Source organism: Poecilia mexicana, unplaced genomic scaffold (assembly GCF_051168715.1).
Source record: "Poecilia mexicana isolate PSO_F unplaced genomic scaffold, ASM5116871v1 scaffold_1, whole genome shotgun sequence".
Taxonomy (NCBI): domain Eukaryota; kingdom Metazoa; phylum Chordata; class Actinopteri; order Cyprinodontiformes; family Poeciliidae; genus Poecilia; species Poecilia mexicana.
This window is the reverse complement of record NW_028263370.1, coordinates 10,892,366-11,036,544: the sequence shown is the minus strand read 5'-3', so window position 1 is coordinate 11,036,544 and position 144,179 is coordinate 10,892,366. Positions and strand designations below refer to the sequence as shown.

The window sequence follows — 144,179 nt, the reverse complement described above, 5'->3', positions numbered from 1 at the left end:
AATGGCAAGAAGTTAAAAATGACATCCACAAAATATTCTTGAAAGAATGAAGCAAAGTTAAAAGAAATAATGACATGAGGATTAAAAAAAGAATGAATGAAAGGAAACAAGAGAAGAAAATAAATGAAGAAAAACAGAAAAGTATACAATAAGTAGGAATGAATGGATGGACAGAAATATCAGGAATTGGAAATAAAAACAAAAGAAATGCAGCGAGGACATAAAGGCAGAAGAAGGGTGAAAGAACAGATGGTAGAAAGGAAGAGCCAAATAAAAATAAGGAAAAATGATTAAAAGAAGGAAGAAAAATAAGGCAAAAAAGGCATATCGACAAAGAAGGAAGATCTTAAAGACAAACAAAAAAGAAGTGCAGATGTAGTAAAACATGGTGGTCAATACAGCTTTTGATTAATGGCTGCCCTGCAGTCAGAAGCCTGTCGAGATCATTCCTCCTTCCTGCTAACATGACATGGGTCCCGCTGGAAAACTGAGATCTAAGGAAATGCTTTTATGTTGAGCAGCAAAATTTTTACAGATCACACGAACTCCTCACACAGATTTACACTGTTCAATTTACAGGTTTCTCTGTATGTGAAATTTTCTTGTGCATTTAGACTGTATTAAGAGTTTATTACAATTATATTTTAGGGCTACATCCTCTTCTCTAAGTACTCTCTAGTTGTGGACTTTCTTTGACCTCTTGCTAGCTAAGCTTGTCACCGGACTTTAATTGAGGAACAATTGGTGAAACCAGTTCTTCGATGTTTCCATTCATCTCTTGCTGTATAGCTGCAGAGGTTGAAGGCCTGCTAATGATCCTCTGCCCAACCATGGGCCTGTATTTGCATTGCTTTAGCTTAGCACATGGCTAATAGCAAGCCTAAAGGCACATCAGCCTCGCTAAGGATCGAACACCAATTTCCTCAGTGCCAAAGGCAAGCTTACCACATCATTAGGAGCACAAGAGAAAAGGTGCAAGCCACCCATTCTCTATATATCCCACTGCACTTCAGATTGCTGCACTGTAGAACTAAACTGCTGTTGCCTGGAGGTGCGCTGAGAGCTGCTATTTATTTGGTTGATGAGATTGAACCTGTTAGTGCAAGAGCGGTGAGGGAGAGATGCTAAAACCTCCAAAGAACTGGCTCTTTCCTCAACTCAAATCTCTTTTAAGGGGTCAGATGCAGTAAATTGCACGGACAGCACAACAGAAGGAACCAGATTATGAGTAAAACACCTTACAGACAGACACAGCTCTTCAATGTATTTTACAGCTTCCAGCCAGATGGATCTGTAAAATTATATTTGATGTAAATAGTTTTTCAGATCAAGAGAAAATCCACATTTCCAAAAACAAGCCTCCATGGGTTGGCAGTTATTTTTCCAAAGTGCCAGAAAAACTATTATGATGGGTTATTGGCTTTTTTTTTTTTGGCCATGACAATAAATTTAAACCATAAGTTACTTTGGCAATAGTAAATATTGCAGTAATGACAACTAAAATGTTATATTTCTAACATAAGCTCCTCACATTCTTCTCAACCTGTCACCGGAATATAAAAATGATTTGAAGGTTGACTAAAAATTATGGATGAGCATATAATATTTTTTCAAATATTTTAGGAAGTCCATTAATAATTTTCTTCCTCACCAACCCATGCATTTTTTAAAGTCTGGATGCAAGTTTTAGCTTTAGTCTTAAAAAATCACAAAGGTTTATTGCATCCAATTTCAGCCAAAACTATTGAACTATTTCAGAAAGACTCGAGTAGTAAAACCTTTCAGGGCATATTCTATTTTTAATATAATGTAATTTCTATGATGGATTTTTTTTTTTTTTTTTTTTTTTTTTTTTTTTTAGTTTTTTTGTGGTTCCACACTCCTTAGTTGGTGGCAGTAATGCCCCATTAAATTATTTGCCAGTTTCCAATAAAATAGTGGTAGAAGAAAAACTAATCTCAGTTTTTAGAAGACACCGTCACACCAAGCGTAACAACCACACAAAAATGAATGAACTCTAACACTTGCTCATGGTGGTAAACTGACAGAAGTGTTACAGTCAGCACCACCAGGCCCTCTGACCACCACCGGTAGGCAAGACTGGTGAAGTGTCTTAACCCCATCGACTAAGATGGACAGGGGTTCGAATCAGCAAACCGTCAATTCGTTTAGAGAACAAATCCCTACTCCCTGAGTCACCATCACCTTATTGTTGTGTTTCTGTTTTAGTTATGCAAGTAGGCTTTTGAAAGAAACTACTGAAATGTTCATGTTTTGAGTTTTCATTCACCCAGCCAATGCACAATCATTCCACATACATTCCTATTATCACTGCAAGGTACACACAGTACATTGCCATGTGATGCAATGTTGCAGCTCTAGCCCTGGCCTGCTGTCATTATGAGCTGTCTGTGCTTCACTCTCTTTATGGCACTTTTTATTGCAAAGTCAACAGGGATATAAGGGCAGAGAAGCACGGCCAGTGTTTTGGAGTGTCATTTGGCAGTTGTAGTGAGGAGGATATTGGACAAAATCACAAACTATATGGGAAATCATTCACTTGGACTGTCTCTAGCTACTCCAGATTTCGAATGGGCTCCGCTGATTTAATTGAAAAGGAAAAAGGGAGACGGAAAGAGAGAGAAAAGCTGTTACAAACAAGAACATGATTTATGAAATCCATCCCTCTATTCGTCCAAGCGAGCTCATTATGTATGCGCAATGGAGGGAGTGTGAGAAGACAGATGAGTCGTCCCCATGGCAGGGGAAGAGGAATGGCGCCACTAAACTCCGCCGGTAATCAACTGGTGAAATTAAACATCAAAAAAACAGGAATGATTGTGTGCGGCAAAGCGATTTGTCTGCAATTAGCGACCAGTCGCATAACTCACGCACAGGCACGCATAAACACGTTTATGTCTAATGGGACAAGACACGTCATAGGGTGTGCGCGTGCATGTGTTTGGTGTGTGTATGCAAAAATACAACATGGGATGACCATAAAAAGTGTTGGTTAATAAACCCAAGAGACATTAACAACATCAAGGGCAATTGGTGAACAGCCATTTCATTTGTCAGCAGGTGTTATTGAAAGCTTTCTGAAAGGCAGCATGTCGTATTTATGACCTTTTCACTGTCATTTGTTTACACTTATTTAGCTACACTGGAATTGGAAAACACCCGGGAGGAAAGAGTTTTTCACATGATCAAACATAATGAAGACATCTCACTATAAAAGCACACGTTTTGTCTAAACTTTGATCAATTTTGTCATGCACTAAGGACAAATGGTGCTTTTCACCTAAATTTGTTTGTGTCTCAGGCCTGTGTAGGAGGCGCTCTATTTAACGGCGTAGTCTGTTCTTCGTGTAACTATAATCACGTTTCATCTTGTGACAGTTGCCGTAACAAGGTCGGCGTCACCTTTTTTCAAATCGTTGTAAAGTTTTTGTGTCTTAATTATTCAAATCAGTTTTGACTGAACTCTGAGATGCAACAATCAAATATTTTGTAGTAAATTTCCAGCACTGTATTTGATTCTGATTCTTCTTTTAAAACTATAAATAACAGTAAAATACTACGTAAACACAGAAAAATAAACTGATCTACCCTATTTATATAACAATAAACAAAAGAAAGCAATGATTTCTTAAAAACCATCCAAAAATTACAATTTTGTCTCTCTATTCATTTATAGGAATGTGTCAATTGAAACTTCGTCAAAAGGAAAATCCTTCAGGTCAAATCTCAATTGAATGAAAATGATTATAAATCCAAATACACCAGACATGATTAACTGTGGGCTTAAGTTTATCTGTTAAACCCAACATAGAGCAGTTGGGTAAATCTTTTTTGGCAATGCCGGTAATGTGCACCATTTCTGATTTAATTCATCCCTTTTCTTTTGTAACAGGAGACTTAAGAAACCTCTCTGCTGTGATTGATGACTTAATTATATTGGAGCTCAGGTGACATCACTTTGTGTGCGGGGGAGACAAAGAAAGAGCAGTCAGTGTTACACAGCTCTGCAGTAAAATATTTAATTTTAAGCTTGCTGTCATCAGTTGACGCCTTCTCCCCAGCTGTGTATATACCGCTCTAACAGTAAATGTCACAGAGCGTAGTTTGACGATTTGTATGTCAAACTACAAACTGGAGGTACGGAGTACACCTGTTCATGATCAAGTTAAATGGAGATTTTAAACCTATGTCATTACAAAACTTTTTTTATAATCATGAATAATATAATCTTACATATACCCGATGGATACATTTGCACTTATTTGGGAGGGCAGACGCACACAGATACATCTTTTATTCAAAGGAAAAGGTTGTGGAAAAAAATAGTTTCCTTCAATATATTTATTAAAACATTTTTTTGAACTTTCATTTAATTATGCTTACCAATTGGTAATTTCTAGATAAATTTGATGGCGCAGCCTGAATTGAGAATTCTGATTTCTTCTGGGTAGACGTATAATCATGCATCATTTCCTTTTTTCCCCCCAATGTGACCTGTCTGAAAATGTAGCACTCAGAATGGTGGTTTGTTTTAATGCAGTGCCCACAAATATCTGATTGTTGTAACTCATTGAACTTATTTCCTCTCTTAAATACATACATGAAAATATGTGTAGAGTTGTCCATTGAACCCCCCACCCCTCAGGTCTCACCACATCAGTCTGTTTCCTAGTATCTGCCCCGTGTTGGTCAAAAACTGAAAAGTTGGTAGTTTAGCTTTTTTCAGTGCTTTGTCTCAAGGACAAAGCACTGAAGCTGAAGTTTGCCTCAGTGCTCGTGGAGAGCAGCCCAAGTTTCGCCGATAGCTGTATTTGAATAGCTGAATGAGAAGCGGCAATGTAAAGTCATTTCCAAACCTCTAATATGAATAGGTGCTCAACAAGCACGCAATCTATTTACCCTTTAATGAAGTCAGCTGCATGCATTTAAGTACTTGAAGAGTCTCTTCAGCATGTGCTTGCTTCTACATTATCCTCCTTGGCTTCTTTTCTTTTTACTTTGTCCTCTGTTAACAAGCAGAATGACTTTCTCTCTCAAGTTTGCTTTTCTCATTTTCAGTCACTAACTATGAACAATGAGACTCAGGATAGCCTTTACTATACAAACATTTCTTGATGAGTGTTAACTTGGCAATTACTGACATGGCTCTTTAATAAAAATATGTAAATTAAAAGCGTAATGCTAACATATTAGCCGGGTGGGTTCATCCCGGGTCTCCTCAGATTTTCTCTCTCATGACTCACCGGCACAGAGAGCTAAAGTAAAGCATAGCCTCTCAACCTAATATGACACAGAACAAGATTGTTTGTTGTTTTCCCCTCTTTTCTCAACAGAAAATTGCTTCAGCGTAACTCAGAGGTTGCTCCACCTGGGGGTGCTTCAGATGGTTTGTGTGAATTGCTCCCACATCCTATGTTGACCTCTCACCTCTCACCGTGAGGCAGGTGAAATGGAGTTGACCTAAAGCGTGCTTTCCCGTGGCATGCCACAGAAATCGAATCTGATAGGGTTCAACAGATCAGACAAACTTTGGGGCCCAAATATAACGTCCACATCTGCTGGAGTCTCTCTTTTTGGACAATATGCTTTCCTCTCAATCCCTCTTCGCTCCTGCTGTCTTCAATCTGTCTTCCTCTTTACATCTGACCTTTTCACTTCAGAGTTTCTTTATACCAATGTGGTCTCTCATCTTGTTGTCTGTTCCTTTTCTCTCCTGCCACACCACTGACCTTTTTATTTTCATTCTTCCTTTATTTCTCTTCCCCTCCTCTCCTTCTGGTCTGGGCTGTAATTCAGCTTGTTTCAGGGCCAGTTAGGCAGCCAGCGGAGTTAATCTGTCCTTTCAGGTCATAAATCACTGCTTGGCATCTCTCGTTCTTTCTTTATCTCTGTTTCTTCTCCCCTCTTCCTTCATTTCTCTGGCTTGCAGCATGGATGTGAAAGCATACTCTGAGGTGATTGTGACCGACATTCAGTGCTGGTGCCTCTAGATGCATGTCTGAGCACACCAGGTAGGGTTTTCTTTGCATGTGGCTCTTATTGCTTCAAAATCCAACAGATAGAAAAACTGCTTACTGTTAAAGTGTCACAGCCGATAAGATAATACTGCTGAAACGTCAAGACCAATCAGAAGACTCTCTCAGCAATGCACTTTGGTCTGTTTTTCGTGTCTGTCACTGTTCAAACAGCAATAGCACACATTGTTACTTTTAACCGATGAACTAGTAAAATATTTAAAGCATTTTGCCGGGTTTGTTAGATGTGATAATGCCCTGTAATTGACTGTAGAAGATGATAAACTATTTAATTGTACCATGTATCTCATATAATATCAGTGTAATTAATTAAAATATATTATCATTCCCAAAACTCAACCTGAAGGTAAAGGTTTTTATTAGGCTGCATAAAATGAATCATCAATACAGAATAGTAGCAGAATCGTTAAGCCCAATATAGTTCATTCCTTTGCCAGATTTAGATTTTAGTTTCATTAAACTCTGAAATCTGTTTCTGATGAGAATGAAACAGATGTCCCTCAGAAAATAGATTGATTTTAAATGAATACCATTTTTATTTACAATTAGGAATGTCGTATACAATATTCTTCATATTCTTAATCTGGAAAAACTGTACTTTTTTTCGCAAACAAACCGTTCTTATAATCGCTGACTATCTTTTTGCATCTTTCCATTTGATTTGAGGATTTATTTTGGTGATAAGCTTCAAATCTTTGAGCTTCAAAGCCTGCCTTGCTATCATCCTAATCTTAATTCCTCCACAGATTCTTTTTTTTGTTGGGGGGTCCTGCTGTCATTATGAACTGTCTGTTGTGCACTTAATTGTTTGTGTTTTCAGAATATTTAAATAGAAATATAAAATATTTGTTCAAATTATTAATAGAAACAATCGAATGTTGAAAACACTGCAATCACATGGAATAAAACATTCTAATCAGTTTGGACCAAAATGAACCTTTCTGGCCTAATGCTAAATGTTTAAAATGACGGAAATCTAATGGTGTACGCCTACCCAATCTACTGCGCTCCAACTATCTACGAAGAAGAATGTGGAATCTGATCGAGGAAAACTGGTTCCAATGCACTGCGATTGTGAGAAAATGAAAAAGGTTCAGGGGGGATGAATATATTTTGCAAGGAACTTTATCTACAACCAGTACATGAGAAACCACTGACCCTTGTAACAAACTAAACTACATTGGGAACAAGAGTGGTGGAGTAAATGTGAAGGAATGGCAAGGTGAGAGAGAAATCAGGTTAGCGTAGCAGGGGGGATGAGAGAAAAAGTATCGGGAGAACACTCTTGTAGAGGAAAGTTGAATAGGAGGGAGGCAGGGAGGGGCTTTGGGGTGGGTGGATGAATGAATGTGCTGTGGATCTATTGTGCCCAGCTCCTGAATGGAGTGTTAGGAAGCTAAGTAGTAACTGGTGATTTACAGCTCCAAGGCCATATCAGCTGTAGTGGGCAAACAATACCCTTTCACAGGCCACAAGAGGAGCCATTTAGGAGTGTGATCTGAAAGGGAAGTGGGGCGCCGTGTTTTGGAAATTGGCTGCTTGTTGCCAGAAAACACCTCAGCACCAGTCCGGAAAAGCAGGGTGAGAAAGCAACGAGGGAAGATTAAATGAGCACAGAAAGTATTATTCTGATTTTAGTTTTTCTGTGTGGTCACTTAACATGAGAACCTTGGGGGGGGGGAAGAGGTCATACTACCTTAATCATTTCATGTTTTTTTTTTTTGGTCAACTTCCTTCCTTTCCCAACTCTCAACTCCCTGCACTCAGGGAGATATCTTGAGACGGCAGTCATCACCAGTGAAAAGCTGGGGACCCTGAACCCAGACCTATCTGTGGCATTAGAACAACAAGCCCTGTGACGAATGGGAGAAAATAGAGGAGCAGCGATGTGTGTACATGTGTGTGGGTGTGCACTCCCGCATGCGAGTCCTCAGCTACACTTCTGCCATTCTGATTTGTCGAGAAAGATAGATTCAGTTGACCATCCTGTCTCCATTGTACTGCAGAATTGTGATAAGGAACCCCACACGCACACACCCAATCATTCACCCAATCAGCAACTTCATCCCACACTGCATTGCCCATTCTGCTCTGCATATAGATTGCACGGAGGATAATCTGCAAAGAGGACTCAGCGGAAATAACACGAGAAGGGAGAGCTTGCAAACACGCACTGAAGCACCTGCATGTACGACGGCAGCGGGAGCAACAGTTGGCTGTGGCTTTGCCTTCCCCAATCCCACGAGACCTCTATTTAGAGACCCCAGGGATTTCAGGCTGCATCGTAATTTCCATTCCCTTTCCAATTCACCCCCTCCTCTGTTCAGTCCCTCCTCATCCTCTGCCCACCACACTTGCTCCTCAGCTCTGACAGAACAGTTAATCATAGGCTCTGCAGGTCTCATCCTATGGATGCGCACGTGCCTGCATGCACTTTACTTTTAGCCAAAGAAAGAATATGTCTCTCTCGCTTCATTTGATTTTGGCATGTGTATCGTCTTACTCGGGTGCATTGTAAAATACAAATTAATACAGTATAGTTTCAAAAACAGTTTATATGTTCAAACTGCAGACAAGAATGAAAAGTGTGAACAAAGTTCCTGTGGAGTCTGGGGAAGCATTGAATGTAAAGGATTTGTTTTGGGGTTTTTTTGGTTTGGATAAGTATGGACATCAAAACAGAGCATTAAAAATACCAGGATTTCTGTTGTCTAAACCCATTCAGCTATCCACAATTACATGGAGCAATTGTGGCACAACTTAAAACCGGTAACAATAAAAGAGGTAATATGCAAGACACTCATGGTAACCCTAGAGGAGCTACAGAGAGCCACACCTCAGGTGAGAGAATCCATCAATGTGACAAGTACTGATTGTGCTTTTCACAAATATTGCCTTTAACCCTTGTGCGTGCAAGGACTGAGGCAAACGTGGAGGACTGTGGCAAATGATACAAGTTTTACGGGTGTGGGGTTGGTTGGACCCCATTTGTAAACACAAGGGTTAAGAAGCATAAGGAGATAGCCACCACTTAAATATTTTAAAATGGAGAGAAAGGGAGAGCTAACATGGCCAGAATGTCAAGACAAAGAAAACTCCTACATGCCCAGTAAATGGCCAAACCTTCCTAACTTAGAGCAACATCTTCTTAAATACTCCTGGAATATTGGCCGTCAGCTTTCATGAACTGTGCCCACCAGCAAAATGCAAGGCCACACCACACACACAATTTATAGATGGGGAGAACTCATAACAGCTGGCCGCTGCAGTTACTGTGCATCTAATTTCCAAATGACATACGTAACTATCAGTGACGTGCGGTGAGGTTCATTGCTGGTGAGGCACTGACTTATGACTTGGACACCATGCATGATAATTTATGTACGGAAATTTTGCGCAGACATACAACGCTGGAGGGCAAAAAGACTAACCTTTTACATGTCATCCATAGCCGCATTAACTCAGTGAAACTTAGAAATGTAGGCATTGATTTCGTGCTATGATCCACAGCAAAGTGATCTGTATTCGCCAAGCTACGCAGACTCGTTGCCATAGCAACTGACAACAATGCCACTTCATGTTTTAGGATTTAACACCAAAAAACATTCAAGAATTTTGCACACAGAACAGAACATTTAGTATGTTGTTGTAGTACGTTTTAGGCTTAATGTTTAATTAATAAATAATTGTTGTGGTAGATTAGCTACCGCTTCTACTTTACTGAATTATTTAGACATACAAACTGCTCACAAAACGCACATTTCATTAAAAAAAAAAAACATTTTATTGCTGTCTTACCTTTATCTATCAATGAAATCCATGCACCGCTAATTCTGCACAAAAATATCCGTTCATCCAAAGCGAAGTCTATCTTCGGCATGTCTTTTCTACTCCGTTTGCGAATCATCAAACGGTCTCGAAGCAAAACTTTCAGCTCTGGTGTTGGTCTTCCTTTAGTTATTATCTCCTGCTTCGATTGAAAATCCACTTTAGAAAACTGTTTAAGTGTAGAAATGTAGTCTTTCATGTTTACGTCTGAAGGGAGGAGAAAACAAATATATCGCTGTACTTTACTTATTTACTGTATGGCTGGCTCCATGGCTAGCTCACTGTGTCTTACTCTACAGTTGTGCAGTCACAATATCTGGGATCATGAGCGCCCCCTGCCATGAGGCAAGAGAACTGCCTGCCTCACCTAGAATCTGTTCTCTGCCGTTTCTGATCGCTCCTCCGCACACAAAACACGATACAAACACAGTTGGTGACAAAAAGACACTGTACATTATATACATAAGCGAAATTATGGAAAATCAGTCCATATATTAAATGAATTTTATCCATTTTATTGCTGGCGTACAGACAGGAGGAACATGCTCACATAGAATGGCAGACAGTGCAGTTAGTGAGAGGTTGCGCAATCCCAGCCTCACTGGCTTCGCTTCTGAGCATTTGAATGGGAAAATGCGAAAATCCAGCGATTTTGAAGACAAAAATAATCAGAATTGGTTAAGCTAAGTAAAAAATAGATACTTTATAGTACAAACCACAGGGTGAAATTAGCAATATAAATGGTTTTATTATTTTCTGCCTCACCTGCCTCCCCTGACCGCACGTCACTGGTAACTATATAGCAAAAAGCTCAAGAAACTTACAAGAGTTGAGTGAACAGAGGGAAATCAATGCAGCCGATGTTCCTAAACTAAAGGTAGGAAGTGGTACCTTACAAAAATCTGTACTTGCAACTAGTTGTTTTTATATACTGCTCCTACAACCAAATGCACAACAAAAAGTTTTACTTCACCCATACAGTCAAAAACTTGTATTTCTTAATATGTGCAGGGTCTAAAGCTTTGGGCTTCTGATCCAAACCATGTACTGTCACTTTGAGATGGTTGTAATTCTTCTTGATTTGGAACTTCCTGTCAGCAACATTGATGTAGGATTTTAATAGAGATAACTTTAAAAGTGGGTCTTAAAACACCTCTTTGAGGTTCCAAAGAATAGTCAGACAAAGCACTTCAAACTCCGAACATAAATCATGTTTCCCTGTATTCATATCCAGGACCCCGCTAAATCTGGAGACATTTAAAAGGTTGGGTGTGCGTTTGGTTTTGGTTTGTTGATAGTTTAAGACATTTGATGTGGAAGCTTCATCTTACCTTACTGACCTCATTCATCCATACAACTCGCAAAGACCTACCCTCCAGTTTGAGTATGAAATGTATTTTTTTTCCATGGCAGAAACCTTTTAAATGTAGGTTGAAGCCACTTAAAAGGTGTGCTCCATTTTATCAAATCTGGCTTTTAACACCGTTGAACTTCCAGCCATAAATGACTGAATCCAGGAGGCTGGTGTAACTATTGACACACTGCCTTAACCCACATTGATTCCAGCATCAAGAAGAGGAGGAGTTTCAGGAAGGAAACTCTGGGGTGTCATGTGGACCCTATAACCCAGGACTAAGGGGGTATTAACACCAGACACATTCGATCCACATTTGATTAAAACAGAACAGAGTTTGCTTACCCCGGACCTTTGGTGCAGGAGTGAATACACTCATGTAAAGTCTGGTGCAGACCAAACAACTGGACGGAGACCCACTTTTAGAGGTGGTCTCGATCCGCTTCCAAACAAATTCTGGTGAGAATACAGACGGGTCTTGATCTGAACCAGCTTCAGGAAATATGTCTTTTTGGACTTCATGAGCCACCGTTGCTGGGCCTTATGGTAAAAATGATTCCCTTAGTGTTGCTAATGCTACTAATTATTGTACCTGATCCTCTGTTTTCTGCTTTGCAGTGTTGCTGCCAGCATGTTGTGGGTCAGGGCAGACAGAGCATCTCGTCTCATTAACCTTGCAGCATGCGTTTGCTGACTGTGTTCCATAATTAGAAATACATTTTGAAACCTAAATTGAATAAGCTGCTCTTGACATTCAAAATTATATTCCAGTTGTAATGAAAAGCACAAACCTGCACAACAGAAATGCAGTACTTCAAAAGTTTGTTTTTCCGAGTCTGCTCCGACATTTCTGTCCAATGGGAGCGATGCTCATCACCCGTGTGGCTTTGTTTACAAATTTTAGACCACTTGCAAAAAAGCACTGCATAAGCAATAGGGATACAAGCAATAATTGACTTATTAATCGTCGTACTTTATAGAAAAGAAAGCTACGTGATGGAAACCAGGAATGATGACGTCACTGGGTATGGATTCTGTGGTAGAGGTAGATGACTGAACTTGCACCACCAAAATCAGCTGGGTAAAAGATGGGTGACAGTGGGAGTTAATGTTTCCACAATCCAGCAATAGATCATTAGCGCAACAGTCCAGGACATACATAAGGCAAGCAGGCGTGGCAAAGCAAACACGAACTCCAGGTACACGTAGAATAGTTCAAAATGAATCTCAAAATTCCTCACCACACAGGCAAACAGAGGGCAGAGTTTTGATGGTCAGGAGGCAGAAAAATAAGTCGGGTAAATGATCAGGAACAGAGACATGAAAGACATGAAATGCTAGACCAGAAACAACAGACAATTTCACACTGGGTGAGGAACAGCTGTTTAAATAGGCAGAGGCACAGGTGAAAGCAATTAGCTAATCAGTGGAAAAAAGGAGGGGCTGTGAGCAGGCTAGCATGAATCATGGCAGGAAACGGATATATAATGACACATAGCAACATAGTACATTCATCCATATCACAGATATTTACACAACATGAGACAAGGAAATATAAGCTAATCAAAGAATTGTTGCTTAATTTATTTTAGACTAAGTGGTGATTATTTCTTTACATGTTTACAACTGGTCAGTTGCATAGTAGCTCTCCTCCATTTAAATTTTATTTTAGTATTTTAAGCCCTACATACAATCTATGATCATTGCTGGGGACTGACTCAGTTGGCTCTTTGTGAATGTAAAACCATCAGCAGACGATGGCATTACATTTGTGACATATTCTCATCAGTCCATAAAATTCACAGTCCATCCCCAGACTTCAGTTTCTGATCCTTGTTTTTTTTTGTTTTTTTTTGCTGCAGAAGACTTAACTAATGCGTAAAACTTAACTGTTGCAGTAAGAAAACAAATCAGAAAAATTAGAGCAAGACGCAATAATTTGGTCATATCTGATCAGCTGTCATGTTTCGTGATTTTATCTGCTGTAGGGACATATGACCACATTTTATCTGAACTCTTTTTGAGTTTGAGGAACTATGGGAATCTTTTCCAATTTGAAAACAAACTACCCATAGCTCAGTCTTGAGTCTTGAGATGTTGAAAGCATGTGTCAAAATTGTGCTTACAGACTTGTCAAGTGTTTTTAACGAGGTCCAATCGGAGGAAGAAAAACTCCAAGTACAAACTTCCGCTCATGTTTTAACCTCTGCAGCTTTTCATCTGACAGGGAATTAACTGTGAGATGGATGTTTGTGAAGATCTTTTCACTAGAGTGCCTAATCTCTCCAATGTGCAACCCCACAAATAACCCACATCATACACTCAATTTGAACAATATTACCTGAACAAGTTTGTTCAGAGCTTGTAAACGTGCCTCAGTCTTGATGGGCAATCTTTTTATTTTTAAGACCTAAGACAATCTATTTCAACATCAGTTTAACAATCCTAAACTGGAATCATGGTGCAGGAAAAAAAAAAAACTCATTCTATGAATAAAAGGTGACTTTTTCTTTGAATATCTATAGAAATACCCTCAACTTTTAGTCCACATATAATTCCAATCACCTTTTTTCCACGAGTGTTTCATTGAATCAGTCATTACTGACAAAACACCAGCCCTGTAATGCACTCAAAGTAAATGCTGCTGCACTTGGTAAAGAACCATTAAAAATCATTTATAGCTAATGGAATAAAACCAAAGGACCACAATTAGTAGCTGAGTCTATATGCACACACATTACACAACCACTGATGTGCTACTTATCTTTAGGCTGTAGACATCAGCTCAGTGCCAAGCAACCTTAACGTTTGCTTTACACATAGCTCTAAGAGATGTGACTCATTCATGCCTGAGCTCCACATTGAATCCTTTCTGTGTTAGATGTCGTTAGTAGTCATAGAATGTGCTTGTTTTTTTGTTTTTTTTTGGCTTTTTGATTGGTTGCTTTTCCAGTTGTTGTGCCTTGGAATTTACAAATGGTATTTCATTAGGATTTTAGGTGACAGACCAACACAGTAGTGCAAGTTATGAAGCAGAGGGATATAATGCATCGCTTTGTGTCCAGCCTGATTGAGCAAAAAAATATTTGAAGAACCTTGGGTCACAAAGTCTTTCAGGGGATGTTTGTAGCGGTTTTGCACATTTAGAATGTGAAAGGTTTGCTCTTAAAAACAGCTTGAAGTCAGTCAAACTGGATGGAAACAATCTTAACTGTCAAGTGTTGCCATAGATTCTCCATTAGATTAAGCTCTGGACTTTGACTGTGCCATTTTAACACATAGATATGCTTTGATCCAGACCATTCCACTAAACCTCTGGCTAGGGCCATTACTTTCTCTCTCTCACTATAAACCTAAGAAAAATGCAGTAGAAAAGGTTTCAATGTATTCCAGCTGTACTCCCTGTAATGTCTTAAAACCAAATTGCCTGCTGCCAGCAGGCAAACAGGTTCCTATGAAGAGGGTTAAAAACAAATGGTTGTCAAACCTTTGACATTTAATTGTGTACAGAAAAAAAAAAAAAAAGAAAACCTAAAACTACTTTGGTCCATCACATGCAGTGCTCAGTCAAAACTTTTGTGGCTTTAATTGCACAAAAAACCTTAATGCGTGCTTGAGGATTCTTTGGATTTCATCTCGGTTATTGTTGTCGCCTTTTGAACCTTCTCATATGATGCGCCGCTTATTTACCCAAAGCTCAGCGTCCACCCACAGTGACCCCCGACCCCACGCCTCCCCGTTATCGTTACTGTTATCATGAAAAAAAAAGGGGCATCAACGAAGTAATTTCCTTGTTGTCAGTGTCACTCCGCATTGAGAGGAGCCAGTAGAAGTGACTATGGATGCCTCTTGGACGCCTCACTGGTGAGGAAGACCCAGGACATGCTGGAGGGGCTATGTTTGTTTCTTGGCTGTTCTGAGAATGACTTGAAATCCCCCCAGACGAACGAGGCTTGGCGTCTGAGAGGGAAGTTTGGGCCTTTCTGCTTAGACTGCTGCCCCCCGTGACTCAACCCTTGATGAGCGGAAGATAATGAATGGATAGATAGATGGATGAATGGAAACTTAACAACGACATACTGAGTTACTAAATATGCAATTGTTAAGTGGTGGGGAAAAAAAGCAGTAGAAGAGCAGGTTTAATAAACACAACAGAGGATATGTGCTTCCAAAATCCAAGCAGACTAAAATTCTGTAGTGGAATAATAATATATAACGCCTAAGATATTTGATAAAGCTTGATCATTTGGAACTTTATACATAAGAAGATTACTGTAATTATATTTTGCAGGTCGTCAGTGCTCTCACTGCAGATCACAGTGCTCTCACTGCAGCATTTTGAATCAGTTGGAGGCAGAAAGTAATTTGAACATCCTGATAACAGGTAATTGAAATAGTCTAGAAGCAGCAAATGCTGCATCACTTGGAGGTTGGATATCCCTCAGTTTTTCAGCACAGGTCTAAAAGGTGACATATATTTCTTTAATCTTTGGAACATAGCCCAATCTTTCACTCACCAGTATTTTTTACAGGTCTAATTGAGTAACTGCACAATTACTGAGTCGGTTTTGTAATAGGTGTTTATATACAGTGTACAACAAGACACGGTGTGTTTTCGAAGCGTGTAAAATTAATTCAGACCAAAGAATTACCACTTATTTCTATTTACCAAATGAAGGAATATTAAGGTAGGTTTGCCTGTATTATGTCAAATTTCAAAGTGTAAAGACAGAAAAATGATCATAAAATTACAAGAAAGTTTGCGCTAGAGGAAATAAAATCAACAAGGTCAAGGGATGGTGTGAGATTTCTGCGCTGCACTTCTTTTTTTTTTCTCTTTTTTTTTATGTGCAAGCTAACCCCTCCCTGTACTTATTCAAGTTGATATAATATCCTGCCGGACACACACATTCGACCCTCTCTCTCTCTCTCTCTCTCACACACACACACACACACACACACGGCATAGCCATCAAGTGTCCGTGCAAATGTAGGTGTGAGGAACTATTTCAAGTCAGCAGTTCTGAGGTGTGAAAATTGCTCCTGCTCCCCAGGATATTTTTAATTTCCTATTAAATATCATTACACTCACATGATTATGCACAGGCACGCACACACACACACGCACACACACTCTGGGTTGCTCTTTCCCTCTCTCTCTCTCTCTCTCTCTCTCTCTCTCTCTGTCAAAGACAAACTCACCAAGTTCACACTGCATGACTGACCAAGTGATTCTCATCCTTGTCCTCCCTTTCATTAGATAGGGAGCGATCTATTCTGGGGTAGAACGGTAATTCTTTGTGGTTTGCTCAGCTGAAGAAACGTCTCCAATAGCAACTGAGACCTATGGCCTCCACCTGCCCTCCACCCCCCATGGTGTCCAACTGTCTTTCTCCTGGATTCTTCTTATGTCTCTTTTTAGTGTACACCTGTTTTTTATTATTATTATTATTATTATTATTATTATTATTATTATTATTATTATTATTATTATTATTATTATCATTTATTTTTGGCGGTGTGTGTTTACATGTAAAACAGGATAGAATGTAGCGCTCACAGATCTGTAAGAGAGCAAGAGCAAGAGATGAGCACGTCAGTGTCAGATGTGGACTTGTGAGACCGAAGAGAGGAGTGATGCGACTGTTATTGATCCTGCCTGGTAATTACAGCACGATTTATTACAAGAGGAACAGAGGGGGTGGGGGGATGGAGACCGAATGTGGAGGTATCATATTTAGTTTGGGGTTGTAAGGCAGGTTTTAGGCGAGAGCGAACAAGGTCAGAGAGAGACAAAGATAGATCACTTTACCTCTCCCTCCCTTGAGTGTGATGTGATCCGATCCCTCCTGTGCTTTCTGACATCCTCTGTTTTTTCTCTCCCCCCACCCCCTGCACTTGTTCCTATTTTCTTTTTTATATATATTTATTTATTTAGATCCTCATGTGATAATATGGTGCCAACTGCGAAAACATGCGTTCCCTGCTGCATACATCCAGCTTCCGCGTGTCTTTTTTGGCTGTCAGAAGCATCACTTGTAATCAGTGCTAAAGATGAAATGTTGATGTGATATGAAACGAAGGTGCGTGCTGTCACTCCAGCAGCAACAACCCTGCCGGCGTTTGTGGCTTGTAAAAAGTGTGGGAGCACAGGGTTGTTTACAGAGACGTGTGGGCGTCAAACATGATCTTGTGGGTACGCGTAGTGTGCCTTTATGTGTGTTTCTGTTTGTGCAGAGGCAATATTGTTCCCGAATATGTCAAAAAACTCTGTTCTTATTGGCGAACCACATCCTGTCTTTCAATGAGTCACAAAGAAAAACACGCTAAAACCAAAACATACCAGGTCTACTCATGTACGCTTCATTGCACTGTAGTCGCATTATGCCTTCCTTCCTGTGACCATTCACTGTTTTGTAATTACTTTTTAGCTGTGACCTGCAAACACATTATTCCCGATTAAAGAAAGAAAGGCGAAAGTAGATTGTGGAGTTTGACTTTGAAAAAAAGTTATAAAAAGGTTTTAAGACTTCTGCACACACACACACACACACACACATAGCAAAGCAAAAATAGGACATAGAACCTCAATATTCTTGGAAAAACTACATATGGATACACGTCAAGTGCAGCTGATTCCAACACTGTGACTTCAAAAGCCTGATGAATTTAGTTTGGTATACTACTGACAGAGTGAGAGTGAACATCATGGTGAGATCAAATGAGCTTCCTGGGTCTGCCAGAAGGAAGATGGTAGCAACTTATGAGTCTGGTAGGGGATTCAAAGAGGTCTCAAAAAATTTGAAATCACTCTACTCCATGAAAAATAGTCAACAAGTGGAGGACACTCAGAGTAACTGCCAACATGCTCAGGTCTGGCTGTAAAGCAAATTTAACTCTTGAGAGCAGCCCACAAGATGTTGATAAAAGTCCACACAGGCCCTAAGATGTCATCACTGGTCCTAGTTGGCTCCTGTTACTTTTGACATGAAAGTGCAAACTTTTGATATGAAAGTGTAATTTTCCAGAATCAGAAAAAGACTGCAAAGGTTTAACTTCCAAGGGATGTGAATAAGGAGGAAACTAAGACTAAGGTTTGACATATAGAATGTAAAGAAAGACCAGGACTTATGAAGTAATACCGTCAGAAGCCCAGATCTTGATCTCGTTAAGATGTTGTGGGGTGACTTACAATGCATACAAGAAGCCTTTCAAACTTTTCACAGCTGAATGTGGAAAGTGGAACAAACTATCCGATTGGTGATACAGATTGGTAGATGATTACAAGAAGCTTCTCACTGAAGTTATTGTAGTTAAGGGAGTAAGATTAGCTTAATGAAAAGCATGCTTGACACCTGCTTAATGGTTATTTTTAAAATGTATCTCTAATTGAGCAAACAAGCCTCGTCAAAACACATTCTGACTTGTTGAGTTTGACTGTACATTTATCTTGTCATCATCCAAACAGGAAACTGTGGAAGGCAAAAAAAATTAAATAAATGGTGGATTATCTATGATAATATGGGTTGGTTTCTCTTCCATAGGCCATTGGAGCCTCGTTTGAGTACATGGAACCTCAACTTTTTTTCTTTTTTTCTTTTTTTTCTTTTTTAATATCAAGATCATTTTAATTTAAAAGTTGATTGACTCTACCAGTATCTGAGTATTGATCGTCATTGCATGTTTTAGCAGATCTGCGGTCCAAAATATATATCCAAACCAATACAGGGAAAACTCAGACACAAAATAAACCTTTCACAGCCACATCAGCCCTGAGACCTAAATCCAATAGACAGCCTGTGTGGTGATCTAAAGAGAGGAGAGTCTGCAAGCAATGTAGAGAGAGAAATGGCGAAAAGATACAAAAGATTCAGTGCTTTCCAAATTGCAAAAAGTGGTTGTCCTAATGGTTGACAACAGGGCCCACTAATACTCACAATTTCTCAAAATGTTATTTCTGAACATCGAGTTTCTCCATCTCCCAACTAAATGCACTCAACTTAAATACTCAATTTTTCTACGTTTATCAGTGTGAGATTATACTTTTTGCATATGACAGAGGTGCCAGCAGATTTTACCATGCCTATAAATAGATATAAAATTAAGTTCACATAAAGCTTATATTCATAATTATCTCATCAGGATAAACATGTAATGTGAAGGTATGGGAAAAAAAAAACATAACACATGTGATTTTATTTTTAAACAGAGCATAGTTTGCCTCTGTATGTTGCTATGGAAATCTTGCCACTGGCAGCAATCCAGTAATAGAAAGATCCTGGTTGGGTTTATCTATATGCCGGATCCAAAAATGGAGAACGGCATACTTTTCTCCTTTGTTTCTGCATGCGTGTGTGCTGCAGTGCATGTACGTTTCTACGGCTTATCAACATAAAGGTACAATAATGATTGGTCAAAAAATATCTCCCTATAATTTGCCGGGGGAGTGTGGAGTGAGAGGTGTGTGGTGATGGCTACTTACTCACTTAGCCTGTGAGTTCTGAGGAGAACATCTATCAACATTTTCAGACTCGGAAAGAGGTCAGGAGTCATGAGATTGGTTTATTTCTTTCTCTCTTATGGAAACAAACACACACAAACAAAAATATCCAGTACATTTAGCAGGCAAAACATCCAAGCTGCAGGCGCATGTTGACATAGAGTGAAATATAACTTTTCTATGGAAGCAGGCAGAGAGCTGATGCATCTCATTGAACAATTGCACTAGGGCAATTAGTGCGGACAGGCAAGTATGGGACTTAGCTTGTGCCAAAGGGAAAAATAAAACTGGATGTTGATAAAATCCATCCTTTTTTTTTTTTTTTTTTTTTTTAAGAAGTCATACCCACAAATCTGCAACACAGTTAAGCAAACTGCTTTGTGTAGCAGGTCTGTATTTTAAGCTGCATTTTCAGTGCAGCTTAAAATACAGACAGATCTAAATATATGCATCAGAAGTCCACACAACAACAACAACAACTATAAAGCAATGGTTATGAGTCTGCAAACTCTCAACTCGACTCAACTGGGGACTGCAGCTCCGAAGAGGAACTTTATGGATAGTCATCCTCCCCCCCGAATGGATTCCACTGGAGATTGTAGGGTTTCTCAAACATGCATAAAAGAATCAAAGTAACACTCCACGTACGTTCTTTTGACGAGGGAATAACATTAAAGCATGATATAAAGCTACACAGTAAAAAATGCTGGGTTATTTTCATAACCCAATTTCTGGGTTGAAGCTGTTGGGTCATAGGTTGGGTTAGTTTGACCAAATATTGGGTCAAAATTCATAACTCATGAGTTGGGTCAGAAATTTATCGGAAGTCTACATCTTGCACACTTCTGTTGGGCCAGGAGTTGGGTGGGTAGATTTACCCAAACGGTTGGGTTAAAGATGAAACTTGGAAGAAGCCACGCCCCTCTTCACAAGCCTCCATTTTCAACATGACTGTGAACATTGCATAACGGACTTCTCTACTTTGAATTAAGACATGGTAAGTAAAAAGAAGATAAAGTTTCAACGTTTATAGAATTTTATACATAAATTGAATTTATTTCAAACATGTTTGATATTTATTTTTATGGTTATTTAAAATGTTTATTACGGTAGGTTCCTCTGACAAAGAGCTTCGGTGTTGCTACAACACGGATGTTGGGGAAAAAATAGATGAAGGGGAAGGGCACAATTTGTCAAGTAAATTAAATTCAGTTTTTAATATAACCTCAATCATATTTGTTCGTAACTTAACATAGTCAAATTTTTAAAAATCGATTTAGTTTTAAAAGAAAAGGTAGTTGACGGTTTGTCCCCTGATTTTTGCAATATGCGCGCGCATCCTTAGCGGGCTGAGGCTACGTGTTCGAACACCAGCAGTAATGGCGGAGGAGAGCGAGCAGAGCTTTAATAATGTGGGTATATTATGCTTTTTGAAAATAAAATAACTTTTGCAAAGTTATTAGGCGATAAATTAGTTGTGTAAACCTGAATTATGCGCTCGGTTTATTAACATATAGCTTAATTACAAACATGCTCGGACGTGTTCGCACTTATCGCTCCCCTGCAACCGCCGGCTCGTCTCGCCCTCTGTCAGTTGACCGGGCGGAGCGGCTCGTTAAGCCGAAAGAGAACGACCGTCTCCCGGCACATTGCTTTCAAACTCCCGCTGGTTTTAGGCAACGAATTAAAAGCAAAACTAAGACAATATCTAATGTTAATGTTTGCTCATTTTATTATTATTGTTACTACGGTATTAATTACAAATACATTTATTTAAAGTTGGTGCTGAAAGTTATTCAGCACTAAGTTTGTGTTAAGTTTTACTTCTAAATTAAATTATATGTCATTTTATTTTATTAAGTGCTATATTTATTTTTAGGAACATAAAATTACTCTGAACATTTGAAATTGCTGGCTAATTACAAGTTATTTGCAGTTGAGACAGCTATAAGATTTAATTCAGTCATTAAAGTTTGATTTGTGATTTTGTCTTTTCTGATAGATTTTGTAATTTTACATCCAGGATCTTCAGGAGAATTAAGCGAAACCCAAACTCCTCGTTCTCAACGAAGACCTTCTGCATGACCAAGAACATGAGTCTGCTCCCTCAAGGTATTGAAGCTCAGAAGAAATGTTCTCTAAAATGTTGTCATGCTTTTTAGTTACTGTAACATTTTAACACTAACTTATGTTTGATACAGAAGATGATGTAGTCCTGCAGCTGCTGCCAGTACCCCTTCCTGCTCCACCTTACTAATTTGGGAGAAGTTTCAGATCCATCAACCTGGAAATTCAGATGTTTTCATTGATATCCAGCCTGTAAGTCAACCTTCATCTCTGAATAATGCTCAGATTGTTTAAGTGCATCACATTCAATAGTGAGGTTTTGTGTTAAACTAGAATCAGTCAGAAATTAGTTTTTGAGAATGTATCTCTTTACCTTTAAATTCACTAAAGGCCTGTTTTTGTGCTTCTCTCTCTTGTTCTCAACGAAGATCTTTTGTATGGCCAAGAAGAGAAAGGAGCGGCCGTCTTCTCAACAACATGAATTTTCTCCCTTAAGGTATTGAAGCTCAAGATATGTTTATAAACTGTTAACATTTAACATTTTAACACAAGCTTATGTTTGCCATGCAGACAAGATGATGTAGCCCTGCAGCTGCTGCCAGTGCTCCTCCCTACTTACACATTTGGGAGAAGAGTTTCAGATCCATCAACCTGGAAGTTCAGAGGGTTTCATTGATATCCAGCCTGTAAGTCAACATTCATCTCTGAATCATGCTCAAATTGTTTGCTGTTTATATAAGTTCATCACTAATGGCCTGTTTTTTCTGTCTTCTCTCTCCATCAGGTTGGGACAAACCTGGTGGTGCATCTACAAAATGTGACAACCTGTATGTCCTCATGCAGGGAGACAGGCAAAATGCTAAAGTGTCGTTAAAAATGCTCCTTGTTTAATGGCTGAAAGGTTTACTTGTAGTTTGCTTTAAAACAGACTTTTTTTCATTAAATGTTTTCTAATATGGAGTAACAGATACTTCTTGGAGTTGTAGCCAAATGAATTGAAGTGATTTAACTACTTATGTTTTGTAACTTTTGTAAATGAAATTGCTGGCTCTATATATGTATCATGTGGAAATAAAAGAAGCTTTAAATTCATATGTCTTTTAATCCTGTTTTTATATAGTGAAATTTAAAATAATTTTTTTTAACCCAACTATGGTGGTATAATAACCCTTGTGTTGGGTTATGAATTTCAACCCAATTTTGGGTCAGTTTAACCAATTTAAACAAGTCAATTTAACCCAATGTTTGGTTAGTTGCCATGACCCAATGTGCTGGGTCAAACCCTCAACCCAACCCAGTTGGGTTAAAACAACCCAGCGTTGGGTCGGTCCATATTTGACCCAGCGCTGGGTTACGTATTGGGTTATTTTTAACCCAGCAGTTTTTACTGTGTAAACTAAAACAATACAATAGTTAGTGTGGTAGCATTTGGTATCTGCCAGCTAAAAGAAACTGGAAGAGATGGACAGACAGCATGCCAATTATTTGTAGCAGTATGAGAATAATATTAAAAAAATCATTCTCTGGGATTTGAACCCATGACCTTATTGCTAAAAGGCAACAGTGCTACCAAGAGCACCACCATTTAACCATCCCCTGATCACTGATTCTTTAAATTATAATTTCAGCAACCGTATATCACCTCGTCTCACAAACTGCATCCATCATTACTAATATAGTTTCATTTTGATTAATTAGGGACAAATGAAATCATAATTGTATTATGATATTTATTGAACTTCTCATCACACAGTAAAAACTGCTGGGTTAAAAATAACCCAATACGTAACCCAGCGCTGGGTCAAATATGGACCGACCCAACGCTGGGTTGTTTTAACCCAACTGGGTTGGGTTGAGGGTTTGACCCAGCACATTGGGTCATGGCAACTAACCAAACGTTGGGTTAAATTGACTTGTTTAAATTGGTTAAATTGACCCAAAATTGGGTTGAAATTCATAACCCAACACAAGGGTTATTATACCACTATAGTTGGGTTAAAAAAAAAATTATTTTAAATTTCACTATATAAAAAAAGGATTAAAAGGCATATGAATTTAAAGCTTCTTTTATTTCCACATGATACATATATAGAGCCAGCAATTTCATTTACAAAAGTTACAAAACATAAGTAGTTAAATCACTTCAATTCATTTGGCTACAACTCCAGAAGTATCTGTTACTCCACATTAGAAAACATTTAATGAAAAAAAGTCTGTTTTAAAGCAAACTACAAGTAAACCTTTCAGCCATTAAACAAGGAGCATTTTTAACGACACTTTAGCATTTTGCCAGTCTCCCTGCATGAGGACATATGGGTTCCATGTTGTCACATTTTGTAGATGCACCACCAGGTTTGTCCCAACCTGATGGAGAGAGAAGACAGAAAATAACAGGCCATTAGTGATGAACTTATATAAACAGCAAACAATTTGAGCATAATTCAGAGATGAATGTTGACTTACAGGCTGGATATCAATGAAACCTTCTGAACTTCCAGGTTGATGGATCTGAAACTCTTCTCCCAAATGTGTAAGTAGGGAGGAGCACTGGCAGCAGCTGCAGGGCTACATCATCTTGTCTGCATGGCAAACATAAGCTTGTGTTAAAATGTTAAATGTTAACAGTTTATAAACATATCTTCAGCTTCAATACCTTAAGGGAGAAAATTCATGTTGTTGAGAAGACGGCCGCTCCTTTCTCTTCTTGGCCATACAAAAGATCTTCGTTGAGAACAAGAGAGAGAAGCACAAAAACAGGCCTTTAGTGAATTTAAAGGTAAAGGGATACATTCTCAAAAACTAATTTCTGACTGATTCTAGTTTAACACAAAACCTCACTATTGAATGTGATGCACTTATTTAAACGATCTGAGCATTATTCAGAGATGAAGGTTGACTTACAGGCTGGATATCAATGAAAACATCTGAATTTCCAGGTTGATGGATCTGAAACTTCTCCCAAATTAGTAAGGTGGAGCAGGAAGGGGTACTGGCAGCAGCTGCAGGACTACATCACCTTCTGTATCAAACATAAGTTAGTGTTAAAATGTTGCAGTAACTAGAAAGCATGAAAACATTTTAGAGAACATTTCTTCTGAGCTTCAATACCTTGAGGGAGCAGACTCATGTTCTTGGTCATGCAGAAGGTCTTCCTTGAGAACGAGGAGTTTGGGTTTCGCTTAATTCTCCTGAAGATCCTGGATGTAAAATTACAAAATCTATCAGAAAAGACAAAATCACAAATCAAACTTTAAGAATGACTGAAATCTTATAGCTGCAAATAACTTGTAATTAGCCAGCAATTTCAAATGTTCAGAGTAATTTTATGTTCCTAAAAATAAATATAGCACTTAATAAAATAAAATGACACATATAATTTAATTTAGAAGTAAAACTTAACACAAACTTAGTGCTGAATAACTTTCAGCACCAACTTTAAATAAATGTATTTGTAATTAATAGTAACAATAATAATAAAATGAGCAAACATTAACATTAGATATTGTATTAGTTTTGCTTTTAATTCGTTGCCGAAAACCAGCGGGAGTTTGAAAGCAATGTGCCGGGAGACGGTCGTTCTCTCTAAGCTTAACGAGCCGCTCCGCCCGGTCAACTGACGGAGCGGGCGAGACGAGCCGGCGGCTGGAGGGGAGCGATAAGTCCGAACACGTCCGAGCATGTTTGTAATTAAACTATATGTTAATAAACCGAGCGCATAATTCAGGTTTACACAACTAATTTATCGCCTAATAACTTTGCAAAAGTTATTTTATTTTCAACAAGCATAATATACCCACATTATTAAAGCTCTGCTCGCTCTCCTCCGCCATTACTGCTGGTGTTCGAACACGTAGCCTCAGCCCGCTGAGGATGCGCGCGCATATTGCAAAAATCAGGGGACAAACCGTCAACTACCTTTTCTTTTAAAACTAAATCGATTTTTAAAAATTTGACTATGTTAAGTTACGAACAAATATGATTGAGGTTATATTAAAAACTGAATTTAATTTACTTGACAAATTGTGCCCTTCCCCTTCATCTATTTTTCCCCAACATCCGTGTTGTAGCAACACCGAAGCTCTTTGTCAGAGCAACCTGCCATAATAAACATTTCAAATAACCATAAAAATAAATATCAAACATGTTTGAAATAAATTCAATTTATGTATAAAATTCTATTAACGTTGAAACTTTATCTTCTTTTTACTTACCATGTCTTATTTCAAAGTAGAGGAGAAGTCCGATATGCAACGTTCACAGTCATGTTGAAAATGGAGGCTTGTGAAGAGGGGCGTGGCTTCTTCCAAGTTTCATCTTTAACCCAACCGTTTGGGTAAATCTACCCACCCAACTCCTGGCCCAACAGAAGTGTGCACGATGTAGACTTCCGATAAATTTCTGACCCAACTCATGAGTTATGAATTTTGACCCAATATTTGGTCAAACTAACCCAACCTATGACCCAACAGCTTCAACCCAGAAATTGGGTTATGAAAATAACCCAGCATTTTTTACTGTGCATATTCTAATTATATTTCCATTGAGTGTGTTTCCTGTAAAGTATTATAAATCATGGGCCCTGATCAAACCATACCTTAAAATTACTGCTAGAATGTACATTTTTTTCAGCTCTCAAAATGGGTGTGACTTGATGCACACATGGGAGAAATGTCCTTTGTTCAGAAGGCAAAAAGTCAAGATCAACCAAAACCGGAAAAGTATGAAATTGGAAGTGTTAAAATATGAGCCATTTTTCACTAATCAGACAAATGGGTTGGTGCGAAATGTTGAACAGTTAAATTAATAATATGTATGTTTTTATCTTATTGGAGAATATTTATGCTGAGTTCTGAGCATGTAGCATATGCTGTATGTTCGTAAAAAGAAACAAAAATAAAAATAAAAAAAATATCTAATTTTGGCTAATCTTCGCACTCAGTTTCCTAAACCGAAGAAACAAAAAGCCAAACTGTGCACACACTTTGCTAAACTGAGGAATGAAACCTCCTTGATATCTCCTTTTAGTTTTTCTACTTGGCACTTCTGCTGCTCTGTAATCAAGTAAGTTAAAGTATCACAATCTCTGCCAAAAAGGCATTTAAGATCAACAATCTGCCCAGTTTTTTTTTTTTTTGTCTTGATTTTAATTAGGGTGCCTTGGGATGGACGCTAGCTGAATACCTGCCACCATGACTTCTGCCATCACATGATGCTAGGCGATGGTAATCTCTCCCAGTTTTTACACTCCAGATCCATCCAGTCTCTTTAGGCCTCACAGAGGGACCCGGCGCTCTACAGAGCCACCATTTAGCTCTCAGCGGGGCAAAGAGACGATCGGGGAATCAGTCGCGCCTCCTCTCTTATCTCTCACTTAACAAAAGCCTCTGATGAAGACAACAAGCGCTCTCCCTCACGCTCGCTCTCATTTATCTCCGTGCTCCTCTCTGTTTAGCAGTCAGAGAGCTAGTTGAACATGGCAGCTCTTGACACTTTCCACATAGCGCTTTGTTGTGTCTGTTCTCACATGCGTCTCTGTGAGTGACTGCATCCTCGTGTGCACCGTTGTGAGTAAGAGATGACACATGTGCTTTCATGCTTTCTCTGCTCTCTCAGCAGTTCTTGCCGCGCGGTCTGCGGCTGAGAAGGTCGCTGTAATTACGCAGAGCGTCAACACAAACATGCATGGGAATGTATAGCTTACACTGAACCCTGCGTGCTGATGTCTGGTAATTCATATCTGGCTTATTGTTTGCTGCAGCCAGGACCAATGCTGGAGTGGCTCTTCTCTTGTCATGCGGAAGAAATGGGTGAACAGCCTCTCTAATTACACTTCACCCACTGACACTAATTTACATACAAACACAATTGCGCTCCAATCCAAACCTTCATTATCTCTGGATTCCATTCTGTAGGGCATGATATTTTGGCTGTTATATTTCATTCAAGCTTTGTTTCGCAACACGGCTGCTTAGTCATTCCACTAAGTGCGAGACACAAATTGTAGCCTTCCAAGTGGTAGTACAATCTGAGAAAATGTGCAAATATCACAAACTAAGGAAAGGACAACTATAAAGGGATATGATGCCAAAAAAACAAAAAACAAAACCTCTTCAAGTTTTTGTTCTCATCATTTCTTATTCATCATATATGCAAACATTTTGACACCTGCTTCATTTGTTAACTAAGGCAACAAATTGATTTCCAAATTAGATGAATATTATTTTACTATTTTATGTATCTTATTTGCACAAAGTCATTCTCATGCTCCTTAAACTTGTTCCAGATAAACTTTGATGTGTTTTATTACTTTAACAAAGTATTTGCTACTTTTGCGTATCAACTACTTTGCTACATATGTACACAAAGTAGTGCATACGTAAATGAACACAAAAAATATATGTTGCTTTATTCTTTTTCCGTTTTTTTGTTTTAACAATGATCTTAAAAGTGGGGAATGAGTTGATATTCAGCTCTCCAGCAAAATTCGAGCACATTAGGAATAAAATGAGCTCTGAAAAAACTTCTAACCTCCATAATCAGAATCGGCTTTATTTGCAAGATTTGTTCACACAAACAAGAAATTTCACCCTACAGGTCCTGGAGAGAGGAAGGATCTTCCCTGATGATCCTTTCTGCAGACATAATTGTGTGTTGCAGAAGAATCTGTGCTCTTTTTGTGGATGATCTGCAGTTTGAGTTCTTTTATTTTGGAAGCGGCAGTTTGGCCATTTTGTTATCCAGACAGTGGACATTAAACCAGGTTGATTGAGGGCAAAGGTGAGTCCAGTTGCTGAAGTTTCACAAGCACGCCTGCCTGTTTACCTCATCGAACTCCTCTAAGTCCCACAGAAAGCTGCTGTGCTGCCAGCAGTAAATTTGATGAAAAATGGAGAAAAAATGCCTAGAGAGTACAGGCTGATGCTTAGGATTTGCTGTCTGTTTAAAGTGACCACAGAATGGTGGCAGAGAGCGTAATACCTTCTGCCTCAACGTGCCTTTAAAGGTTAATCAGCATAAAGTACCATGACTTACCAAACCTCTCGGCATCTCTTTCATTCTGAAAATTGTAATTGTTGTTGCACACGAAGCCGGAACAGACTAATCAAAAAGTGTTTCAAGGAAACAATTACCCCAGTTCACTGTATAAATGAAAAATACCTGCTTTGAGAATGACTATGAGCAAGTCCCTGCTTGTATTTGAATTGCAAGAGAATGTGACATCGTTGCAAACTCAGTCCCCTCTTTCTTCTTTTCAAAAGAACAAAAATCAATATCTGTCACTGTGTGGTATGTTTAGCCCAGACATTCCCTTAATATGGAGAGCTTTTTATTTATGCTTCAAATGAAACTGGTTACACACAATAAAGTCAATGTTTTTCTAAAAAAATAAAAAAATAAAAAATCTAAGATGCAATATTTTAAAAATTATTGGGTGATCACTGCAAGTTATTTTGCTTGCTGTATTAACCAAACATATTTGTAATTATGATTTTCCCTGTGAAGAAGCAGCATAACAAAATCTTCAAAGATTTGGTTTACTGAAGGGGATTGGTTCAAAGTTCTGTCATAAAGTCTTTATAAAAGTCATTAATTTTATCTTCAGTTTTGCAATCAAATTTTGTCATAAATCTTCAAACGGAGCACCTAATTTAAAACAACCCTGTGCATTGATGAACACTGTAACTTTTGCCTTTGATAAACACAGAGGTATTTGGAAGGGAAGAAAAGCTGCTGGATAAAATGATTGATGATGGTTTGGTCGTGTATAGCAGTCAATGGCACAACGTCTGTAAAAATCTGATGAAAAAGAGAATGGCTTCAGTAGCAAAATCCCTTCACTATAAAAGCAGCTCAAAACCACAATGGATCACCTGGGGACACACAAGCTGAGGGCTATCACAGCCTACCAACCAGAATGTAATGTATATATATAAAAAAAAACCTCTGGATAGATCTTAAAAAACAAGAGCATGCCTCACAGCGCAACAATCTCAAAGTAATTTGAAAGAAGAGAAGCCAGTCCCAGAAAGCACAGCTAGAGGACTCCTGTCTGGTCAGAAATTTTGTTCACAAACTATGATGTCTTATGCCTTTTGTAGATCAACTCTCAGGGTTCTTAAAACAGATCTCAAAAGTTTAGATTTTTTTTCCAGATTCAAATTTCAAGAGCTTTGAATTACTCTTACGTTGTTTTTAACATGTAAATACAAATTTCACCACAAATTGACCACATATACTTCAAGGTCAGGTGGACGGATGGAATTAAAAGATGCGGTGCACTTTTCCTAAATGTTAAGGGACTGTTTTCCAGGAGCACTCAAACACCATCTTTCCTCCTCATCATAATGGGTTAATTGTGTGTAAAATTTTGAGGAAAGAGATTATTTGAACTCAGTTCAAATAATCTCTTTTCAACAAAAGGTTGAAAAAGTGAAGCGCTGTTGGTACTTCTCAGTTTCCAGTTTACTGTAAATGTTACAGGAAATATTTTTCCTTGCTCTATTTTTCTTATTCATATTCATACCTGGAAAATATTTCTGTCAGATATACTTTTCAGCAAAATTTAGGATTCCAGATTCATCTTTTACCTCTCTTCACGGTGACAGAATTTGCTTGCTTTTGCATGGACCTCAATTACAAATCAGTCTGCCTCATTATTAGTGAGTACTTCAGTATATAAGACTACAATGGTGAGTCTCCCTTGGAGTCTATGCATTTTGTTTTTCACATACTGACTGGTGTTCACTCACTCACACACACACACACAAACACACACGCGCACACACACTAAATAAGCCCCATTGTAAAGCCATTATAATGTGAATGAGGGCTGCGCTAGCTCTACTGAGGTTTGTGTGAGTAAGAGTGTGTCAAAGCAAATGGGTTGGAGAGATTGATGAACTGGCAGGGAGTAAAAGGAGAACACCTAATCAAGTTAAAACACTGTGAGTGACAAGCAGTAGCTCCTTGATCGGCACTCAAAAGAAAGGCCTGATATGCCAAAAAAAACCAGAGACCATAAAAGGGAACATAGGAGAGTATTGAATGCTGGCCATTAAAATTGTTAAGCATGCAAGTTTGAAAATGTAACATGCAATAAGCCTTGTGGATGAATTTTATAGTGTGAATTACGTTTTTGGGAACATATCCAATCTTAACATTAAGATTAAAATTCAACAGAATATGATTGTTCAGTCAACCCCTATTGATGTAGGTTGCATTATGAACATGTACACCAGCTTAGTGAAGGATGAGGCATGTTACAAGGCGGGCTGTTTAAAAAGCTCCTGTGGCAGTGAAATAATTAAATTCCACTTTTAGTTAGTTTGTATGAGTTTTATTATCACTATTCATTTAGTAAAATGTATCATCTGTCATATAATAGTTTCTTCGTTGAAGTACGAAGTTAAGTTTGTTCCCAACTTTAGCCAATATAGCAGTAGTGCCAATGCTAACGTCATGTAGACTCCAGTACAGAACGTGAAAGATGAAATATTTATATTGGTTGTGATATCATTGACTTTAGTAACTTTGTAGAAATAAATGTTTAAGGCTCCATTAATGCAACAATTTAAGTTTGTATCCACTTTCATTTAGTTTAGGTGCAGTCCAAGTGCTAATGGGTCTTAACCCTGAGACAGTCATTGCTAATGACACAGCACACTTTAACCATGGCTGTCTGAAAAAAAAAGTTGGCTACTATTTTGAAATGTTTTATATGTTGATCACAAAGCCGTTTTTATTTTTATTTATTTATTGTTCTTTTTGCAATGGAGGACACATTAAATAATTCCATTTCAGAAATGGGAAAGATGCCTGTTGGCAGAGGTGTCTGCTGTCATGAAGGAAAATCCTTCAAATTTGTTCTGGCACACCGATGAATACATCCTTAAGACTGTATTTTTATTAATCAGGAGTTATTGCAAATGATTGATCTGCGCTTGTAGCTCTTTTAAAAACATACCGGAGAAAAATGCTGCCATCTCTGCTTTTTGTGTACTTTGACTGATTACATCACAAGAAGCACAAAAACCTAGTATTAATAAATTATTGAGGATAGTCAATTTTTGAAAGCTTTCAACATCAATCCTGAAGCATTTAAATTAAGTTTGAGCTGATAGGGGAACAAAATGGAACCATTTGTGAGGGGTTTATGGGTTATACAAAACATGTTCATTATATTTTTCTGTAAAATTTATTGTCAGATATCATTTTTGCTCAATTCTCTCTTTTGAGCTCCTTTCAGAATGAGCTGTTTTAAGACGTCTGTCAATGTAAATCCAAATAAGATACAGCTGGCCACACCACCCAACTCATTTTCTTACACTGCATGTATAAAATGCAGCCATTTTATACATGTAAAAATGTCTGCAAAAAGATGTACAGTTGTACAATTGTAGCTATATCTTTGACCCAGAGTCAGAAACGGAGGAAGCGGAGCCTCCTGCACAACCATCTAGGATGCAGCAGTGGTTTCTGAATGGTAAGTCAATGGCAAAACACTTGTCCTCCACCAGCCATTGTACAGCGCATACAGAGTTGGAGGGAAAGAAAAGTTACTGAAATGAATAAATAGACTGATGTGAACCCCCGTGGGTTGATAGGAGAGGGGCTGGGCTCGAATGGGGTTGCTAGGCAATGGGACAGGGCCTTCCTTGTGGCTTAATAGGTTTTTGAAATGGCTTATTTTACAGACTTAAAAAAAAGAACATTAACTTAATGCCAGAAAATGTGTGGATGATGTTTTTAAGTGCTTGTCCTGTTGAAAAGAAGAGACCCAAGTGGAAGTACAAAAACATGCAAAACGTGAAATAATTTGGATAATAGGTATCCTTTAAGCTAGAGTTTGTCTGCAGTGGCATCCAAGCCATGATGAATGATGCTGTGGATGGAGACGCTGAGGCAAAGGGTGATAATTAACTGACAAATTAACTGGTACAAATCAATTTATCTTCTTGTTGGAATCCTATCTAATTAGTTTCCAAACACACATGCCACTTGTTCAATAAATAATCGCCATACAAAAATGGGTTCATTATATTATCTACCTGTCAATGATTTGATGGCAACAGGCACATTTTCTTAAACCCATGAACTTTTCTCGCATACAAATCAAATATTCTATGACAACCATGTAAAATACAAATTGCAAAATTGACGTTTATTTTCTTAACCCAAACATACATTTTTAAATTTGATTGCATAGAAAGGTCTGGCTGCTTTAAATGTAAAGTCAGAAACATTCTTCTGAAATGTCAACTTTAAAATTTTAACATCAGCTCTTGATTGTACAGATGCATTGTAGGCCTATATCTCTTTTCTTTTTTTTATTGAAGGGAATCAATGTCTGTTGTGTTTATGTGAAGTTTAATATGTCAATATGAAGCAGAATAAGTAAAAGCTAAATATGAGAAACTAAATAATTTGAGTAAAAGTATATTTAAAATGATTAGAATTAAACTTTTTTGATTAATTTAAATTTTTTTTTACATTTTCAGAATTTAAAAATGTTCATTTATATGCAGGGGAAGAAAATTGAATAAAAAAGTAATTAATAGATTCTGAACCGTGTGCAACAACCTCTACTTTTATGTTTATCTTTTTAATCTGTGCATCTAAGTTACCAAAGTTATTGTTGTTTTTCAGTGCACAGATATATCCCAAATTGTTATATTAAAAAAATATATATATTCTTTTTTGTATATGATTTTATCGTTTCTGATGGGCAAGATATTGATTTTTGTCTCTGTTTTTTTTTCCCCCTGTTGCGTAAATTTGACGCGGAGAGCTTAAAGTTATTTTAAACAGCGAGAGGGAATCGGCGAGGGGCGCGATCAGCCCGCACCGGTGCGCATCCACATGTGACATCGCTCATCCGAGCAACACCAACTAACGGGCCGAGAGCTTTTACCTACCCCGTGATAGCTGATGCCCGAGAAAAAGGCTGTTTGTGTCAATCAACCCCTACCTCTCTCGCCTATCTCTCTCTCTATTCCTCCTCCCCCCTCTGTCCCCTCCACGTTTTCTCCCTCTATCGCCTCCGCTAGTCAGGCGCTTACAAACCAGCAGCCTTTACGCGCGGCAGCCAGTCGTCAGCGGGCAGCCGGATGCGTCGAGGCTCCGCCGCATATCGAGCTGAGATTCACAAACAGATATCGTAGTATAGGGCGGGATAGCTGGCGGGGGTGGGGGGGTAGAGAAACAGAAGTGTGATGAATGGGGGGGAGGAGAGAGGATCATTCCGACTGGACGACCCTGCTGCTTTTGTAGAGACGGGGAAGAAAGGGAGGAGGGAGGGAGCGAGAGATGGCACAACGCCTCAGCATCCAAAACACACGGGTGCACCACCGAGACTGGAGCCCCGGACCCATCACCGGCACCAGCAGCAGCAGCAGCAGCATCACGTTCACCGCTCCACCGCCTCGCTTCCTCCCGCACGGCAGCCGCTCAGCCCGGGTTAGAGGTAAGTGGGCGAGTCTGTGCAGGTTCCCGAACATTAACTACAACAGCGTGAAGCGGGACGGGAAACTGTTGAATTACGTGTTATTAGACTTTATGCAGGAATTTGCTAATGTTGGATTAGAAGGTGCATTAAATCAAATTATGCAAAGAGGAAAAACAATGCGAGAGGAGAAAATGAAGTCATACAGGGCTGTTTTCTTTTGCCTTTCCTTTGTTTACACTATTGCGCGGCACCACTGAATTACTTGTTAAAACTGTAATATTAAGACAATTAAATAACAAATTGCTGACTGATAGAAAAGAACAAAAGATGATATTTTATCTTTTTTTAGTTTAAGCAACTAAAGTTGTTAATCTGAGGGTAAAACTTCCACGTGAAGTCGTATTTCAACCGTTGCGAGCGCCCTCTTGTGTCTTAGCGAGAAAGCCTAGTTGTACCTTTTATTAACATGTTAAATCAGTCTTCCATTCAGTCAGAGCTCCAACCACCAGCTTCCATAAACCGCCTCCTCTCTTGCCTAAAGCACCGTTTATTCCTAAAGAGTTCAGAGCGTCTCTTTCATCGCCCGTCTCCTTTTTTTATCTGAATCTCAGACAGGAGATTCTGACAGTTTGATAACCTTGAATTAAAATTTTAAGCATTTTAGGTATTTCAGCCAGATGACTTCCAGTGTGCAGCAAAAAAATTGGAGAAGAGTCAGCGCTGCACTACTCCATACAGCCGAAGACACATAAGCTTTCTTACGTACATAAATAAAAGGACTTTGAACGTGAAAGAAGGGTGTGTGGGAAAATCTTATTGGTTTTGAACATTTTTGTAACTGTGGTATACTTTGATACCTATAGCTGATGTGTGATATGTAACAAGATGTTTTTGGAGGGGAGAGTATTTTCATGAAAGTGCCATTTAGCTCAACTCACACTAGTTAGTGGCATAAGTAATGCCGTTTTCATCCTTGTGCTGGTAGATCTCCAAAGAGCAGTTCCATTTTTTTTGCTCCCCCCCTTTCTCATTTACTGATCTAATATTTCAGGAGTATGCCTGGAATCCCTCCTCTTTGACCTTCTCCCTGCTTGTGTTCCCTAAAAGTGAAGAACAAGAAAAAAGGGAGAGATGGAGAATCTAAGAAGAGGCCATTGATATTCAAACTGAAAGAAGTGGAGGAGAGGGCCACAGAGAGACAGAGCAGGAGGAGGAGGAGAGAAAGAAAGAGATGCTGTGGGATCTTTTCTTCTCCCTGGCTCCCGGCACATACATTAAGATGCTAATCCTGCTCTTTTTTGTCTGTTTCTATAATTCATTGCGTTTTGTTCCTTTCTCCTTCTCACTTTTCTCGCTCTCTCTCATTCTCGCACTTCTTTTCCTCTGTGCTGTCACGGGCCTCCCTCCCTTCAGATTAGTGCTCTTGGCAAAAGGATTCCAGCTCTAATTTTGTGGTATTTCAGATGATTAGGTTCAGAAATAGGACAGAGGTGCTCAGAGTTTGGCACAATTAGAGGAAATCTCTGCGGAGCTTTATGGGACTGATTAGTTGAGCTCCTATTCACCTCCCTGCAAGACAACATTAACACACAACCAGCTGTTGTTTGTTTGTGTGGATTGAATTTTGTGTCATGTTTTAACTGGGATGTCATTTTGCATGTATGTGTGTGTGTGTGTGTGTGTGTGTGTGTGTGTGTGTGTGCGTGTGTGTGTGTGTGTGCGTGTGTGTGCGTGTGCGCGTGTGTGTGTGTCAGAGGCTGGCTAAGCCCTGAGGATGCAAGTTGTTTTCAATCAGTTCTGTAGTTACCAGCTGTGCCCTCACATTCCCCAGGGTGGCACAGCCTAGGTACACATTCACTCACAAATGCACACAGAACTAATGCAGGATATTCAACCTTGTGCAATGAATTTATTCTTTTCTTTTCTTCTTGTCCCCCGTCTCTGCAGATATTAGTCAACCCCTCTGTGTGACTCCTCTGTGAGGACCTGAAGCTAAGGAACCTCGACTGTGTTTCTTCAATCAAGGCCCTTCTTCCAAAATCCGGCTCTGCTTCCTTACTCACCTGCCATGGTGACATGACATACCCCTGAGTGGCTATGCTCCTGTCTTGCACACACAGACAATCTCTTGGGTTTTCCTAAACCTCTAGACGCCTGTGAAACTGAAAAAGACATCTATTAGTTTGACGGACAGTACCTCCGCAGTTCGAGATGACAGTGGCTGTGAGATTCCGGCGCCACTTACGTAGACTCCTGCTCCTTCTGGCCTCGTGCTGCCTCATTTCCCTGCTCCTATCTGCCTATTTCCTTTTCTCAAACTCTTCCCCCTCAATGCATCTTGGACAATCAGTCGAGCCTGCCTGCTCCCAGCCACTTTCCATGTCCCCGTACCGTCAGCTCCCCTACCCGTACCCTCCTAACCCCCCGCACACACATGTCCACACTGATCCAGTGGTGCTGGTACTAGTGGAGTCACAGTACTCTCAGTTGGGCCAGGACATCGTGGCCATACTGGAGTCGGCCCATTTCCAGTTTCGGATGGAGATAGCCTCAGGAAAGGGGGACCTTCCACCGCTGACAGAGAAAGGCCGGGGACGGTATTCGCTCATCATTTATGAGAATCTATTGAAGTATGCACATGCAGATACATGGAACAGACAGCTGTTGCATCAATATTGCACTGAGTATAGAGTTGGCATTATTGGCTTCTACCGCTCCACAGAGAATTCCCCCTCTGTGCTCAAACTGCGAGGCCTGCCGCTCGTTCTGAGAACCAACCAGGCTCTTTGGGACTGCTGCGTGGTGTCCACCTCACCACTCCTCCATTTGACCAAGCCCGGCACAGATCGAGGGGCCCTACCTGGGGAGGACTGGACCTCGTTCTCGTCTAATCACTCCACATATCAGGCTGTGCTGTTAGCACGGGCTAAAGAGGGAGCGGGGGCAGGCAGCGGAGACAATGCTGGACCTGGTTTCAGCCTCGGCCTCCAGGCCACGGTGGTGCAGGACATGGGGCTGTATGACGGAGTGAGACGAGTGCTCTTTGGCCAGGGACTGGGCTACTGGCTCCACAGACTCATCCTGGTGGATGCCATCTCCTACCTCACAGACAGAAAGCTTACCCTGGGCCTGGACCGGCATGTTCTGGTGGATATAGACGATATTTTTGTCGGCAAAGAGGGAACACGCATGAACGCCAAGGATGTGAAGGTATTGGATGATGAGTGTGGGGATAACGCGCATTAGAGAAAGACAGAGACGGATAGAGGATGAATTGGGTCAGTAGTATCAGACTGACTCCCTGAGTCAGGTATCAACTTGGTAAATCCAGTAATCAATTGCTGTGCAATGATGAAGATGAGGAAGGGTTTCTCTTTGAATCGTAAGCCACTTCAGTAGAGGATTGTTTCAGGAGATTTTTTATTTTTTTTCTAAGAGTAATGTGTGAGAGTGTATGTGTGCGATGCCTCTTTGTGTTTGCATCAAGTGCATATTTGTCGGGGTTGCAACAACAGAGCATTTTCAAGTGGGGGGTTTAGCCAGAAGAGAGGCCATTTAGGGGAACAAAGATGTGGTGTGAAAGGCGGAAAGAGGAGGGGTGTGAGTAAGAAAGGGAGGTAGTGAATGAAGCAGTGAGAAGATGAATGGCTCTTATTCCTCTTTTCCCACGTTCCTCCTTTTAGGGAAACTAAAGGAGAGTCAGCTGCACCGCTCGCCTCTCGAGATAGCTATTGTTTCAGCACACGCTCGTCCGAGCAAGCACACCGAAACAGGCAGATGTGCTTTCCGTGCTCATGTTTACATGCAACAAAAGCACTGTATTTGCAGGCATTTAAAATACTGATTCAGGTTATAATGTATTATTTATGGTAAAAAAAAAAAAAAAAAAAAGCTTTTCATGTTTTTTAGAGGTACGCTGAGCTGTTTTGGGCTATGAACTAAGAACAACAGTGTTTGCCCAGCTCACTGCAGGCATACAAAAGAGAAAAGTGGGTTTATATGACTTTCCTTTTTTCTCTAGCTGTTTCTTAAATCACTGTTAGATAGTTACTAAACTGTCTAACTATCTAACTTGGTTTCAGTCACTTGAAACCAAGGTTTCAAGAGATTTTAAAACATTTTTATCATTAATTTTAAATTCATTTCAGTGCGATACTAGACAAAATGCTGGGATAAAAGTAGCATTCATTCACTAATTATTCCCGAATTTTTGTCCGTCCCTCACCTGTTGCCAGTCAGGTGGATAAAAAGGGAAAATGTCCTCTTGCTTATCGAAGAGAGAAATACAATTTAGATAAAAGGACATTTTTGTGGCAGGAGTTACAGCTGGTGAGTTTAATCAATACAATATATGTTTTGGTTTATGGTTTACACCTCATCAGTGTAGATCTGTAATAACCTTCAACGTATCGTTGAAGTTATAGTTATTTCCTAATACAGTTTCCTCTATAAAGAATGGCCTCATAACTGTAACTACTTAGCAGTTCCTTTTTTTTTTTTACTTTTAATGATTCCCTCTCTGATTTTATTCACGCATACATATGCTGGGAAAAACGAACATCCTTTCACACGCTACCTTACTGCTCTTCTTCCTGTTTGTTATGTGCCACCCGCCAACTGCTGCAAAAATATTGAGGTGTGGGTTTCGCCAAAGGGCCCGGCCACTTCCCTCCACAAACTGCCTGCACAGGTGCACATGTTGTGTGCATCAACTTGCACATGGACCTAAATGACAATCTTAAATCATGTCTGTCTTTTTTTTCTTTCTTTTTTTTTTTTTTTTACTGTAATCAGTGCTAGATGTTGTGACTTGTTAATCACTTTTCATAGGTTTGGGTGTCCAATCAAGTTCGGCTGGTTCCCCCCAGTATTTGACAGACTGCTAGCCAACCAAGAATTTCTTTGTTTTGGGGCTTTTTAACAATGTTTAAAGCTAAACATTGTTATAGCTTTATCCTCAACTCTGACTAGTTAGGGAACCATTTTGATTAAATTCTCACAACCTCACTTCCAAAAATTCAGCAATCCCTTCAAGAAGAGTTACGTTCCAGGCTACAACTGTTTGCAATCAGAAGTGTTTCCTGAAAGCGATGCTGCTAAATAGCCTTTGCTTAGTCACTTATTTAGATGAAGTTGTTACTTTTATCCTTCCTGACAGGTGATAGAGGAAATTTAGTGATATGTTCTTTATTGTAAGTTAGGAAGAGGATGCGAGAATGGGCAAAAAAAAAAAAAAAAAAAGAAAAGAAAATATGCAGTCGAAGCTGAAATGGAGAGAAAAAAATTCTACCCCTGAATATGAAAAAAAAAATCTTGGAAAAAGATGAGAGTTCATTTTCCCTCTCCCACTCACACACATCCTGTGCACCATATTATTGTGCATGTACAGTGCATGCTCACAAAATGAGCACACAAGCACTCTCTAGTTGGAGTTTTCATTTTAAGTCTGCCTGACTCTTCAGCTTTGTAGCATAAATATACATGAGGGCGAACTAGAGCCATAACAGAAGGGAAGGGAGATGGGGAAAAAGGAAGATGGGGGGAGAGATGGAAGAGATAGACAGAGAGAGGGTCAGCATAAAAGTGCAGGCAGTGCCTTTTAAAACACTTCCTTCACATATTGGGATGGTTGGGAACCACAAAGAGAAAGACTTTCTCTTAAAAAACAACAAAAAAAAACTACCAGGATTATGTAGTTAGAGGGAAAGAGGAGAGGCAGAGCAAGGTGCCTGTAGAGGAGCTTGTAGCAAACTTGGCTATTTCAGTGAAACAAAATGCTGAGGGGAAATGAGGGAACAGAGTAAGGTAAGCGGCAGAGTAGAAATATTTTTAGCAGCTCTTGCCTTATTGATGACGAGCCTCAGGTAGAGTTGTCAGATTACAGTATGGTTGTGTGAGCTGGGGTAAACGAGGTGTGACATGAACAGATTCATTTCATATTTTTATGTCTCTTTGTTGGAAGTCATTTATAGTAAACAATCCTGGTTAGATGTCGGATGCTTTTTAGGTGAAAATTGTTGCTGTAGGCACCTTCTGTTGTTACGCGCGTTAAGGTTGGTGGCTGATATTTGAGCTGTGAAACGTTAAAGTCAAAATCTAATTTGTTGACTAGATAATGCCACAGGCTGTAGCTTTAATTGTAATTTTATGCCAGTCACCTAAGATAAATTTGTTGGATAATGTACTAAATTTAACAGCATTTTAAGCGGATTTTTTTTTTTTTTTGCTCAGAAGTTGGAGGTATCTTTTGAGTTGTCTTGCCTAAAGTAAGTCAGTGTGAGTTCAGACATCAGGAAGAACTTCACCAGGGAGTCTACCTAATTGCTTCTCACAGCAGGTCAATTTGAAGACTGAGTTTCTGCCAACAAAAACAACACAAACATAAAACTATTCTAAGTATTTGAATGAACAGCCTCCTTTCCATGAGGCAGTTGCTTGTGTTGTGAGGAAGGTTGTCAAAGAAAAATTGACATATTGGTATTAAAGACGCTCACTTGAGTCAAAATTGCTAAACTGAACAATTCTCGGTTGCCCAAATTATCACACTTCTTCCAGCAGCAGCTCAGCCTCCCTGCAGCCACTCATCTGACCAAAACGATAGGCCACTGCTGGAAGTTTCAAACTACGCAAACACGGCAAGTACGTCCAAAACACAAAAAAAAAAACATATGCGATCCTCTTTAGCTGACAAGCTTTGTTCCGAGGTACGTTTCTTATGAGGCTACTGTAGTTGATCATTAAAGAAAATACCCAGCAAAATTACCAGAAAGAGAGAAATAGTTCAGGGCTGCTGAATACATTTGCATGGATCAGATCCTTGAGTACTTAGTTAAAAATATGCTTTGTATGCTCCAGACCCGCGTTTGTTTTGAAATACAATTTTAGTAGAAAATGAACCTTTATTTGTCCCAGGCTGTTGACAGTCAAATTGAAGCAAACACTGGCACACTGAAGATAAAGAGGTGAGGTGGCACTTTTAAATTATGTATGTCTTTTAACAAGGACTAAAATATCCCTTGCTTTTTGATAGAAAAGTTTAAAAAATGTAAATTGCAATTCGTTATATATTTTGGAGTTAACTAGAAAAAAAACCCATTTCATTTAAAAAAAAAAAAACTTTGCAGCGATTTCGAGTATTGAATATTTTTTCTTACTGTTTGTGTTTGAAATTTAAGCATTGTGGCAATCCTAGTTAGAATTTTGGGACACGAATGCCGCATGGCACTGACACTCTGATAACAGTATGTTTTACTTATTTCCTGGGATTTCGTACATTTGGTCTTTGGAGTGCAACACGTTCAGCTAGTGGTAGTTTTTACAGGAAATAGTCAAATAGATTTTATTTATATTTCTTGAAAGAAATCAGTTTAATTCAAAAGCCCTTGATTATTTGACATTACTACCACAATTATTTTGAAAATGATTGATTTTAGAAGACTTTTATTCTTGCTGAAATGATGGATGGAAGATTTTTCAGGTTTCATATGTTTATTATCATGTTCTACCACATGGTAAAATGGTAAAATATTAGAATAATTAAAGTGTACTCTTTATGCCTATGCAAAAAAAATAAAAATAAAAAATAAATAGCTTTTTACATTTTGAAAATTTTACATCCCACTTCACTCTGTTCATGGTTTCTGAAGGGGTTCAGTCAATTTAGATAAAGCACATTCTGTGAATTCTGATTTTTCTATAAAAGTGATGGCAATAAGGTCATTTTTAGGCGTTTTCATGTACACGTTACATCAAAAAAGAAAAAACAAAACATCAAAAAGAAGGAGAGCGGATAAAGTTTTAGTGAGGAAAAGATACAACATGGAGGATGGAAATATTATTCTGACACTGTAGAATTATTTAGCAGTTACAAGATACCAGATGGCAAAACATTCTACAATGAATAAATAGGAATTACACACAAACAATGTGAAAATGTAAAATGTGCCTGCAGGCTGATAAACAGTTAAAGTGGAAACTTCGTCACAGTGTTTGAGGAATCCTCGTTTTCCTCTGGGGAAAAAAAAAACCCAGCTCGCATGCTGGTTGAAATAGGATGGAAGACAGGATCGAGGCAAGGCCAATTTAAATGCCACCCTTCTTTTCTTCATTAGTCTCACCCCCACCTGTTCCTGCGGTGACAAACAATATCCTTACCCCACTTCAGTCTGTGCACCCTCACACTCTCACACACATCTGCTTTACCTCTATTAAAATGATTCACAGGAAGTCACCCCACTGATGACATTTCTCAAAATGAAGGGCGATGTCAGTCAAAACCCATATACAATGATTCTCTGCTGGTGTTTTTTTCCAACCCGTGCATGCAGGCCTCTTTCTTTCTCAGGGTGGTCGGCAGCGATGGGTCAGATCACCTTCTGCCTTTACTTACATTCTTCTTCTCTCCTTGCTCACTTAAGTCATTGATTATCACCGGCCTGTTTGTATGCCTCTCTTGCGTTTCTTCTCTTCCTCTCTCAGCTTGATCTTGCTCTTTCTCTCTCTGAGGCGTCTTCTTCAGGGGTGTTATCTAAGCTTAGATGAAACACACCTTCTACATAGATTGTGTGGCTGAAAGGTATTTTCTTGTTAGACCTTACTGCAATAACTGAGGTCAAACAGAGACTCGAGACCTGATTTTAAAACTGACCTCTTTGTAAATTCTGTCTAAAGTATTTAAACCATTTGAATGTTTCTATAGTTTTTCCACATTAAGACCCCAATGTAGTCCGCTAGGCTTTTATTTATGATAAAAGAACAGCTTTTTTTTTTTTTTTTTTTTTTTTTGCAAATGCAAATGCAACATGAAAAGTTCTATTACCTTCTCTCTGAAGGTAATAGAAGTACAATTCAGTGCATTGTTGACAGGACAATCATGGACTCCATGTATGCTCTTTAAGAGTGGCAAGAAGAGATAGATGCTCACGGTTTGTCACAAGCCATGATGGCAACACTAAACTACAACTGTACATGAGCTTAAAACATTAATATCCATTATAAAACTAGGGAGAGGCAGCATTATGCTGCAGAGATGCTTTTCTTCAGCATAGATAGGAAAGCTGGTTGTAGCTGATAGGAAGATGGATGGCGCTAAATAAAAGGTAACCCTGAAAGAAAACTTGTTGGAGGCAGCAAGAGGCTGGAGCGGAGAGTCACCTTGCAAGTGGCCGACAAGAGCTACAAATATGTAGTTTAGATAATTTGTTGAAATGGCCCAGTTGAAGTCCAGACTTAAGCAAAACTGGGAATCTGTGGCAAGACTTGAGAATTGACGCTCACAGACCCTCTTCATCCGATCTGATTTCAGATTTCAGATGCGCGACGCTGACAGAGACAACCTAAAAGACTTGCAGCTGCCATCAGTGTTTCTCCGAAGTATTGTCTAAACCAGTGTTTCTCAACCTTTCTTGGGCCAGCGCCCCGCTAGCCTTTATCCAGGTCCCTCACCGCCCCCCACCAAAGAATTTGTAGGCTACTTTGCACTGACCATTATTTTATCATTAATATTACTATCACTATTGTAGATGTTTTGATTTTTATGCTTGTTTCTGTATTTATCATCGAAAATAACTTCCCAGAGAACAAAAAACTCATGGGAATAGAAATTATGTTCACAGGCATCTATGAAAAATGCAATGAACATTCAAGTTAAAATTGGCAGGCCTAACAGCAGCCAATCAGTGGAAAAAATATTCTTATTTTGTGCCATTTTCTAGTTGTTAAATCTTGCCCAAAGTGACCAGATAAAAGATGTTCAACATGCCAGTTTAAACTTTGAACTATTTGCAAAACGACTGAGCTCTGCAACATTAAAACATGGATAGAACTGTAACTACATTAATCATAGCTCTTCTTGTAGGTTTCTGGTGACGCAACTCTCTGCTGCCTTCAGGAGAATGGGACATCAGAGTATCATCCATAAAATTTCACCCACATGGCATTTACTGTGCAAACCAGAGCTTTCAGTGGAAAAACAAAAGTTCCAGGTCCTTTTAATGCCATACAAATATGAGACAGAAACATGGATTATATCTTTATATAGACCTGTCTATTGATTTATAAATTAATCTTTATTTCTTTATTTAAATGGGTTAATTTTTCAGAGGGAGACACAGTGAGGGTATCGTGATTTTAGCTACCAGTAGCAGGAGCAGAGCTGCGCCAAGAAGCTAACAGAAGCTAACAAACACTGAATAGAAGAAGAGCTGCCATCGATACAGTTGCAGCCAAGCATGGTTTAATGTTACACAATACAGTTTTACCAAGTTGCTCAAAGTCTAAACTGGTATTGTTGTGCATTTAAGGTGTAAAGTTTACCTTCGACCAAACGCCCCCCAAAGGCATCCCAGCGCCCCCCTTTTGTAAAAATGTCCACCAGCGCCCCCTGCCGTCCTCCGAACGCCCCCTGGGGGGCGGTACCGCCCACGTTGAGAACCGCTAGTCTAAACGGTTCTGAGTACAAATGCATTTCACACTTTTCCGATTCTTCTTTGAGTAAAACTTTACCTGCACTTTACCTATTGCAGGTATTAGAACTTTGTGTTTTGTCAGCCTCGAGAAAGGAAAAGAAGACAATTTATGCCACTGTTTGTTATTTTACTTATTCTAATTTAGGTGCCCGGGTGTTTATTAACTCTACATAGTGTTATATCACAGGAATTCTGTTTTGCCTGGAGCACTGAACAAAAAACTTGTTTCAACGTCTCGGATCTTACACTGCCAAGGGGTTCAGTTATTTTCCATTTGACTGCACCACAAACAATGAATGAATAGATGCTTGAAATTCACACATATCAGTGTTTGGCCTTATTTTTTATTTTTTTTTAAATCCCTGGGTGATAATTTTTTGTCATACTTCTTACTGGAAAAAAAAAATCTCTCACAAGAATGGTGTTACCCAGAATGGGCTCAGTTCTCATTTCTTTGAAGTGTTTTGGCTTGGCATTGTGTCATTTATGCTGCTGCTCAATTTGGAGTTAATCTTTAGAACTAATTAAGTCAATCACACAAAGCTTTTTTTTCTCTTGGTATCAGTTTAGTTTTTTTTTTTTTTTTCCAAATGCCATTTCATAGTTAATGAAGGAAAAGCATAAACATTCAATGAAAGATTTAAGAATCACACTGGGAGGGAGGGAGGGAGGGAGAGGAGAAATAAATACATAAACATAGACAATTGGTTTTATTTCTGTTGTATTTTGGGATAATTATGTAAATAATATATATTTTTTTTAATATTGACAATGATAAACACATACATTAAAAAAATATTATTAATAATTATTATAATTAATAATAATAAATTGGAATTGTTTAAATCAAATCACATTCTCATGTTAGAGTGTCAAAGTCCCTTCAATTTTGTGGAACAATAAAAAAAATGTGATTTAAGTGGAGGAGGTTTTTTGTTTTAAAAACACAAAGTGAAAAAGGCATAGCATAAACACTCTGTGTAATGTTTTTGTCCACAAAAGAAATCCTAATTGGTTATTTTGTTTCATTAATGTTTTTTTTTTGTTGTTTTTTTCCAGGGATGGTTTTCCACTCTAAATAAACTCTGGAGGCTGTGGCTATGTGCCATGAATTTTCCTCCGCAAAATGAGGCAGGTTTTTTGCAGTCGCACCAATCACTCAAGCTAAAATCCTTGAGGGGGCTGCCAAGTAGAATTTAGCAGGAGGATAGCGACACCAAAGAGACCACAAGTACCTCGGATACATAAATGCAAGTTAATAGATGAATTTGTGAAATGCTTAAACATGAAAAAAGCTCTGCTGAGTTGTATCTCACCCGAGGGACTTTGGGAGAGACGGAAAAGAAGGGGGCTGAGTGCTGGGAAGACTGGCATTAACTGGAAAGGCGCTCTTTCCTCTCATCAAATAGAGATGCCTGACCCAGTTAAATTTGCAGGTCTAGCGTTAATATAACACACACAGACATGCACGCACAGATATGAGACATTCATGCAGATGAATCAAAAATTTTGATTTACGTTTGCTTTTCAAATACGTCTAGTTTTCTCCCCCCTCCACCCCCCCTCTCCTCGCTTCTAAATCTGCTGGTGCATTAAATCCCTTGCAACAAAATAATTTTTTTTATTAATTTGCTATTTTAGATTCCCCTAGCAAGGCTTAAGACCATTAAAGGAAAAGAGGAAAACAGCGTGATGTAGAGAATGACAGAATGGGGATATGGTGCAGAGGTGGTTGGCGTAAGGGGTTTTTGAAAGGCGGTGAATGCCAGCTGTCCAGATGCCTGTCTCCCATCTGTTTGAACCCCAACATCTATCTGGCACCACTTCCACTTACACACACACAGACACACACACACACACACGCACGCATACAAGTACACACAAACAGACGTGCTGTCACTTGCATCGGCGCTGAAACAAAAACAGCATTGCCTCTCACATTAGCCTTCTGTGGGGGCTGAAGGATTGGGCGCAGAAATCGCAGTTTTTGGAAACCGCTAATGCTGGTGTGTGTTTACTTTCGTCACTGTCACGATCACTCATATGGTAAACTGTCCTACGCTACGCGTATCCAAACTTCCCTGCTTACTTTTAAAGTAGCTTTTAGGGGCTATTTTAAAACAATTCCTAGCTTTGAGCTTGAAGTAAGAAGAAGTGAGATTGGCTTTCTTAAACAAGGCACAATTTCCTTAGACACAAGTCAGAAGGAAATCTTGCAGATCCATGCAGCTGGGATAAGATTTATTCAAATTTCAAATTACCCTTGAAGGAAAGGGACCCTGTTTATGAAGTTGATACCTGAAGACTTAATATACTACATTACTGTGTAGGCAGTAATTGTCTGTGACAGCTGACTTACGCTGTTATATCAGTGATTATGGTTGCTAGCTTCACAGTCTCTTTGTTTATACTTTTGAGATTTTCAAGAGGCTCCCAACATTCCCAGCGTTCAAAAGTGGAGGTTGAAACCAAAAACAGATGAAACAGAGCAACCGTCATGTATTCCATTGACTCTTCCTGTTACCTACTGAAAACCTCACTCATTCTCTCTCACATCCTGAATGAACTGTAGACATGCTTTGCATATTGTAGAAAATACAACTTCCTTTCTGAATAGGTCCTCGCTGACTTCCTTTTTAAACTTTTGAGTTTTCAGACCAGATATTGTTGTTGTGACCGCGATTCTGTGCACCAATTGAGTTTTTGTGGTCCATCTCCACACATTATTTGATGTAAAACGTCAGTGTGCGCCAAACTAGACGTCATAATGATTGCTCTGTCACTAACGTAGCTGCAGCAGAGGGGAAGAAACAAATGCATTGATGGAATACATGCAGAATGGAGGGAAAAGGCTAAGATAAGAGATAAGAGATAAAATTGTACTTGCTTTAGTAAGAGATTTTTCATAAATTAAGTTTCAGTAACAGTGTCAACTGGTAATATGAATATAAGTCCAATGTAGTACAATATTAAATGACTAAAAGCAAAAAATTAAACAATGTGTAGTTATGAGTAGGTGTACATTTTTCCTTTTCTGCTTTTAAAAGGAAATTTTAACATATGTACAAGATGCTAAGCTTGATAAGATTAGTCTACTTCGCAAGTTAAAGTCACTTACTGCACCGTTACGGCACTTCAATAGACACAATTTCCTTTGCTGAGAAATATTATGGTATTTTAATATGGAATCTCGTGCCAGAAACTCTTAATACAGTGCTGGTACAGAGTAGTGAAGCGGTGCATAGATTATTGCAAGAGAGGATGGTCCGGGAGATAATTCAACAGATGGAAAAGAGTGTGTTCATGTACAGAGGTGAACAGAGAATTGACTGAGTGGAGCCGAGACATCTGGAGAAAGAGTTCTGCTGTCCCCGCGGAGCGAATCCCTCCATAACTATTGCTGCTCAGAAAGACAACCTGTCATTATTAACCCACCACACGTTGATGTTTTTATATAAGCTGGCTTTGCTACAGTTTTTCATTATTAAGGTGTTGTTGACGTCTCAGGAGTTATTACGCCGTTTTCTAAGATTATTTTTGAAAGTAAGCTTGAGGTTTGACAAGTGTATTGATGTCTACGCATTTAAAAAAAAAAAGTCCCTGAGTTGTTTGAAGTTGGAAACCAGTTCTTTGAAATGCAGCTTTCAAATGGTTTGATAATCATTTGTGGGTTGAAGCTTGGTTTAGACAAAACATTTGTGAGCAGGTTCTTGCCTGTGAAAGTTCCACTGCCAAGTGCGTTTGCAGATATGAAGGGTTTTCCTCTCTTTCATGTGGATATGAAAGTTGATAGCAAAATGATGCCTCTGTTGGTGAAACGGCACACATTGTGCTTGTTTAATGATCCGGGTTTTTTTCCCTCTGTTATCTCTTTTAGTATGTTTTGCCAGTGGAAGCTTTTTCAGTTTTTCTGAGGTTAAAAAATCTGCCCTCCAAACTACCCCTTAGGCTGCTTAAGATTTTTCAATCCTTGTCTTAATTTAAGCAATAACAAATGTCGAAAACAGTTTTTTTAGCCAACATGTCCCATCTAAACCTAGTTTAAGCCATTACGTATCTCAGTAGCAGATTCTTATGGTATGACATCCTTGAGTAAAATTACTGGGGGTGCACCGATTTATCAACCAGATGATTTATTGGTGCCAATTTTCTTAATTTTAGGAAAACGCTGATCGGCTGATACTTACATGTGAGGCCTTATCCACTGATCTTATCTGCCTTAGCAACTTGCTTCATCTTTGGTACTTTACTTCTCCTGAGTTTGAGGTTCTATAATCAGTAAAATCCTCCTTTTCTTGTTTGCAGCCTGCTTACAATCTGCATGTCTGGCTGGCTTAAGTCTCTCCATTTCAAATCTCACGAAGCCTCTACCATGTTGAAGTCATTTTGTGTGGCAGCATTCTGGTCGAAAAATAGAAGAAAGAAATTGTGACAGAGTTACAGGTTCCTCTGAGGATAACAAGTGGGTAACCATCAGAAACAGATCATGCTAAACTTGAGTTTACCTTTGAGCTTCCTATCAGTGCTACATTAAATCTAATAACATAGGAGTGTATCCTCACTTGGTCAAAATCTAAAAAAAAAAAAACAAAAAAAAAACTGGGTAAATCAGAGCTTGTTTAAAACAACCTGTGTTAAAAAAAAGTCAAAACAATTTTTTTGTTAAAAAAATAATAAAATGAGAACATCTTTAATGTTTTCAGAATCACTTCCTTAGAATCACTAAAAAGTAAAACCCTCGATTTAAAGACGACTCAAACCTGGAGTGAATTATTGTACTTTTATAACAGACACTTCAAAATCTAGTTCAGGATTTATAAAATCTGTGCTCCTTTTTTGTAAACCCTGACCCTAAACAAATAAATCCAACACATTTACATTTCACAAAAACAATTCGCAAAGAGATTGCCAAAATCTCATTGCTCTCTTGAACCTAATATTGTGACTTGAACAGATCGTCACAGTCTAAACACTTACATTTTTTCAGTGCCAACATTATCTTCTCTATGTCTATTCAAAGAAAATTTGCCTGACTGGATAAGCAGTACCCCACCTTCGAGTTTACCTGCTGCTGCTGCTGCAAAAAAAAAGAGGAGATTACAAATAGTTTTTTGCTGAGATTGACGGTGCTCCACCCAGATAAACAGCAGCATTGTGCTGAAAAGTCAGATATGGGAGTAACAGATTGTCACAGTTTAAGCTAAAAACATGCTAAAGCAGCTGCTATGTGTCCCACTAAGAAGACACAAATATCTATGGTGTGACTTTGCTGTTTTCTGTTATAGATCTTAGTTGGCAGAATACAAATGAGATGTTTAAACTAATATATTGCACACTTGGTCACACCCCTCCACTCACTCTCACACATGCCAACACACGTTAATAATGCATTTTGACCGAGCGCACTGGGGAACGTATATTGAGTTACAATGCAAAGTGCTTAGCTACTAACTTAATTTAATTCTTAAGTCTTTGTAGCCTCACATTTGGCTCCGTGAGTGCACGTCCGCAAGACGTAGAGGATGTCTTAGGGAAGGAGACAGGGGATCAGATTAGGGGATTGTGCACATCTGTCACCGTGCAGCCCATCTTCCACCATTAGATTAAAGCTAATGAAGACACTCCCTGCATGTGTCTGTGTATTTGTTAGTTTGGAAGACTCACTCTCAAGAGGAGAGGTGGTGAGAAGAAGGAGAGACTGTGAGTGCCTGGAACCGGCTCTTTGCTCTGACTCCAGCTGCTCAGGTATCATAAATCAGGAAAGGTTCCTGGGGATCGATTAAAAGCAGCATGACAAAGATTTGTAGTTTGGGTTCGGCTCGTGGCATAGGAGAAAGACCCAGATGACTGAATTATGAAAGGAAAAGTACAGGCTTTATTTATAAACAACACACACATATACATATATAAATATATATATATATATATATATATGTGTGTGTGTGTGTGTGTGTGTGTGGGAACAAGCAGCGAGAGGTGCCACAACAGCAAGAAGACGAAGTTGTAGAGTGCAAAAGAACAAGCAAGGGTATAGAGTCATAGAGGGAGAGGGAGCGATCTTTCTTCCATGCTGCTTCAGCCTTCCTTTCAAATTAGTACAACCCTGTCTCCTGAGAATGTGACATTTTCACGGAGCAAGCAAGGGAGAGATGGAGGTTCAGAGGAGGGTGGAAGGTGTGGAAGACAAATGCGGGAACTGGAGTGGGGCTGGGGAGGGGGGCGCAGCGGAGAGGAGACAGCAGGTTCTCAGAGAGATGAGGAAGAAGAGGAGTGAGGGGAAGGCAGCGGCACAGAGGTGACGGCAGGGTTCAGGGTTTCACTTGGTAGCGTTGGGGACGGATGGAGGAAATGATGAAAAGGAAAGGAATATGTGTGTGTGTGTGTAAGTGTATGCGTGTGCATGGGTGGGTGGAGTAGTTATTAGTCTACCCTCCAGAGGCTACTAATGCACTGACCTTCATTAACTTGCATTAGTGTCGTCGTGTGGATGTGTGCGTGAGCGTGCGAGCGCAGTGTACAACTCGCTTTAGTTAACACTCATTACGGAGTCTTTGTTTAAAGGCCAGCAAACTAATGAAGTCATTAAATAAGTGAGGAACATCCTGATGCAAGTATTGAGACCAGAAACTGGAGGAGCACTGAGGACAGAGAGGAAGAAACACCGGAGGAGTTGTGGGCGTACGACAGCGTATAACAGACCTGACTAAAAGAAAGATGTCGCAACAGCCTGTCGTTGACAGTCGCTGTTGTCGGGCCATAGGGTAAGCGCTGATGAGAACACATCGTGATAGTCCTCGAAGGAACCCGAGTTCACTTAAATATACAACAGTGAGACAAAACATCTAAAATCACACCGTGTTTTATCTTTGCTGCTGGCAGGGGAGAAGAGAGCCGAATACACCGTCATGTACTTTGTACTGTTTAAAATGCTTGAATTAGTTTTTGTGTAACATCATTACTCATTCCAGTTCTCTCTATCTCTAAATGTCTGTCTGTCTGTCTATCTGTTTATCCAGATCTAATTTAATGTCATGCCGTCCCTCTGCAGGCTTTGCTGGAGACCCAGAAGCAGCTGCGTTCCTACATCTCCAATTTTACTTTTAATCTGGGCTTTTCTGGAAAGTTTTACCATACAGGTGGGTTTCTGTTTGTGCAGGCAACATTTTCTGCATGGAGACCAAAAGATGCAATTTTTTTGGTCTCATCTGAGCAGAGCACCTTCCTCCACCTGTTTGCTTTTGTCAAATTCACGGCTCGTGACAAACAAAAGATCTTTCGACTTTCTTTCAATAATGCATTTCATCCTATTTGGAAAAGATGTGTATGAACACATAAAAGGCACTGTTTATTTGCCATCATGCACCTTTCAGTTATGCATAAAACCACAGTAAAACAAAACCAGGTTTTTTATTGAAGTATACGGCACACAACTATGTGCTCATGTCTTGTATTTCACAAAGAGAGCACCACTTTCTAGCTATTTCTTTGTCATCCACCTTTGTTTTGATTTCATAAAAGACTAATTGTATATTTGTCCTTATTATAGAGCTACAAAGTAGCATTTATGTAATTATGCTTATGAGGTCATGACATAATGTGGTGCAGTAACTACTGTAGTGACGCAAAGAATGAACTTTTGTTTTTATTTAGATGTATAGTTCTGCAGCAAGAGCAAGAATGTACAGAACGAACTAGAACGAAAGTGAACTTAGATATATATTTTTTTTTATTTTACTTTTATCTATGCAGGAAAATCCCACTGAGAAATTAAGTCTCATTTTCAAGACTGACCTGCTCATGTAATTTAGTTTTATGGCATCTATTATAGCAGCATTCTCAAAGTTTGGTAACACTCTGTACTTAATTAGCAAGATTTTATAATGTTTAGAATTTCCCCAAACTTCCTTGTTTTGGAGCAGGCTTCATTCTGTGTCCTTCTGTCCTTGAGAATGTGTGTGTGTGTGCGTTTCATGCGTGCAGGCACAGTGGAGGAGGATGAAGGAGATGATCTACTACTGAAGTATGTAGATGAGTTCTGGTGGTTCCCCCACATGTGGAGCCACATGCAGCCTCACCTCTTCCACAATGAGTCCTCTCTGTTGGAGCAGATGGTCCTCAACAAGGAGTTTGCTCTGGTGAGATGGATGCAAAAGCAGAAACATTCCTTGCTGCTTTTTTGGCTTGTGGTTGTTTTCTCTCATGTGTCCTCTTAATCATGCCTTCCCTCATGATTTAGTTATTTTGGCGTCTGTCACTTTTATTATTATTTTCTTTAGAAATAACAGACTCTACATCTTGTGTCTTACTTCTATTGTGATGTAAGATGCAACGTCTGCAGCAAAAAATACTCATTATCGGAACACGGCCGAGGTTAGAACCTTTTAAATGTTCTCAGCTACGGCCTCTTTAAAGGATTTATAACTGCATGCAAGGGAAAAAATGAAAATGTGCAAATTACATTTTAATAGGTTATTTTATCAAAGTGTTGGATTTATTTCAATAGTGAAGCTATACTTAAGTTAATTTGCAGCACTTTCTATAAAACTGGTGTTTTGTCCCGTTACATTCTCATGCAGTGGGAAAAAGATTCACCTGTACAGTAAGTAGATTAATTAATTTCCTTTAGTTTGACTGAGATAACAGATCTCTTTTCCAAGAAAGAGCTGACCAAGATAACAGCAACACACTTTAATTGCGGAGCTCACACAGCAGAGCAGTAAACAATGCATTAAAAAATACCAAAAATGACTTGCACAGTGGAGGGTTTTCATCTGGGCTTTAAACATTCAAAGATGATACATTTTGCAGATATGAGCCAGGTTAAAGATCGTTCCAACTTCCAGGAGCTAAAAAAAGGCAAAAATAATTTTTTTTTATCCACTGAAAAGTGGATCCGCTTTTTCAAAACTGCCTAATGGTTGCAATTTGCTTCCTGCGATAACAAAAGGAAAGCTTAACCGAGGCTGGACGATATTGCTGAAAAACGTATCACGATATAGGTGTTTTATATCATAACCAAAAAACTAATCAATAATTATCAGTACTGATAGTTATTGATTTTTGTTTGTTTGTTTTAAATATCTGAAATGCTGCCAAACTGGTGTTGTGACGTTTCCTCTTTTATCCACAGTTTTCACTCGAGCTGCTGGTTATTTTTAAACACAAGTTTCTCACCAGGTTGAGCAACTTGCTTATCAACCACCAACCTGGTTTATTACCAGGTCATGACTGGTTGAGCAGCTAAAGTGTTTCTTCTGCCTCTGTCGTTCGCTGATTCAGTGAATATTCTATACATTTAATATTGAATAGTCTATCAGATGTATTATATTGATATTAATCATGTGTCTATTGCAATATATATTGTATGTATTGATATGTATGTATTGATATATATTGATGTAGTGATGTGACCAGTTTTATTAATTTAGAGCAGACACACTGATGACATAGTTAGCCCAAACCTCACAGCCTTGTGATTTAAACTTGACAACATGCAAAGACAAAACGCATACATAAGTATACAGTGTAAGTCTTCATAGTCAATAACAGGCAAAAAAGTAGATTCCACTCTATTCATTTTTAGACTGATAGAAAAGCAAAACTTTTTGTGATAAATTGCTGGAGAAGGCTTTTTCAGTTGTATATAAAAAGTTTTAAAACTTGAAGATAGATGTGTCCTATAATTCTTCATACCTGCTTTACTTTGCTTTGTCTGATAAGAGCACATGTCTTAGTAAGGGTTAATTTTAAGACCGTATTGAGCTGCGTTCTCACACATGCTGGTTTGCTTAAAGGGTTCATTCATCCTACTGAAGGTGAGCCTAAACATGAAGTGTGATTACTATACTCTTTTGTACACATGCGCACACACGCATTCACATTTCCTCTGAACCGCTGATGCTTAGTCCTGACAATGTGCGTAGGTGTATGTCAGAGCAAAGGACAACACTATCAGTCTTCCGAATGCAGCCTGCAAGCTCACACACACACACACACACACACACACACACACACACACACACACACACACACACACACACACACACACACACACGCACTCATGCTCACGCAAACTGTATTTTTTTTTTCTAATTTCCAACCCGAAGGCCAATACAATAACAAAACTCAACTCAACACGAACCATGTGCTTTCCCCTACAAGGTCATACCGTTGGGCCTTGTGTGTTTATATGACACAAAGAGCTGTAAGTGTGCCATAATTTTCTGAGTTTATTTATATAACCTTCATGTGTGACTCTTTGCATGTGCCCCCCTGTCTTCCTCAGGAGCACAACATCCCAGTTGACATGGGCTACGCCGTGGCCCCTCATCACTCCGGCGTTTACCCGGTGCATCTGCAGCTGTACGAGGCGTGGAGGCGAGTGTGGAACATACGGGTCACAAGCACCGAGGAGTACCCTCACCTAAAGCCCGCCCGCTACCGCAAGGGCTTCATTCACAACAACATAATGGTGAGAGGGAGTGCAATGAGCACGCTTAGTGTCATTGTGCTGCTAGAAGTTCAACTTCAGATTTGTTCTTAAGTCTTTTGCAAATTTTGACCACTGGCTTCAAAACATTAACAAAGCTTAAATTTCCACAAAAAAAAAAAAAAAAAGTTATTCTTATTTTTTTTTGTGTGTGTATGTTTTTCCTGGGATCAAAATCTGTGCAGTTTATTTAGATCATAATCTGTGAGCAGCTCCTTCCTCCTGTCTTGGGTGCTACTGCAGTCTGGAGACACAAACTTCCTTCCACTGCAAAGGCAGAGTCACTAAAGAACAGTGAAACCAGACTTAATATTGGATTGTTTGACACCAATTGTGGTTTAAAAGGCATGGACTATGACTCCAAAGTGTTTGAAAATGTGATGATAGAATGGATTTTGAATCAAGTGTGCTGATCCCATCCCCTGTAAAGAAAGGAAAAAAGGAGAGCTGTGATTAGCATCAGAGTTGGCCATCTAAGGAAATCCTCTATAACAGTTTCACTTGCATCCAATCTGTGTAGCTGAATTAAAATCAGTTCTAAATCAGAGGAAACTTGAAATAATCCACAGATATTTAATAATTAAAGTCATCAAGATTTGTTTCTCATTAACAGCAACCATGAACACATGTATCACCAGCAGGTCTTCTCCTCTTAAGCTTAAAATGGGTAAATAATGAATGCTCCTGGACAGTTGGTCTAACTGTGTCTCAGAGCATAAACACTGAAATAAACATTTATATATTTCAGTGATTCTTGAGAATAGGGACAAAACAGGTCCTATGGATAAAGCATGAAATTTGAATAAAATATACACAAAATATATTTTTTTCAAATATCTAACTAAACTAACCTGGGTCATGTGAGCACAACAATGTATATTTTTCTTTTTTTTGCTGAATATTTTTTTAATTTAAACATTGTAGTCGGTGGATGATGCCTGTAAAAGCCCTTGTCCAGGAGCAGAACTCAACACATTCTTATAGTTTAAAACAATTAAAGAAATACTAAAATTATATATTATGACAATTAAGTATAAGTAGTCATATAAATAATTATAAAAGTATCGATAAATTGAATTAAAAATAATTTTTAGATATTTTCCAACTCCGTTGAAATTTGTCCTTAGTTTTTGTCAACACCGTCAGAAATGAAAAGAATGTAAAAAAATCAGGCATTATTGGGGGGCACCAGAACTTCTGAGGACCCCATGACGTTGTCTTTTCTCTTCCTTTGCTGGGGGGGGCTAGTTAGCTCCGGTTAGCTTAAGTTATTCTTTAGTTTTTTCTTCTGTTTTATTCCTAAATTGTTTGTCACAACCATGATGTGTCAACTCCATAACTGACAATTTACAAAACTTTGATGAAATTTTGCGAAATAAAAGCTTAATTTTGGTAAACTGTAAAGATTTCATGGACCTGACGAGCTACAATATAGCCTCATTCAGAATAGCATCATATAAATTGAGGTAGTTTGGCATTTCGTCAACTCCGTCAGATGTCAACTCCGTCAGAGTTTTTCTGACTCTTTCAGTGAAATTGTTGTCAAATCTCACTTAATTGTGCAACTAATTCATTTTAATGTATTTTACATGAATTGCATTACTTCACATGTACCAAGTTTTTCATTTTACTCACTAGTTTGTCACCACCTTCAGTTCTGTGTCAACTCCGTCATGCACTGTCAACTCCATCAGATGGACTTTTTCTTGCTTTTTGTTTTAAATAATATTTATATTATTTCTTGAGAAGCATTTGTCTGTAAATTGAGTAAAAATATCACTAATGGGGTATTTTAAAAATCATTTTAGATTTATTTTTGTCAGATGGTGATGACAAAGTTCTGGGTCAGGTCGATTAAAAATGTAATTTTTTTTTAAAAATTCGCAACTGGGAGCCTGTACCTTAGCATCTTCATATTTTCTAAACATTATTTGTCATATTTGCATACATAAGGTTGAGAAATAATAAAAAAAAAATATGGGAAAATTAAAACCCATTTTGTCCCTATTCTCAAGAATCACTGATTTATCAGTAAAAAAAAATCTCTTTAAAGTCTTTGATGAGAATGTTAATCTCTCTCTCTCTCTGTCAGTGAAGACGCTGAAACTGAAAGCTTCTGGTTCCTTTAACTGAATATTTTGTACCAAGATAGGCAGATTTTATCAAGGTATTTCAAAGCAAACTCTGCATTGCTACATTTCTGCTCACTTTTGTCTGATTTGGTTCTGGTTCCTTTCTTGGAAATGCAGAGAGGATAATAATTATATCAGAAAACTGCAGCGGTTCCTAAAAAGTTCCTGCATTGGTAGTGCACTTCAGCATATCTTCTTTTTAAAATTAACCGGTTCACTTTTATGTATATTCCCATCAATTTTAACCAACTTTGTTGTCACTGATAAAGAAATACAACATGATGCCGCCACGTTTCACCATAGATGTGGCGTATCCAGGGTGATGTGCAGCGTTAGTTTTTCCACTGCAGAAAGCATCCTGCAAAGAGGCTGCGAAGATGACACTTTCTCTCATCTGACCAGAGCACTTTCCTGCAAATACTTGCTTTTCGGTTTTTAATATGACAATGTATGAAAAGGTTAAATAAGTAGAACGCTTTTGCAAGACACTGTAAACATTCACGTCAAGCTACTCCTGCTATAATATAAATGCAGACGTGGAGAGGAGAAAGTGTTCTCACCCAGCCTAGGTTAACATTGGAGAGAGAATCCAGGCTAGTATTGAAACAATGAATAATACATTTTTAAAGCAGATAAATTAAAGCAGTGTCTTTTGACAGCTTGTAGTGCTTCTCGGTGTTCTTTCTCTTTTTATAGGAGTGTTTACTTTCTGTCTTTCTGTTGAAACAGGTGTTGAAGCTAAACGTAAATTGTGTGCTGATTGTTTCTTGCGTTTCCAAACAGAAAAAAAAAAAAAAAATCAATGCCACACGTGGTGGGCAACCTCTGTGTTTCTGTCTTTGTTTATGGGTATGGACTTTTTGACCTTCTCTCACAACAGCACGCTTCGCTCTCTTAATTCAATATTCAATGGTTTCCCAGAGCTTGGAAAAAGGGCAATTTTTTTTTTTTTGTTTTTTGTGAGTTTGCATATTTGAATATAACAGCATATGTGTCATAAACTGAATGCATATCAATGAGACATTTTAAATTATTTTTTAACTAATCATCAATCATCGCTTAAGACAGCATTAGAATAAAACTTTTGTAAGCCATTTCGAATATGCACGTTTGTAATCAGCGTGCCCGCTCGCTCCTCCTCCTTCTTTTTATTCACTTGTCACTCAGACTCTTGGTGAGTCTGCCAACTGTTTTTTTATTGACAAAAGAGCCAATCACATCTGGCACCTTAATTATCAGTAAGTTTTCTTTTTCTTTTTTTCTTTTTTTTTTTGCCATATTTGGCTCTTGAGCGAACAATATAAAGAGACGGCTATATCAATTTTCCAATCAGTCCAGCTTTTATTTCTTGATGTCTTGTCACAGTGCTGTAAAAGACAGCCATTTAATCCTACATCTTTTCAGCACAATGACTAGCAGGCCTTTTGACAGGCTGTTAGATGTTATTATGCATTTTTAATCAGGAGGTATTGAAAAACATCTGTGACTCACCGAATTCAATAAAATAACAACTTACTGAAGACAGATGATTGATTAACAGTTTATATAAAAAAGGATAAATTAAAAAATAAACAAAGAAAAATGAAATAAAACTACTCTGATATTTACGTCAATTTAATACAGATTGTGTACACATTGTGTTTTACACTCTGATATCAGTTTTTTTTTATATATAACTTAATTATGTGCAAATCAGGCTCCCTTAGCTACCATAGATTTCTCTGCTTTAAGGGAAACAAAAGAATGCGACAGGAAGTTACTGATCCCGCTTCTTACCATTTTCCTAACACATACTACGTTGTGGGAACCAGCTGCTCCTTTTGGGCCCCAAACCAAGGCCCCATAAGAAGAAGGATTTGGGTTAGGCTACAGAAATGATTGAAAAATGAATGGAAGTCAGTCCAAAGTCCTTGTGAAGATAGAAAGACGTGTGTGTGTATGTGTCTAAGTATGAAAATTAGATTGAGGAAATGACTTTAGTGGTGCTTCTCAGTGTTGTCTAAGTACAGCTGCTGTAGGGTGATGAGAGTAGAAAAACAAATGTTTGTACAAACTCTGTCGAAAGAAAGGTTACAAATTTTTTTTTCCAACACATCACAAAATATAAATAGTAGATGAGTAAAAAGAAGAAAGCAACAGAAAGTAATCATGAAAATAACATAAATTAATAAAATAGGTAAAGAAAGGGGGGGGGAAATCAACATAAAATACAGTGTGATACACTAAATACTATGGTTGTAGATTCAGAGTGGAGACCGGTGTACATAAAAGTGGCTTCAGCTGCTTTTCAAAGAGTCAATAATGCCTATGGAGAAAATAGAGAAGGAGGATGTGCGCTTCACTTGAAAGATTGATCCACGCAGGTTTAACAGGGAGCGTGTGGAACCATCAGCATCATGGCCTCAAGATGTAAAAAGCCACGAGGAAGAGCTATGTCTAGAATCTATAAAACTCAGTCTAAAATTAGCTTGTTAAAATTGATTAAAAAAAACAAACTCTTACAGTAGTCCAGGTAAGTTTAACTTAAAACATGATTAATCATGAAAAAAAAAACTTTTGATAGCCGCCATTCTTAGATCCTGTTTACATGACAACATCAGGACAGTACAACACAGAGGTTCTGTTGCGTTTTGGCCTCTTATTCGTACGTTAACTCGCAGGTCAAACACGTAAAGGTTTGACTACGGGCAGCACAGTGAAACCTTTTAGAATTGCGAAATGATCGTGTTCATGTAAAGGCAAACCGAAAGCATTTTAACCATGACGTCAGTCACATCATATTGCGCTTGGTCTAACTCTGTGTTCTGTCTTTGCTGCTGTGCTCTTCGGATTACTTAAAATGTTAAAGCAAAATCTTCTTTAACATGCATTTATGCCTTTTATCCCAATAGCAAAATGCATGAAAAGATTACAAAAACATCCTTCTGGATCAGAAAATCCACCAAATTTCACTGCTTCCTACAGGCCTGGCTTGCTCACTGTCTTTATTATTTCTTTGATTACAAAATGGAACATGTTTTTGGAAACATGATGTAAACAGAACCTTACTATGATTTTAAAAAATGATCTGAATAAGGTTTTAGTTAAAGTGAATTTGAGCTGATTTATGACATGATACAGAGGAGTACACTGAGATGTAGTATAGTTGCAGAAATAATAATAATAAAAAAATCTAACAATACATCCTGGTGGAATCCCACAAGAGAAAGTGTTTTTTTCTAAAGTGACTTGATTCAAAAAGCTGTAACCAGTAATGTTTTTGCTTTTCTCAAGTTTTACAATTGGGAAATATTGCATAAAAACTCTTCTGAGTGAGGAAAAACATACACAATAACTCAACTTTATGAGGACAAAAGGTTATCTAACACACTATATCAATAGGTACCCTACTATCTAGAGAAAAATAACAATATAAATTAAAAAGTCAATATGCTCTCCAGGCTTTTTCTCTCATTTTGATCGCTCACAGCCTCCTGCCCTCCCGGAAGATAACTTTGAGACATCAACAGCACCCTACCCACTTTCCTCACCTTTCACATTTTTCACGCCCAATTTTCCCAGCTATTCCTACCCATTAATCTCTTTCTCCTCCCCTGCGTGCTCCATCTTCGTTTGCTCCGAGGAGGACAGGAAGTTGTCTTAAGGCGGTAAAATTGGTGTTTGTGCGTCTCTGTCAGCAGATTGAGAGCCACCCACTGGACCTACAGTATCAGAACAAATCAGACTGAGATATGGAGCTGTGCTGTGTGTGTGTGTGTGTGTGTGTGTGTGTGTGTGTGTGTGTGTGTGTGTGTGTGTGTATTTCTTTTTAAAATGTACTATATCAGTTTGAGCTATGGCACTGTGGATAATTGGTTTGGTGAAATAGTGCTGAGTGTCTGTGGCAATGGTGGCCTTCTCGCATACGTGTGTGTATATGTGTGTGTGTGTGTGTGTGCGTGAAGTCTCCAGCATTTTATAGATAAACCAATATCTGCGCTTCCAGCCTTTACTCTATTTCACACGGAGAAGTGCTCCACAAGGAGTTTGCTATAAAGATGTTTGTCTCTTTTCTTTTCGTCCCTTCTTCTTTATTAATTAACTAATAAAAACGCTTTGAATTCACAAGCTGCCAGATCCTTCTAACAAGCACCCTACTGCTTCTTTATAGTTGTTTTGGTGTGCATCAGTTTCAACAGTGTACATTCTAATTAATTCCATTTGAATGACGACTGCAGCCAACAATGCGTCTACAAATGTTTGACAAATGTTGCTGCTTTGGCGATGTAAAATGGAAAAACTAGTATTAGTATTAATGTCAAAGTAAAGTCTTAAGTTTGATAAGACCTATCTTGGACTCCTTTTTCCACTGGTAGGGTGTAGCATGCAGCTCACGTAGGGTATGGTGTATTTGGATGTTTTTTTTTTATTGCCCTGGGAGAAATCTATTCCTTCCTGAGCTGGGATTAAAAGCAATCTGCTCTCATTTCCTTTGGTAAACAGCAAGTCACCCAAACATCATACAAGGGCAGGTGAGGGATGGGTGGAACCAGTGTAACAGCATACCGTTAAAGTTTTAACTCATGACGAGAGATTGCACTTGTGCCGTATTTATTCTGCTATTTGTTCCTTCTGTGAATTAATCCAGGGCTCCAGATACACGACTCAGGAGTTCTAGTTTGTGCTTTTGTGAAAACGCAACTCCTCTAAGCTAACACCTAATCCCTCTCTTAATAAATCTTCTGGACGCAGTCTGGATGACTAGGTTTGAGCACCACCTGAGTGGGGCAGCTGGAATTTCATGCTAAAATGTCAAAGAGTGCTTGAAGCGGCAGACTAAGGCAACAAACCTTCATTGACCGCATGCCGCCTGCTGCAGAGATTACAGAGTTGACAGGGTGACAAATCTTTATTCACATTTTCCAAGCATAGATACATGTTGAACTTTTTTTTTTCCTCACTGAAATCAAAAGCAACATGTCATTAGGTTTTAGAGGCTCCTTGTCCAAAATGAATGTGGCTCTTTGGACCTCTTTGTCATAACAGCCGTGTTGGCTGGCGATTATAGGGAAAGCAAAGGTAGAACCAATAACAGTTAATAATGGCTTCTGCGGATTAGGTGGCAGCAAGTCAGCATGCTTACCGCCAAGAACCTGAAGCTGGACTACCTGAATGAAAGTGAGCCATTTGTAATTACACTATTGCCATATGCGGTATCAAACAAATGACCCCAAATGCATTCTGCTGTCTTTTACATTACAGAACAACCATTAATTCAAGCAGTGCATCATATACTCACGTCTCATCCAATCATTTCACCTTTACATCTACGATCTTGTGCTTTTCATCGTTCATATTGTTACTTTTTATTTCGTATTTAGCTACAGGTTTCCACAAAGCGGCAGTTTGAATTGCAAACAGTTTAATCATGTTGGTTTTTGTCATACTTATGGGGAGCTCTTTGACACATTAGGGTGTTTTTACAGTTCCCGTGGACTGCTGATGTAAATGTGAGCACCAGTGTAGCGTAAGCATAAAGCTTCCAGTGGCTCTCAAAGGGGTCATAAGAATAACATAACAAGGACTCATAAAACTGGATGATGTCACTTAGAAAGTGTTGAGTTTGAAAAGGAAACTCTGGCAGCCTGTATATATAGTGATATGTGACCTTTGCGGTTCTTTCCCTGTCTACTGTTTAATTTCATAGGAAATTAGGACTGAATTAACTACAAGCAAATTGATGTTTTCGCAGAGTGATTTATATAAAATGCTTGCTCAGATATCCAAGGCTTCCACAGAAAAAAAAAAAAAAAAACATATTGGAATTATACCACATTTTTCTCATTTTAGACGCCACATTTTAGTGGCCATATCAAGTATTCTTCTGCCTTGGAGGTTAGAAAATCAGAAAGCTCTTGGGAGGGAAGCAACACCTGTTGCCGGAGCAATGAGAGTGACTCTTCTATCAATAATGTCTTTTCAACACCGCACATTTGGTCTCCATGGTAACTAGCTGTCTTACTGACTAATGGATGACAGTTGTCTCCACAATTTTTACTTCAGTGTTGTCAGTTTACGGGTAAAGTGCTTGTGTGGTGCATTCAATAATTACAAAAATATTTATTTTCTCTGGTCAGGTCCAATAAAATTGATTGTGGTTAACATCAGCTTTCTGTTTGGATCTTTATTCGGTAACGCTAGTTCATCTATCTGGATTCAAATAATGTAGTGGTGAAAACCAAAATTAAGTACATGCTTCTGAATAAATCTATTCTGTGTTCAAAGGGGTGAATACAAGCAGTGGTGTAAAAGGTTTCTGGGTGACTTAAATAACTCCAGAATTTTAGAGATTATTTAAGATACGTTCTAAATCTGGATAAGGATGGAAAAAGAAAACTAAATGTGAAAAAAAATGTTTGCTCTTCCACACTGTGTCCTCCCCCATTATCTATATATTCCATCAATTATGCAAAAAATGTAAATATCTGGAGCACGTGAAGGCAAAAATGAACGCTTTCTAGAGCAAAAGAGGTCAGTGCAAATGTATTTTTGGTGTTTTCAAATCCATCTGCTTTTATTCGTCAGAGTTTATTTTGTAGATGTGAAACATAGTAATAGGTCCTTCTTTCACTGCATGCCGCTCTGTGTGTGTCCAGGTGCTGCCTCGTCAGACGTGTGGCTTGTTTACTCACACCATCTACTATAAGGAATATCCTGGTGGACCCAAGGAACTGGACAAAAGCATTCGTGGGGGAGAGCTGTTTCTAACTGTGCTACTCAACCCTGTGAGTCAGCGAAAGCTTGCACGCAGCCAAACACAAGCACGAACGCACACATGCACACACACACACACAGACACGAAGAGAGACTGATAAACATTTTTTTTTTCTTTTTTCTTGGCCTTGAAGAAGCACCACAAGGTTTTACTGCTTTAACTATAACTGTAACTTCCTTCAGTTTTGATCAATCTAATTTTTTCGGCATTATTTGTCTGTCTGCCTCTTCTCCTGTCATGGGCAGCGTCTCATTCTTGGAGCTGTGTTCATCTCTCCACTTTAAATTAGGTCTCTCCACTGGGGGGGTTGCTGTCACATACATCTGTGCACACGCGCACACACACACACACACACACACACACACGCACACACACACACACTCACAAGCAGGTTTTCCACCTCTCACTTACCCCTGCTGTGTATGTCAGCTCAACTTGACTCTGCTTTGAATTAAGGAACAGAATTAGGTTTTGGGTGGGAGTTTAAGAAAAAAAAAAAAAAATCATCCACACGTGCACGCCTGCATGGGCGCGCTCGCACACACGGCTCGAGGCTGGATATTCAAAGAAAGTGTCCCCCTAAACATTATCTTTCACTGTCTGTGTTTCTTTCTCTGCCTTAAACCACACACGTGCAGATGCACAAACACACAGAGATGCTCATAGAGCGGCAGTAAGCTGTATTGAAGTGTCAGGTAAGGGAGTGCTGAACCAGAGGAGCTGTCAGAACTCACCCGACATCACAGAGTCAAGTGCAGCTCCCTACAATACCCCAGTCTGGCTCTTTCTTCTGTCTCTGCACCAATTTGTCTCTCTCCTTCTTTTTGTTTTCCAGCTATTTTTTCTCCCCCCCCTTTGTTTCTTCTCTGTCTTTTTTGGTCACATTTTTATGATGCCTTTTTCTTTATGCCTGTCTCATTATTTTCCCTTACTTTCTCAAGTCTCTCTCTTTCTTGTGTTCTTTAAGGTTTTATTTACTAAGTATTCTTTTTTTCCCCTTTTGTTCTTTCTCTCCCCTTCCTCTGCCTCTGTGTGTGTAAGTGAATCCCCTTTTTCTTCTTCTGAGAAGAAGGTCTTGCCTGTTTAAAAAGATCCTAATAGATATTGGCAGAAAAATGCTTGCGGTTTCCTGCTTACTAGTTGAAGAAAAGATAAATTACTTTCCTATCCAGCTCTAAAGAATTGCCTAATTGCTTTGTATTGTGCAGCTCCCGCTTTGGACAAAGGATCTCTAGAAGACAAAGAGGTCTTACATCTCCCCTAGCAGCGATGACAAGTTTCTAATAATACATGGAAAAAATGTCATCAAAGCAGGAAAAAAAATGAAAGAAGGGTTATCTATGTTTTTTTCTAGTCAGCAAAAGCATGGATAGTGGGGTTAGTTGGAATGCATTGTTACGCTAAGAGATTTATGTAAGCACAAGCCAAAGTGTCTGAAGTTGCAGTGCTTTATAAAAATTAAAGAATATCATTTTGTAGACTACTGTCACCCGAAGGGATGTAATGATGCACAAAGATCACGTTTTGGTATGTTTTCGGTTACCTTGAGTCAAGAGAAAGAAATAAAAAGAAGGTTTTATGTACCCGTTGTGTGCGCTTGATATTTGGTGCCTGGTTTTTAGAACATTGTGGTGCCATTAGAAATAAGATTGAAACATGTGTTTGATGGAAACAAAAAAAAAAAACTATGTAAGAAAAGGTACTGGTACCTTCTTAATTTTATAAGAATATCTGCTGTATGGTAGCAAAGGATTAGATAGGATAGGATAGGATAGGATGAGACAAATGCTATGCTCTAGCTTGACTTGTTTAACTGCTTATAAGACAAAGGTGCAACTAGTGCTTTATTTAATTTATATTGTCATTTTAGCTTGAGTTAAAAAAAAAAAAACTCCAGTGAAAGACTTACGCCCCTGGTTGCTAGACTTTGCCTCTCTCACATTTCTAATCTATTGTCCTTCTCCCTCAGAGCCAAAACAAACGACACTAAGAGACACTTTTGTACCATCAATAAAACCGCTAATAAACATAAGCAGTAATTTTTTTTTTCCCCTAAATGAGAGCTGTCTGCCCTGACTGATACACATGCACAGTTCACACATACAATACAGGTGCAAAGATGATTCATGTTAGTGTCTCAGTGCAGTGTTTCAATTTGCAGACACAAAAGCTTAATTAGTGTGCGCACTTTGTGCCTAATCAATAGTGCTCTGTGGCTCGTTGCTTAAGTCCCCCTGGGTGTTTCCCTTTGTTTGATGATCTGCCCGTCGGTAACAGTGCCACTTCCTGTCGAATGGCTTTAAATCACTTTTGGCATTTTGTGGCAGTTTGCCACAGACGGTGACCAAAAGCACGTGGACGTGTTTGCATGTGTGATGGCGTGGCTGCATGAAGGTGTTCATGCAGCGCGGTCACGGAGCTCGGCTCTTACGTACAGTACACAGTACACTCGACAATCGATTGGACTCTGCAAATAGCCAAAAGGGCACAAGTCATTCCCCGATAAATGGTCAGAGAGATGTTGAGAAAGGAGAGGGGAGCAGGAGGAGATGGGGAGCGGTGGGGAAGGCGGAGGGCGGGGAAGCCGGGTGAGAAGGTGGCAGACAGATTGAGATTTAATTTTCAGGTCACGGCATCTTGTGTCACTTGAGAATCCAGACACATACAGAGAGGAAATGATGCACATATAGCCCCCCCGACACGCACACACACACACACACAAACACACAATAGAGAATATTGTTGTGGACTGAAAGCACCAAGTATGTGTGTGAGTGTGTGTGTGTGTGTGTGTGTGTGTGTGTGTGTGTGTGTGTGTGTGTGTGTGTGCGCGTGTGTGTGTGTGTTTTAGAAATATCTGTGTATAGCTGGCATAAGCAGAGCTTTAGACGTATATCAGGTCTGACATTTAGCTCCGCTTAGCTCTACCACTAAGCTTATTAGCCGAAGACCAAATATCAGCACAATCTCCCCTTCTCCTGTGTTTTAGCCACTTCTCACCCTCAACGCAGAGCACTGATATTGTCACTGCTTTGGGTGTCTTCTCTTTCTTTCTTTCTCTCTCTCTCCATTCTCTCCTCCTCTTTTTTTTCATCTCAGCAATTCTCAACCTCTGCATGTTGACTTTGCTCACACGTGTGAATCTTTCCACACCTCTCTTTGTCTCATTTCCACTTCTTCCCTCTTGTTCTCAGGAGTCCCGCTGATCGCAACTGAAGGCTTTGGCATCTCATCAACACATACAAGCTCTCTCAAAAACAAAGGCGCGCACACACAGGCACACGGTAAACTACAATACAAACTGGGAAGACATTAGTAAGCGACGGAAAAGCAGCGAAAGCTGGCCTAACTGAAAGGGACAGTAGTTGTTGACAGAAACAGACAGAATACATTTCACCAAGATCGTTTGCTGTACTTACGCGCCGCTTTCAGTTGTCTGCTGGCGTGACAAACAGACTGAGATGAACTGCGAGAGGAAGAGAGAAAAAAGGCACTGCAGGGGTAAGAAGACATGGGACAATGACTGAAAATGAGACAGAATGGAGGAGTGAGGCTGGGATGAGCAGTTATCTTTTTAGGAGTAATAACAATTCAATCAGGGTGAAATGTATGCAGAACTAAGTGGCCGGTAATGGGAGACGGGCCTCAGCTGCTTAAATGAACATGAGGTGACAGTGGCAGTCAGGAGGCAATCGGACACACACACACAAGAGTGCAGAAGACACTCAACAGGACAGTTTCGGTTCAGATTCGATGACATTCCAGGCAAAAACTGAAAGCTTCCTTTCCCATTTCTGTTTGAACTGAAGTAATAAAGCGTAGTTCAACCTTAAGGTTGAACTAATGTTCGTGTTTTTGAAGAAAAGGGCATAAATAAATAAAAACCAAGTCAAATAAGTACTTTGTAAATCAGTCAAAACATCTGACCCGACCTGGCCGGAGCCCATAGACGTCGTGTCTGAGCCCAAGCTAATGTGACCACCTGTAATTAGAGGTTCGACCCCGAAGTAAACCCGATATATTATTTTAATTAAGGTTTTACTGCTGTTGTTTTTAGACCGCGATTTGAATAAATAGTGTAACTTCTTCTGTTACTCCAGAAGAAGTGTAACAGGGGGGAATCGAGTGCAAATCTTCTGGCATGTGTGATCTGCACTTACTTTCCTTTATTTCTACCTACTCCTCTCTTTAGACTATGATAAGTAGATTACTACAATTTTATATTGTGTATTGTTATTTTTGTTTTTTTGTTTTTTTTTTCTGCGCTGGATGTATTTTTATTCAGAACGTACTACAGAAGCTTGAGCCCGACCCGGCCACCAGTCATATAATTTTCAACTGGCCCAGGTTATAAATCTAAACTTTACTAGAAAGTTACTGATATCAGAGACTTCCGATATCCGAGGGAGAAACATGACTTGTTTCTGCAGAGCTGCACCAATAATTTGGAGATTAAATGTTTCACAGTTATGTGTATAGCTTATGATGCAACCCTGGTTTGCATATTGCATGAGTATCAGGATAAAGGGTGTAAAATTAACACTGTTCTATTGCATCAGGATAGTGGTTTTTCACCCTGATGTCATGGCCTTGTTGCTTTTTTTTTTAATTTATTACATTTAAACATTCTCTGACCATGTCGGGATGGGAGTTCAAAGCTCTTGAGTCTCCAAAAGTGGTCAGATAATTATTACCTGAACTTTTCAGAAAATAAGTCAAATTCTCTTGCCTTGTCAACCACTTGCCTAGTGCACAATGAGAGGAGTGCATCTTTATCATTGCAAAGTGTCTGCATAACCCAGCTTGAACTTAAAGGGGCATTTTGGTCTCTACTGCTTCTAGAAACAGTCCAAGCACTAAAAAAAACAAAAAAAAAAAAACAAAAAAAACATCCAGCTGTTTTCTGGAAATAAATTCAAGTTTTTTGGCCATTTCAAAACTTCACAAATATAACATCACAAATCAGTGATGGGTTAAGATCACAATAGGCAGAACCAACTGGGCAAAATCTCATGATTTCAACAAAAAAACAAGTATTGAATATGATTTGTATAACCCATAGACCTACCCTAAACGGTTCAAGGAAACATAATAGGTTCCCTTTTAATTAACATTATTATATACCATCAAATTTGTGTGTTATTTGCTAAAGTAGAGTATAATAAGCCCATGACTGCTTTTATCGATCCCTAATGTGGAACCAGACAAGCTGACAGACGGTCAGAAGGGAGGATGGACGAACAGATTCAAACAAGAATCAAGTAATAACTTCCCAAAACGCAATCATATTAAGCGGGATTTGAATATGTCACAAGCTCAAATACAAGAACACATGTTCCTCTAATCCTGCAAGACACGCTAACTGTCTGCCTGAGTTTCTGCATGCTCGTGCGTGTTCTTGCATGCATGTCCTTTGAAGAACATCACTCCATGTCGGGCTGACATGTTTCATTAGGGCATCTAGGTCAGCGCGAGATCTGGAGGAGGAGGGGAAGAAAGAAAGAAAAAAAAAAAGCATAAAGTGACTTTTTGGAGCAGAGTAAAACGTGAGAGTAAGACATCAAACTGATGAAAGAAGCGGAGGGAAATAGAGCTGCATAGTAGCAATGAGAAGAAAAGATGAGGAGTAAAGATTAAAAGTGATGGGCTGAGAGGTTGTATTTATATGTTTCGAAACACTGCCAGTCCAGGCAAGATTTGAGTCCAGTTCTATTTTGAAGTAGTTTGCTTTTTTATTAAAGGCCCATATGGGACCCAGAGCAATTCAGTGCTCAAGAAACACAGAGAAAAGGTTTGGATGGTTCAGTTAATTGAATTCTTAGCCACAGCACGTTCCTCCACCGGGGGGCTCGGAGTTTTTACCTCAATGGGAGATTAACACCCTCTCAAGTGGGTTTTTACTTTTTTTCTGTTTTAATTTAGACTCACCTGCCAAGGTTATTTTCTTTTTGTCACCTCCTCCATTTCCTCTCTTTTCTTCTGTTTCTCTCTCCCCTCGCCCCTCCTCTTTTCTGCAGCTCTTCAATTACAAACACAAATCGTCCCCTCTTTTCCCCCTCTGTTTAATTTGGCTGCCACCGCTCAGGCCTCATAATGAATGTTTCCATGTGCTGCCACAGCCAGACCTCTCTTTCTCCCTCTCTCTTTCTCCCTCTCTTTGTCCTAACTGTATGCACCTGCGAAACACCCCACACACAACCACACACAGCAACCTGTTTCCACACAGCCTGCAGAGTCAGACATCATAGGCTATTGAGGGGTTTGAAGGGGACATAAATCACTTTTTGATCACCGTGTTTCCTTTCTGAAAAAGGCGCAGAACAAAAATGGAGACTTTTTTTTTTTATCTACTCTGCTCAGATTTCTTCTATTTGCTACACAGTTTGGATCCCCTCCAGTCCACCTTTATTGGAGGGTGCTGCTAAATATTATGTCTTCGTTATAACTTGAAGACATTCCTACAGAGTTGTTTCTGAAAGCTTTGAAGGAGGAGATCTCAGGTTTTTGATAGTGAATTTTATTGGAGATGAGGGCCAAGTGGACCGGTTTTCTCTCCTGGTGTATTTATCAAATGTTCCTGTCAGAGTGCTTGGCGATACTCTGACAGTGGCTCCGCGATCCTGCTCTTACATCAGCTACATTGACACAATCCTGGTGAAAGCCAGAATGCTGCACTGCTCTTTTGCCCAAAATCCATAAGAAGGGCTGTAGCAGATCCACAAAGTGCTGTGGCGTACATCAGTGCACAAATGCATAAACATTTGTGCTGACATGTTTGTCTGCTTCGACACGTTCACATCTGCTCTTTTTCCCTCGAAAAGCAGTCTGTATACATGCATCAGCTCACCCTCCTGCTGTTTCTCACTCTCTCACACGCTGACACGCGTTCCTTCCATCAGTGTGCAGTGTTCCCAACAACTTTCCAGGTCAGCCGGACGCTGATCTATCAAGCTCCGACAGCGTGTCTCTCTATATTTACAGGGAATCTGTGCTGCTAGGGAGTCGCACCCTCTTTTATCCGCAGAAAATTGACTGCATAGACTTGCTAAAACTAATTTTAGCGATTCGATTCACAATTTTAAAGTCACATTTTATGTTGATTCATTACACAGGACGATATATTTATTTTTTTTTTACTTCAATAAGGAGTTGATTGGCTGATTGACTCTACAAACAAGGGGAAGTGTAATGCCCCCCATGTTGCATTGATGACTTACCTACATATAGACATATCTAATACATTTTTTTTAAACAAAACGATACAATACAGTTTACTTTAACTAGGATCAACTAGAATTAAATGAAAAATTAATGGGATATACCCCCAACGTGAGACTAGCATGTGTATGTGTGTGGAGGAGAGAGTGGGTGCTTTTTAAGATGAAGAACATTAAAGACTGAAACACCATAACTCAAGCGAATCCAGACACCATCATTAGATCCAACAAATAATTCATATCTTAATGGCTGATGGTAACGTTTTATCTAAAGATGTTTCCATAACTCTGTGAACAAAAAGGAGTACAGCTCAAGTTTGTGTGTGCGTGCGTGTGTGTGTGTGTGTGCGTGTGTGTGTGTGTGTAGGTGTGTGTGTGTGTGTGTGCATTTGTCTGTAACAGCTATCTTAGCTTGTCTCTTTGATCAGCCTATAAAAGCAGTGAAGCGTGGACAGATAGCCCGGACCGACACACCATTGCTCCTCCGCTCGCTTTGAGTGTCTCCTTCCTCCTCACACACATTAACCACCGCAAACACACTCTGACACACTGTCCCGCGTGTATACGCATCTCTCCCATCTCCCAGTGCCTCCGAGGAGTATCGTGCTGCGTCCTCAGCTTTATCTACCAGGAGCAGTGAATGCATCAGTCTCATTTTATCTGTTTACCTTTTATTTTTGCACTTCAAACTGTGTACGTCGTGCTGAAACTTTAATGTGAGATTTCACCTAACAGAAGCACCTGATAGGAGATGTTGATTCTTGGAGGACAGCTGAGATGCTCTGGGCCCGTACAGCTGAACGCACATACACGGAAAGAATCTTTTTGTCTTGAGGTTACAGTGGTAAATGTGAAGACTTAGGATTTGGATTGATATAAGGTTCTGTAATGATAAAGGAGTTGCAATAGATGTAATAGTTCCCTTACCTATAAAAAGGGTTGCCACTCTTGTTGGGTGAGACTGAAGCTTTTCCTTTATCGGTCATTCTGCAAATATAAGTATCCAAATAAGAGAAGTGCCTGCTCTCATACCAAAATGTTTTTTACACACTGCTGCTTGTTAATCGGGCTTTTTTTTTAAGTCGGCGGCGCTCGGAGAATTCTCTCTGCAGACGCACGGCTTTTAATGTTTGAGGACAAATAAAAATATAACTATCTTTTTAAATGTAAGTGCAGTCTGTCAAATTGTTTTCATGCTATTATCTAGCAAAACGTACTTTGTAGCAGTTGATTTAAAATAAAATAAAAAAAAGTTGTCAAATCTGCCTGTAGCAGATGGTGTTATATCACAGTTCCTTTGTAGAAAAGGGAATAAATCCTCAAAGCAATGGATGGTTCACAGCTGGTCAGACATCCCATCAGTTTTTACCCCTTAAAAAAAAAAAAAAACTCAGACTGAAAGTGTTTATAGCCATGGGACACAACACTACATTAGGACATATCTAAATCTCTGGACCTTCATAAAAGGGCAAACTGAGCATTTGCATATATGCTGATACTATGTAGTTTTTAAACATAATAAAATAAATAAATAAATAAATTAGGAGCAACCTGGCATAGTCATGAACACAATGCTAAAGCATCATTTACCTACTGCTGTTTGTTTTCCTACGACACTGAAATGTAAGTCAGATATGCAGTAGTGTGGCAAGGTAATAGAAGATCTACTGAATTATAAAAAAACATTACAGAATCCCGATTCCAAAAACTCTGAACTATCCCTTTGACTTTGTTATATTTTCTCCTCTCCAGATCAGCATATTCATGACCCACCTCTCCAACTACGGCAACGATCGACTGGGTCTCTACACGTTCGTCCACCTGGCGTCCTTCCTTCGCTCTTGGACCAACCTGAAGCTCCACACCCTCCCGCCTCTTCAGCTCGCACACAAGTACTTTCAGCTTTTTCCCGAACAAAGGAACCCGCTCTGGCAGGTGTGTTTGCACGGGTGCACGCCACACACGTATGGGCTTGTGTTCGCCGCGTCTGCTCTGCGTTTGATTTTGTTACTGAAAAGATGTTCTTTTGTATTTAAATTTGCGAAGACGCCATGCAGTATTCTGATGCACGGAGAACAAAACAAGAATAGATAAAACAGATAGTACTTATTGTTTTTTGTTTTTGTTTTGTTTTTGTTTTATTGTCCTTTTTGATGCAGGGATCCGTTAAGTTTATTGCAGAAAACTAAAGTCTGAATCTGTTACTGCATTCTGACTCCTTTGTGGAAATGTTTGAGGAGGCATTTACAGCTTATATGGATTTGTGCCGTGTTCAAAGCCAGAAAGGGCTCAGCAGACTATTCATTCTTCTGCTATATGTCACTCTGTTCTATATCTCCTCACTGAGGTGGGTTAGTTTGGCATGTTTGTTCTCTTTATGTTTAACGTCTAATCTTTCTGCACCGTTTTGTAGAATCCGTGTGATGACAAACGGCACAAAGACATCTGGTCTAAGGAGAAAACGTGCGACAGGTTGCCTAAATTCATGGTGGTCGGCCCACAGAAAACAGGTAAGATGAAGATATGCCAACAATCAGACATGCGCATGTAACAGAGAGGCTTCTCCTGTGTGCACAGGTGTCTGCAGCAGAGCCTTTTCATATAATCCCCCATGCTCCTTTACCTCTGTCAGAGGGAGACAAAGGAGGAGGCTCCTTCCTCTTTTCTTCCACCCACATGCTTTCTCCTTTAGACGCACAGAGGTACCAGTGTCTCTGTCTTTCTTTTGCTTTGACTCCATCAAAGAGACTGAAATAGAGGAGCTTATTAAAAATGTGTGTAAATTCTGGATGCAGGGCAGGAAAGGGACTTTCTTAGATAAGACTTGGATCCATCCAAAAGAGGTGAAAATCATAAATTCGGGGAGATAAAGCATTTTTAAGGATTTTTAAGGTGAAATATATATACATATATCTTCTCATCTGGTCCAATTGGTTTGAGTAGCGTTTATAAATTGAATCATCATTTGAAAACCGCTTCTTATACAAAAGAGCCAAAATGGAATAAATGTATAAGGAGAAAGATACTTTTTCACAGATCACGAAAGAGGCGGTGCACATCTGCTCTCGTATGTTGAGTGTTTGATTTTCAGCCACTTTTGAACCCAAATAATTTGTTGGTGACCACAGGATAAAATATTACTTTGTGTTTCATGCCTATGAAGTGCTGGATGTGCAGCAGTCTAATTAAAATAGGTGGCACATATTTTGGTAAACAAAAGCACCTGTGGAGAATTGCAAAACTTCGGTTTACTGAAGCACATCTTCGTGCACAATACAATTTGCACCCTGTATACATTCAATTGATTTCTAGAATTTAAATAGTGGGAATTTTTTTTTTTCTCAGTAGGAGGTGAAGAGGTGAGGCATAAACAGTAATTACCTGGGTGATAATCTCCCACGTGGAGGGAGAGGTCAATGTAGCGACATCAGCAACCTAACAACAATTAGATTACTATAAATCCCCATTTCATCACAGGAGAAGCAGGTGGAAAAAAAAAAAAAAGAGCTGCAGAGGGTGAGACAGAGGGCAGGACCATTTCCCCCTCTGCTGATTGGTGTCAAACGCTTCTGAATCATTTGGAAGGAAAGGGCTATGATCTTTCTGCACACAGACACACAAGAACTCCCTCTGTGAATTCTCCGCAACATATAAATCTCGGAAAAGGAGTAAAAAAAAAAAAAAATAATAATAATAATCTTCCAGTATGGATCAGTGGACGACACCTCTCACACACACCAACACACACTTTCTCGCGCGCACAAACCCACACTCCGCAGAGCCGAACTAACGAGCCAGTTATGAATTATGCCCTTTCTTCCAGGAACGACGGCACTTTATCTCTTCTTGCTCATGCATCCCTCCATCTCCAGTAACTTCCCCAGTCCAAAGACGTACGAGGAGGTCCAGTTCTTTAACACCAACAACTACCACAAAGGGATCGACTGGTGAGCGCCCACGCGCAACACACACACACACTTCTCACCTTCTTTCATTTCTTTGTCTTTTATTAGTCAGTGCCTAAGGTGAAACAAAAGATAACAGCCCACCTTTTCTTCATTTTGTGAGGTTGTTATTAGCTTTCACCTGCCTGTACAGACTTTAGTAATGCGCCAGGCAGTTTGAAACAGCTCAACAGTGTCCTCAAAATGAGATTTTAATCCTGTAGTGTAAGCCAACAGACATATGTCGGTCTAAAATGACCCATAAATGGGTTACTTAGCTGACAGACACAGCTGTCGCATCCTCCAGAAACACTTCTTCATTGAAAATTGCTTAAGCCGTATCATCAGACTCCTTAAAGGCACAGATAAAGTCTAGAACGTGTTGACTTTCCAGACTGCATTTGACTTTGAAATGATGTGCAAAGCCGCTGCCTTGTATTGCCGTGGCTTTCAGAGCTTTTGATTAATTGCAGATGTCTGTGAGTGTGGTGTGCATCTTAAAATGATGTCTGCTTTGCCTCAGGTACATGGAGTTTTTCCCCGTGCCGTCCAACGTTAGCACAGATTTCATGTTTGAGAAGAGTGCCAACTATTTTCCCTCAGAGGAGACCCCACGGCGAGCTGCTGCCCTGTTGCCCAAGGCCAAGATCATCACGCTTCTCATCAACCCGTCTGACAGGGCCTACAGCTGGTATCAGGTGAACACACTCGGCACAAACACACTCGCATGTTTGACCGTGACGGCGCATGCACAGAGCCTTTTAAAAATGTTCACACCCCTTGATGTTTTTCACATTTTGTCACAGCAACAAGGAAAACCACAGTCTCAGGGGAACCACTGATAGGTAGAAGAAAGGTTAATCTGGTGGTCAGATTAAGATTAAGCTCTGTGGCCTACATGGCAAGCCTGTGCCAGAATACTACCAGACACCGTTGGAGTGCCAACACCATGGTGAAGCGCTGCGTCGGCAGCACTATGGTGCGGAAATGCTTCTTTCAGTCAGGAGAGAAAAACTGGTCAGAGCTGTTGGGAAGATTGGATTGGAACACAAAAATCTCAAACAGCCTGTAAGACATTTATGAGAGGGCTTTTTTTTTCTTTTTTTTTTTTAGAATAATCAAAACATCTGCCTTCAGATGTGCAAAACTGCTAGAAACATGACCCCAAAAGAATTTAAAGCTGTGACTGCAGCAAAATCTAAAATATTTTTCAGTGAGTCATTATACCAATTTACAACTTAGCTGTTGATCTGTTAACATGTATTCTTTTCCTTCCACTTTGCAATTATGCGCCACTTAGTCTTGGATTATCACATAAATCCCTGATTTAACACATTAAGGGTTGTGATTATAATGTCAAAACATGCGCATGCTTTTACACTGTACTGAATTGCAGTAGCTGCCTGCGTCATGCTGTGAAATGCCTCTGTCTCTATTTACACAAAGGTATTTATCTAAGACGGAGCTCATGCCACCGATTAATGCTGAGTTATCGGGTTTGTCTGGTGCATCTGCATATTCACGTCTCATAAACCTCTGAAACTGTGATTTTAAGCCTGTTTGATAAATGAGGAATAAATACAAACATGCCATCTCCAGTTTTATGTTGTTTTCTTCAACATTGATCGATGAATAAGGAAAAAAAAAAAAACCCTGATGTCCAAAGCGAGATCTTTGAAGCCTCTTCTGTTGTTGTGCACCACTCTCCAGCATCAAAGAGCTCACGAGGACCGCGCAGCCCTGCAGTTCACCTTCTATGAGGTCATCAGTGCAAGAAAGGGAGCGCCTGCAGAGCTGCGATCCCTGCAGAGTCGCTGTCTCCTACCAGGCCTCTATGCTACACACCTGGAGAGGTGGCTGATGTACTATCCATCTAACCAGGTACGTACAGTCACAGACGCAAGCCAGCAACTGATATTATTATTCCAAACAAACTTAAAGGCAAATGTTTATCTGCTTTGACCTTTTAGCATATTTTTTTTTGCATCATTTAAATTGCATTTGAACTTTTTTTGAATGCCTTTTTTTATCTGTAACACTTTATCTATAAACATCAGGATTGATAAGGTACTGAAGTGTCGGCTCTTAATGCAGCCTGTCCCTGTACGTCTTTGTGTGTGCAGGTGATGATCATTGACGGCCATCAGCTTAGAAACGACCCCGCAGCAGTGATGGACGAAGTGCAGAAGTTTCTGGGTGTCACTCCTCACTTTAACTACTCCCAGACTCTAACGTGAGTGTCTGACTCTGTGCGCTTGCCTGTAATTTACAAGTGGGATGAATGCTATTCCATCTGGATTCATCAACAAGTTCCCAAAATCCCAAATCTGTGGGAATCCTGACATCTGCTGGTAAACAGCTTGATCCGGATCCTCACCATCAACATCTCGGAGTCGCGCCGTAAACAAAAACGACAGCGATATCACATGACTGCTAATTGAAGCAGTGACAAAACAATAAATTATCATGTTTTAAAAAATGTTTTCTTTAAAAACAACATTAAGTGAAAGTGATAAAAACACACACAACAAAAAACACAGCTCTCTTTCTCATTGTTGTGCACCCCAACTTGCATAAAGTTCACCAGCGGTCTCAAAACTTCCTCAAATTCATTTATTTTTACTCTGCCTGCTGTCGCTTGAAAAAATATTTTCAGCTCTTCAAATTCCCCACAAATTTCAGCATGAAATAATGGTGGTGGCTGCATCATGTTAAGTGGATTTTTGTTTTGTTTTTGTTTTTAATTGATTTACCTATATTTAAAACTATTTTCCTCTGTTTTTTTCCTTTAAATCGCCACAACATTTAGTTGCTTCTACAGTTCGTTGCAGCAGTTTCTCATCCCTTCGGACAAATTGCAAATCTTCTTGGACATGCATCAATTGTTTCCATTTCTCTGCAGCTTTAAAACATTATAATTTGCTTGTATTACTTAAGTCAAAGTGAACTATGCTTATGAATGCAGAATAATAATTCCAAATAAGACTAAAAGTCCTTGTTTGTTACTTGAGTCATTGCAAAGAAGAATGTTGAAGTAGTTGTAAATGCCTGTTAATTTTATTTATTTCTTTATTTCCTGAAAATATCTCCCGAATTGAACAATTTCTCTCAAGTGAACTTCAGCTTCTACTCGTGATATTGTTTACAGTTGCTCACAGGTTTACCCAAAGCTGGGTGTTTCTTATGTTTGTCGTAAATGAGTTCATACTTTTGCTTCTGCACAACACTGTGCACAGATTTGAGCTGGAAAATGCCCATGAAGTAATAATGTTCAGCATACATATTCATCGTCTTGTACTCATTTACAGTAATGCGTAACTTAACCGTCTCATTTACAGTTTTTTTTTTCTTGATTGCTGTCATGCAGCTGTCAACTCCACATTTTCAAAACAATTAACACAAAAACGGCTAAACAGTGGCACTCATGGTCAAAGTGACAGAAGGTTCTAACTGTGCCAAAGCATTTAAAATGAGAAGCAAACGCAAATATTGCCATCAAACAACACACACTGCGAAACAAGTGTACGAGCTCTTTCAGTCAATCAGATCATAATGGGGAACAAAATGCAGCATTCATGCACCATTGCTTATCATTGTAGCTCATTACATCTCTTTCATTCCAGTGCCTTTTAGTATGTTTCTACATAAACTGTGACAAATTGGATCCTGAATCAGAAATGCTTTAAAGCTGTATAATTGTATGCCATGTTTGTCCAAATGTGGCTGGAAACTGAAATGTTGTAAGTATTGCAAAAAAAAAAAAAAAAAAAAAAAAAAAAAAAAATTAAATAAACCAAAATGAAATTTCTTAGAAAATAAGAAATTATGAGGATTAAAACAATATCTATTGCAGTACAATAACTCACCCTCATCTGCTTTGGACTCTTTCTCCAGCTATGCTGATGAAGAACAATATAGACATGACACCTTTTAAGGCCCACAGATTAAGATTTGTGTGAAGGAAAGTGAAACATGTGTTTCAGTGGTTTTATACTGAATGAGGTTGTTTTTCGTAGCTGGGAACATGTGATTTCTGTTTATTTACCATAACCAAAACAATGGAATTTGGAGTGACTGAACTGACACTTTGTGTTAACTGCTGCAAAAGGTTGAGGAGAGTCTGTCACACCAATGAGAAAGGGTTAATACACCAATGAGAAAGGGTTAATACACCAATGAGAAAGGGTTAATACACCAATGAGAAAGGGTTAATACACCAATGAGAAAGGGTTAATATACTTCTAAGAGGCGTCTTCTGCTCTGCTGAGAAAGTGGTGATGTAATCTGAGTTCATTCCAGTTTCTTTAAGTGGATCAAAGCTATCAAGGAAAACTGTAAATTATTATTATTATTATTATTATTATTATTGTAATTGCTTGGAAATATTGCTTGCCCTGTATTACCCCGCATAGTGAGAAAAGCAAAGATGATTGTTGTGTCGCCAACCTGTCGGCACTCTTTGTCCCAAATATTAGGGGATCTGTGGCATTTTTTATTTTGCTACTTGTCTTTTAGATCTCCAGGTTGCAGTGGACTTTCAAAGGGACCTTTACGACTCCATATTTATGTTCAGCTTTAAAATACTTCATTAATTCTATGAAAAAAATTAAATGTTGTAACTCATACAATTTTCTGTAAAAAAATTGCTGTAGATGCTGATTGTTGTAGGCAGAAAGGATCTCCTGTAGCTGTCTGAGACTCTTTGTTGCTGTTGAGGAATTTTCTTGATTTTATGAAGAATTCTTCTTGCACAATAATCTCCAGATGTTCCAGAGTCGTCCTCAAAACAGAACCAGCCTTCTTGATTGGTTTATTTTGCTTTTTATGTCACTAGCTCTGGTGTTGCTATTTATCTTGGAAACATATTCAGATTTTAGTGTTTCTAGGTTAGGTTTGATTGGAGGGAAAATGTGCTGTTTATTACACAGCAAATTCCTTTTTGGTGATGGAAGGATGTTCTCCTTTCTTCAACAGGAGAAAAAAATTAAAGATAAGAGAGTGCTAATAGTAGAAATGGATACATTAATTAATTGCTGCTGTTTGGGTAAAATAACAAAACAGAAGAAGTGGAGTGTGTTAACACATTTGAGAAATTTAACTGAACACAATGCCTAAATGTAAGAAAATTGAAGCCTTGACAATATATGCTACCAGTAAATCTCACTGAATTGCTTGAAAGTTTTGCTATTTCAGTAATTTAATTGTAAAGAATTTCACTAATTAAACTGAGAATACTTCAAGGTTTCATTTTCACTACTTACAGCTAATGAGATGCAGAAACTCAGTTTCTTTGGATAAATAAGACCAATGCCACATATTTTTGCTGAATTAAGTTAATTTAGTCGAGGTCATTTAAAATTCAATACAATGTAAATACATGAACAGGAATGATGTGCAGGCATGTGGCATCTCTGAAAGCTATGGTAAAGGGAGCAAATGTGCTACATTAAAACTTTTCTCATCCGTTACCCCACTATATTTTTTTCAGCTGACTGCATGCGCGCTAATATAGCACCGTACATAGAACAGTGCTTAAAACTTGTTATATGGTTTTATTGGAGTTTCATAACTTATTTCTCCAAAATTTTCAGTTACTTTTCTGTCTCAGACGAGAGAGGGGAGGATTTTGTAATTTGCAATTTCTGTTTGAGGCCACAGTTGACTTTGTCCAGTCAAAAACATAAATCCAAAAGATATCAATCTGCAAAACACAAACAGCTCAGGTTTTTAAGGATGGCAAGGTTGTTGCTGTGACTGTAAAATGTGTAAAAATACATAACTATGCGGAGTTTCTACACAAATTCATGTATAATGCTCAAAGTGAAGTGCACAGATCTGCCTTGGCATCTAGTTGCATAAGTGGAAGCATATGTAATTTTACCAACATTAAACATTTGCAAATAGTTTTCTACGTTTGCCCCTCAGAGTATATACTGCTTGTATTCACCGCCTGCCTGTCTGAGTTACAGCTGAAACAGTACAAAACACAAAGCTTACTTTTCTGCAGTGTTTCAGTCCAAAAGCCTAAATTGATCAAAAACAGCACAACCACAAGAGACATTAATGCAAGACAAATGACAAAACCTTAAACGCCCAGCTTCCTCAGTCTTTCTGAGCTGCAGCCACAAACTCCGCCTCTTTAGTGACTGATGTACATTCCTATATGTGTGTCCACATCATGATCTGTGATGACATAAATTAAACATGTAGCTTTTATGCTTTGGATGAGTGGGAAACAGTTTATTTCTCAAGCACTACTCATCAGAATGCAATCAGCCTGCAAAGCTTCAAGCTTCAAGACAGTGACATCCAGAATTTGTGGCTCCGACCAGGACAAAGAATGGCTCTGTCTTCAATCACCGTCCCACACGCATACAAATAACTTGGGAAGAGGTTCTGATGGAATAATGAGGATGCTCTCTCTGTGTGTGCGCGTGTGTGTGTGTTTGTGTGTTGTCTGAGGATGGAGTTAGACAAAAGCATAATCTTTTGTCCTGTCATTTCTTTTTTGACACACCAGCAGTCTGACAGATTCCTAACACTCAAGGCTATGTTTTAATCTTCTCTTTCTTTCCTTCATCTTTTGTGACTGAAGCAGACCTCTTAGTGCTTGTTTTGCTTTACTAGCCCAAAAATGTATGCAGATTAAGAAATAATTTGCATCTTTTAACCCCATCTGGTCTAAAGAATATCTTCAGAAAGTGGTGATAACAGAGCACAATATCATGTTACATAATTATAGTTAAAATCAATTGCTAGTAAAAATCTAATAATTTTAACAAACTAATAAAACCTTTTAAAATATGCATAGATTTTACAACGGCATGTGTTACTGATCAGGCCTGAAATCTGGATGAAGTCATCCAGATTCAGGGTTCAGACACAAATCTTCTGAGACACATAAAGGCAATTACAAAGTTCGTCATCTATCTGGAGAACATCTCCACGATTGAAGGACTAATGTGTGTAGATTTCATGATCTCAAAAAATATATATATAATTGAATTGATTACTGCAATAGTGTCTTCACTGGTTTGCCAAAGCAGTAAATCAGACGGCAGCAGCTGATCCGGGATGCTGCTGCTTGCATCCTCACTAAAACAATAAAGGACATCAGCCCAGTTCCAAACTCTTTACACTGGCTCCCCTTAGCTCAGAGAATAGAACCTAAAATACTTCTGTTAGTTTATAAATCTTATTTGTTCTCATTGTGTCAATCAGAACCCAACTTGTAGAAGCAGGATTCAGCTTCTATGCTCTTCTAATGTGGAACAAACTCCCAGACATCTGAAAAAGAACTGTGTTGTACAAATAAATACACCCCCACCTTGCTCAGCAAAGTAGTTGCACCCCTCTTTTTTTTTTTCTTTTACATTTCGGTAGAATTTAAAACAAAAAATAAGTAAAAGAGAGTTAACACAGATTTATATCACGTTTTTTAGGTTTGTATTTGTATCAATTGAAAATTTGAAAATCTTCTTGTAATTCCATTTCACAAATATCCACAACTTACCGCTGGTCTCTCACATAAGGTTGTGACTACAAAGGTCTGACGTGTACAAATTGCAAGGCGCTGTGTGACTTCGTGAAAATTGAAAGTGTTCTAATTGTATCCATTGTACATTTGTCTGGAGATGACAAGCATAATGTGCAGCCCTTGGGTTACTTTGCTCTCAAGGTTATTGATTTTTCATGAGCTTAATAATAACCAAGACAAATCTCTTTTTATGTTCTGTCCTAGACAGACATTAAATGACATTAAACTTATAAAAAATAATTTTTCACACCCAAAACTGCCAAAAGAAACCATTCCCTCCACCGCTCATAGTGACACTTTCGCCTCTTTTCTGTGTTCCTCTGTTCTCAGCTTTGACCCTCAGAAGGGCTTCTGGTGCCAGTTCCTGGAGGGAGGAAAGACAAAATGTCTGGGAAAAAGCAAAGGAAGGAAGTATCCTCCTATGGACCCAGAGGTAATTTTGTTTCCTGTTAACTAAAAGGCATTTGCGCTCAGGGGGAAAATGGTGCATGTATTACAATGTGACGGATTGAGAGAGCAACTGAAACAAAAAGGAATCGAGCCAGCTTACTGGCAGTGACAACCCATCTCTTTCTCGATCATTGAGGCAAAAATATCCCCCCACAAGAATCAAAGCAGAGGTGGCCACTGTAACCCTATCAGATCCAGCCAGACGCTTTAAACCTAATTAGGAGGACCTAATAAAAACCACAATGAGAAACAGAACAAGGCAGATTGGGATAAAGGGAGATGAAAGATAGAAGGAGAAAATCCAAATCCATAAATCTTTGTCCTCCCTCATGGCTCCACAGAGAGGCTGCAGACGATGAATCACACATTTGCTCTCGCGTAGATACATCCTCTCTCCACACGTGTTCACGCATGGCTCACGGCTGTGCCTCCGCGTCACCTGTAATTAAAATTTATTTGAGCCTCAACCAAGGAGACACAAGGAGAGGCCAAGGGGAGGCGACAGAGTGAACAGCAGGGCAGAGAGACAAGAGAGGAAAATAATTATAGAGCGGTGCTCAAGTATTCACACCCGCTGAACTGTTTTCATATTTGGACTCATTGCATCCACAAACTTTAATCGTATTTTATTGGAGTTTTACATGATAAACATGATTCTGAAATGGAAGCCTCCATTACTCCAACACAACATATTTGCCTTATTAATTTGACACATAAAACGTAATGTTTGTTCAATTGTTGACTGTATAGTGTTTTCTTTACAACTTTGTAGCTTGTTCTATAAACTTGATTCCTTGATTGATAACAGGTCAGTAGGATCTGTCTGTATCCATTTCAATTTCACTATAAACACAGCTGTCTTGTGAAGGAGCTTTATTAGAGAACATTACTGAACAAAAGTTCTTTGTGAAGCCCAAGAAATACAGCAGACAGATCAGGGAGAAATCTGTGAGTCTTTAAGCAGGGCCAGGTTATAAAACTATATCCCAACCTTTAAACATCCATGAACAGAAAGTGTGGGACAGACCTGCAGACACGTGACGGTTCACCTGATGCAACAGGCCGTTCAAACAGAGGATGAATCAGAGAAGCAGAGAGAGCCACAGCTCAGACAAGACAACTGTTAGCCTTACCCTCCAGTGATTCTACACTTTATGGAAACATGGTGGTGGCGACGTCATCCTTTGGGAATTAGTTTTTTCATGTGGGAACATCAGCCTTAAACACACAGCTAACGCTACAATTTAATGGTTTACATTAATGTTGTTTTAGGATGATTTAGTAAAACCAACTGAGAATCGTTAGCAAAACTTTAAAAACTGAACACTAAACAAGCCGGTCTGTAAATTGTAGCCTCCGGTGAGCTCTTACAAAATTTGTTGCATGTTTTTAAACGTTTAACCATCATTTGCAATGCTTTCTTGTCCTTTAACTTCTTGAAACATGACTGGACTTTTGGTTTTCCTCACTCTTTTTTTTTTCCTTACTTCTCCCACCTGTCTGCCATCATCTTTGTTCACACACTCAACGTCTTTTCCTCTCTTTCTCTTCCGCTCCTCAGGCACGTGCATATCTCTCCAGATATTACAGGGAGCACAATGTAGAGCTGTCAAAGCTGCTACATCGGCTCGGACAGCCCCTTCCCTCATGGCTGAGAGAGGAGCTGCAGAAGGTCAGTTCCATGCTCATCTCACCAGTGAACATGCACTTTTAAAGGTTAAAAATACAGATATGAAATATAAAGAACCAAGAAAAAAAAAACAGCCATTTACAAAGTCTTGGGCAAAACCTGCACCGGTCTACTTGTTAGAATCTACTTGTTTACAGGTTTTACACTTTTTGACTTTCTGTTTTGTAGTGTGACATCTTGTGTTTTTTTTCCCCAAAGTACTTTAATGAACTTCTCTAAAATGAGAGAGTTCAGTGACCAAAAGTGCAGAAAAGTCAACAATGAGAAGACCTCCATCCATTGTCCTGTGATAAAACCATTTCAATTTTTATTTTTTTGGTTTGCTCCAGTCATCACCACGTATAGATTATGATTGAAAGAACAATCATAATCTATATCTGGTACAGCTGACTCAGCTGAGCTTCCTCCTTACGGTAGTTGGGCTTTGCCTTGGAGAAAGCAGGAGGTGCTTCATTATCCACGGGGGAGGCTCAGTGCAGAGCCACCGCTTCTCCACATCAAAAGGAGTTTGTAAGAAAAGGGAGTGGGGCATTTAGTGGCCATTCTTGTCATATTTTCACCTCAAGCGATTCCTTCTGATATGGAGTATCAGCAGTTTTTCTAGGGACTATCCATTATGTGATGAAGCCAAAGTATTCATTTCTATTAACACATTGTTGGACCCACTATTCAGTTTACATTTGGACTTTTATGACAGAATTGACTGATCGAAGTTTGAAAGAAGGGCTCTAAACTAGCGCATGTCCAAAGGGATCTTCCAGAGAACCTCCTTATCAGATGGCAGGCGCTCTTCAAATGACTCAGTTTCATATGAACATGCCATTTGGTTTTCATGGGCATTTGTGCCAGTCAGGCTTTACCCTTTCCAGGTAACATTTGACTCTAATTGGAAAAAAAACAGTGCAATTAAAGTACTTCATTCCATTTTTTCCCCTCCCTCTCCTCTGTTTCCCTCTCTTAAACCCTCCCTCCTTTTACCCCTTTCTGAAGGTTAGATAACATTTCAGTCCATGAGCCAGGGGTAAAGGTCGAGCTATCAGAGATCGGGAAGTGACCAGAAGCTCCTGACCTTCAAAAGCGCGCTGTCTGTGGCCTTTTTGTGCACGTTGAGGTGAAGCCAAGGACGGGTGGATTCGTTTCACCCGCGAGCTACGGCGCTGTTGGACAGAGCGGGAGAGGCGTGATGGGGCGAAGAATCTTTGTGCGCTTCGATGGACGGACGGATGGATGAACAAATGGATGAATGGATGGATGAATGGATCTCTAAAGAAACTGGGACTAAAACCAAGCGCCAACTTCTAATAACAGACAGAGCTGTGTGAGACATGGAGGATTTGGCAGGTTCTGAATGGCCAAAACCTGTTCTGAACTGACTCTCATGCAGACCTGGAGTGACTTTGATTCAATTTTTTTGTTTGTTTGTTTGATATCTCTGCTAAGTTATGATACCAGGGCAGCGCTGGTCAGCTGTGCGTGGTTCACTTAGAGATTTCTTTGCACTGAGTTCTGTTCTCTGTTTCCCACAGGATAAAATAATACATACCTTTGAAGGTTTATTGTTACCCTTTTGTTTTATTTAGATTTTATTGTATGATGAAAGAATAAAAAGCAAAGACAAGGTGGACTCAGGGTGAATGATAGGCTGTTCCTTGTTTTATTTTTTAATTTTTTTTTTGAATGATGAATCTTTTTGGTAAAACAGGTGAAAGGCAGATCTGGTAGCATTGTTTCAACCCACAGTACATCACATGACACTTCTATGGGAGAAGATTTGGATTGGAAAGGAGTATCTGGAGCTAAAAGCGGAACTCGGTCAAGATTTTCCCAGCAGGTCATGCAGGAGTATGCTGTGTTCATTTATTAGAGAATTATTTCAGTTCTAAGAACTGCAAAGACATGACCAAAACTACTCGAAATTATAAAATAACACATTTAATTTTAGGAATTTTTTTAAAGTGGAAGAAGATTATGTGTTTTTTTTTTTTTTTTGTCTGTCTCATTTAGGTCTAAACCTATTTTTTCCCTTTGAAAACCAGTGGCCTAAGTTTAGCCTAAATTTGAATGCAAACAATCCTACTTGTCAATTACAAAACCAAAACTCAAATAAAAATGCATATGACTGTCAGCATAAAATGTTTGTTGTGTTTTTGGTGAGCATACCGACCCATTTGTAAAGATATGTCTGTTCTGTATGAATGAGGAGAAACTGTTTTAGATCGAAGGTAAGTTAAAAAGGAGTGTATGGGAAGTTTTTTTTTTTTTTTTTTTTTTTGCAAATTCATTTCCCTGATCATCTCAAAACAGAGACCAGAGATTGTTTTCTGTTATGTTATATCAGATAATAACGTGTAAAATGAACAAATACCCTACGATTCAACACTGGTACGCAAAATGAGTCGCACTCCTTCAACTTTTTCGCATTATGTCCTGTTACAACCACAAACTTCAATGTGTTGGGATTTTATCCAGCAGACTGACAGCTTCGTACATAACTATAGAGCTAAATGAAACTGAAGCCACACATTAGTCAACAAATTCACAAATCAAGAAGTAATTTTGTCTCGCATGTACTATTCTATATTTTTTCCATACTCTAGGGAAAAATATACTGTAAATATATTTACAGGATGTTTGTTTCTGATAAGAAATGAGACTGGCATCGCAGGGTGTAAAAGCACTATCGGTTTAAAAATCAGTTTAAAAATGATTTATAACCTTCTTAATAATAAATGGAATGATCGTTTTTGCTGTTACAGCAATCAAACAGTTCTGATAATTACCCTATGTGTGTTTTTACTGGTATTTATTGCAATGACTTCTAAGTCTTTAAAGTTGAAAGATCTCTTTACAATTACCCTTATCTTTCTTGTGTGTAAAATAATGAATCTGGAATAATAATAATAAAAAAATTATCTTTATTTTTCTCTTTTCTTCGACAAAGAAACTATTGCTGTCATCTACTGACATAGCCAAAGAATCCAAATTAGGAAACATCAATAAAACTGAATTTGGTTATCAGTTTCACAATAGCCGACGCCAGGTAGGAACTAGAGAAGATTGCATGTGTAAATCAAATGAGAAAGCGTGTCAACGACTTACCAGTTAAAGGTTGAGCACATGAGGAGAAACTGTTTTAGATCGAAGGTAAGTTAAAAAGGACTGTATGGTCCTTTTTAAGTTAAAAAGGTTTTGTAAATATCTGCAATTGATCGTTGTAATGTGTAGTATTGGCCACATGAGGGCAGACTGAGATTTAAAACAGAAATTGAATTATTTGCTTTTCTGGCAGAGATGGTGACCTAAGCAAAAGATTAACTGGTTAAAAAAAATAAAATAAAAATAATAATGCATTCCCTGAGATTCATGGTAACTTTCAAGTTTAATGTTTCTTTTCTCAATGCCACATTGGCTGATTCAAGTAAGCCTTTTCTTATTTCCATGTTTTGTTTAATGTGTGTATTGTCATCCAACCAGCACTTTCTGAGTAACCCGTTAAAATAGTGCATACCAGATTCTATAAGTTTAGGACTTTAGGTCACATTAAAGTTTCTGTAGACGAAAATTGTGGCTTGAAATGATCTCATGTGCCATTTACCTGGGAAGTTATACAGTTATTGTTTTTTAAGCTTTATGGGACACATTCTACCTGTTCTTTACAGTACTGACATAGTACTTAACATAAAGACTCAAGCCAATGAAACACCAAATGCTGACTAAAAATGTGTCTTTGCACCACATAACATTTTATACGATGCAGCTACTTGGTGTAACAGCTGGGACATTTTCTTGTTTTCATTTAAAGGAAACGAGCTGCTATTCATGTCGACGCTCCACAACATTCCTCTGCCACTGGGCGTGTAGGTGACGGTGTGTCTAAAACAGTGCTTCTTCCTGACACTTTGCTGTAAACATGTCTAAAAAAAAAATGTTGTCCCTACAGCAACTTGTCACCTGCTAGAGCTGTGACAATCAAAAAAAATCCAAAGTGAAACTCAACGACCTAATCACATGTCTTTGCAGAAACGATGAGTTTAAATAGCTTATGGCTATTTAAACCCAAACATAAGTTATTACATTTCAGGGCTTTGAAGCTGAAAAGTATGAAAGAATATCCATAATTGGTCCTTTTAACTTTTCAATTGTGTTTTAAAGAAGGAAGTTACATTTAAAAAGACATTTTATGAAACAAACATTCTTTTGACTGCAGATACTTTGTGAAATCTGCTGCCATAGACTTCATTATCACTACTTTTGTGTTGGGTAAACATTTTGCCACACATTTATTGTTGCATTGCAACTATCAAAGCCATGCAACAATATTGCCAAAACTTCAGAAACTTTTGACTATATTCTGACTTTAAGACATGGACAAAAAATATTCTTTATATGTTAGAACATTAAAAAAATATCTATTAAAAATATTTATAGCGTGATAAATAAGGAGATAACACATTATAAATCCTTACAAATGTTTTCCTTTATAAGTAAATATTACAACGAAATAACAATAAACAAAGTAAACATGGTAAAAGAGATATTGACATTAATGTCTTTCTTCAGTAACAGAAGTGTCCAACACTGTAATTACAACACAAGAAGAAAGTGTGGCTCCGATAAAGAACCACTTGGAAATGCCGTTTACGTTTCGATAGAGGAATATTGTCTATCTGTGCAAACGTTACTCAGCACACAACCTTAAACGCAATACATTACTGAACATAAAAGATAAAGGCCTGAGCAATATTAAGACATGAAATAAGATTCTTGCATAAGTTAAAACACAACTGAGAAATTACACAAGACTGAAATGGGGCTTGAGAGCACATTTCTCTGAGCGTCACACAGTTAAATAAAAATAAAAAAAATAGGTGATTTTTAGTGCAAGTATGCATATTCATGGACAGACAGTTCACTATATGTTTGGTCCCTTTTTTTAAGACAAACTACATAATGATATCAAAAATTACAAGAAGGTCACAATAAAAGCTTGCACACAAAACATAATTTAAATAATGGATCATTTTAAAACAACAGATATTTCAGCTATGGCATACTCATAAGTGTGAAGAAACTTCAGCATTGTTTTTTTTAACACTTTTAACCTGAAAATCCTATTTTTGCCTTTTCGTCAGGCAATATGTATATTACCGTGACAACAGATTGTCATAAGTGAAATGTATTGCTGCCTTGTTTTTCATTTGACCAATAGAGTCCTGAGTGGTCACTTCTTTCAGTTTGCCAGCCCTCATCGTGTTTTCTCATCACGTCCGGTTATTTTGCGAATCCACGTGCTGAAGGCAGAGACTTTGGTGTAAACACCAGGGGACTGTTGTGTCCTGCAAGCATGACCCCAGGACGTGACCCCATAAACCACCCAGCCCCCTCCTGGTCGCTCGCACACCAACGGACCTCCACTGTCACCCCGGCAACTGTCCACGCGCCTCTCTGACTGGAAGCTCCCGGCGCAGAGCATGCGGCTCGTGAAAGCACTGTGGAAATACTGCTGGCAGTGGCGGCGTGGGAGAAGGGACAGCGTGGCCTGCTGTAGGGTCTTTGAGTATGAACGTCCTGGAAAAACAAAGAGATAGGAGTTAAAGGCTTTTGTGATTTCTGGTAACATTTGAGTATAAAAAAAGGATGGGTTTAGTTCAAAATGCAGTCTGCATCTGCATAGACGACGTCTTCAACAAAAATTTATTATCAGGACAAATTAGTATCACATTTTTCACAACTGGATTGATTAGCACAGCCTCTAAACGCTTTCCATTCATGAAAGTTATTCGCAACAATCGAATCACAGCAGTACTTCAATGCTGCACTTTTCAGATACTCTGTCATGGACTCCTGAGGCTTCGCTCACATCGGCAGCTGAACGCAACCAGAACTTGTGGCGCTGTGTCCAGTTAAAACTTTTTACAACACCTGGGTTCACTTTTAAGAAATGCACTTTTCATGAGCGCTGCAGTGCATCGCGTCACTTTACACGTTATCTGGTAAATTTAAATCACACAAGGCATATAGTGCTGACGTGCGACAAGGCAGGACAAATTACTGAAGTCCAACCTGGGAAACACTGCAAGCGTAGGCTGTTGTACCAGAAATAATAGCCAGATGTTTTTGATGTACATAAAAAATAACTTTAAGAATAAGAGTGAAGTACCATGAATGTACTACTTGATCTTTTTATACAATAGTAGCATGTACATTTTACAACCTACACCCCTATTTGCATGCACTATGTAAGTAAAACAAACACAAAAATATGACACAGCTGCTTCCCCAATTACCCAAAATGTGCCTTTTTTAACATTTAAGCACACAAAAGTCACAATTTTAGATCCGCTAATACACAGCTCTGCAAAAAATTAAGAGACCACTTAAAATGATCAGTTTCCCCGATTTTACTGTTTATATGTGTTTGAGTAAAATGATCATCGTTATTTTATTCTACAAACTACTGACAACATGTCTCTGAAATTCCAAACAAAAATGTGGTTTTCAATGGGGTTCAGTGCAGGGGTCGCTTAATTATTTCCAGAGATGTACATGGCAATGTTAGAAATTCACAGAAGCCTTATAGTTGAGCAAAAGTCAACAAAGGGTCACTCATGACATTTCAAAAAAGCTGTTCAGTTCAGTTTATTAATGATGCTAAAGTTCAAATATTATGATTGCTCCATAATTCAGAGTTTGGGGGCGGCATGAACAGGAGCCATCCTGGCTTTGAGGGGTAGCAGGGAAACTTGGGGTAACTACAACTGCAACAAGTCTCTGCTGAGGAGGCGGCATTGTTTTTGTCTTGTCTCAGAGGCCACACACACACCGTCATTAAATATCCATAGCAGCCTTGGCTGGTGAGTGAGTGTGTGTGGAAAATTGCCTGCATGTCTGATATCAGCGGTGGCAGATAGCCAAACATAAACAGCTGTAGAAAGTAGACATGAAGCCTTGAGTCAGACACTCACTGCTGAACATCACAGACTCTAAATAGCCTCTATGCCCTCACTTAAGCAAAGCAGTAAAACTTTCCCACCTGTTCACTCAAACATGGATATTTTATCAGTTAGGAATCATACGGGCATGAAGAAGATCAAAAAGCATTTCCACGTGTTGAGTACAAGCTGTTGCTGCGCAGTAGAAGCATGACAGTGTGCAGGCCTCCGTGATAAGTTTGAGGTGATTAATGACACCAGCATGTAGTTGAAAGATCACTAGTAGATGTGTGTGTCCGCGCATGCAAGCGCGGGGTGAAGTTGAACGAGTGCAATTTACAAGAGACGTTCGTTGCTACCATATCTGGCTTTGTAATAGAAAAGGCACAAGAATTTTCAGACGATGTTTTTCTATCGCGCATAATATAATTGCGCATAATTGTGCGCAATTATGTCTTTGCGCACAATTGGTGGTTTATTTTGTTTTCACTTATTAATCTATGCTTTCAATCAAAAAATGACTTAATAATACTTCAGTTCACGTATTACTGTTTCATATCAAACTTTGTTTTTTAGTGAACATTTTTATTCTGTTCTTATTTTTTTTTTTTATTTATTTAAATATAAAAATAATCCTGTGTATTTGTCGTTCTATTCAAAGGAACTTGAGGAAAAACTGTTCTACACGTATTCATTAAACTGACCTGTGTCCCCCCAGCCTGTGATGTGACAGTTGCTGGCCTGTTTGAGCACTTTCTCTTTCCTCATGGGCAGGCAGGCGGGAAGGACATGACGGCTAAACGACACACACTCTCCTGGCGCCTGGCCCACCGCCCCCGGTGACAGGCGGACCAGGGCCAGGTCATAATCGTTGCTGTGGGAGTGGTAGTTCGGGTGCAGGATGATTTGATCAACGCCGTACTCCTCTTCATACTCCTCTGGAACAAGGGAGTGGTAGTCCCCCAGTCTGACTTTATACTGCTTGGTGCTGTTTCCGTACCTGTGGAAATCAAGAAAGTTTTAGTTTCACATTTTACTTTGCGACCTAAAACCTAAGTGTATTTTCTTGGGAATTTATGTGAGAGAAGACACTTACTGTGTGTACAACTGGGAAATAGAAGGAAAACGAGCTATCATTTTGAATATGCACAGTGAAGCATGCAGTTTTATTCAGCAAACCTGATTATATATTTCATAAATAAAGGGAACATTTCACTTTAATTTGGTGTGTGGCTCCAAATCCAGACCTCCATTGGTTAATAAATTTGATTTCCATCGATGATTTTTGTGTGATTTTGTTGTCAGCACATTCAACTTCGTACAGAACAAAGTATTCAATGAGAATATTTCATTCATTCAGATCTAGGATGTGTTATTTGAGTGTTCCCTTTATTGTATATATACGTACGTCTTTTTTGGTTATGCCTCTACCAGATTTGCACAACTAGATACAAAAATGTTTATCCACTATACTCTGCTACATAGCCCAAGCTGAGTCAGGTTGGATGGAGGTCATCCAACCTCTCACCAGAAATCATCAGTTTTCAATTTTTATCACAATGGGGTCATTCTAAGCTCCATCTATTTTTTTTTTTCCATCGACTCTGTCAAGCTTCCCCGTCTCTCCTTAAGCAAACCGTTCCCAGAGCATGATGCTGCCACCAGGTATAATGAGGGAGAACCAAAACCAAAAGTAACATTTTATTTCCCGTGCTTGCTCTTCCCTTACACGGCTTGTGACAAATATTTAAACAGAAAAACATCTTCCTTCTTGACATTAGACTAGTAGGTTAACAGATCTCTCATTTTAGCTGTTGCAACACAGTTCATCTGTTTTTCAGTTTAAGTTCATGGCGTGTTGTGGTTGGTATGCTGTAGTTTTATATTCTTGGTCATTTTAAATGATGGATTCAAAAGTGGTCTGTCAGCTTTTCATAGCTTGGGATAGTTGATGACCTAACCCTACCATCTTTTAACCTCTGCATAGCTTAATCCCTGACCCAGCTGCTGTTCCTTGCTCTGTGATGCTGATTGTTCACTAAAGAACAGCTCCATTTATACTGAGGTTAAGGTGGCTTCTGAATGCAAATGACCACAGTGGATTTTATTTAAGGTTTTCAGAAGAGGATGAAGACGAAAGCACCACATTTTTCACGTTTGTAAATAAATTGGCAAACCATGGATCTTTTTCTTCCACTTGTTTATTATGCTCTACATTTTGTTCTATCAAGAAAAGTCCTAATTTAAAGTTGTAGAATGACAAGATGTGAAAAAGCTCAATACATATTAGGGCTTTCTCACTTTGTACATTCTGAAATCATGTTTCAACATTTTAGTGCATCTGCCTTTTTGGTAAGAAAAGATTGCACACCATGTAGCTGCACCCTGGGTTAAACAAACCGATTAAATAGCACAAATTTGTTGCTTTGTGCCTGTGCTGGTTTCATGTGACTCATGTCTATTATCATCATAATGTTCTCAGCAGTCACTTTATTTGTAGCTGTCAGGCACGTTTGGCTTTCTCGAAATGAGATGGAGAGATGGAGGGTGGGGCAGAGTGAGCCAGGGACAGTGAAGGATGGAAAAGAAAGAAGAGACGAGGAGTGAAAGGAGCAGGCCTTCAGACGGAGCCAAGTCTCCACTTGTGTCCAGTTACACCCGGCAAAGTGTTTCCGGAAAGATCTCTCAACTGGCGAATGCCAATGTGTTTATGGGGGTGCGGAGACACTACTGGCCAACCGCTTAAGTACATTAAAATTCGCAGACATGTACAATCTTTGGAAAGCTAATAGTGGTTATGGAGTAATAAATGATTCAAGATCCTTTCCTAAAAGCAAATCTACATTTCGCTTCACGCTCTTGTTACTGAAAGTATCTCCTCTAATACTGCTGGCAAAAGCTCTTCGGAACAGATACAATGTATAAATAGACTTAATGTGCCGGATGCATGTGACCGCTGACCTCAGATCAGCTTTTACGCATCTACTATTGCTATAGGTTTGGTGAAACAATTTTCTAACTTCAGCACAAATGAAACCTATGTGTTGTTGTTATGTACCGACTGCTTTTTGTTTTCGAATTTATGAATGTTTTGTGTGGTTTAGCTTATTTTAGTTGTTACCGCTCATAGAGGTTGTGACCGAGAGCGGGAGGTCCCCTTTTTTAGCCCTTGCACTCTGTCTTGCATTCTGGAGAAGACTGTTACAAGCTGTCATTTGCTTGGAGCATGAAAGAGCAACATGTGATCAGACTACCAAGACAAAACGCTCCAGCAGTTTGATCTTTGCAGACTATGTATCATGTTGAGAACAAAAGAACCCCGAAAAGCTAGAGAGCACAATGAGATTAGATGTGAGCAATTTCATGGTGTACCATTAAAGGAGTGTGGCTTTAAGAAAGTAGCTACTCTCCTAAACTTGCCCACATCTGCAGTGAAAGCAACACAGTGTTTTCTAAAATGATCAGTGCCCCTTAAACCTTTTCAGATTTTATCACTTTGCCACCAGCTTTCTTGTAATCTTTGAGGAAAAGTGTCCCCCACAGAATGATATTGCCACCATAATGTATGTTGGCTGTTACCAAACTTGATGCAGTGAAGTCAAAAGTCCCTATTTTGGTCTTTGTGCTCTCCCACGTACATGCTGCAAATGACTGTTGGAAGCTGTCATACCGAGCTGTCAAGACTGACAGCTTGGAGCATGAAAGAGTAATTTAAGGGCAGGCACAACAAATAGCTTCAATAGTTTGACCTTTGAAGGTACTTACAACATTCTTACAAAGAAGTGTTCATACTGAGCTGTGACATAGCAAAGAGGGATTTTGATAACATAGAACTGAAAAGTGTCATAAAATGTGGCAGTAGAGTGGTGCGGCAGACACAGTGGACCCAGAGTAAATGATGATCTAATGATGAAAATACAAGATTCCAGGCAGCACAGAGTGAGCAAAAGCTAGGAGCTAATCACTGGGAGCAACTGGTGTAATAATGACAGGAACAGGCAACAGGACGGCAGACAAGACGAGGATCCGAGAAGGAACAAGGAGCACAGGTGGGGATTAAATACACAGGGAGACAATCAGGGGAAACAAGGAACAGGTGTAACCAAGGGGTAGACAGGACAATACGGGCAATACGGAGACTCAATAGACACAGAAACTCAAATCCTCGCAAAAAGTATTGGCAGTGTATTTTAAGTCCTACATGAATCCTTCCTAATCCACCTAAATACTGTCACGCTTACTCAACGTAAACTACGATAAGCAAAAGCTTTTCAAAACCACTTAGACGACAACCTACGTGAAACGAGTCAGAGTCATTATAACAATAAAGACATGTACACACCCCTCTCTATTTTGTAACAATTTATTATATTATGCCTGGTATTTAGGTGTGCTCTTAGCTTCTGTGAAATGTTACAAAATTGAAAGGGATAACATTGCCCTATTGGTGTTGAATGCATTCCTGACTATAATAACAATATAATTTACTCAATACCGTGACTCAGTTGGTCAATTATGAAGGTATCCAATACAAAAGCAATACCCAAGGCAATAAGTGTGCAAGCAGCTCATTAAAGCTCATTAATTACGCACACCATAATAGATTGTCATAACTTTAGACAAGGCCTGCATGTTTTTTTCTCTCCCGTGACGACACTCTCCTGTCAACTTGCTGGGGACAGTAATACTTCTCTAAATAAACTACGTAATGATTTGTTTGGAGACAGTAATACTTCTCTAAATAAACTACGTAATGATTTGTTTGGAGACAGTAATACTTCTCTAAATAAACTACGTAATGATTTGTTTAAAGCAAAGGAGAAAAGGGCTCATGAATAAGTTAGTGCTGCTATCTGAAACATCTTCACAACTACTTTCTACATTTTCTATCACCACTGGTAAAGAACTGTGAGAAAAAAAAATCATCTTCTATTTTAAAAAGAAACTCCAACATTTGTTTGAGTTCATTTGTTATAGGAGAAAATAATCCCACATTAAAGGAAATATATATATTGTATATTGAATGAACATCACTAGTCATCCCACTCAGTCTGTAGAAAATAAAAGAAACAGTTACCTTTGTCTGAAGTTGAAGGTAGCTTGACAAGTGATGAGCTTCTAATTCAATTTCAAATTTCGTTGGGTATAATTGTAAGCTTACACAGAAACCTGTTTTTCACTTTTCAAAATAGGAAAGATAAAAGAACATAGCAACTAGCCTAAGCCAGTTTATACGTACAGTTAAATCGTTGCAGTACCTTAAAAGGGTACTAACCCCCTTAAACTTTTCCACATTTTACCACCTTAAAGTCAAAAACCTGAATGTTTTATTTTAAGCAAATGTGAAGTTCAAAACTTACCTGCTTAATTTGTTTTTTCTTCTCTACTCCTGCTGTGCTCCTTGGTCATTGTGCTGTTTGCTCACTAACAACACCTCTATTTTCTTTTTGCAACTCCTGAAAACAATTGATGGCACTGAATCCAAATCAGGAGTTTCAGATTAAGTTTCTTTCCACTTTAGAGTTATGCACTACTTTGTTTTCCCTCCATGTGTAATTACATTGAAATACTCGATAGTCTGTGGTTCTATTGTAATTCAAAAACTTCAAACAACACGAATGAGGTTGGATTACAACCCATGTTTATCGGGTTCCACACGATAAGGTAGGTTAAACAATCTCTAAAGCTTACTAAAAAATGCAGCAGTATGTTCCTTTCATTGTGAGATTATTGCACTGTAGTAGAAGACGTATTTCCTGCAAGGATTTTTATACGTATTCACAATGGAAACCAACAAATGTAAATGTTGCTGAATGTTAATCATTTCAGTCAATGCTGAACTTTTATGAAGTCCTACATATTCTGGGAGTTCAAAGTGTCCTTAAATTGCCACACAAATGCTCTTTATGGTGTTTTTTATATTGGAAAGTAAAGAGGCTTTTAATGAAAAGCATACATCTGACTGTAAATGTAAGTCCGGTTTCTCAGGGAAGAAACTGGACTTGTAAGTGGAAACATCTGAAATGTGGAAACATCAAGATTTATAGCGGTGGAGCGTCTCATGTAGCAAGTTGTGGTTCTGCGATTAACTGCAGTGACCTAACCTGAAACCTAAGGAAACAAAAAATATTCCTCCTAAGAAACATCTCAGCATGTACTTTCTAAGCAGTAACTGCAGACTCTGTGGTTAGTCTTCCTTAATCCTTATTTCCTCTTCAGTCGTTGCTTAGCGATTAATTTCATGTTTCTGGGACCATGTCAAGGATCCTGAACCACGTGCAACCATGCTTCCTTTCACCTGTGTTATGCTACAGCCAAATCACCGTCAATTACTCCTGAAACAGTGTGCAACAGCCTGTGGAGTTAGTTCATTTGAATTTAGGCTTCATGCATCAACCGAAGGCCAAACATGCTAAAGTCAATGTATGCAGAAGCACTGTCACATTTACCTCAGTTAAATTATGTTTAGGACTTTAATAGAAAAACAGCAAGCATAATAATGTGTTTGTTTTTTGACCTTTTGAAGCAGTGCGCTGAGGTTAGGACCCAGCATGTGTCAATGAGAGTCCCACCACAAACCAGCCTCCCATCTCCTCGAGATCCTCGCAAACGAATGGCAGCCTGCCAAGGCCAGCCGCCCCTATAAACACAAACACACACACCCGCACACACAAACACTTCCTTATCACTAACAGAGCAACTACACAATTGATAAAAAAAAAAAACAAGACAAAGAAATTTGCAGGGTCGCATTTAAGATTAACTTAGTTCCATTTAGGCAACGCAACAAATTAGAATTAAATCGGTGCATGTGGCCATTCCACAGACATATGTATAAACAGAGACACAAACAGAAAACCATTATAGTAACATGAGCACATGATTCATGGTTGTTTGGAGGGGAAACACTAACATGCCTGTCAGAAAGAGTTCACAAGAGGCAAAGTGAAGTATAAACATTCACTTCTGAGCCACAGTAATAAAAAACGTACGAGAAGTTCGCTCTGACATCTGCAGAACTATTGTAGATTTACCTTCGTTAGTAAATCGAATTTTTGATTTTTTTAAATTATATTTGCCTTCATCTTAGCAACTCCCTCTACAAAACATTTTTTCTATGTTTTACTCTTTCCTATACCAACATACCTAAACTTTTCTCCTTCAGAGTTCAAATGTATTCATTACTTTTAAGCAAGTAAATTAAAATCTTGGTTTTAGTTTCAAACTGGAAACATAACCTTTATGTTAGAAGTAAAGGTAGCAAAGGGTATTAGATGAAGAGAAGATGTTATTTTATCCCAGCTGATTGACAGCTCATTAAAAATTCATTTAAAGTTCCATAACATACTGGTAATTGTATGTGCCATAAAAGAAACAAAATGGTTCTTACATATCAAAAAAAAAATGGCAGAGGTTCTTAGAATTAATTTTCTGGGGTTCAAATCACTTTAGATCAAGAGTCTGGAACAACTGATGACAAAATGATAAAAAAAAATTGCTTACAACTTTTTAGCAGAAGAAAGTTCAAGTCAAAGTCAAGTTTCTTTAAAAAAATAACTTTTCTCAAAAATGCTTTGCAATATTACTATTATATACGTTGTGTGTGTGTGTGTGTGTGTGTGTGTGTGTGTGTGCGTGTGTGTGTGAATATATTTATGCATATATAGATATATAACTTTTGATGTCGATGCTTTTTTGTTTTTTGATAGCTGGTTTTATTATTTGAAACAAATGGGGTCGCATCATACAGCTGAGAAATTAAGTGAAAAAAGGGAATAAGAATAATTTAACAAATCTAGCAAAAGTTTGAGAAAAAATTCACTTGATATGTGGCAACTGTATAAAAGAGGTAAACTTCAAACGTTAAAACATACGTTAATATTAAATAAATCTGATTCTGTTGTTGTCTATTAGATATTCTGACATTCATTATAAATCTTAAGTAATAATGAATATAATCAGCAAATCAAACATTCTTCCGTAATTGGTTTTGATTTTTCCAAAGGAACCCAGAACTATAAAAAAGATTAAAGCTACTTCCTGACTTCTCCAGGTACCCTTGTTAAAAAATCTGCCTCCTCTGTTGCAATTAGTTTGATATTTACGAAAGGACAAATATCTTTCTTCAGGTGAAGAAAATTTTATTCATTGCGTAACTTATTAATACATAAGAAGCATACATCGATTTAGATCTGACCCACAAAACCCAGAGCTGGAAACATATTTTACCTTTGAATCAGCTGGTACTCATTTGCGACATGTAAACTTGAAATGTGGTCATTTTCTCTGACTGGTTCTCTTTGTTCTGTTATTAATCCCATCTGTCCCCTCCATCTTACCTCAGAGAGTTCTCTCCTCCTATGATCCGGCGCTGGCGAGTGTGTACGAGACGCAGACCGCAAATTGAGCTGACAGGATCTGAGAGGGACAAAAGAGGAGTCGCTGATAGTGTGTTTGAGAGAATGTGTGGAGAGATGATGATTGCTATACCATAAACCTCAGCTCGGATTTTCCTTTTGTTAAATATTTAGACAGGTAAAAAAAAAAAAAAAAGAGGTTTGAAATTCACCTTTTAATACAAAATATGAAGCTGAAATCAATTAGAAATATAATTAATTAGGGCTCCTTTTCGGAGTCTGAACATAATGTGTGTTAAAATCTCAGCAGTGAGGAAAAACCATCTAGTCACTGGCTTTAATTAATGGGAATTGTGCAGACCATGCCTAGTTTTGTAAACTAGCTCTTACTGCAGGATGAAGCAAAAACATAGATCGACCATTTTGCCATCGGGAGGCCTTGCAAAAGTATCTGTGCTCCTTGATAGTTTTTACAATTTTGTCATGGCGTCACCACACATTTTAACGTATTTTATTGGGGTTTTATGTCATAGATCAACACAAAATGGGTCAATCATATACAGCACTGTTTAATCCATCATCAATAATATGTATGAGATCTAAGTTTATGTTGATAATTTGACTGACCTTTGACCTCTCTGTTGCTGTGCTGCGACTCTCCGTAGTTGCAGATGACCCCGGCGTCCTCGCTGTGGCGGCAGTTGTGCGTGCCGGGCTTCTGTTTGATGCAGTCTGCCAACGAACGTTCCTCGCCGTTGCACCTCACGTTGTCGACGTGGATGGGACCGGTCCCTTCTCCAAAGTATGCCATCACACGGGCCTTTGCAGCACCTCTGGATAGAACAGATGTCATGAGATGTAACAGAAACCTCTGCAACCAACAACAACAAAAAAGTTGCAAAACAAAAACAGAAAGAAAATAAAACTTAGGTGACTTGGATGGAATAGTGTGGTATTCCTAGGTTGTGATCCAAACCAGGTTAAACACTTTGACAATCTGCTCTAATACACAATGTGATATCAGGAGCCTTTAGGCTGTGGTTGTGAATGTATGGTCTCTAGCTGTGATTTTAATTAAGATTGAAAAGATAGCTGAAAGAGATTTTCTTATGTTGCGTCCCTGGAGTTTGGTGGGTGACAAGTCCTGTAACCCCAGTCATCCATTGGGGATCTGATGTCTCTTACAAAGTCATCTTGTTATGCATGTGTGTCTCCGACAGCTCCCCGAGCAATACTTAGCATGCAGAGGGTGAACCTTCATGTCACTTGGAAGCAAGCCTAGAAACTGACATCATGCCTCTTTTGTGGGTTTCTCTAACAGCACACACATGTGTAATTGATAAAGTAGAATACAATCTGCTTTCGATGGAAACTCCATGCTACCGACTGAACAATGTGGACACCTTTCTTTCCAATAGGCATGTCGGCTAGAACATCTGTTTTAACAGTTGAATGGGGAAGTGAATGATGAAGTCAATGTGAAAATGGTGGTTGATGAGTTGAAGACATCTGTGATAACGCAATAAATTCATGAAGTCTCCCAACCAAAATGAATTAACATCCCACCTTACATGGAAACAAAAGTGAGCTAAGAAAGGTTTCTACATGATTTACCAGTGTAAAAATAATAAATGGTAAAAGGGAACGAGACAAAATTCATCTTGGACGCATAAATATTTGTAGAATATTATAAAAGTTCCTTCAACAGCAGAGACCTAAATTCTAATAGTTAGAAAAATAGTCGATTTCATCATTCATTATTAATATGTTTTTTTTTTCTCTCAACACAAGGTCCTGCAAATATAATTACCGTATGCATAGCAGAAAACTTAATAGTATAGTTGAAAACTTTAAAATTGGAGTCTATCAAATGTCGTGTGGGGGTTAATTCTTTGCAGAACCGCTTTTGAAATAGATCTCTACAAGCTTATCATATTTCGTGGCTGAAGTTTTTGCCCATGTTTCTTCACAAAATAGCCCAAACTGAGTGCAATTAGATGGAGAGTTAGCGGTACTTTGATCTTGTCACAAATTTTCAAATGGATTTAGCACTGGGTTTAGCATGGCCAAAAAGTTCATTCTCAATTTCATCTGACCAGAGGACCTTCTTCCACATGTTTGCTTTTAACAGTGAGTTTTTTTCTTGCCACTCTCCATGAATACCAGATTTTGTGAGTTGAAACTCAACTCCAATGTGTTAAGTTGAAAACATGAAGCAATAAAGTGATAAACATTACAATGTATCTCATGTTGTTCCTTTATTTTTTTTTTTTTTTATTATTATTTAAATATAGGCTTATAAATGTCGGTATATATTCCATGTTGATTTATATTTTACAGAATGCTCCAACTTTTAAACAAAGTAACAAAATTCTTCAAAATTCCACATAAAAGCATTTTCACATGTATATCAATTCCCTTCACATCAAGATGCAAGTTTACAATGACAGTGTGTGCATATTTTATGTGTTAGTCCGTTTAAAACTACTTTCCTTACATCTAGGGACCTGTGTAATAAGCCATCACCACACCCAGCATGACACAAAAGGCAGAAACTAGCATGGATGTTATACACCTTCAGCTTTTTGCCTTTAATTCTTCCAGAGTTATGCTCTCCAGATGTCGTATTGGAAAAGAATATGTCACAGCAGAGCGTAGCTGAGAGACCGTTTTTTTTTTCTTTTTTCTTTTACTGAGTCAGGAAAAATGAAAACCTTTTGTCTTCTTTCAGTTCTCCATCGCTGCACTTTCGTTTCTCAGAAAGAACAAAGATGCTTCACAAGTAAGCAAAATTATAATGTTGGTCATTTGTTAGCCCTGGCAGTTTCTACAGTGCTTTTTCTGTCACACATGTTTGAGCTCATGAAACAACATAACCTGATTAAATAAAAATAATAACATTTCAAAAGCTGATTACATTTTTAAGGGAAAATGGCCATTAAAACCACCCAGGTCCTTAATTATACACTAATTTGTCCCCCACAGCCCTCCTGATCCATGATGGCCATTAGCTGTGTTAGGCAGAAAGACAATGATACAAATCAAACCAGCATGTCCATCTCTGAATGAAGACATATATATGATAAGGTTTTGGATAGGCCTAGCCAAAGTCTGGACTTAAAGTTGACTTAAATGCTGTGGCATAGACACAAACATGTCAAATTAAAACAATCCCCAAATAGGATTCATCAACAGAATATGGAAGACTTATCACCACTCAGAACAAACACTTTGTGAATGTTGTTGCCACCACATTGGTTTACACAAGCATTTATTAAGTTTAGAGGCCAATAATTAGCATATGGAAAGCTTCAGAAAAAAATAATATATTATCCTAATTTAATACTAGCTGAAGGATTGTTTTTTCTGCTGACTTGCCTTTAACTCAGTGTGAGCGATCCATGACCTTTTGCTTACTCTGGGGCCAGCTCGAGGGGCCAGCAGCCTGGGAGCAAGGGCCAGACTTCACTCTCCCGAGCCATTTGGTCGAACTCCCAAGTGGCTCAAATGGGAATGCCTTGGGATTCTCATTGCATTCCCTTCAGCTGAACTGGGAATGCTTGTTGATTCCCAAGGCATTCCCAGTCCAGCTGAAAACCGTGATTCTTCCAGCATGCCCTGCAAGCAGCTCTAGTAAGCCCTAACTCACCAAGGGGGCGACCAGGAGGCATCCTACCCAGACACCAAGCCCCCCTCAACTGGCTTGTCTTAATGAGGAGAAGCAGTGGTTCTACTCCCCGTGCTTAGATGGCTTGCCTGCAACTCAGCATGAACTACTGCGAGGATATTTGTGATCGAGTTTGAAGTGGAAAAAACATTCCAGACAAAGAAACACAACCCACATGCCAGATCTAAAAAGGTGCTGATGGATTGTGCAAAAAGAGCAGGCAGTCTGAATTCACTTAGTCTGAACTAATGTAAAACATGACGATGTTCCAAAGCCACAAAATCAAACTAAGTATTTCTCCAGAATTTGACCCTATTTCCAACATCCTGATCTTGACCACAACTGCAAATAAATGGTTTAAGAAGATGCTATGAGATTTAGATGACAACTTGACATGAACCAAGAAATCATTACTGTTTAAACTTTACCTTTAATAACATAAAGTTACCTAATTTTTAAAGTGCAATCAGTAATACTTTTATAACAAATTTGTATCAATAATGATTTCTTGGTTAATGTCAAGTTGTCATAACAAAGACATTTTGAATAATGTCAACTTTGTATTAAAAGTGTCCTAATTTACCGAATGACGCTTTATGACAACAGTCATAAATATTCATGAAGACTTATTGATGTTCATGACAGGTGTTATGTCATGTTCATGACAGGTGTTATGTCATGTTAATGACAGGTGTTATGTCATGTTCATGACAGGTGTTATGTCATGTTAATGAAAGTGTCATGTCAGTCTTACTTAACCCCCTTCAAATAAAGTGTTACCGAAAAAAGTTTTAAAATAGGCCATTCATTGAAGGTGCACCTTATAATCTGGTGCGTCTTATAGTGCGGAAAATACGGTAGTATAAATACAAAGATTTTACTTGTTTGTTCTTTAATGTCTGCTTAGCAAAATCCGTTCTACCGTCCAGCTATGCTACAGTTATCATTCTGCAACAAAATACCAGATTGTTTCACTTTCCTACCAATTTATTTGCAATTTTTCTTTTTTGCATCATTGGCAATAGCACCCGTGTTCAAGTTTGTATTTCTTTGAGAACTGCTAGTTCAGCCTAAACAGATTACTCATTGCCACTCTGGCTTGTGGAGGCAGGAAAACCATTAAACTGAGCATTTGCAAATACTAACTGACATGAGTTTCTTTGTAGGTCTTTAAAACCCAAGAAAATAAGGAGCCTAATTCATTTTTGTCACTGGTCAGGCTGGAATTTTACATATTTAAGCAGTGTGTGTGACACTGACACTTCCAAACGACGAACAATATATCTTACCTGAGTAAACCTCAGGGGATTTCATGACATGCACTTTACAGCCTTGTGTCTAGAAGTACAAAGCTGTCATAGAGGCAATTTCCAAATATCAATACCTGTAGCCCAGCTGCCTACACACCACTTCAGCGTCTTGATCAGTCCATCCATCATCACAGACAGTCCCCCATTGTCCAGACAGAAAGAGCTCAACCCGACCTTCCCTGGAGCTTTCCCCTCCCACAAGCCGCACAGGGATACCTGGAAAAAGGACACAAAGCAGCTCTATTAAATCCAGACTGATTTATGACCAAATATGAAAAGACTACAGGCGGTTTTAGAAAACTTTACAAGGTACCATAAGGACAGGATTTCCAGTAAGGAACCCAGTATTTTCACACGTAAGAAGCACTTTGGTGACAGGAAAAATAGTTCTGCTGACATGAAACAGGTTCTACATTTGTCTTAATTTAGGCTGTGACAATAACAGAGACTCATTTCTACTTGCCGAAGACGCTCCAAACAGAGTTTGGGAAGGTTCAAACGAACTACTCACGCATTCCTGACAAACCTGATCCTCCAGGGCAGAATGTTTCTGTAAAGGCAGCTTGAGCTGACACGCACTTTACAGGGTAGCAGTTGGCACACCTGTCTGCCTTTTTACAGAAACGTTAATTGCGCGTGTGAGCGTGGAACGGGAAACTCCCAAAGTCTTTTCAGTCTGTGACGAGTATTTTATTTTTCCTTCGCTCTCTGCTCTTTCCTCTATCTGTCCTGTTCTGTCTCTCTCAAAAGTTATTCACACACATGCACAAACACACCGTGTGTCACATCAGTCACAGCTTTATGCTGACTGTTATTTGGTGTGCATGCTTGCTCAAACATATGCACGTACGTTGATGCCATCTGAGTAGACATCGATGGGTTTTCCATGTGGAGATTTAACCTATCAGTTTACACTCTTACTAAGCCAAAGTTTGGACAGACTTTCTGATGTTTGCTTTGAGAAGAAATGGGTTGTGAGAATGCTTTAAAGCTATTGAACATGTGCAAGATGAATGTTGTAGACAGTAAGTCCCAGGATAACACAAACATACTCTTTGCGGCCTTCAGTATAACTGCAACAGAATTTAACATTTAAAAAAAACACACAAAAAACTTGTTGTTTTAAAGAACAATAGGGGTGAGAGATTAAAGCTGAGGAGATAATTGTGGGAATGTTTCCTCCTCGCTTAGTGCTGGTGAATGAGGAAATGTTTGTGTTCCTTCCCAGAAAACAGAAACACTTCTGTTGCTATTAGCTAACACAAACACACATTCATTTGTGTTTCCATCATTTACTAACTTAAGTCACTTTCCAAAAGATGTGATCCTCTCTGTTAATTTGATAGCAACCAAATTTATCAAAAACAAGCAATGACAGAGAGATCTTTCATAGCTTTTTTTTTTTTTAATTAATGCTGTTGAGGAAAATACTGTAGATCATACAAAGAAACATTTCTGAGTCACAAATCTGAACATTGTGCAGCTTTGGCAGTAAGTGAATTTGCCATATTATTAACCGTATTTCAAATCATGAACAAATGAAATACTGTAAATGCTTGAAACCTTGACCTTAGGTGTACTGAAGATTTGCAGACTACCCTGAATAACTGGGTCTGTGCCTGGAAAATAACCTATTTAAAATAAATCTAAATTCCAAGAGTGATTAAATGGTGTTTAAAATTTTGAGCAAAAATTAATGAGACTTATTGCCATGATGAGTGTAAGCAAACGTCTGACTGTGTGTTTCAACATCAGTGTAAAAGTGACTGAAACGCTCAAAATACAAAAGATTTTTTTGAATTTTTTTGTATGCTTGGATTATTCATAAACTGATCCAAGCCGAAATTACTGGACCACACTTTCTCCTTAGCAGTATTTCAGAATTAAAACAAGCCCCCAAAAATTAATTCAACAGAATACAATATACTGAACTTTGTTAAACCCTCGCTCCACTCTAGGTAGGCTCTATAAGTCACACTCCACCTCTACACACCACCACCAACACAAAGCACCAATGTTCCCACAAAGCTCTGTGTAATGATCTCTAACAAGAGTGAAAGAAGGAGCGAGTTCATAGCACTGCCTGGTTGATCTGCTGTTAATTCATTTCCAAAATAAACCCAGACAAATCTCCCTTTGGCATGCTAGGAGGGGAAGGAGAGAGCTGTACACATACCAACAAACACTGAGACATAAATACACTCACATACATATTGCACTTCTAAAACACATAGTAAGTGGGGGTTTGTGGGAAGAGGCGGTTCTTCAGATTCTTTCCCAACACTTCCTCCTAAAACCACACACTGAAAACGCCATCTCTCTCCCTTTGAGCTTCATAAAACCTTTATCGAGAATAACCATGTGAAATCTGAATGTACTTTCTTATACTCCTTTGTAGGCTTATCGCAACTTTACTGGTGCCAGAAAGTTGCAGTCACAAACATGATTAACATTCAACATTTCTCCTTGTTTAGCTGCTTATGACACGCAAGCCTCTTCTGATAAAGAGTTGCAACTACATGGTGACAAAGCTGCTCCAGTAGGCCGTAGAATAACACTGGTGCTGGGCGCAATTTTGCCTTTTTAGTCGGATGTGTGGAAACTCTGCGAATCACCTATTTAACATTGGCAATGAGTAGGTTTAATAAAGTGATTTCACAAGGAGAGCTGAGAATGATGAAGTAAAAGCACAGGCTGCAGAGATTACGATGGATGACCTCACCTTCTTCCTTGTATCACATCGAGAATGTTGCCTCTCCTAATCTGAAATCTAATTGTCTGTAGGTTCAGTTTGGTAAAGATCTCAGATCAGATCAGCTTGTGTTTTCTTTTCCAGTGAACTGTTACCAGCAACATTCAGGTCCAGGGTGTCTGCAGATGATCTGGATTAATGCTAACACTGGATAGTGACAAGAAAATGCTTATAAACTGGGGTTATACAACTAGAGATGCATTTATGCATTTCTTTTAAAAAGTTTGACTGTTTTAACAGTTTGTTGCGACATAGTGTGGCGTACTGGATTGAAGTCTAATTTGACAAATAAAAGTACTAGTGTAAAATTTCATGGACAAGAATTTCTGTTTTTATATACATTTTAAAACTGTTGAATGCATTTGTTTTCATTCTCTTATACTCTGACACCCCTCAATAAAATGCAGTAGTGAAAAGCTAATGCTGTAGATCACCCTAAACACACCATATCCCATTATGTAGCACGAGAAACATCATGATTAGGGGATGCTTTGTGCAAATTCACAGCATATTTTGGAGATTTGTGAAAAAATATAAAAACTGTGTCATTTTTCTTCCTTTTTTGTTAAAGAATGTAGCCTTTTAAAAACACTAAAAGGCTGAGGACTACACTTCCCTGTGGGCTATTGGTTATTTAAGCAGCCGCCACATAAAAGATTAAAAACTAATAACCTAAAACAATACATTCCTTTTAACTTGTTGAAAATTAACATGGATTTGAATGATTTGAAAAAGGCATTTTAATGATCACTAAAATATTACAAAACCCTCAGTTTCTTCTGTGCAAAATGTAAAAATCAGATATGAATTTTTGAGACACGCCACCATCATTTCCTGAAGGCAAATACTTGTTCAGCAACACCTTTATGGAAACCACTGCCATGACTGAGTGGTAAATTAACTTAAACTTCTTCATAAAGTCATCAATAATATACCACTTTCATGTATGTTAATATGATGACACTAAGCTGGTTTCAGCTATGGTCGGCAACATCTAATCACAATCGCAAGAATTCAGAAAACTTTCCTGTCTTGCACCCTTACATGCCAACAACAAGGCATGCATGACAGTGAGATAAAATACTTTCTTACTAGTTGGAGGTCTGTCGGCACCTCGTTCAGAGCTGCAGGCGATGTTAACATCTTCATGGTGTGTGCAGTCATGGCGGAGCCACTCCTTTCTGTTGCACAACAACAGGCTGGGTTCTTTTCCTGTACAGCTCACGTCGTCCAAAAGGATTGGACCTGACCCAATCCCAAACCGTGGAGCTGGGTTCATGTCGAGTCCTTCAGAAGGGAGCGTCTCCCCCACCCTGCCATGTAATACGTAGGTCATGCGTCCACAGATAAAGCCGTATTCAAATGATTTGATTGTAAATCATAAGTGAGATGAAATACATATGCCGAATTACCTGTAACCAAGCTGTCGACACACAACTTGGGTGTTTGACTCTGTCCAACCATCGTCACACACCGTCCCCCACTGACCGTGGTAGAAGATTTCTAAACGTCCCTGGTGGCTTCCAGCCCCCCCAGCCAACCTGACGGTACCATCTGTCGAGATGGGAAGACAAGAGAGCAAAGCGCTCGTGTTGACTATAGTTTTGCATTTTGTTTTTGAAGAGTTTTCTTGTTTCGTGTTTTTTTTTTTTTTTCGTGTTTCGTGTGAAATACCAAAGTCAAAAACACAGAAAGAATATAAAGAATTCAAATACCTACAAAGCAGGACACAAAATAAAATAAATCTTAAAAATTCAAAGCATTAAAAACCAAATAAGGACATGAATGCATTTGTGTTGTCAGGTCCAGTAAGATGTGATGTTTTTATGTAGTATTTCTACTTACTTTGAAGTATTTTTTTTACTTTGATTTCATGATTTTTTTGTGAATTATTTTGATGGGATCAACACTGTTTTATTCTAAATATCAGATTGTTTATTTATATATATATATATATATATATATATATATATATATATATATATATATATATATATATATATATATATATATATATATATATATATTTTTTTTTTTTTTTTTTTTTTTTTTTATCTAATATGTACAGTCATACTTTCTCCTTCACCTGCACCTGTCAAGTCAAAATACCTGACTGTGAGTAAATGTTTAAAAAGGAAGAGCTGGATGTTCTTATGAGAGCTCAGTTATCAAGACAAATGTCAGTTTATTGATCACTTTTGAATGGGAATCTGTTGATCTACCTGTGAGAGGACTGCAGGACACTCCAGCATCCCCAGAGTGCAGACAGTTGTGCTCTCCCCAGGCACTTTTTGGACACTGCTCCAAAGTGAGCTCATTGCCTGAGCAGCGCACCTCGTCCAGCCAGACGCGGCGTGTGCCTTTGCCAAAATGTCCTTGGCTCCAAGCTCTCGCAGTTCCACTGAAAAGAAAACACAATGTACAGAAAATAGATGGTTTGCCCTGCAGTAACTCTGATGCAGCGCAAAATTGATGTGTGACAAATAGTGCCTCACAAAAAACACGGTGTAAGACACAGTTCATATTTAAACTGTATGCATTTTAGAGTTTTAAACAAAAAAATTCATTGTCACATACGATTGTGTAAATCACAACCATTGCGGCACATTTGCAGAGAACATAGTATTGCTAAATATGCATAGCTCCATGGTGTGAGAATCCACGCAGGAACAATGAGACTGATTCACTGTTTGACTCCCAGATGTTCTTTACTCCTCACTCCTCTCTCTGTGTCCGAATGGAAAGAATACTTGTCATACTTTTAGAGGCACGTGGAGAGAAAGATGGCTCACCACCCACATTTATTCTGCTTCACTTTCCTTCTGTCATACGTGTTCCTCAATACTAAAAATGTGTATTCCTGTTTATTGCGGTACAATTTGTTAGTAAATGTTCTGGATTAAAATAAAAATAAAACAAACAACATAATTTGTTTGTGTATATATGTCTGTGTGTGTGTCTTGCCTTACTTTTACCTCAACCCCAGCTGTCGACACACCACCTCTGCATCACTGTCGTCCCATTGGTCATCACATATGGAACCCCACTGTCCCGCGTGAAACACCTCAACCCTGCCTTCTGACTCTGACTGACGTCCAACCAACCGTAAAGGAAGGGTCCCAACCACTTATGTGCACACAAAATGAAATTCACAAGTTTACACACATCTCTATACCAGGATCTTTGTATCTTGACTCATTAGTATCTTCACTCTTAATAAAAGCTTACACACTTGGACTTTTGTTGATTTTGCTATATAAAACCCAGAATTGAGGATATGTTTTCTTGGGATTTTAATTGATAAACATGCACAAATTAGCACAAAACTGTTAAATGGAAGTATGTTGAAAAAGGGTGGCAGGTGGCACAGGTTAGGGATAAGGTTCTGGGTTACAAAACTATTGACTAAGCGTAAAACATCACACAGTTGACATTGAACATTGAAAGCATATGACACAAGTAATAACTGACCAATACATAACTGTCTTTCTAAACTAATAACTAGCTAAGAAGAGCATTCAATAAAGAAGCAGCAAAGAGATCTGTGGTAAATTAGGTAAGTTAGGAGGAACATGGGCGTCACAATAATTCTGTGTGAACGGGACGTGTCCCCCTTATATTAGAAAAAAATTCAGTTGGACCCATGCACCACTAGCCTGGCCATTGCCTTCCTGGGCAACTGCGCTCGAAACATGTTCTACCACAGAGCGTACGTGTGCGTGTGAGCAGGCATACTTTAGCATGCAACAGGTTATGTAGGTCTATTACATAAAGTATTGAGTTCATGTTGACTATTTTAGAGCTGTGGGACTTTGCTGGCTTTTCAGACCTTCTTTTATTCAAGCAAACATCGATACATCAATCCCAGAATCTTTCCTAACACATGAGGCAGGCCTACCCCTCTGTTGGGTGCAGGTAACCGCTGCAGCCAGAGAACACTCCTCGCCCTTCCAGGTAGTTTTGGGACAGTGGAGCAGGTCTGGCTCTTCTCCCTGACAATGAACCGCCAACCAGTGAAGCCTGGCTTGTGGGCGGCGAAACACAGGAACTGCACGAGCAAGACCAGACACCCTAAGAGGAGATTGTTGGGCACATAGGTTATTTGTGCAAAACAAAACTAACATCAGTCTAATGCTTCAGTTGGACTTGTTAAATGCTAAACAATTATATGTATAAAAAATGTATTTCTTGCTACATGATAAGAAATCAATTGGAAATTCAGTAAGTCCATCCCGACATTAGGGTTACAGGCCTCTGGGAACTGGTTGCTGTAATCCCCAGCTTTCAGTTTGCTCACCAGCAGCTTTCAATAACAGTATGGGAAAGTCATCAGCGAGACTTCCAGCTAATATATGGCTGACATTTGCCCTCCCTCCTTTTGACTGTGTGCTTTCATTGACTTCTGTGTGAACGCACACATGCTGCACAGACCCACATTCGTGTCAGAATACAGGTCTGTGCTGGTGTTAGTGACAGCATGTGTAGCAAGCATATAGAGTGACTGTGTTTTCCAGGGAAAGCAGATTCCTCATTGGAACAAGTGTGCCCCATGTTATGAACAGAGCTGATATGAATAACTGCTCTACAGGCTCCCCCGAGACCTTTCTCTGGCATAGCTATACCTCATAGTTAGAATCACGAGACGAGTCGCACGCAAAGGTCGGCTGGGGAAAGGAGTGAGCTTGCAGCAATGTAAATAACTGAGCTAATTAAATACCTAAGGGAAAAAAGGGCACAGGGATGCAAAGGTCATAAAAGAAAAGTACACACACTTTGGAAAGAAATGAGAACAGTTCCTAGAACATATGCCTGATGAGTTGCTAACAGCGCCAGCCCCAGCTTGTGAATTTCTAACAGATGACAGATATTGATTCTCCCTTTGCACCTCTGTTTGAACACATATGTGGGAAGATAAGGCAGCAAACGGACACATGTGAATGCATGCATGCTGCTAACTCTCACCCCTCGCCCAGCTGTCTGCAGACCACTCCGGCATCTTCGTCCTCCCAGTCGTTGCCACAGACGGACCCCCAAACTCCTCCCAGATACACTTCTACCCTGCCGTCAAGCTTGGAGCGACCTCCCTGCAGACGGACCGAGCCTGGGGTGGAGAAAAGATAGGAGAAAATAATCTTGCAAAGTTAGGAAACCGTTAATGACAAGGTGCGTGTTAAGTGTGGAGACATTAAGGTTCGGTAAAATTTGTAAAGAACAGAGAACTCAAACAAACAGAACTGTTTTTTTTAAATAACACCACATCAGTATCTAGGAATGAGACAGCTATAGAGATTATTGCTCTGTACGCAAAAAAGTATTCGCTTATCTCAGGTGCTTACCACGCCACATGTTTTCCACAAAAAAAAAACTAAAGCAATAACTGTTTGTTGCAAAATTTCAACAAGACAAGAAGAACAAACTTGATTGATTTTTGAGTATTTCATACAAGACTAAAAAGGCAAGACAAAGGCAGGCAGAACAGAGGCATGTGCGGTTGTCCTGGCAACATAAAATGACTCAAGATTTTGTGAGTGACCTTTATGTATCGTAATTCACTTTTGACAGTACAGGCGTCATGTTGTCTTGTTAGCGTGAATGCTGTAGGCATCGCTACTTAGATATTTCTGCATAATTTGTGCTATTTCAACCATTCAACTTTTACCATATTCTGCTTATTCAGGACATTACAACTGTCTTTTCGTGTTGACATCTCATGAAATATTCAGCTTTCTGTAAACATCTCCGGCCCCTTAGAAATGAAGGGAACATTACATAATTTTTGAAAAGTTCAGCTACAATCGTTGCGCTCTTTCACAGGTAACTACTACTTCAGACAGAAATACCATTCAAACTTCTAAGTGTAGTCAACTACTCCTGTTTATTCAGCTTTTTCATATCTTTCACAGGTTTTATGAAATCGGTCTTCAAGTTTTTTGCATTATGCTCAGTCTTCAGACAAAAAAAACTAACAAAAAAACAATGGCTCTCTAGCTCTGAAGATTCCAATAAAATCCTTCCAACCCTTATGCCAAATCAAAATCCATCTCTCCTTTTAACCCTGAGTCCAAACTTCTTCCAAGATTCTTAACCGTAACTCCTACACTCCTTTTAACTCAGCTGGCTTTAGCTTTTTAGCTCATTTTAGCTCATAAACTATTGTTATCTTATTGTTTTACTTTGTAAATTATGTTTACAAAGTAAAACCCGCATTTCTATTGCTCTTTGGGTGGGATTTTTGTATTGACCAAAAGTTTTCACTCCTCTTCTACAGTTTTTCTATTTGCGTTTTACAGACTTTATTCTGCTACTTAGGCCTATGTCTTCCATTCCTGCAAGTCGTCTGCAGTTGACTTCAAATGCTTCTCCAATTCCCACTAAAAAAATTCAGCTTACAGCATTTACACTGCATTTTTGCAGGAAATGCACATTTTTCTGGTTTGACACTGCTCTACAAATTTGGTTTCTTGCAGAATTTAGGGAACATACATTATGGCAGTATGTTTTTAAATGCACACTTTTATGAAGTGCATGTAAACTGAATTTTATTTCATCCTTTTCAAAAACAATAATACAAAATAAATACACTTTATTTGTAGTAGTAAAAAAAATATTGTTTTGGTAAATTATTAGTAGTAGTTTGTCACAGCACTGCATACTTCATTGGAAAAAATATTTACTCTAACAATGAGCTTTCTGTAGAAACTTGTTAAACTTGTTAAGTGCCTTTAGCACTTTTAGATGCATGCAGATCTTGCACGAATGATATATTAATATTACAAAGAAAAACTAAGAAATATTGTCATTTTTGGTCATGTAGAAGCTGATATAGCTAGCATTTTTTTGCATGCTTGTAATTCAAATGTGTGTTTTTTCCTGTTAATATGCATGACTTGAACAGCCAAGTAGGTAGATTTGCTAAAAATCTACCATATTCCCATAAAATATGGATGACAAGAAAAAACCTGGTACCTTGCAGCAAAAAGGACCAGGGCTTGGGCTCTTTCTGCTTGCAATTTGCATATCTTGTCTATGAATTTCACACTTTATTTGAAGGAGTAAAGAGGTACAATCCAAGCTGCTTTTGATCCAGTATGATTTTATATATCACTGATTATATGGTGAGCCATGTCATAAACTTCTCCTGGTTCACTGTGTTTTATCAAGTCCAAAGTCAGCCCCTGTCAGCCCCTGTTAAAGGAACCTGGGCCTTTTCAAGACAATGATGATGCAATAGTTCATTCTAAAGGAGCCACAAAGGAGTTCTGAGTGAACATACTGTACAACAGGACATATAGTTTATATTTTGAGAACTGAATTTAGGTCTCATTAGTAAGCCATGATGTTGCAAATTAACAAAAGTAAACACTTCTGCACATGCCACTTTCTGCATAATTAATCACTATACGTTTTGCCTTTTGAACTGAATTATTGAGCTAAGTTAACATTTTGACATTCAAATTTATTGACATGTACCTTCAATATCTTTTCTTTAATATCACAAATTAAGAAGACACAATATCTATGGGTATGCCTGTGTCGACACAAACACGCATAAACTGGGCTTGGGAGGAAAAGGTGTGCCTCTTTTTGCTTTCAGCAGATCTGAACTTGCTGCAGAGAAAACTCTGTCAGAAGCTTCCCTCCTTTTGTAACAGAAAACAAAAAACGCCTCAAATAGAGACACTGCTTAAGTATTCATTAAGCTATAACAATTCAAAGATGCAAGGTTTGCTGTCGCCAATTTTCAGTAACAAACCACATTCTTCCACCTAAACAAACACATTTCTTAATTATCATTGATACTACGCAAATAAATAGTACACGTGCATTCATAAAGGAAGCCCTGCAGGCACTGCGCTGCACACCGCTGGAAAACATCTGCAGACTCCTCTCTCCATCAGCTCAAAATTACCAACATATAACAGAATTGATTTTTTTTTTTTCTTAAAGCTGCATCAATTTTTAAATAATTAATCAGATTACGTGAATTATGCGTGTTTATGTCTGCTGGTCATGTCACACACACACACACACAAAACATCTAATTGGCAATAAGCTGCATGTTTACCTTGTTTACAGTCGCAGTACCCCCAGTCAACTCTGCCTTTGTGGTTCCTAAAAAAGCACCAGGGACGGATCCTGCCGTCCGGGTTGCGGCAGTGGTTGTGCTCTCCTATCCCTCTGCCCGGATAGCGCTCTTTGAATCCGGTCACCTCGGTCCAGTTCATGCACCGGCTGCCGGACTCGGTCACGTCGATGGCTCCCCGGTATGAACCATCCTTTCCCCGGCTCCGTGCGCAGTCTGTGAACGGCAGGATGAATGAGGGGAGGCTGCTGGAATAACAGTCGCTCGCAAACACAAACACGACCACTGAGGCAAGAAACGCCGCACTCATGTTAGGTCTGTGAGCCGAACAGCTGATAACGGCGGAGATCTAATTCACTCATCAGCTGACGGGCTCTCACTCATCCAGTCAGCTTCAGCGCTTTGCACTGGGAAGAGAGTGTTAGGAGGAAAACGACCAGGATTGATCCTTTTTGCGTGGGCTGATGGGGAGGAAACTCACCGAGGGGAGGAAAAAAGGGATTAACATCAGTGATTAATCGAATAAGTTCATTCATGTTTATTCTGTACCACACCTAGCGGTGAATTTAAAGATTAAAAGATCTGACAAAATAACTACAGCGTAATCAATTTGAAGCTTTGTTTTTCTTTTTCGGACATGATGATGTTCTCAGTGCAAATGTTTGTTTTTTTTTCTTCTTGACATTATGGGATTTCCTCTCTGCTCTTCCACAGACTATGTGATCACACTGCATCCTGCTGATCTGTTGACAGATAATTGGGTCTGGACTTTAATGCAGTCAGACCACTTGCATCATATTATAGATTGTGAAGTATCTACTAATGCAGTGTGACAACAATACATCTCTATAGATATGTTTTAATCTGCTGTTATTGCACAGTAATAGCAAAAATAAAACGAGGACTTGCATATAAAATGAACTAGCCTCGGAAAAGTTAATTAATAACTTATAGTAATTAGGCATAAATATTACTTAGTTTTTAATTTGTTATGCTTTGATCATGTGGTCATGTCTAAGCACTGAGCCATTATTGTTCATGGACCAGAGGAGGCTGCCTGTTATGACCAAGTAGTTTTGCCTATTGAAGCGTCCTTCTCAAGGAACATTAAACGGTTATATTCAACATCGGACAGTGAAAATATATGGACATTTTTAATGTTCCCAAAATATTCTGAAAAGATTACAACTTTAACAAAGTAACCATTTACTATACTTCAAATCAAATCATTCCTTATAGGTTCTGAAAAAAAAATATCTGCAATGTTTACAATGCAACCCTAATAAAAAACCAGTAGTATAGAATTTCCTAAAGATCCCCCATCTTATCTACAATGTCCCATTTAAAGATTGTTTGGGGAATTTTGCCCAAAGTTCTTCTAAAGAGAATTCACCTCCTTCACAATGTAACTTTTACATTGTGAAACTTTCCCTGAAAATCTTCAGGGAAAGTTGTAAAGTTGTAAAACTTCACTGAATATTATCTACTGGCGATCTGTCCATGGTGTACTCTTCCTCTTGCTTTATGGCCTCTGGAAATAGGTACCAGCTCCCCCTTGACCTTGAAAAGATAAGCAGGTTCAGCCAATACACGGATGGAAACCCTTCAGAGAATAATTCCCTAAAAGTTTCCAGAACAGTATAAACACCTTTCACTGTGTAACCCTTAGAGAACCTTCAGAGAACACCCCCTAAAGGTTCTGTGAAAATTATCATCAACTTTCAAAATGTAACGTTTGGAGAACCATCATGAGTTCCTAAAGTTTCCCCTTAAAGTTATGTTATAAATTGTAATGGGTTTGCCAGGAACATTTAGACAAGCATCATTGAAGGTTCTTTCAGAGTTTGTGTCAGGATGGACACTTTGTGTTCATTCAATTCTTTTATTTATCCAGATTTGTCTTAAATGGACTTTCAAAGCAGTTTAGGGAACATTTAGGGTAACACTTTATTTGAAGGGGGGTGAATAAGACTGACATGACACTGTCATAAACATGACATAGCACCTGTCATGAACATGAAAAAGCCTTCATGAATATTTATGACTGTTGTCATAAAGTGTCATTCGGTAAATTATGACACTTTTAATACAAAGTTGACATTATTCAAAATGTCTTTGTTATGACAACTTGACATTAACCAAGAAATCATTACTGATATAAATTTGTTATAAAAGTATTAATGATTGCACTTTCAAAATTAGGTAACTTTATGTTATTAAAGGTAAAGTTTTAACAGTAATGATTTCCTGGTTAATGTCAAGTTGTCATAACAAAGATATTTTGAATAATGTCAACTTTGTATTAAAAGTGTCATAATTTACCGAATGACGCTTTATATTCATAAAGGCTTATTCATGTTCATGACATGTGTTATGTCATGTTTATGAAAGTGTCATGACAGTCTTATTCACCCCCCCTTCAAATAAAGTGTTACCACATTTAGTAATGTTGGGGGAGGGGGGAGAGAAAAAAGAAAGGGCAGTATTTCATTGTTTTATATATTAAGTGAGAGAGATTCAAAGAGTCTCTTACAGGTCCAGAGTTGCAGGTTGGATAACCCTGATCTAGCAGATGAAAACTTCAATACTATCTCAATACGACTGCAGGTAAAAGTGCAACAGCTTAATTTAGTTCAATTTTTAAGTAAAACCGTAAAAGTAAAAAAATAAATAAATAAATAAGTAAATAAATAAATAGGTTACAATTTCTGTGGGAGCACGCATAAGAAATTGATTTAGTATTATCTCATCTCTTCAGTACAGGGGCTGAAGGAGCCAGGACCAGTTCTTCAGAAGCAGTGGTCCTTGCAGCTCCTGCCAAGAATTGCCTATGAGTTGCACACTTCCATTGTAATAAATACAGTCAGTGTCAGTCATTTGCCTAAGTGCAACTGATCTCTTGCCTTTTTTATGTGGGGCAAAACTAAATCAATTGATAGCTTACCAGAGCACAGTGGTAATGCGCACTGGTTGTTCACAACTTTTCTCTTTATATTTTGAAGTCCTCGCTTGCTCTCTAAGCATCAAAGTCTTTAGAATATTTTTCAAGAAATGTGTTTACATGTTCATATTTCACAGCAATCGGTAAAAATATAATCTACCTCTTAATGTTCTTTTAAAAAGAGGTGTCTTCAAAATTATTTGAAGAGGAATCTGCGAAAGCCAAGAACGGCGTCATAGGTGTCGTCATCACGGGGCGACCATTTGAAAACTGGCAAACAAAGTCGGCTTACACCGGTACTCGCCCACGTGAGCGGGGTTACAAACTAATATTCAGTTCGCCGCTACAGTCGAACAATTAATACTTCAATTTCTTTAATTCCTTACTTGAACACAGAGTTAGACTTGTCTTTAAAGCAAGAGCCCCAGTTTCAAAAGCCGCGCTTGAAGAGATTCCAACATCGAGAAAGTCGTGTGTTCCAGTGTACATAACAAGCGTACCTATTGTGAATTTTAGCGGCTATCTTCCCTTAGCAGGTTTTGATTGGAACTTGCTACTGTTAGATGTATGGAGAGATTTAAATGCATCTTGACTGAGTTTTATTTATGTGCATTTTAAGAAACTATTAAGCCATTATTAAAGAAATGAACAGCCGACTTCAAGAGATACGCGAGAGACAAAAGCTAAGGAGGCAACTCTTAGCTCAGCAGGCAAGTATACAAATCAATCAGTTAGCTTTAGCAGCAATAGCTGCAGGCTTATACTGGATGAATAAACTCTTTATCACGGACAAAACTTAATTTGATCGACAGGTGCTTACATAACTCCCCCATATCTGAAGAAAACGGGTACTAGTTTTACTTCCTGTGTAAATTAATGCAACGGATTGATTTTCGAGACTCTAGCTAACAGTAAGCTAAAACATTGCAAAAATAAACAACAACAAAAAGCAGGATATTGACTGACGGGAGACATAGCTTAAGACACGTTACTAACATTATGCTGTATAGTTGTAATGTTTGTTATTCTTTTCAACCAACAGTTAGGAGCTGAGAGCGCAGACCGCATTGGAGTTGTCCTGCACAGTAAAGATGAGCTCAAAGAGATAGAAGAGACAAGAGAAATATGCAGGTAAGATAAAACACATTGACACAGACAATATCTGCAGCTACTAATACATTTGAAAAGAAATAAAAGTGAAAATCAGATTAAGAAGATTAATTTAAAAAGCCTAGTTTTCCAAATCTATATTTTCTTTCAGTATAGGATTTTAAAATTTGGTGTAGATGTTTAATCCAAATTTGACAAGGTCTGAACCAAGAATTGTGCATAATAAATGTTATTTTCACATATTTTCATATTATAACTCCAGCTGTTGAGTTTAAAGCAGAGTTAAGATATAAAATTATATCCCAGTTTTATGACATGTCATAATCCACAAGCATCACCTGAAAAGTAAGGAGTACAGACACATCTGTAAATCTGTCAAGACATGGGTGTCCACCTAAGTTATCACAGTCAACAGACCTGTGGTAACTTCTGTGGGAGCTGGGGAGAATTTGTCAACAGGACAATTTGTGATTGTGTACTCAAGGCAGCTGTTGTTGAAAGAAAACCACAATACATTTGCTTTGAAATTTGTCTAAAACTATGTAAGGAACTCTGGTCAGATGAGAATATAATGAATAATTTTTTTGGCCAACATGCAAAAGTGCAAAGTGTGGAGGAAAACAGTTACTGGACATTAGCCTTAACATGTCCTTTTCACAGTGAAAGATGATCTTGTACTGTGGGAAAGCTTTTTTGATCACAAAGGATGGGAAGGTGTAAACAACTAAATATTGTTTTATCCTTGAAGAAAAAAGAAAAAAAGAACTGGAAAAAATCCAAACTCTGTATGTGCAAAGCTGGTATGAACACAATGTGGTTAGTTCTGTTTCTTTTCATCACCTTTCCGGAAGGCACTTTTTTTGTTAAGCAGCAATGCATTGTTTTTTTTTTTTTTTCCATAGATGTAAAACAAGCACGTGCATTTAATACCACTTGCATGTGTACAGTTGGGTTTTTGCCTACAGTTTTTTTTTTTTTTTTTTTTTTTCTGAGAAGCAGTTGTCCTGCATTGCATCTTTTTATAATGCAGTTGAGATGTGGAGTGGTTTAATTTGTAGCAGGTGTGATTAGGAATAAAAATGACCGTATATGCAGTCTGTCAAAACAAAAATATGATCACTGTCAAAGGTCGCATCTTGTTTAGAATGTGCAGGCACTTGAGGACATTATAACTGTTTTGTTTTACAGAGCTTCATATGATAGTTCAGCCCCTCCTTCTAAAAAAAAGCCACAGACAGACGGAGAGGACACAGAGGAAGATGTAGAAGAGCAAAAAGTGAGTGTGTTGACTCGATGTTTGTCATGCATATACACCACTTAAAGAAGTGTCCACTTTATCTTTAAAAACAGGCTTAATGATGGCATAAAATAGAAACAGAGTTAACAAAAAATGTATAAAGCATTTGGTACAAGTTAATTAAAAGGCAAACAGCACTCTGAATCATGTTTCTTGTAAAGTTTCCAGGAATGCATTTGTATTTTTACAAATAATAAACCTGCAGGGAACACAATCTCCTGAATTCTGCTGAAGATTAAGTTAAATGTTAAGCACTGGTTGTCTAACACTCTCTTTGACTCCATTTTACAATTCACTTAAAGTTGTTTCATTACAAGTCAGAGGACATTGTTAAATGTTAGGATGCTCTTTGCATATCCGATATCTGATCTCTGTGTTTTTATATTTTTTCTTAGAGTACAAGGAAGTGTTTCAAGGGCTGTGATGTGATTCAGCCAATAACTCATGATTTTTTTTTTATGTCACAGTCTGGTATCGGGTCAGCCTACCTGTACTCATTTAGTGATCTCAGTGTTACGTCACTCTTAGTACTGCCCACTACCAGAAAAAGAAAATGAATCGTGTTTTTCCCCTTTTTGTTTCTTACTCCAAATTCTTAGGTTTTCGTTTTGTTTTGTTTTGTTTTGTTTTCAAGGTCAGTTCTCTTAATCTCGTTGTTGTATTTTCATATATAATCACAACAGAGAATCCAACTATTAATAATTGTGGCTCCATAAAAGTCAATTCACAATGATTGTGATTTTTCTCTCTTTTTTTTTTCTTTTAAACAAATGATTGACATTTGTAGAAATATATCAATATTGTGTTGCTTGTATTACACAAAATGCATATGTCTTCATTCTAAATTGTGTGTTTGTACATGCTGTGTTCGTGTGAGCTAGGATGAAGTAGAAGTGCAGCAAGAAGAGGAGAGCAACCCGTACGAGGAAGTATACAAGGATTCCAGTACTTTCCTCAAGGTCGGAACATATTTTTTGCACCCTTTTTCAAAAATGTCATCAGAGGATTAGTTTAGAAAGTTTATTTTATTGAGGCAGTAGAACTTGTGCCCTGCATTAACTACGTCATAATTTCCAATAACTGTAGATGAAACTTTTAATTGGTTAGTGTTGGGTAAGTCAACAAAACCCCTCCTTACAGGACAGTATCAGGAAGAAGATTTTGATAAATACTCAGAACCACATGATGCTGGAATCTCTCCAGAATTCAGCAGCACTTCCTAGTTAAGACGTCAATGGCACTGGTATGTCCTGCAACGAGTTTCACCCTTTGGAAAGTTGTGGTTTTAAGTTGTGACTTACTGAAATAACTCTGTTTTGAGTAACAGAAAGTGGAGTTTGCCAAGGCATTTAAGGTCCTCAGGGAAAAAAACAGAAAATATGTTTACGTTTTTAAAATCCACTTTTACAGAGTTTATATTCTTTAATTACTGACACTCACGTGTTTAATTCAAGTTTTTTGTCATCTCCTGTAATCATTACATTTAGTTTCTTTCATGACATACAAAAAAAAAACCATCCATAAATCTTGGTATTCAATTTTGACTTATTGGATACCAATAAGTCAAAATTATTGGTATATAACATTGACCCCTGCTTTGCAGTCTGTCTGGATTTTGAATTTAACTAGATGTGAAAAAAATCACAAATCTGTCTGAACTACATTAGGTTTGGCAGACATGAAAAGCTAAAGAAAATAAATACAAACTAAAAGCTCTGTTTTGTCACCTTGAGGCGTGTTACACATGACTGGTCATCATTCATGTCTTTCAGACAGTGACGCTCTTGAGATAAACAAGTCTTATTTTAGCTGTGACTTTGCAGCTTGAAGGACAGGTTTTGTTGGGTCGGTTAACTTACTGTCAGTGGAAGGTGTCAAAGTTCAGACTTCAATCCAGCAGAGAATCTGCAGCAAAACTGTGGCTCAGTTTTCATCTCCGCCTTGTCACACGTTGATATTCTTCTAGTCCATGCATTTAACCTAAACTCCCTAGAATTACTATTTTTGCTTGGTACTGTATTTATTTTTATAGAATATGACAATTTTCTTTTTTTTTTTTTTTTTTTTTGGAGATGCACATTCTAACAGTAAATGAGGTATTTCATTTCATTGTCAAGTATGCACTTATTTCAACGTACATGACTCAGAAATGATGGCAATGATGGACAACTTAGCTTTGTTCATATGAAATCTATAAAATTTTTATCTTTGTGGCACAATTAAGTATTTTCATGTGCATTGAAGTTAAATTGTAAAATGGGTTAAAAACACCCAATAATTTTTTTTGGTTCTTGCCCTACTTTGCAAATGTATTTCCTTCCCTCCTCACTGACTTTCTCCCATTCTAAAATTCTCAGGGTACCCAAAGTTTAAACCCCCACAATGACTATTGTCAGCACTTTGTAGACACTGGACACAGACCACAAAATTTCATCAGGGACGTTGGTGAGTATATTATTTATAGTTGGGTTTTTTTGTGTGTTTTTTTGGCTTGTGTTCTTGTGCGAACTATGTCTTCTGTGTTTAAGGCTTGGCTGACCGATTTGAAGAGTATCCTAAACTGCGAGAGTTGATTAGACTCAAAGATGAACACATCTCCAGCACCAACATTCCTCCTATGTAAGTTAAATAACTACTTAAGCTGTGATGCTTAACCTGGTTTCAAATATGTATTAAATATATAAATTTGTGTTCAGGTATCTCCAGGCGGATCCGGAGCATTTCGACCTGCGGGAATTAAAAAGCGAGTTTGACGTGATCCTGATTGAGCCTCCCCTGGAGGAATATTACAGGGAGTCAGGCATCAGTCACACAGAACGCTTCTGGACCTGGGATGATGTCAGTACATAATTTATTTTATCGCTGGTTCTTATTTAGTAGCTGCACCCAGTGCATTCATTTCTGAATATCATTTGACCTAGTTTGGAGGGGCACTAGAATTTATTGCAACAGTGTTGCTTTTGACTTCTCTTGTAAAAAGCAACTTAAATCTATTAAGCTTTCAATTCAGTGCAGTTTATTTATATAGCCTCACTTCACATGTCCCTAGATGGTTTACAAAGACAAACAAAAAATGTCAATCCAGTCATCCATACATCCTAATTGATCCTATTTATCAAACAATGCAGTTAAGTTTCATATCTAAGGAAACCCAGCAGATTGCATTGACTTGCAACAGTGGACAGTCGCTTGCATTGTGTTGTAGACTTTACAGCAGTTCCTTTACTGACCATGCATGTAGCGACAGTGGAGAGGAAAACTCCCCTTTAAGAGGAACAAACTTCCCACAATTTGAGAAGACAAAGCATACCCATAAAAACAGAAGCAGTGATCCAAAAATCTATAGAGCAAATGTGAATGTTAAGTTGTTGGTGTTAAGTATTTCAGCCAGTGCCTACCTACAGGAAAGTGTCAAAGCTAAACAGAATGCCGGACCAAATGTAGCTTCTGTAAAGAGAGAGAGAGAACATCATAGTTAAAAGATATAATAATAATGATATACAACGCTGACAACCTCCGTTTTCCGTTGAGTTTGGCAAATGGAGGTTGCTGGTGTCTCACTGGTTTAAAAGCGATGGAAACAGCCTTCCATCTCTTTTAAAAGATACGTAATTGGATGCCAGCTATATGGGACACTCAATTTGGGTGGCTTTAGTAACACATGTGGGGATATTTAAACGTTAAGGGGTGTTCTTGAGCTTTTGATGGGAAGTTTGGAAAAATCTGACTTCCAGACACAAATAACAACATAAACAAACATAAAAAAAATGGTTGTAATAAAATGTGAAAATGTGACTACTATGAGCCAGCTGTTCTGTGTAAAACAAAACAGCAAAATAAACTGGTTGGTTTGTGTTGATAAAGATCTCCAACAGAAACAAAGAACAACAAGACTGTGCAATGATCTGTTTGATTACTAGTGAAACTTTTTTTTTTAGAGCTTATAATAATAAGACTTAGCATTATATAAAATGTTTACTCATTTCTATGATATATTTGCTATGGGGATTTTTATTATTTTCATTATTTTCCAATTGTGGCTGTTATAGATCATGAGATTGGAGATTGAGGAGATATCAGCTTTACGCTCCTTCGTCTTTCTCTGGTGTGGCTCTGGAGAAGGTCTGGACCTGGGCAGAATGGTAACAGCCTTATGTGATTAATTCAGACACCAGTTGCTGTTGGTAACAGGCTAATTCATCATACTTTAAAACATACTTCTTCCTTTTTCCTGGTTTGCATGAATAAATATTATTTTAACTTATTTTTTTCATTTCTTATCACTGAGACCTATCCCATTACCTTGGCAACATGTTAACTGTTGGGTTTTTGGCGCCTTTCGTGTGTTTTCCTTCATACCTGCACTATGCTTGGTATTTGTTCGCCACCATAGGCATCTTATTTCCTGCTTGGCAAAACAACTCACAAAGACCTTTATTTTTCCTGATGACAGTTGTCTACTGTTGTGACGTTAATCCATTAGACTTATCAGTCACAATGAGTCACAGCCTCGCCCTGTGGGATGAAAATGTCTTTTATTGTGGTTTTTACATGTCCTGGTATGTTTATGCAACAGTTTTTGTTTTGTTTTGTTTCTTTCAGTACTGACTCTGCAGGAATTTTCACATTTTAAATCTAAAGGACTTGAGATTTAGGTTGTGTGTTTAAATCTGTTGAAGGATGCAAACTCTGAAAATTTTTTCTAAGTAGAGAAATTTAGAGTTGCTGGTTGACTCTGAGCATGTTTTTTTTTTTTTAAGATTTTCTCATTTTGAATGAGTAACAAGTATAAAAGAAAAGTTCAAAGTTTATATAAGGGTCTTATTGTTTTACTTTTATAGCTTTCAAGCTGTTTTGATGACCCAGTAACTGGCCACACTGGCATGAAAGCAACTGACTGGTGTTTGTTTAACTTAATTAAGTACTGCTGGAAGCATAACTGATCTACACCCTACCAAGGAAACCTTACTATCAAACCTTTTAATAAAGAAGTCAGATGTTGGCATGAGCTACCAAATGCTCTTGTTACAAACTCCTTAACCTGATTTCAGTGCCTGAGAAAGTGGGGTTTCAGGAGGTGTGAGGACATATGCTGGATCAAAACCAACAAGAATAACCCAGGAAAAACCAAGGCCCTGGACCCAAAAGCAGTTTTTCAGAGGACTAAGGTACAATGCACATACACATAAGAACCAAATAAACTGATATGCTGCAATTGTATGTTCATGTAAACTACTATATAAAATTGCGGATTTTGATCACGAGGTAAAAAAAATCATTTTTCCTCAAACCCCTAATTGTCACACTGTTAAAAAAAGTATCTTGTGTAACTAACTATTTACACCAATAATTGTGGTAGTTCTTAATTGTGATGCATTTAATGACAAGGCTAAAAAACAAAGAAATCAGATATTTCAGTACTTGACTTCCAGGTCAATGCTCAACCACAATCAAGATTAAATTGGCAGCCTAGTCTTTGTAAAGATAATGGTCACTTATTCTCTTCATAAGTCTTTTTCTGCTCCATCTCTAGTTTCTGTTTTTAGTCTGAACTCAACATTCATAAATATCAAATATGTTTCCACCAAGATGTTGTAAATAGCCCACATTTTTTGACAAATGTAAAAAACTTTAATCTGGAAAAGTCCAGAGTTTTGAAATGAAACTGTCTAAAGAACTCAGGCAGTGCCATTCTGGAAAAACTTGTTCCCACCAAAACAGGAACATTTCATGTTAGAGCAGTGGTTCTTAACCTGGGTTCGATGAGTCGGTCTCAGGGGTTCGGCGGAGCCTCTGCCGCGGAGGTAAAGACACACTTGTGTAAAGTCGTTATGACGCCCCGCTTTGCCATCACTTGCTGCAGAGGATCACGTTACATTGCTGAGCCAATCAGTGCTACGGAGGAGCACTGATTCTGTAGCTTTCGGTGTACTTCTAAATCTGCTCCTTAGTCGCATGTTTTCAGGGTTGCTACTGCCTCTAGTGCCGTGGGGGTGGTAACGCAGCTAATATAATTACATACTAAATCAGAATACCGCAAAGTCTTTATTATTTATTATTAATTTTTCATTATCTTAAGAATGTAGAGCTAATTAAATGATCTAAACAAGATCTTAAAGTGGTTCCAGTTTCTCTCGATGGCCAACCTGTTGAAACTGTGCCAAATTTTAAATACCTTGGGTCGTTCCTGGACAGTCAGCTCAACTTTGCCAAAAACACTGACTATATTTTGAAGAACTGTTCTCAGAGACTCTACCTTTTAAAAAGACTTAGTGATCATGGGGTGACCCAACTTTTTTCCTGGTAGCATAACCTTTACACGGAACAGGAAGGAAAACCAACTAGTTTGCTCTATCACTTTCTTGTTGTTTCTTGTCAGAGCTATCTGCACTTTATCTAGTTTTTAAGGAAACTAAATGAAGGGACTAGAATGATGACTGCTGATTAGATGGGCGACACAGAACAATTTTGGAAGGAATCGGTATTATTAGAGGGACGAATGTCCACTGAATACGTCACAAATGTATTTGTTTGTAGTTTTCTGTTGCCCAAGTAACAGCAACATTTTTAATTGCTGCCGTTTCATTGTGTGCTTTCATAAAAAATAAAAAAAAAATCGTGATAAAATAATTTACCTGTTATCTTTATGCCTGAAAATATTCCACATTAGGACATAAGTTAGGTTTTTATATTACGAGTCACTGTGGTATAAAATGTACTAATGAGTAAGGTGTGTTTATTCCAGGAGCACTGCTTGATGGGAATCAAGGGAACTGTGCGAAGGAGTACTGATGGCGACTTCATCCATGCCAATGTGGACATTGACTTGATTATTACTGAGGAGCCTGAGATGGGAAATGTGGAGAAACCGGTGGAGATCTTCCACATCATTGAGCATTTTTGTTTGGGTCGCAGGAGGCTGCACCTGTTTGGAAGAGACTCAACCATCAGACCAGGTGGGATAGTCAGACATTTATTGTAAAAAATAAAAATACAAAAAATGTTAAAAATATTTGGATTCATGATTAAATTCTTTTTGCTCTTTTTGATTTATAGCTGATCTTGGTTATGTAACTACTGTTTTTCTTTCTGCTTCCAGGCTGGGTGACTGTTGGTCCCACATTAACGAACACCAACTTTAACCCGGAGACCTACGCCTCACACTTCCCCATGCCCGACTCCCATTTATCTGGCTGCACAGAAGAAATAGAGAGGCTGCGGCCAAAATCACCTGTGAAACTCAAATCGGACCGTGGAGGTGGAGCACCCAGAGGGGGCCGCGGGGGGCCAAATGCTGGGAGAGGCGGAGACAGAGGGAGAGAACGGAACAGACCCAATTTCCGTGGAGACAGAGGGGGGTTCAGGGGAAGGGGAGGGCCACATCGGGGGTTTCCGCCACGCTAGAATGATGAGTGATTGTTGATGCTCCTTTTTTGTGGTTTTTCTTTTACTCAGTTGTTGTGGTCAGTGAGAATCCAACAAACTTTTACTGGTATGGATTTTTTTTAAACTGCTCAGTTTGAATATTTTTGCATAGAAATTCTGTAGATTAGATTCAAATAATGTTTCTAAAAATAAATTTTTTTTCACATAATGCTTCTGTATTTTTCTAGATTCTTTCTGTGTGATGTTTGTATTTATACACTTGTAAACTCAAATAATAACTCACCCAATCACATGGCAGCAACTCTATGCATTTTTGCATATCCAGATGTTGTGACGATTTGCTGAAGTTGAAAGCAAGAATCAAAATAGAGAAGAAAGAGGATTTAGGTGACTAAATGTGGCATGATCTTTAGTTCATAATCAGATGAACTGGTCTGATTATGAACTGCTGATCTACAGGAGTTTTTGCATACAGCCAAACTTCTGGGGTTTGGTGGAGAATGGTGCTTGTATGAATAAATATGTCTTGATGGTGTCAAAGGTCAAATGAGAACAGGCAGACTTGTTTAAGATGATGGAAAGTCAAAGGTGGCTTAAAAGCCATTGTTACTCGGTCCAGTTTCCAATGACATTTAGGTGGCCAGGTTGGAATTTTGCATAAACAAAAAAGAAGCATGGATCGATTTTGTTTTGCATTTATCGTTGAAGCTGCTCCCTGGTATGAAATGGTGTGGAGGATATTTTCTCAGTACACTGTGGGTGCTGAGAAAATATCAGTAATTCCAACTGAGCTGTGTTTCAGCACCAGAAAATACTTAAGTATTTTTGCTGACCACATCCAGCCCACAATGGCCAGTATGACCATCTTCTGATGGCGAGTTTCAGCTGAATAATCTCAAACTGGTTTCTTGAACTTGACAATGAGTTCACTGTACTTCAGTGGCCTCCACAGCCATCAGATCTCAGTCCAGTTCCACCTTTGGGATGTGATGGCATCACAGAAAGCATATTTGTTACGGTTGCGTGATGTGAACTAAAATCTAAAAGTTTCAGATACCTTGTTGAACCTGTGCGATTAAGAATTAAGAGAACTCTGAAGGTAAAAAGGGCTCAATTGTGGTGAGACATAACCACCACACCAATAGTGCCTGGTGAGTCTAGGTCCCATAATATTTTGAGCTTAAAGTATTTGTAAAATTCAAAAGAATATCTTTCCGATCTAGACACAAGCATCAAATCTGAGCAGTGCAGATTGTTTTTTTTAAACCATGGGTGAAACCGTGTCTGCTCTACAACATTCCCTGTGTGTCGTCGCTTTGGCTTCACACATGCAGTGTTTTCTCACACTGCAGCTTTTACTGCCAACATATTTGACATGGTGCTCTGCATGCGCACCAACTGCAATAGTTCTCAAAGGTGATTGGTTACTGACAAATTTCCAGTAATGCCATACTGAGGGAGAGTCTGTTCAAGAAATGCCACCCCCTTTTTTATTTTAAGACTGTCAGTTGTTAACTCCCTTAATTAAGTATGCATTGTTAACTTGACATTTTGACTGCAGGGTTAAAGGTTTATACAAATTACATAGCTTACCTGACACTTTGATAAACTGTGTTATTGTTCAACCACTGTGCTTTCAGAGACTTACTGCACTGACTGAAAACTAAACTAAACTTAGCAAATGTTTGCTTGATGCTTAGCTATGGAACATAAGTCTGTGCTGAAACTGTTCTTGCATAAAACTGTGATTCACATTTGACTAAAAACTGCTGTGCTCTTCATTTTTGTACCCAGAGTCCTTAGTTACCAGCATATACACCACTTCCTGATGTCACTGGCAGAGCAGAAAAATCTAGAAAACTGACAGGTATCCAGAACAAAAAAAAACCAAAAAAAAAAAACCCAGCTTTCTCCTCCTCCTCAGAATAGGCCTAAATCAAGTCTCACAGACCCTGTGTGGGCAAACACCTCGAGTTTGCCCACACAGGTGTTTAATGGGTCTTTTAGTACAATGAACCAAATCTTATCTTGCAATGAGACTGCACTTAAAGCACCAGTGAGAACTTCAGACATGGCAAGGCAGAAAAGAAATCACAAATGCATTCAGAAAATCTGCATTCCACTGCAGGGAGGTCCTTTTGTGATGTTTGCGGTACATTAACCGGGACATGACGTTAAGAGAAACTTACTGGATCACTTGCTTAATTAGTTCTCCAGAATGCTCTTTTTACACATAGTTTCAATGTTTTCAATGTTATTTAAATTTTGTTTCATAATTAAATATGCAAAAGCCCTCAGTCAACCCTGATTTAAACTTTAGTTCAAAAGAATAGGATCTTCTTTTCAGTATTCAAAGTTGTTTTGATTATTTGTTCTCAAAAGTTTGGTGCTTTTTCAGTAGAAATTCAGTCCACTGTCTGACAAGCTCCTGATGCCTTTTTTTTTTTTAACAATTTAGTCATATAAAACTCTCCTAAACTGAAAAAAACAGGTGTCTTAAGTCTCCATGTAACATATGAACTGGGAAAGACAATTTTATAATAAAGCAGTCTGACAGACATAAAAATAGTATTTTGGCCCCAGCAAGAAGCTTAAAACTAAAACACACAGTGGATCATCTTTACTAGATCTCTTTTTCCCCAGGCCCACATGACTGTCAAACAAGTGCTCACCCTTAGATATTATTGTTATACATCTTGCCCAATTTCCTGCACATTTTGCACTATATCTTTATAGCCAGTTACAAAAAAACAGGAGGAAACCTCTAACAGAACCAGCTCACATGAGCCTTCTGCCACAACCAACTGAAGTTTTTAACAGAGTAGACATGAAAACAACACAGGTCTAAGAGTCATTTCTATATTAAATAAAAAGTAAAGTGTTAATGGCAGCGATAGTGCTTCCAGACCTCCAGGAAAAAGTCGCAGCTAAGCAGAGAAGCTCTGAACTTGTAGTAATATTGGATAGATAGATAGATAGATAGATAGATAGATAGATAGATAGATAGATAGATAGATAGATAGATAGATAGATAGATAGATAGATAGATAGATAGATAGATAGATAGATAGATAGATAGATAGATAGATAGATAGAAGGATGGATGGAACAAATATAGGGTAACTTAACCATTGAGCAGCCTGACTATATTTTCCTTGGAAATTTGAGACATATTTAGTTGGAGATGGATGGACCATCCATGGATGGCCCATTTGGGCATTAATGTGTAATCCATGAATGGATGGATGGCTATTTCGCAGGCTTTAGACAAGTGGATTACTTATTCCTTTCATTAAAAAAAAAACCTTCTAGTTCTAAATCTTTTTGAAGTCTGTCTTGTCTGTCCCACTTTTTGCAAGGAGATCATAGTCATACTGATCGATGGTAAAATTATATTCTTTCCAATTCCATGTTATTGGCCAAATGGCTGACAGTGAAATATTCTGAGATTAGAAATTACTTTTAGAAATTATGGGACTGTTCTTATGTAATACCTTGGAAATGAAAACCTTTTTACAGCTCATTAATTAATCATAAAGTGTTAGCCAGCAGGTAACAATTAGCAATAATTGGAAGCAAAATTGCTTTCTGTTTACTTAGCTTTCTAAGAGGTTTTGAACCTCCTTTTCTTTACATGCTCAAACATTGTTCTCCACTTCATCCCACTTTATTACACTTTTAATTTTTTTGGATTTGTTTGTCACTTGTTACTGATATTTTGCCCCAATTTCCATATAAATAGCCTAAAAAAAATCCTGACATCCTCGGGCCTTTTTTCCCCAACTGCACACTAAAGGATAGAGGACATTGTGAAAGTTGGCTAATTAAAACAGATAATTATACACTAACCTCCTCATCACTGACTATCAAACGAAGATATATATTCAGCTCTGGGGTTCAGACCACTGCACTGAACCCCATTGAAAACCTCCTGGTTATTCTACCAAAATTGATTTCTGAACTCTTCCTGAGTTAAAACATTAGTGTTGCTGTTCCTAAATGAATATGAACTTGTTTTCATTGCCTAATTTGAGGTTCGAAAGCACTGAATCTTTTTCGTTATTTCGACCATTTCTCGTTTTCTGCAAATAAATACTAAATGTTTGCTTGAAATTTCAGAAACATATTGTTGGTAGCTCATAGCATAGAAGAACAATGTCCATTTTACTCAAACATATACCTATTAAAAGTAAAATCAGAGAAACTGATCATTTTAAGTGGTCTCTTAATTTTTTCCAGAGCTGTATGCCTAATAACTGCTTCAAATGAATCATATTTTATCAGTAAAGTACAGAACACAACCTTAAGGTAAATATTCAATTTGTTTGTTTACCAGGAAAAAGACAGCTTAGTGTAAATAAACCCAACCTTAACAATAAAGATACTGTCAAAACATTGATATAAAAAATAAACAAAAACAACTGTGAAGTGTTTTGTAAGACAACTTCTTTGCAGGAATTCATTTAAGAACGTGGGAGTGACCATGACTCACGCACAAGTTGGATACAGGCCAGATGTCACTTAAGCGTTCTTCCAGAAGAAGAGGGCAAAAGTGAAAACAAACCTGAATGTTTGGTATGCTTGGGATGTTTATCGTCATCTTTCCTTTATAGTCTAAAATACATTTCACTCTTTCATTACATAAGAAACAAAATGTAACAAACAAAGTTGATGAGGATAATTAATCAGTTTAAAGTTATAAACATCAGAACAAAGGCAGGCATTGAAGACACTGGAGGTCTTATAACAGCTGAATTGCCTTGTTCATGTTAAGGTTGCGTTCAGAATGGACTGGGGTAGCATCTTCTATACTTCTTATATATTATGCACTTTCATTAACCAAAAACTTTGTCTTTTAGTTCCTTTGTTGGAAACCATGAAAGGTTTTCATTCTTGTTTCAATCTTGTTCCGTCAGTCTTTTTGCAGCACAAACAAAATGCTCTCTGTTTCTCGCCTAACCAACCTGTGCTTGATTAACCAGCAAACTGGCCTGGCATTAATATATATATTAAAAAATCAATAGTAAACAAGCTATTAAAGCCACATCTGCTTTCATTACACCTCAGCAATACCACAGACAGATCACCTCCAAAGTAAAAAAAGAAAAATTGCTATATCGTTATTCATATATATATATCTTTTTTTTTACTTTTAATGAAATATATACCAGCAACATACACAAATATGTACTGTAAATGATTTTCACAAGCAGTGACAAAAATGGCTGCTGAAAAAAAGAAATTCAGTAGTCTACCAGGCAGAAGGCTCACCATAACTGAAACCAATGAACTGATATACAACTCAGCATCAGTGATCCTTGAGATGCTTGGCTATAAGAGCAACCATGAGACCCAATATCCACCATGGAAAAGACGGTTAGAGGCTAAGATCAAGATAACAAGGAGGGAAGTGAGCCAACTGTCAGAGCTCCAAAGAGGTGCAATGAAAAGATCAGTACCTAAGAAGTACAGCCAGATGCCCATACCTGAAGCACTCGAAACTGCCAAACAAAGGCTCCAAGCCTTGGCCAGCCGCCTAAAGAGATACACAAGAGAGAATGAAGCCAGGAGGATTAACCGGCTCTTCTCCACCCAACCAGCTAAAGTGTACTCTCAATGGCAGGGTAATAACAACAGAGCAGACCCACCAAGGCTGGAGACTGAACAATACTGGAAAGGCATATGGGAAAGGCAGGCGTCCCACAACAGCAATGCACAGTGGCTAACCTCTCTACGAGAGGACCACAGCAACCTCCCTGAACAAGCCCCAGTAACCATCACTGTGGCAAATGTCCAAGAAAGAGTCTTGGGTATGAAAAACTGGATAGCACCAGGGCATGATCCATGCCTACTGGCTAAAGAAACTCACTGCCCTCCATGAGCGACTGGCAGCTCAACTGAACCAGCTGCTACAGAATGGGACTCACCCTGAATGGTTAACTGAAGGGCGCACAATCCTGATCCAGAAGGATCCCTCAAAGGGTTCAGTCCCATCCAACTATCTACAACATGGAAGCTCATGTCAGGCATCATAGCAGCTAAGATAAGTGGGCACATGGATAAATACATGAGCACGGCACAGAAGGGCATCGGCATAAATAGTAGAGGAGCCAAACACCAACTCCTTGTAGACCACACAGTCGCCCGAGACTGCAAAACCCGACACACCAGCCTGTGCACTGCTTGGATTGATTACAAGAAAGCCTATGACTCAATGCCACACACTTGGATCATTGAATGCTTAGAGATGTACAACATCAATAGGACTCTAAGAGCCTTCATTGCAAACTCGATGGGGCTGTGGAAAACCACCCTTGAAGCTAACTGCAAACCACTTGCACAAGTGTCCATCAAATGTGGCATATACCAAGGAGATGCTCTGTCCCCACTGCTGTTCTGCATAGGCCTGAACCCCCTTAGCCAAATCATCAACAAGACTGGCTACGGATACCGACTCAAGAATGGGGCCACAATCAGTCACCTCCTATACATGGATGACATCAAGCTGTATGCCAAGAGCGAGCGAGACATCGACTCATTGATCCACACCACCAGGATCTACAGCACTGACATTGGGATGTCATTCGGACTAGAGAAGTGTGGCCGGATGGTTACAAAGAGAGGGAAGGTCGTCCGCACAGAAGGGGTCTCACTCCCAGAAGGAACAATAGCAGACATAGAGCACAGTTACAAGTACCTGGGAATACCACAAGCAAATGGCAACCTCGATGAGGTCACAAGGAAAGGAGCCACAGCCAAATACCTCCAACGAATAAGGCAAGTCCTGAGAAGCCAGCTCAATGGCAAGAACAAGATCCGTGCAATAAACAGCTATGCCTTGCCAGTAACCAGATACCCTGCCGGAATAATTAGTTGGCCAATGGAAGAGATAAAGGCCACGGATGTTAAGACTCGGAAGCTACTAACCATGCATGGAGGGTTCCACCCCAAATCCAGCACCCTGAGACTGTACACAAGCCGTAAGGAAGGAGGCAGAGGACTAGTGAGTGTGAGAGCCACTGTCAAGGATGAAACATCCAAGATCCATAAATACATCAAGGACAAAGCCTCAACGGACGATGTGCTCAGCGAATGTCTCAGGCAATGGGGAACAGAGGACGAGGTGCTGGAGGAACCATCATGGGAAGACAAGCCCCTACATGGGATGTACCACCGACAAATAACTGAAGTGGCTGATATCAGGAAATCCTACCAAAGGCTGGAGAAAGCTGGACTCAAGGACAGCACAGAGGCCCTCATCCTGGCCGCCCAGGAACAGGCCCTAAACACCAGAGCAATAGAGGCTCAGATCCACCACACCAGACAAGACCCAAGGTGTAGGTTGTGCAAGGAGGCCTCTGAGACAGTCCAGCACATAACAGCAGGGTGCAAGATGCTGGCAGGGAAAGCGTACATGGAACGACATAACCAAGTGGCGGGCATAGTGTACAGGAACATCTGTGCCGAATATGGACTGGAAGCCCCGAGGTCAAAGTGGGGAACACCCCCAAAGGTGGTGGAGAATGACCGAGCTAAGATCCTGTGGGACTTCCAGATCCAGACAGACAAGATGGTAATGGCGAACCAACCGGACATTGTGGTGGTGGATAAAGAACAGAGGAAAGCTGTTGTGATGGATGTAGCAATACCAAGTGACCACAACGTCAGGAAAAAGGAGCACGAGAAACTGGAGAAATACCAGGGCCTCAGAGAGGAACTGGAGAAGGCCTGGAAGGTGAAGACCACAGTGGTGCCTGTGGTCATCGGGGCCCTCGGGGCAGTCACCCCCAAACTGGAGCAGTGGCTCAAACAGATCCCAGGAACAACATCAGACATCTCAGTCCAGAAATGTGCAGTTCTAGGCACAGCCAAGATACTGCGCAGAACCCTCAAGTTCCCAGGCCTCTGGTAGAGGACCCGAGCTCAGAGGATGAAAGAGACCACCCGTGGAGGGTGAGAAGGGAATTTATATATATATATATATATATATATATATATATATATATATATATATATATATAAAAAAAAAAAAATTCCCCTCTCACCCTCTGTGGGTGGTCTCTTTCATCCTCTGAGCTCGGGTCCTCTACCAGAGGCCTGGGAGCTTGAGGGTTCTGCGCAGTATCTTGGCTGTGCCTAGAACTGCACATTTCTGGACTGAGATGTCTGATGTTGTTCCTGGGATCTGTTTGAGCCACTGCTCCAGTTTGGGGGTGACTGCCCCGAGGGCCCCGATGACCACAGGCACCACTGTGGTCTTCACCTTCCAGGCCTTCTCCAGTTCCTCTCTGAGGCCCTGGTATTTCTCCAGTTTCTCATGCTCCTTTTTCCTGATGTTGTGGTCACTTGGTATTGCTACATCCACCACAACGGCTTTCCTCTGTTCTTTATCCACCACCACAATGTCCGGTTGGTTCGCCATTACCATCTTGTCTGTCTGGATCTGGAAGTCCCACAGGATCTTAGCTCGGTCATTCTCCACCACCTTTGGGGGTGTTCCCCACTTTGATCTCGGGGCTTCCAGTCCATATTCTGCACAGATGTTCCTGTATACTATGCCCGCCACTTGGTTATGTCGTTCCATGTACGCTTTCCCTGCCAGCATCTTGCACCCTGCTGTTATGTGCTGGACTGTCTCAGAGGCCTCCTTGCACAACCTACACCTTGGGTCTTGTCTGGTGTGGTAGATCTGAGCTTCTATTGCTCTGGTGTTCAGGGCCTGTTCCTGGGCGGCCAGGATGAGGGCCTCTGTGCTGTCCTTGAGTCCAGCTTTCTCCAGCCATTGGTAGGATTTCCTGATATCAGCCACTTCAGTGGCTGATATCAGGATATCAGGCTATATATATATATATATATATATATATATGTATATATATATATATATATATATATATATATATATATATATATATATATATATTCTTTTTTTTTTTACTTTTAATGAAATATATACCAGCAACACACACAAATATGCACTGTAAATGATTTTCACAAGCAGTGACAAAAATGGCTGCTGAAAAAAAGAAATTCAGTAGTCTACCAGGCAGAAGGCTCACTAGACTTTGTTGTTATCCATCATTTTGGCAGAAGCGTTAAAAAAAAACTCCATCCCAATTTATTTTTACTCATCTTCTTTAAAATGATGATATTGGCATATGCAATTGCATTTCATTTTCACTTGGTTTAACATTCAACAAGCTGAACAGAGGACTCTCATTGTGCCATCGCACATCAAGCAGATAAATGTATGTATCTTTTTATCCACAGTGGTCAAAACCACTGACTGTGGCCCCGGTAACTACATATAAACAATATAATGAAACGGTAGCGCTTAAATTATGAACATGGACATGAAGTGCACAGCTGCTTATGCATGTTCAAATGTCTTAGGTTTTGATGTGGATCTGTAGGCTGAATCTGTGTTCTGTTGGCACAGTGCAGACTAGAATTACCAGCACCGCTTCTACCAAAGTTTTGAAGTCAGGTAACATTTCTCCAACTGAAGTGATTAAGAGTCTGCAAGATTCTCTGAGTGAAGGGCAGTGGGAGAAAATCCTGTAGAATGTGTTCCTGCACCAGATTCACCCCAGAGCATCTTATCTATAACTCTTCTACACGCTGTCTGCTCCCAGATTGAAATGTAATATATTTCTATCTGGGAAATATATTAGAAATGATGCTCAAATAGAATTTTTGGTAACACTTTATTTGAAAGGGGGTGAATAAGACTGTCATGACACTGTCATAAACATGACATAACACCTGTTATGAACATGAATAAGCCTTCATGAATATTTATGACTGTTGTCATAAAGTGTCATTCGGTAAATTATGACACTTTTAATACAAAGTTGACATTATTCAAAATGTCTTTGTTATGACAACTTGACATTAACTAAGAAATCATTACTGATATACATTTGTTATAAAATAATTACTGATTGCACTTTAAAAATTAGGTAACTTTATGTTATTAAAGGTAAAGTTTAAACAGATCAAGGATCTTTTCAGATGAAACAAAAGTTTGCATTGTAATTGTAAATATCGTTCAGAATAACTTTTTTTTATTGATCGGATGTAACATTCTAATTTTCCGAGACACTGAATTTTTACACGTCATTATCTGTAAGCCACTACAATCAAGATTATAAGACATAAAGTCTTGAAACATTTCGCTCTGTGTAATGAGAGCATACAATGGGTGAGTTTGATTTAGTAATAAGTTAGAGTTCTAATATTATTCTAATTTTTCCATGGACATACACAAATGCATTAGCAGGCCAATGCATTTGTGTTGAGATTTTATTTTCACAGTAAATAGTTTTATGTAATACACACATTTTCCAAGAAATTGAATTTTAAGTTTTTATTAGCTTTAAACTATAATCATTTCAAATACGTTCTTTGTGTAACATTTTATGTAATGAGTAGATTTGAGCTTAATATTTAGAACTTAATATATTGAAATAACCTGTTTATTTGGCATTTTTCAGGGAATTTCATTTACTCAAATGTAGTTTTAAAATACTACCTGTTAAAACCTGGTAGTATGCAAACAAACTATTTTTAATATAATAATCCTACTTGTCTAAAGGCAAAACTTTCTGGTAAAAAAAAAATGCTTCTTACATTTTTATCATTTTGGATAAAATTTTACTTACAGATGACGTTAAGTATAGATTAAGACATTTTATTTCATCATTTCAAGCACAATATCTTTTTTTAAATGATTTTCTGGCACTAGTGGCCTTTACTTGACAGTGAATTGACAGAAAAGTGGGTTGTGAGAAATGAAGACATGAAACAAAAGTCAACTGGCCGGGACTCAAACTCGTGATGGTTGCATTCTGATATCAAAAACCCAAGGGTTGAAAATGGCAGTAGTTTTTCTTCTTTTTTCTTTTTTTTAACTCGTTATACATTCTAAAGATTTAAACTCTAAACTTTTTTTTCAGGATATAACTCAACAGTTTCCAGAGAATGTGAAAAAAATCCAAATTGTCATATTTTTATATATATATATATATATATATATATATATATATATATAGAGAGAGAGAGAGAGAGAGAGAGAGAGAGAGAGAGAGAGAGAGAGAGAGAGTGAGAGTGAGTTTCTGGAGAATCAGCAAGCAGTAAAACTCTTCTGACTGTGTGACTCATCGGTGTAACATTTGATCTCAGACATCAAGTGAAGCAAAAAATAGTACTCTAGTGTTTTTAAAATGTATGTCTTTGTCTCAGCAGATTTTAACATCACAGCAGCATCCCAAACATCCATGTTTTAGTCATGAAATAGTAAAGGTATGTAGCTGAGAAAAAAAGACAAGGGAAAAGTGAGTTTCAACTTACATTATAGGCAGTTGTGATAAGTGTTAATTATTGCTGAAAATAGCGAAGATCTTTAAACTTAACTTTTTAAGTCTTGCAGAATTAAAGAACTGTATGTAGGATTAGTATATTAATATAAAAATAGAGTAAAATGTTTAAAAAAAGCTATTAAGATACTCAACCAGTTTTTGTAATTTAAGGTATTTTTTACGATTTACTTCAGAAAACCAAATTTGGTGGTTTTGAGGTCTTTTAACTGTATTTATGAATCTGTGAGCTTCATGAATATGAGGGCTGTCACAGATGGAACAATAAAGCCCTTGAAATTCATCCATCCATTCACCCAACCTCAACTAGCTCCTCTCAGCATGGAAAAGCAATGGCTCTACTCTGAGACCCTGCCAGAAGACAGAGTTTCTCACCTTATCTTTAAGGGAGAGCCCAGACATCTTGCAAAGGGAACTAATTTCATCCATGATCTTGTTCTTGATCTTGTTTCCATCCTCATTTATGGTCATGACCCCAAAGCTCATGACCATAAATGAGGATAGAAACATAGATTGACTGGTGAATCAACAGCGTTGGCTTTTGACTCTGCTCTCTCTTCACTACGACAGACCAGTACAGCGCCCGCTTCACTGCAGATGCTTGACCAATCTGCCTTTCGATTTCCTGCTTCATTTTTCCCTCATTCGAGAACAAGACTACAAGATACTTAAACTCCTCCACTTGGGACAGGACCTCTTCCTTTGCCCATAAAAGGCCCTTTACCCTTTTCAGGATCAAAACCACAGCCTTGGATTGGGAGGCACTGATCCTCATCTCAGCTGCTTCACACTCGTCTGTGACCTGATGAAGCAAATAGGCCACCAAAACGCATCCCATCAAGGCCTCGAAATTCTGTTCATAAATGTTGTGGACAGAATCGATGACCAAGGGCAACCTTGCCAGAGTCCAACTCTCGCCAGAAAAATTCACCCTCAGTCATGCTGTTACCTGGAAATTGTCTGATTCATAAGTAAGAGCATTTATTATTTTCACTGCTAAGTTACTTTGTTGTGAAAATATCTACTGTAAGTCAATGGTGTCCGAACGTCTCTTTCACGTGGGCCAAAATCATCACGTCAAAAGTACTGACAAGCTCCCAAGAAATTTTTGAAACTACAAAAAAAATTACAGTAACATTTTTTTTCACTGCTCAAAAATAAACAAAGCATACAATAATTTGAATGAAGCAAGTAAAAGGTCATTTTTGTTTTGTAGTAAAAAACAATTCAAATCATTGTAGACACAAAATTGAAAGTTTTTCATGTTAATAAAAGAAAGACATCTTCCTTTCTTTTCAAGATTCAAGCTGTAGTAGATGAGCACTATTTCACTATGAGGTGAATTGGTTTATCTCTCATCACACCAGGTCTGTTCATTATCCAGACATACCTAGTCCATGCTTTCAGCAGGTGATCTTTTCAAATTTTTTCTCAGTTACAAATCTCTTTCTTTGTCTCCGTACGTCTTGTCTCTTTTAATCTCTGTGAATGGTATTCTTCAGTTCTACACTTTGCTAAATTTGTACTGCATCTTGTTTCTAGATCTTTGTGGTTTTTAGTACTTTTCCATTAGTCACCATTCTTCACATCCACAATAATGCAACAAGAAAAGGTTTTGTTTGAATAATTTATTCAAATAAAACACAAATACCCTTTAAAATATATTAATCTGTCAATTAGTGTTTTATTACAGCAACTCTAACAATTACAGAGAACGCAGGTCTTCTTGAGAACAATCTGATAAACTTGATCAACTACTCTTTTTCAGGGTCTATTCATTTGTTTTGGCAAAACTAGTCACTCAACAAGATTTGCTGGGAAAGTCCTGCACACAGACATTTTTAAGAGCCTTATTATAATTGGAAGATATCCAGATTTTGACTTTCTCACTGGAAAACTTAGGACCATAAAGTGATATTCCAGTTGGAACACATATGATTTCCCCTGTCATATTTTAGATACAGTATTATCTAAATAAGTTCTAGATACTTCAGTTTGCAATAATTATTCACTTTAACATGTTACAAAGTAGTTTTTTAGAACCCCTGTGTGATATTTGACTTGCACCTGAATTTGTACCCCAAAAACGACCACAAATCTCTTGTAGAGAAAACCGAGTCGTATTACGTGCCATCTGCAAGTCCTTTTTGATAAATAAAACATTTTTATACAATTTTTTTTACTGAAAACCAGTCTAAATGTGGCTGTTATGTTTAGCATTATGCTACTGCAGATACAATGTAGAAATTCCAGACTAATACTCAAAGCAAACATTTCATTGTGTAGTGCACATTCACTGTAGCATACATAACCCTTATTATTGTAAGGGTTACAATAATAACCTCTCTGTTTTTTTTTTACTCCTCCTCTTTTCTGTGTGCATGTCCTCTAGGTATGTTTAAAAGCCAGGTATTGAGGAATTGAAGCAGTGAATATTTTACTGCAGATATGTGTCAGTCTAATGCACCATACAGCATCTTATTTGTTCTACTTTTCCAAGTCAGCATGCCACTATCCTCCATTTTCCTTGATTGGACCTCATGTTGGATTCCATAGATCTCAGAAATTGGAATTAGGATTAAGGAAGTATGCCAAACTTATTCTAAAGATGTTCTGGTTGAAAACCACTTGGATCTGTATATTGCTGAATTTAGAGACTAGACTTTCTTCTAATAGTTGTTCAGTAAACATGACTTATGTATAATAAAGCACAAATGCACATCTGAATTATTCAAATATAAACTGACAGAACATCAAATGATGTTTATTACTTCAGGAGCCATGATGGATTTTGAAGTCATGGCTGGTCAGAAGCCTCTCATTTTCCCCAAGTCAAAGATGGGGCATGTTTTGTGGGTATGAGGGCATTTTTGTTTTCTGAGATACTGTTTGAGTACAAATGGAAAACATGACCAAACTTCCTGTGATAATCAAGGGGAGATGAGGTTTGTCGTATTTCCCTCTTATTGTTTACCGCTTTGATTCTATGCTACATCTATGATGTCTTCCCTTTATCCTTTTGGAAATTTGGATATTTTATTTTGGACTTATTTTAATTTTATGGAATTCAGTTTGCTCCTTATCGTGTAAATAATGATTAGGAGCATCATTATTTACAACTCTTTCCAATGGTTATTCATTGCAAGAGGCATCACAGTGCAAGAAAATGGAAACAGAAATCACAGTAGCAGTACAGCATCCAAAACAATGGGAGCAAAATCTTTAGTAGAGTTTTAGCAACTCAGCACAAAAAAGGTATTATTATATTAGAAAAAAAAAATCAATAGGTCCTTTCCTAACTTGAGTTTGTAAGTCATGGTGACAAATTATTTCCAAGTGACATATCTTGGTACATTTTTATTCAGCTAGGTGATGACTGAATAAAATAATCCTTTTAGTACCAAAAATCAAATGCAAATTCAGAAAAGCATTTCTAATATTGTTTAGGTAGTAATCATATGTAAGTGAACCTTAGATAACATGATCAGTACATTTTATTCAGCCTCTTGCGTCTGCACAACAACTGCAGACTGTATCTATTTTTTCTTTAGTTCACTCCAGGAACTAAAGAAGAAATAGATACAGATCAATTAACCCGTGACTGTCAGGTGTTTCAGTGTAATGTTGTCAAGCTTGCTCCTTGTAAGAGGAGGAGCACCGCACCCAACAGACTGGAAGTCCCCCATTCTTTTGAAAGATGGCAATATGAAAAAAACCCACTGACTAACATCCTCATTCAAACAATGGACAAGAACTGTTACAAAACATGACTAAGACTATTAGTTGTTAAAAAAAATATGAAGTGTTTTCTCAATTTTAAGACTCGGCAGCAGTCATACAAGGAAAAGTTAAGATTGGATATCTCAAATTTTACTTTTTTCCCACAAGTGACTAGTTTCCAAAGGTAGAAATGGAGGAAAAGAGTCAGAATACTTAGGATACAGTCTCAGTCCAAGAAGGTACCTGAGATGTTCCTTTGCTTAATTTGATTGTACCGTTTGAATGTCCTCACTGATCACTGCTTGTCATTCTCTTTACCG

At 38.6% G+C, this 144,179-nt stretch overlaps 3 protein-coding genes and 2 long non-coding RNA genes across 11 annotated transcripts; 3 read left to right on the top strand and 2 right to left on the bottom strand.

Moving 5' to 3' along the window:
- Window positions 1-20,896: 20,896 nt before the first annotated feature.
- LOC148161095 (uncharacterized) lies at window positions 20,897-22,897 on the top strand. Of its 2 annotated transcripts, none has more exons than XR_015762532.1 (6): window positions 20,897-21,150; window positions 21,762-21,850; window positions 21,940-22,057; window positions 22,234-22,301; window positions 22,376-22,491; window positions 22,590-22,897. It is a non-coding gene; the product is annotated as an uncharacterized LOC148161095 (long non-coding RNA). The 2 variants fall into 2 exon arrangements; XR_015762531.1 differs by having other exon boundaries at window positions 21,741-21,850.
- Window positions 22,898-23,855: 958 nt separating this feature from the next.
- LOC148161094 (uncharacterized) lies at window positions 23,856-26,253 on the bottom strand. 4 transcript variants are annotated; one of them, XR_015762528.1, is made up of 6 exons: window positions 25,603-26,253; window positions 24,914-25,023; window positions 24,707-24,824; window positions 24,459-24,526; window positions 24,269-24,384; window positions 23,856-24,169 (listed from the first exon to the last, which is right to left on the bottom strand). It is a non-coding gene; the product is annotated as an uncharacterized LOC148161094 (long non-coding RNA). The 4 variants fall into 4 exon arrangements; XR_015762530.1 differs by having other exon boundaries at window positions 24,914-25,002; window positions 25,603-26,252; XR_015762524.1 differs by having other exon boundaries at window positions 26,017-26,252.
- A 7,543-nt stretch (window positions 26,254-33,796) lies between these two features.
- ndst3 (N-deacetylase/N-sulfotransferase (heparan glucosaminyl) 3) lies at window positions 33,797-87,062 on the top strand. Of its 3 annotated transcripts, none has more exons than XM_015004969.2 (15): window positions 33,799-34,268; window positions 36,198-37,460; window positions 51,765-51,852; window positions 52,697-52,851; window positions 55,002-55,187; window positions 63,973-64,101; window positions 73,061-73,243; window positions 73,722-73,818; window positions 75,132-75,255; window positions 75,776-75,950; window positions 76,963-77,133; window positions 77,376-77,485; window positions 83,120-83,222; window positions 84,801-84,911; window positions 85,925-87,062. In XM_015004969.2, exons 2-15 carry the CDS (start codon window positions 36,462-36,464, stop codon window positions 85,952-85,954), a joined length of 2,661 nt encoding a protein of 886 aa, XP_014860455.2. In that variant the 5' UTR covers window positions 33,799-34,268; window positions 36,198-36,461; the 3' UTR covers window positions 85,955-87,062. The 3 variants fall into 3 exon arrangements, with proteins under 3 accessions (XP_087860457.1, XP_014860455.2, XP_014860456.2); XM_015004970.2 differs by having other exon boundaries at window positions 33,800-34,268; window positions 85,920-87,062; XM_088004331.1 differs by lacking the exon at window positions 85,925-87,062 and having other exon boundaries at window positions 33,797-34,268; window positions 84,801-85,835.
- A 2,326-nt stretch (window positions 87,063-89,388) lies between these two features.
- Window positions 89,389-117,054, bottom strand: prss12 (serine protease 12). Its single transcript, XM_015004975.2, has 13 exons — window positions 116,013-117,054; window positions 112,910-113,048; window positions 111,846-112,018; window positions 110,923-111,073; window positions 110,170-110,348; window positions 109,360-109,501; window positions 109,040-109,260; window positions 105,270-105,411; window positions 100,846-101,051; window positions 100,201-100,279; window positions 98,379-98,501; window positions 92,566-92,861; window positions 89,389-90,497 (listed from the first exon to the last, which is right to left on the bottom strand). The coding sequence occupies exons 1-13, from the start codon at window positions 116,338-116,340 to the stop codon at window positions 90,175-90,177; spliced, it is 2,502 nt and encodes an 833-aa protein (XP_014860461.2). The 5' UTR covers window positions 116,341-117,054; the 3' UTR covers window positions 89,389-90,174.
- A 2,393-nt stretch (window positions 117,055-119,447) lies between these two features.
- Window positions 119,448-128,972, top strand: mettl14 (methyltransferase 14, N6-adenosine-methyltransferase non-catalytic subunit). Its single transcript, XM_015004977.2, has 11 exons — window positions 119,448-119,681; window positions 120,014-120,102; window positions 121,270-121,357; window positions 122,260-122,337; window positions 123,736-123,823; window positions 123,907-123,997; window positions 124,075-124,216; window positions 125,428-125,520; window positions 126,430-126,546; window positions 128,124-128,334; window positions 128,478-128,972. The coding sequence occupies exons 1-11, from the start codon at window positions 119,616-119,618 to the stop codon at window positions 128,780-128,782; spliced, it is 1,368 nt and encodes a 455-aa protein (XP_014860463.1). The 5' UTR covers window positions 119,448-119,615; the 3' UTR covers window positions 128,783-128,972.
- Window positions 128,973-144,179: the final 15,207 nt, after the last annotated feature.

Coding starts and splice junctions, on each gene's coding strand:
- ndst3 (XM_088004331.1), top strand. CDS start 36,462: ATGACAGTGGCTGTGAGATTCCGGCGCCACTTACGTAGACTCCTGCTC. Junction 37,461..51,764: donor TGAACGCCAAGGATGTGAAG/GTATTGGATGAT, acceptor GTCCCTCTGCAG/GCTTTGCTGGAGACCCAGAA. Junction 73,244..73,721: donor AAAGGAACCCGCTCTGGCAG/GTGTGTTTGCAC, acceptor ACCGTTTTGTAG/AATCCGTGTGATGACAAACG.
- prss12 (XM_015004975.2), bottom strand. CDS start 116,340: ATGAGTGCGGCGTTTCTTGCCTCAGTGGTCGTGTTTGTGTTTGCGAGC. Junction 105,412..109,039: donor TGCCGACAGACCTCCAACTA/GTAAGAAAGTAT, acceptor TCCTTTTTCCAG/GTATCCCTGTGCGGCTTGTG. Junction 98,502..100,200: donor GGAGGAGAGAACTCTCTGAG/GTAAGATGGAGG, acceptor TTGTGTTTATAG/GGGCGGCTGGCCTTGGCAGG.
- mettl14 (XM_015004977.2), top strand. CDS start 119,616: ATGAACAGCCGACTTCAAGAGATACGCGAGAGACAAAAGCTAAGGAGG. Junction 123,998..124,074: donor AGCACCAACATTCCTCCTAT/GTAAGTTAAATA, acceptor ATTTGTGTTCAG/GTATCTCCAGGCGGATCCGG. Junction 125,521..126,429: donor GTCTGGACCTGGGCAGAATG/GTAACAGCCTTA, acceptor ACCTGATTTCAG/TGCCTGAGAAAGTGGGGTTT.